This window comes from Tauraco erythrolophus, chromosome 4, assembly GCF_009769465.1.
Source record: "Tauraco erythrolophus isolate bTauEry1 chromosome 4, bTauEry1.pri, whole genome shotgun sequence".
Classification (NCBI taxonomy): Eukaryota; Metazoa; Chordata; class Aves; order Musophagiformes; family Musophagidae; genus Tauraco; species Tauraco erythrolophus.
Window position 1 is genome coordinate 50,495,123 of NC_141468.1, and position 128,624 is coordinate 50,623,746.

Genomic DNA, 128,624 nt, shown 5'->3' on the forward strand with positions numbered 1-128,624 from the left:
GCACCGCTTGAAGTTACAGTGCAGGGCTGCGCTCAGGTGGTCTTAGTGCCACTCGACAACTTTGCAACAGGAGTAGATTGAGTGACCTGTGAGTGACTCGCCTGGTGGGTACGATTAGAAGGGTCACTAACTGTGAACTCGCTTGGTCTTTGATTGGTGAAGGGTGTGTGCATTCCTTTCAAAAAGCTGCTTCTCAAGTTTCACGGAGCACTCTGTTTGCTTCTTCTCTTGGGTTTGGCAAAACAGAGTGTATGCTGACGCAGAAAGGGTAGGCATACTGGAGTGTTGCGCTGGTGCTTTTTTGGAATCCCTCATCCCCTCATCCTTGTTACGGCGTGCGTTGCAAAGTCACTCGTGGAGGAGGAGGAGCTTCTAACCCTGCTGGGGTAGCCTACAAGTGACTCAAGAGCGTTCAGAGTCCTTGAGAGAGGAGGAGGAGGAGGAGTGTTGTGGCAGCGTTTCGGAAACGCTGTAGGAGATCGATGTAGATGTAGGAGAGGGGCCAGTATAAAGATGAAGGTCGTAACATGGGTTTGGGGGTCGAAGTGAGAGTCAAAGCAACCCGCTCCTTTTATCAAACCGAAGCTGACTACTGGGGATTCTTGTTGTGCTTTGGCAGCTGCAGGAATTGAAAGAACAGCATATCCGGACTGAGTGTTACGCCGAATCCCCGAAGAACGCCATAAAGAACAAGGAGGAGGAACTAATCCCTTCCAGGAACCTGCAGGGTTTCTGGCCACGGCTTGTGGAGCCGTGGCTACTGCAGAGACTAGAAGAATACATGCAACCGTAAGGACGTAACACACCGGAGCAAGGCTTCGTTTTTTTGCGGTTGTGTGAAAACAACAGCACTGCCTTCTTGCATCACAGCGAGATACTAATAAACGATTTTCAAACCATTTTTGTTTTAGATGAGGTTCTTGCACACTCTACTTTGGGATTGGTGCTCTTGTGGACGGGTGCGATAAGGCCTGTACTTCTTTTTCAGGCTCCAAGTTGGAAAGGCCAGGCTGCAAGCCACAGCCCAGCAAGAAGCCAAGACCATGGAAGCCTTCAGAAAGACCTGAAAGTCTTAGTAAGCTGGCCAGAGCTCTCCCTTTTCATGAGCTACACAGCCTAGAACCATATTCACATGGGGAAACTTTCAGATGAGGGAGCCTACGAGAGATCACTTCCTCTGTTCTACTGACTATCGGCTGCTCTGAAAGCCCTGCTGGCCCGTTCCCCAGCTTGCCGGCTTTGAGCTGACCATGAGACTACAGCAAGTCCTACTTAGCGCTGTCTTTGTTAAGGAGTTTACAGTAATGCACTGGCATCAGTGGTTTCTGCTTAGAGCAGTCATGAGGTTGAGACCTTTGATGGGTAGGCTGTGTGCTGTGGTCAGGAGGGAGATGTGTGGTTGAGAGCTGCGAGAGGAGACTGGACTTGGGAGATCAGTGCCACCTTCTTTGTGGAGAACACCGTCTGCTCGTTCTGCATACGGATCCTACTCCTGTGCTCTGAGTGTGATGCATCTTTTCTATTTTGAAAACCTGGGAGCAAAAGCAAGGAAGTGAAGAAGCTGGCCCAGATGAAACGCCAATCAGAAGCGCTTCTGGACGTAACACGGGGAAGAAACGTCGCGCTGAAGGAAGAGCAAGCCAGGCACGGCTTTTTCGTGCTTTAAAGACATACCACGTTGAGTAGAAGTCGAGCTTTACTGAACTCTAACGTAAAAGCATGAACATCACCGTTTGTGAGCAAAGTCAAGCCTTGCATTCGATCTTGCAAGGTGCTTAGTAGGCTTTTAGCCTTACTCAGTAAGGCTAGCAGGCCAGGTCTGTTTAAAAGGTAAAGAGAGATGAAGTTCTGATAGGGAGAAACAAATCTATTGTGCATTCCTGAACGAATGTTATCCACTTTGCCATATTCATGCTATCTAACATCATAAATCCGGCACCATTCCCAGCAGCCTTAAATTATTAAGGAAGGACCTCTTCACCTCATGTCTAACAACTGCTAATCCCCCAGAAACTAATAGTTTGTTCACTGATGAATCCATCCTCACAGGCAATACTATACTCAGTATTCACCTTCACCCTTCATTAACGCCATTTAGTTACATGCTTCTATCCTTTCATATCAAGACTATTCACATGAACCATTTTCCCTTTTAAAAATTATACTCTTGGTTGATGGGAAAAAAAGCTATTTTCGGAATTTAAATATTTATGTGTATATGCGTATTGATATAACTGGAATATATCCATATTGCCATTAACTCTTACTTGTGCAGGTTACAGATTCTGCTGACAAGTATTACGATGCAAATAACAATAGGAGTAAGAGGATCTGTATCTAAAGAGTAGAAGGTACCCAAACCCCAGCTCCTTTGCAAGCCGAACAGCTGAGACTTCTGCAGCACCAGGGTGCAGAACCTAGGAGGTGTTGCAACAGCTCATGTTGTTTCCTCTTCTAAATTTATGCACTATATTCCTTCTAAGATTAATCTGAAGAACTTTGTAAACTCCTCCTTTCTATCATACACACTCACTCAAACATTGGCACTTTTATTTTTTAATCATCCCTTTTACTGGCTTTGGGAGAAGTTACGCATATTTTTGTCTAATCTTTGTAAATAAGAGCCTAACTGCCACAGAAACAGCACACACCAGTAAGTCAACTGCCAGAGGAATTTGCCAGGCAGGGTAAGAAAGAGTTTTCAAAGGATTTCTCTGAGGTCATTGCTCCCCAAACAAAGGTATTTAATTACAGCTATTGAGACAAAAAGTATGCTACAATGACCTTAATTTGAAAGCTGTATTTGTCACTCCTTCTCTCCTTCTTCTTTCAGTTTAGGCAACCAAACTGCATTTCCATTATAATATATTTGGAAAGGCATCTTCTCTCTGGTTTTCCTCTTCCTCCTCTCTTTCCCAAAGATCATCAGTCAAAGGCATTATCAGCAGCTATGCACAGAAGACATCACAATGTTATGTTATGTCTCAAGTAAAACAAAACACAAGGATACAACTTTCCTTGTGATTTTGTGATACTTGCATTTTTTTTCAGACATCCAACAGCATAAGCTATCAGACTTCTGACAAGGCAGGTGTTCCTCACGTAAATCATACATGGCAGTAAGTTCAGTGCTCAGTTTACCTTTGATCTGTGCATACTTCGCAAACCTGACACATCAGACATACTCAGCATGCAATAAAGGATCTCTCAGCAACTGTATAGTGGATCTATCCCAGCCTATGAACACCTTCAGTTAGTACCACAGTCAGTAACCAAAAGGAGTAAAATAGCTGGGGGAATAGAAAGGGGCTGGTAACAAGTGTGTGATCCTGCAGTAAGGTGTGGAGATACAGAAGACCGGGCATTTATTCTAACCTGAACGGTTGAGTCTATTTCTCACTGTATTCCGTCACCAAAAATCTCTGTATTGTCGAAACATACCTCAGTAGAAAGGTCTGCAATTATACGTTACTTCTTTGCTTGCAAGAGGAGAAGGCAAAAGCATTTCTCTCTCCTAAAATCCATTACACCTCAGTAGTTTGAACTTGCACCTAATATTTGGAATTTAGCTATATTCTTTCATGAGAAAATTGCAAGGTGTTATAAATATATAATTTGGATCTTATGCTGTAGTCCACCCTGTGGAGTTAAGAAGTGAATGCAATTAATTGTAGTACTGGAGTAGATTCATTTTGGATATTTATTAGGAAGAAGAACAAAAAATAGAACTAGACTTAACAGCTGGATAGGAAAAAAGTCAATCCTGGGCATAATTGCTGCAGTAGTAGCAGAAGATGTCTCTAATCTACTTTCTCCTTCTACATCAGTCATGCTTCGAAAATTCAGTGATAGCTCTTATCAGTCCTTTCAGAGAGTGCTGAAAAGTTAGGAGACTACTCTTGGGATAAGATTCTGCTTTCTGAATTTCAAGCAGATTCATGACTTTTGCTGAAGAATGGTCTGACTTCAGCACTGAAGCTCGATGGAGGAAACAGAGATTAGATGTTGTACTTGCTGTTCTTCCCACCAGCTCTAGGTGGCCTTCAACCAAGCTTAGGATGTTTGTTTCTTCACTCCCTGAAGCTCTAGTTCTCTGAACACACTGCATAAAGATCCTCATCAGCCTTCATAATTCTCTCTGAGACCATTCACCTACAGTTCAGGATTTTGAGTGTGTGAAATTATGGAAACGTGCAAGATGTTGCAGGACTGGAGCCTGGCCTAATCCATATTCTCGGAGACAGAAGAACTAATTTGTTTGGCTAATTTCAAGGACGAGCCATCAACACTAAGACAAATGTGTATATATATAAAATACACTAAAAATCCACATAGATAAAAACTTGTTGATTATTATTGAAAGTCTTCTTGCTTCAGACTTCATGAAGACAAAATTAAAACAACAACAACAACAACAACACAACAATCAACAAACCAACATCTTTATTCCATGGAAATCTTAAATATTTATTACAAATTGATTGGACTGAATCACTTGGGGAATCAATAATTAATTAGTAGAAATGTTTCAGATCTCGTAAATATCAAAGACTTTGAATAATGACTTTACAAATCTAGATCAGCACACGTCATGAAGGCTTTAAACATTGTGGGAAGTGGAAACATGATAAGAGTTGAGAACTACAAAATTTATTAAAAATGAATCAATATGTTTTGATTTTATACTGCCTTGTTATGAAGGAGATTAATACTGTAAACATGATGTAGCATGGATCTTCTGACACTCACCAGAGTTAACAGCTTTAATGATCTAGAACCAGGCCTATAGAAAGGTCACAGTATTGATTATACACAGTTCAGGTATCATTAATAGCACTTCAAAGCAAGTGAGCTAGTAGTTGACATTAGAAGTAAACTTATCTTTGCTTGAATCTTATGAAAAACTTATTAAGGTTTCTAAAGTACCATTGTACGTGAGCAAATGAGTAATACTCTAGAGAACTCAGGTCAAATGTAAAAAAAATTCTCCCCAAGCCCCACAGGAGACTGAAAAATGCAACAATAAAGACCTCATTACGTATTCTTGAAGAGAAGCAAATTGTTACAACTGGAGTGTCATTGCTGACCATTTCTAATTATAAAATTTAAAAAATACATATTAAAAAAAAAAAAACACAAGAAAGGCATTTAAATTAGGCAATATTACTTAAACCCTAGATCTGACAGTTGTCCTGCAAGGGCAGCGTATCCATGAAGAGTCTTTTAACTGTATGCACAAAGTAGGAGTTTTGCTCATAATCATTAGATTGCTGTATAAATGCTGTGAAATATTGTTACAGTTCTTGAAACTGATATTTTCATAAAGAAAAACACAATAAAAAACAATTAGAATAGAAAATCTTGTCCAAGGATAAAATGTTTTTGTTAACATAAGCACATATAAATCCCATTATTCTCCGTTGGTAGAAGACAGTGAACACACTGCAAATAACTAAACAGTTCACTGTCAAGTTTGCTGTTTCTTGGATAATATAGATACGAAACAAATGCCTGTGAAATTGTAAGAGCAGGAATCTAAATATATATTTATTTGCACCAAAACCAGAGGACAACAGATGCTGAAGAACTCAGACAAGAATGAGAGAGTGAAAAGTCCTTGAAGGAGAGGACTGGTGACAAATCTAGCAACTCTCTACTTCATTCTACAAAAATAGCACCAGTACAATAACCACAGTAAAAGTCAGTATAGTTTAATTACACAATCATTTTCCATTTGTGTTTGTTGGTTTGTTTTTTTTTTTTAACTAGGAGATTGCCAGTTTATATTTAATGGAAGTTAATAGTTATATAATCCCAATGCCTTTACGCTTACAGGACTGTGCTTGAACATACATTCATGTATTTCTATCGTCTTAAACTGGTGCATCTGAATTTCGTCTTCTTTCCATTTCCGACTCTGTGAGTGTTTGTCAGCAGCATGATCCCCGTTATCACCAATTCTTAGAATCCAAGCATGAATACAGAGGTTCATAATGTTAGCCACGCTAAACCTAGAGTTGAACTGAAAAAGCACTTGATACCATTTATGCGGTTCTCAATTGAAGATTTTTTAGAACAGGGTTTTCCTATCTTAACAGGAAATAACAGATTCCACTAAAATACTTGCAGTGTTTCATGGGCAACAGGTGTTACTAACATCTTAAATGGTAATATTGTTATGTTACCCAACAATAAAGGTGTTAAAGTTTTGTGGAAGAGTTTCATGAAGGGTTTAGTAGGCAGTAAGTGATTTACGCGTACCTAAAGAAACTAGCAAGATGACCAGCCTTGAAGCTGTCAGGAGTGATTAAACAGGAGACTCTTTATCAAGAACTGTCTGCCCTTGGAGGGAACATCCCAGAAACCGCACAAACTTGGTTATCATGTTTTTCTGAACTGTGAACATGCAGTGACTTGGGGGAAAGGTAATTCCGGCAGGGGGAGATCGCGACCACCAACTCACAGACCTCCTACCCTAAATACACCCCAGACCCAAAAGAAAGGGGCGGAGGAAGAGAACTGAGCATGTGAAGTCATTTACATGAAAAGCGAGAGAAAATTAACCAATCGTTTAAGAATATGTAAATATGTTACGAATTATGCAGGATTGTAGTGTATAACTAATTTTCTGTCCAGAAGCCGGGTGTGCCCAATAGGAGGAAATATCCCCCGTGCACCCAGCGCTGAAATGAAGATTGCCTGCTTTCTAAAACTCCAGAATGAGTCCTGGAAAGATCAATTTCCTTTTCAGGTGTCAGCTGTAGCCCCTAGGCTGTAGCTTTGTCGTTGACACGTTTGAGCGTTTGGTTTTTGGTATCTGGATCCGCGCGTCAGTGCTGTACTGCCAGGTTCTGCTTTCCAGTGCCGCCTTCCACCCAGCCTGCTGTAAAAACAACACACAGCCTTTTCTTTTCCTGCCCTTCCCCAGGGAAGGAATGCACTTAGCAATGAGAAGATGCTGGAGCAGAGGAAGTGCCAGTGTCAGAAAACAGAGTGCTCACAGGGAGCACAGTGGGTTTTGCAGCCCACCGAGGGAAAGGTGTGAAAAAATGAGCACAAGCTGGAACAGGGGGAACACGGATGAGGTGCCAACTGAGAGCTTATGGGTTAGGATTAAAGGGAGAGCAGGGACAGGGGACATAGTAGTGGGGGTCTGCTACAGACCACCTGACCAGGAGGACCAAGTGGATGAGGCCCTCTACAGACAGATAGGAGCTGCCTCACGTTCACGAGCCCTGGTCCTCATGGGGGACTTCAACCACCCCAATATCTGTTGGAGGGACAACACAGCAGAGCATAGGCAATCCAGGAGGTTCCTGGAATGCATGGATGATGACTTCCTTCTCCAAGTGGTAGAAGAACCGACAAGGAGAGATGCTTTGCTGGACCTTGTTCTCACCAACAAAGAAGGGCTGGTGGGGAATGTGACGCTCAAGGACAGCCTTGGCTGCAGTGATCATGAAATGGTGGAGTTCAAGATTGTTAGGGAAGCAAGGAGGGTGCCCAGCAAGGTCACTACCACCCTGTATTTCAGGAGAGCGGACTTTGGCCTCTTCAGAGACCAACTCGGTCACAAAAAGAAGGCCTACAGAGGGTGGAAGCAAGGACAGGTAGCCTGGGAAGAATACAGAGCAATTGTCCGAGCAACCAGAGATCGGGTTAGGAAAGCTAAAGCCCTGATAGAGTTAAATCTGGCCAGGGACATCAAGGCAACAGAAAAACTTCTATAGATATGTCAGTAACAAAAAGATCTAGGGAAAACGTAGGCCCTCTCCGGAAGGAAACGGGGGACCTGGCTACCCGGGATATGGAGAAGGCTGAGGTTCTCAATGACTTCTTTGCCTCAGTCTTCACTGGCAAGAGTTCCAGCTGCACGGCCACAGTCACAGAAGGCAAAGGCAGGGACTGGGAGAATGAAGAACCGCCCACTGTAGGAGAAGATCTGGTTCGAGACCATCTAAAGAACCTGAAGGTGGACAAGTCCATGGGACCTGATGAGGTGCATCCGCGGGTCCTGAGGGAACTGGCAGATGAAGTTGCTAAGCCACTATCCATCATATTTCAGAAGTCGTGGCAGTCTGGTGAAGTTCCCACTGCGGGCAAGCTGTTCAGTTAGGACTGGGACAAAGTGAGGTCAAGCTAATGACCCAGGCCTCCTGGAAGCTGGCCTTTGCGCTGGATTTCGAGTACAGCACTGAAGCCGTAAAGCTTCCAATGTTTACAAGCCTCTGAAATCCCAGAAGGCTGGTGTTGTGGAGGTTGCTGCTTTTTCACCGCACAGCTCTCTTCTCTGAATCCAGCCAGTGTCAAACGGTGGTTGCCCGTAGGGCCTACAGTCTAGACGCTTAGCTGCTTCTGCCTAGGCCCTCTCTGTCTTGGGCAGGTGTCCTTCCGCTGCTTTTGAAAGCGCTGCTCAACAGAGATGCTCAACACGCTGGCGGTGTTTCCCTTTTCCTTCTTTCCGTCACCTGGTACCGTGTTACGCACGTTGCCTCAAGCGGGAGCTTTGTGCGTGGAAAGGGGTCGAGGGGGAGTCTGTGCCAGTTCTCACGCGTGTCTTAAATTACGCAGATCATTTCTGAAGGTCCAAGGGAAGTGTCAGTCGGCGTGCAGCTTCCAGCTGCAGACGGACATGGAGGGTGCGCAGTCCAGTGCAGAGGACTGCATCTAATTCCCAGGGACAGGCGGTTTCAGCGGGTTGGTGCCCGAGCAGCCGCGGCTCCTGCCGTTCACGCAGCACCAGCGGGAGCGATGGGACAGGGCGAAGCTTTGCTACACGTTCAACGGTTTGTCAGCCGCCCCGTCCGTGGCCACCACCTGCCGCGTTTTGCTTCAAATCCCAGAAGGACGCGTCCTTCAAGGTTCTAACACGGGACAAACAGGGCTCTCCAACAGCAGCTGTGCAAGTAGCACGTTTTCAAAGGCATTTTCCGGCCACCCAGCGCCCAGCACCACCACCGGGCCGCCCTGACGGCGAAGGCAGAGCCCTCCCGGCCCGGGCCGCCGCCCCCTGCCCCCTATGACGCGCCCGTCCCCCGCCTTCTGTGACGCCCCGAGCGCGCTCGACGCTGCCCCTTGTAGAACGCCCGCGGGGGCCGCCGCTGCACTGTCGGTCCGGCAGCGGAACCGGCAGCATCTCTCTGGCTCGGAGCGTAGGCGGCTGCGAGTCGCGTCCGTCGCCCGGGGCTCGGCTCTCGCCTGTCGCCGTTCTCCTCCCTCTCCCCGCCCGGGGCTCGGCTCTCGGCTCTCGCCTGTCCCCGTTCTCCTCCCTCTCCCCGCCCGGGGCTCGGCTCTCGCCTGTCGCCGTTCTCCTCCCTCTCCCCGCCCGGGGCTCGGCTCTCGGCTCTCGCCTGTCCCCGTTCTCCTCCCTCTCCCCGCCCGGGGCTCGGCTCTCGCCTCTCCCCGTCTCCTCCCTCTCCCCGCCGGGGGCTCAGCAGAGTCCGCCGGGCGCCTTCTGCGGCTGCCAACCGCGGGGCGGGCCGTGCCCTCGTCCCCGCCGCAGCATGCAGCGGCTCCTCGGGCTCCTCCGGAGGGTGCGGGAGCGGCCGCCGTCCGGCAGCGCTCCCGCGCCCAGCGCGGCCAAAGCCCCCGAGCGCCGGTCCGGGCAGCGCGGGCGGCCGCCAGCAGCGATGTGCCCCGGCCGCAGCGGCGCCGGTGGCGGTGGACACTCCCCGTCAACGGGTGGTTTCGCGAAACAGCGGTAAGGGGCGGGCAGTGCCCGTAGCAAACCCTCCAGCCAGCCTGGCTGCCAGAGCCGCCAAAGCCCAGCACGGTTGCAAGCACCCCAGGAGCAGGGCCGGCTCCTTACCCAAGTGCTGACCTTACCGGGCGCCTGCCCAAGCTGCGACAGGAGCCGGCGGATGCTCCGTCCGCTCTGCCCTGCCAGCCTGCTCCCTGTAGTGAGTCTCCTGTGGAGCTCAGCAGGCCTTTGTCCAAGCAGAGACAGCTCCTTTCCTGTTGCCAGACTGAGCAGCTTGCTCGAGCAGGCCACGGATTCACGGAAAGACAGGGCACAGCCTTCCCGTTGCTGTTAGAAATCCCATCCCCTCTGCCTCCAGGACGTGTCTGGCACGGGACTGATGGCGGGAATAGCCCGCAGCTTACACACAGGCTCCGCAGACTTACGTAGCGTCCATAGACTCCAGGCTGCCAAGACGTGGTCTCCTTTGCTGTGCTGGATGGTCCTGCTGGAGGCAGGGACCAGTGCCTGGGCACAGGAATCTGCTTGTGCAGCTTCATTTACACAGCTGAGGAGACGCCTCCTGACCCAGCGGATGCGTTGGGGATTTTTCCTAGCCTGCCCCAGGCTTTGGGTGTGCAACTACTGCCACCAGCTCTGGAACAAGAAAGCTTGCTTTTGGCTTGGCTTTTGCCACGTGAGGCTTGTGGCCCTGTGCCACAGGCTTTGGGTACCACAGCCTGAAACAGTGTCTTCAGCTGTCTGTCTGTGTTAACCGAAGGGTATGTAATTTCCAGGACACCTCCGCTGCACCTTCCTTGTGAGAGCGACCCCACAGATGTTTGGTTTCCAGCAGGAAACGCGTGCCAGCTGAACACTGGCGACAGCTTTAACAGGTCGCCGCTGATGAAGGTACGCGCAATAGGCGATATTCTTGTATGCTGGGCTCATCGATTGTGCGCTGAGCCGTACGTACCTTGCGTGATTCTTTACGTAGGCCTGCGTAGAAGCAGGTATGTTGCAGTCAGCAGACAAGGGGCATACGTTACCTAATCTTTGAAGACACTCATACTTTCCAGAGTTGGGAAGGCACAGGAGTTCTGACAGAGAGAAACGGAGATGCTGGAAGTTACTCCTCCTTTGCGTCTTGTTTCCAGGCAGTAGAGCACCAGCACGCAGACTGTGCGGCTATTCTACTGGAGCACGGTGCCAACCCTGACTTCAAAGATGTTTGCGGCAACACTGCCCTTCACCTGGCTGCCGAAATTCCTGGCACGTCTCTAGTGGAGCTGTTACTTGAGCATAACGCTGATATTGATGCTCAGAACAGGGTGAGCTTGGCCTTCAGGGAAGGCTCCTCTTCCCCAAACTTGCTTGACTTTTCTGTGTGATTCTAAAGGAGATGATTTCTCCTTTCAGTTGGGATACACTCCGCTTACTATTGCCATCATCGAGCACTGTGAAGAGATGGTCGAGTTCCTTCTTCAAAAAGGAGCTGACGTGCATGTTCGAGACCGGCGCAAAAGGTGAAGGGTTTGTCAAAAGTGCGCGTGGGACTCCTCAGCATTGTTCAAGTCAGGTTGATGGGGGGGCACAGGAATGAGCTTTGAGAAAGAACCAAGAGCTGCCCAGAAGGAGCTCCTTCCGTGTGACTCGTGAAAGCCGACCCGCACTCAGCTGCTGTCTTACCTCGGGACGATTTCCGCACTGAGGACTGAAGGAAGCGTTGGCTGTGGTGCCACACCCACACCCACACACACAGACACCCCCGGCCACACGCCCCGAGTCTGCTCTGGGCAGGTGGTTGGCCTGGAGACCTCCTGAGGTCCCGCCAACCTGAATTCTCTGATGCTTCCACGTGTTTGGCTGTGCTTTCCCTCTGCCCGTAGGAGAGGGGAAAGGAATTGTGTGGGGAGCAAAGAGGGGCTGAAGTAATGGCAATGCAGCATCTGCGGAAGCTGATGGATTTCCTGTCCTCTCTTGGATGTTCTAGGACCACTCTTATGATTGCTGTTCTTGCTGGGCATATGGATGTCATACGAATTCTCCTTCGCCACGGTGCTGATCTTTCTGCTAAAGACCGTCGTGGCCGCACAGCTGTCTATTATGCTATGCTGTCTGGACACCTTGAGTAAGTGTTTATGTCCCTGTCAGTGCAGTTGCCTTGTCAGAATGTCCGGCCCTTTTCGTAAGATCACGCGGATGTAATGAGGTGTGGAGACCTTTGTTGTCTTTCTTGTTTGTTTGAGGTTTTTTGTTTTGTTTTTAGTTCTGCTGATGAAGCAAACCTGAAAGCGGTCTCTCTCTGGAGGCCCAGCTGAGCCTCTGCCGAGGCTGCTAGAAGATAACACCTATGCAATGTTGTTAACCCCTGCAGTGCTTGGAATGCAACCGCCATCTTTGTTGGCCTCTTGATATGCCACTTAGGAGCTCTCTAAACTCTCAGGTCCTCAGACCAACCATGGGAGATTCTGAAGCCCTTCAAAGTCAGGTTTGAGAAGACGTTACCCTGGCTTGACATGAAGAGTTGGTGCAGCATTAGTATAGCATCCCACTGAGGCAGAAGCCTTGTAGTTAGATGTCAGTCTGCCAGGGCACTTGTTAGTCTCGCTGGCCCTTGAAATGGAGAGGGGGTTTGTCAGATAAGACTGTAGCCAACAGGGATGAGTTACTCCATATACAGGAATAAGCATCTCTAGCGTGAACATGCCTGTAGTGAGTATTTCGGGCTACAGCAGTAGTGAAGTAGGTTGTCCGCATGCGTTGCCCTTTGCCAGCTGGCAGTGAAGACGGGTAGGACAGCTCATGAATGGCTGTTGCTCTTCCAGTAAAGAGTGTGGGCAAGTGTGTGGGTATTTTTACCGAAAGCATTTCCTTCCTTTCTGTATATAGTATTGCAAACCGACTGGAGGAATACAAGGGCTGTGAAGGGAAAGGAGAATGTTCGGCGGGAGGTACAGAAGGCCCAGCAGTACTTGTCAGCTCTAGCCCAGGGACCACCACTGACGTTCCCTTGGGTGCACCTGCACAGACTGGAACAGGTAAGATCCTTCGCCGCAGAGATGGCGATGAGGACAAATCGCTGTTGCCCAGAGGAGAATGAAAACCAGTCGTTTCAACAGAGGGATTGAGTAATAGGGAAAAGCAGAGTGAAATCAGCACTCACAGCAGCATTGCGCTTCTTACGTCTTTTATAGGTGACTCGCCAGCAGCAGGAACAGAACAAGAGGAAGATGTTGTCTTCTCTTTTATTTCTGAGGTACGATCATAGAATCATTAGGTCGGAAAGGACCCTAAAGATCATTGAGTCCAAACGTAAACCTGACACTGCCAAGTGCACCCCTAAGCCACGTCCCTAAGTGCCACGTCTACAAGTCTTCAGAACAGCTCCTAGGTCCTGGGACGGTGACTCAACCCTTCTCTGGTCAGCCTGTTCCACTACTTGACAACCCTTTTGGTGAAGAAATTCTTCCCAATAGCCACTCTAAACGTCTCCTGGTGCAACCTGAGGCCTTTTCCTCTTGTGCTAGTACTTGCTTCTGGGGAAAAGAGGTCGACACTCACTTTGCTACAACCTCCTTTCAGGTAGTTGTAGAGAGAGATGAAGTCTCCCTTCAGCCTCCTTTTCTCCAGGCTAAACAACCCCAGTTCCCTCAGCCACTCCTCACAGGACTTGTACTCTACACCACGCATGTCTTTTAAATTGCGCAGATGGACTGTGAAGGTCCAAGGGAGGTGTTGGCCGACGTGCACCTTCCAGTTGCAGATGAACACGAAGCTTGCGCGCAGTCCCGTGCAGAGGAGCGTGACAACGGTAATTTTCTTGACAGACTAAACGGTTACCTTTGTGAGCTTCCCTGGAGTGAAGCAGATGAGAAAAAGCAGAGTGAAGTCAGCACTCACAGCATTGTTGTGCTTCTTACCTCCTTTACAGGTGTCCTGCCAGCAGCAGAAGCAGAACAAGAGGAAGATGTTGACTTCTCTTTTGAATCTGAGGTACAATCATAGAATCATTAGGTCGGAAAGGACCCTAAAGATCATTGAGTCCAAACGTAAACCTGACACTGCCAAGTGCACCCCTAAACCATGTTCCTAAGTGCCATGTCTACAAGTCTTTTAGATAGCTTCAGGGACGGTGACTCAACCCTTCTCTGGTCAGCCTGTTCCACTACTTGACAACCCTTTTGGTGAAGAAATTCTTCCCAATAGCCACTCTAAACCTTTCCTGGTGCAACTCAAGGCCTTCTTCCTTTCTTCTGCCTAGGCCCTCTCTGTCTCGGGCAGTGTACTTCTGCCCCTTTTGAAAGCGCTGCTCAACAGAGATGCTCAACACGCTGGCGGTGTTTCCCTTTTCCTTCTTTCCGTCACCTGGTACCGCGTTACGCACGTTGCCTCAAGCAGGAGCTTTGTGTGTGGAAAGGGGTCGAGGAGGAGTCTTTGCCAGTTCTAACACGTCTTTTAAATTACGCAGATGGACTGCGAAGGTCCAAGGGAAGTGTTGGCCGACGTGCACCTTCCAGTTGCAGATGAACACGAAGCTTGCGCGCAGTCCCGTGCAGAGGAGCGTGACAACGGTAATTTTCTTGACGGGCTAAACGGTTACCTTTGTGAGCTTCCCTGGAGTGAAGCAGATGAGGAAAAGCAGAGGGAAGTCAGCACTCACAGCATCGTTGTGCTTCTTACCTCCTTTACAGGTGTCCTGCCAGCAGCAGAAGCAGAACAAGAGGAAGATGTTGACTTCTTTTTTGAATCTGAGGTACAATCATAGAATCATTAGGTCGGAAAGGACCCTAAAGATCATTGAGTCCAAACGTAAACCTGACACTGCCAAGTGCAGCCCTAAACCATGTCCCTAAGTGCCACGTCTACAAGTCTTCAAAACAGCTCCTAGGTCCTGGGACGGTGACTCAACCCTTCTCTGGTCAGCCTGTTCCACTACTTGACAACCCTTTTGGTGAAGAAATTCTTCCCAATAGCCACTCTAAACGTCTCCTGGTGCAACCTGAGGCCTTTTCCTCTTGTGCTAGTACTTGCTTCTTGGGAAAAGAGGTCGATACTCACCTCGCTTCAACCTCCTTTCAGGTAGTTGTAGAGAGAGATGAAGTCTCCCGTCAGCCTCCTTTTCTCCGGGCTAAACAACCCCAGTTCCCTCAGCCACTCCTCACAGGACTTGTGCTCTACACCCTTCGCCAGCTTCCTTGCTTTTCTTTGGACGCTCTCCAGCACTTCAACCTCTTTCTGGTTGTGAACAGTGTTTGACGTGTGACCTCACTCGTGCCAAATACACAGGAACAATTACTTCCCTAGTCCTGCTGGCCACACTATTTCTGATACAAGCCAGGATGCTCAGGGCCTTTTTGGCCACCTGGGCACACTGACGGCTCATATTCAGCCACAAGTTGACAAATGCCCCCAGGTCCTCTTCCAAAAGGCAGCTTTCCAACCACTCTTCCCCTCCTCTGAAGGAGGCACTGGGGCCCCACTGGCCTCGCTTGCTTTTGGGCTCGTTTTCCTCTGCTGCTGCTTCCACCTGCTTCCGCCGGTGCTGCAGGCAAGCTGTTCAGTTAGGACTGAGACATAGTGAGGTCAAGCTAATGACCCAGGTCTCCAAGAAGCTGGCCTTTGAGCTGGATTTCGAGTACAGCATTGAAGCAGTAAAGCTTCAGGACTGTTAACAATCCTCTGAAATCCTAGAAAGCTGGTGCTGTGAAGATATTGCTTTTTTTTCACCACACAGCTCTCTTCTCCGGATCTGGTCAGTGTCAAACGGTTGCCCGTAGGGCCTACAGTCTAGACGCTTAGTTTCTTCTGCCTAGGCCCTCTCTGTCTCGGGCAGTGTACTTCTGCCCCTTTTGAAAGCGCTGCTCAACAGAGAGGCTCAGCACGCTGGCGGTGTTTCCCTTTTCCTTCTTTGCGTCACCTGGTACCACGTTACGCACGTTGCCTCCAGCGGGAGCTTTGTGCGTGGAAAGGGGTCGAGGAGGAGTCTGTGCCAGTTCTCACGCATGTCTTTTAAATTATGCAGATCATTTCTGAAGGTCCAAGGGAAGTGTCGGCCAGCGTGCGGCTTCCAGCTGCGGACGGACACGGAGGGTGCGCACAGTCCATTGCAGATGAGCGCAGCAATGGTAATTTCCTGACGGACTGGACGGTTACCTTTGTGAGCTTCCCTGGAGTGAAGTGGATGATGAAGAGCAGAGTGGAACCAGCACTCACAGCATCGTTGTGCTTCTTACCTTCTTCGTAGGTGTCCTGCCAGCATCAGGAGCAGAACGAAAGGAAGATTTTGCCTGCTCTTTTCAGAATACTATGCTTTCCCTTCTGGAGGTAATGCATTACCTGTGGGTGAAGTCATGCTTCTCTTGCCCCAGGGCTGAAATGTGGCGTGATGTAGTAGTGTTGCTGAGGATTCCTTTCCCTACTGTCATGTTGTCTTCTCACCGATTTCTCTATGTTCATGGCACACCATTTCTTTAGAGATGGATAAAGGAGCTACAGCAGGAGCTTGCTGACACTCTTGAAAAGAACTCCCTGTTAGAAGCTTCTCATGAAGTGAAGAAGCGCTACAGCAGGGACCTGCAGGAACAGAAACTGCAATTGCAGAAGGAACTGGACAGGTCTAAAGCTAAGGTATGGAGAAAGCCTGTCTCTTGTCTCTTGGCAGGGGCCCGGGCAGGGAACTGATCCTTTCTTGGGGGTTTTGTGTAAGCCAGGGTGGTTCCGTGTGCGGCTAGCTGTGATGAGGGGGCTGGGACGAAACAGCACTGCTGCCTTGGGTGGCTGCCTGTTTGCACCGCTTGAAGTTACAGTGCAGGGCTGCGCTCAGGTGGTCTTAGTGCACTCGACAACTTTGCAACAGGAGTAGATTGAGTGACCTGTGAGTGACTCGCCTGGTGGGTACGATTAGAAGGGTCACTAACTGTGAACTCGCTTGGTCTTTGATTGGTGAAGGGTGTGTGCATTCCTTTCAAAAAGCTGCTTCTCAAGTTTCACGGAGCACCTCTGTTTGCTTCTTCTCTTGGGTTTGGCAAAACAGAGTGTATGCTGACGCAGAAAGGGTAGGCATACTGGAGTGTTGCGCTGGTGCTTTTTTGGAATCCCTCATCCCCTCATCCTTGTTACGGCGTTGCAAAGTCACTCGTGGAGGAGGAGGAGCTTCTAACCCTGCTGGGGTAGCCTACAAGTGACTCAAAGAGCGTTCAGAGTCCTTGAGAGAGGAGGAGGAGGAGGAGTGTTGTGGCAGCGTTTCGGAAACGCTGTAGGAGATCGATGTAGATGTAGGAGAGGGGCCAGTATAAAAGATGAAGGCGTAACATGGGTTTTGGGGGTCGAAGTGAGAGTCAAAGCAACCCGCTCCTTTTTATCAAACCGAAGCTGACTACTGGGGATTCTTGTTGTGCTTTGGCAGCTGCAGGAATTGAAAGAACAGCATATCCGGACTGAGTGTTACGCCGAATCCCCGAAGAACGCCATAAAGAACAAGGAGGAGGAACTAATCCCTTCCAGGAACCTGCAGGGTTTTCTGGCCACGGCTTGTGGAGCCGTGGCTACTGCAGAGCTAGAAGAATACATGCAACCGTAAGGACGTAACACACCGGAGCAAGGCTTCGTTTTTTGCGGTTGTGTGAAAACAACAGCACTGCCTTCTTGCATCACAGCGAGATACTAATAAACGATTTTCAAACCATTTTTGTTTTAGATGAGGTTCTTGCACACTCTACTTTTGGGATTGGTGCTCTTGTGGACGGGTGCGATAAGGCCTGTACTTCTTTTTCAGGCTCCAAGTTGGAAAGGCCAGGCTGCAAGCCACAGCCCAGCAAGAAGCCAAGACCATGGAAGCCCTTCAGAAAGACCTGAAAGTCTTAGTAAGCTGGCCAGAGCTCTCCCTTTTCATGAGCTACACAGCCTAGAACCATATTCACATGGGGAAACTTTCAGATGAGGGAGCCTACGAGAGATCACTTCCTCTGTTCTACTGACTATCGGCTGCTCTGAAAGCCCTGCTGGCCCGTTCCCCAGCTTGCCGGCTTTGAGCTGACCCATGAGACTACAGCAAGTCCTACTTAGCGCTGTCTTTGTTAAGGAGTTTACAGTAATGCACTGGCATCAGTGGTTTCTGCTTAGAGCAGTCATGAGGTTGAGACCTTTGATGGGTAGGCTGTGTGCTGTGGTCAGGAGGGAGATGTGTGGTTGAGAGCTGCGAGAGGAGACTGGACTTGGGAGATCAGTGCCACCTTCTTTGTGGAGAACACCGTCTGCTCGTTCTGCATACGGATCCTACTCCTGTGCTCTGAGTGTGATGCATCTTTTCTATTTTGAAAACCTGGGAGCAAAAGCAAGGAAGTGAAGAAGCTGGCCCAGATGAAACGCCAATCAGAAGCGCTTCTGGACGTAACACGGGGAAGAAACGTCGCGCTGAAGGAAGAGCAAGCCAGGCACGGCTTTTTCGTGCTTTAAAGACATACCACGTTGAGTAGAAGTCGAGCTTTACTGAACTCTAACGTAAAAGCATGAACATCACCGTTTGTGAGCAAAGTCAAGCCTTGCATTCGATCTTGCAAGGTGCTTAGTAAGGCTTTTTAGCCTTACTTCAGTAAGGCTAGCAGGCCAGGTCTGTTTAAAAGGTAAAGAGAGATGAAGTTCTGATAGGGAGAAACAAATCTATTGTGCATTCCTGAACGAATGTTATCCACTTTGCCATATTCATGCTATCTAACATCATAAATCCGGCACCATTCCCAGCAGCCTTAAAATTATTTAAGGAAGGACCTCTTCACCTCATGTCTAACAACTGCTAATCCCCCAGAAACTAATAGTTTGTTCACTGATGAATCCATCCTCACAGGCAATACTATACTCAGTATTCACCTTCACCCTTCATTAACGCCATTTAGTTACATGCTTCTATCCTTTCATATCAAGACTATTCACATGAACCATTTTTCCCTTTTAAAAATTATACTCTTGGTTGATGGGAAAAAAAGCTATTTTCGGAATTTAAATATTTATGTGTATATGCGTATTGATATAACTGGAATATATCCATATGCCATTAACTCTTACTTGTGCAGGTTACAGATTCTGCTGACAAGTATTACGATGCAAATAAACAATAGGAGTAAGAGGATCTGTATCTAAAGAGTAGAAGGTACCCAAACCCCAGCTCCTTTTGCAAGCCGAACAGCTGAGACTTCTGCAGCACCAGGGTGCAGAACCTAGGAGGTGTTGCAAACAGCTCATGTTGTTTCCTCTTCTAAATTTATGCACTATATTCCTTCTAAGATTAATCTGAAGAACTTTGTAAACTCCTCCTTTCTATCATACACACTCACTCAAACATTGGCACTTTTATTTTTTAATCATCCCTTTTACTGGCTTTGGGAGAAGTTACGCATATTTTTGTCTAATCTTTGTAAATAAGAGCCTAACTGCCACAGAAACAGCACACACCAGTAAGTCAACTGCCAGAGGAATTTGCCAGGCAGGGTAAGAAAGAGTTTTCAAAAGGATTTCTCTGAGGTCATTGCTCCCCAAACAAAGGTATTTAATTACAGCTATTGAGACAAAAAGTATGCTACAATGACCTTAATTTGAAAGCTGTATTTGTCACTCTCTTCTCTCCTTCTTCTTTCAGTTTAGGCAACAAAACTGCATTTCCATTATAATATATTTGGAAAGGCATCTTTCTCTCTGGTTTTCCTCTTCCTCCTCTCTTTCCCAAAGATCATCAGTCAAAGGCATTATCAGCAGCTATGCACAGAAGACATCACAATGTTATGTTATGTCTCAAGTAAAACAAAACACAAGGATACAACTTTCCTTGTGATTTTGTGATACTTGCATTTTTTTTCAGACATCCAACAGCATAAGCTATCAGACTTCTGACAAGGCAGGTGTTCCTCACGTAAATCATACATGGCAGTAAGTTCAGTGCTCAGTTTACCTTTGATCTGTGCATACTTCGCAAACCTGACACATCAGACATACTCAGCATGCAATAAAGGATCTCTCAGCAACTGTATAGTGGATCTATCCCAGCCTATGAACACCTTCAGTTAGTACCACAGTCAGTAACCAAAAGGATTAAAATAGCTGGGGGAATAGAAAGGGGCTGGTAACAAGTGTGTGATCCTGCAGTAAGGTGTGGAGATACAGAAGACCGGGCATTTATTCTAACCTGAACGGTTGAGTCTATTTCTCACTGTATTCCGTCACCAAAAATCTCTGTATTGTCGAAACATACCTCAGTAGAAAGGTCTGCAATTATACGTTACTTCTTTGCTTGCAAGAGGAGAAGGCAAAAGCATTTCTCTCTCCTAAATCCATTACACCTCAGTAGTTTGAACTTGCACCTAATATTTGGAATTTAGCTATATTCTTTCATGAGAAAATTGCAAGGTGTTATAAATATATAATTTGGATCTTATGCTGTAGTCCACCCTGTTGAGTTAAGAAGTGAATGCAATTAATTGTAGTACTGGAGTAGATTCATTTTGGATATTTATTAGGAAGAAGAACAAAAAATAGAACTAGACTTAACAGCTGGATAGGAAAAAAGTCAATCCTGGGCATAATTGCTGCAGTAGTAGCAGAAGATGTCTCTAATCTACTTTCTCCTTCTACATCAGTCATGCTTCGAAAATTCAGTGATTAGCTCTTATCAGTCCTTTCAGAGAGTGCTGAAAAAGTTAGGAGACTACTCTTGGGATAAGATTCTGCTTTCTGAATTTCAAGCAGATTCATGACTTTTGCTGAAGAATGGTCTGACTTCAGCACTGAAGCTCGATGGAGGAAACAGAGATTAGATGTTGTACTTGCTGTTTCTTCCCACCAGCTCTAGGTGGCCTTCAACCAAGCTTAGGATGTTTGTTTCTTCACTCCCTGAAGCTCTAGTTCTCTGAACACACTGCATAAAGATCCTCATCAGCCTTCATAATTCTCTCTGAGACCATTCACCTACAGTTCAGGATTTTGAGTGTGTGAAATTATGGAAACGTGCAAGATGTTGCAGGACTGGAGCCTGGCCTAATCCATATTCTCGGAGACAGAAGAAACTAATTTGTTTGGCTAATTTCAAGGACGAGCCATCAACACTAAGACAAATGTGTATATATATAAATACACATAAAAATCCACATAGATAAAAACTTGTTGATTATTATTGAAAGTCTTCTTGCTTCAGACTTCATGAAGACAAAATTAAAACAACAACAACAACAACAACACAACAATCAACAAACCAACCATCTTTATTCCATGGAAATCTTAAATATTTATTACAAATTGATTGGACTGAATCACTTGGGGAATCAATAATTAATTAGTAGAAATGTTTCAGATCTCGTAAATATCAAAGACTTTGAATAATGACTTTACAAATCTAGATCAGCACAAGTCATGAAGGCTTTAAACATTGTGGGAGGTGGAAACATGATAAGAAGTTGAGAACTACAAAATTTATTAAAAATGAATCAAATATGTTTTGATTTTATACTGCCTTGTTATGAAGGAGATTAATACTGTAAACATGATGTAGCATGGATCTTCTGACACTCACCAGAGTTAACAGCTTTAATGATCTAGAACCAGGCCTATAGAAAGGTCACAGTATTGATTATACACAGTTCAGGTATCATTAATAGCACTTCAAAGCAAGTGAGCTAGTAGTTGACATTAGAAAGTAAACTTATCTTTGCTTTGAATCTTATGAAAAACTTATTAAAGGTTTCTAAAGTACCATTGTACGTGAGCAAATGAGTAATACTCTAGAGAACTCAGGTCAAATGTAAAAAAAATTCTCCCCAAGCCCCCACAGGAGACTGAAAAAATGCAACAATAAAGACCTCATTATGTATTCTTGAAGAGAAGCAAATTGTTACAACTGGAGTGTCATTGCTGACCATTTCTAATTATAAATTTAAAAAATACATATTAAAAAAAAAAAAACACAAGAAAGGCATTTAAATTAGGCAATATTACTTAAACCCTAGATCTGACAGTTGTCCTGCAAGGGCAGCGTATCCATGAAGAGTCTTTTTAACTGTATGCACAAAGTAGGAGTTTTGCTCATAATCATTAGATTGCTGTATAAATGCTGTGAAATATTGTTACAGTTCTTGAAACTGATATTTTCATAAAGAAAAACACAATAAAAAACAATTAGAATAGAAAATCTTGTCCAAGGTAAATGTTTTTATTAAACATAAGCACATATAAATCCATTATTCTCCCATTGGTAGAAGACAATGGTAGAATATGTGGGTATAATGTGAATCAACAATTCTGGCTGTATCTGTATTTCACCAAAGAGGCTGCATTGTATTGATTACTTCTTCACTAAATAGTTTTTGTTTTCTTCGCTCTGACAGATTTACACTTCTATTTTTTCTCAATCTGTATTTTACAACAGCTCAAATACAAGCATCCTACTTTTGCCTTCCCCATAGTTCACCAATGCTAACACTTCTATTTCCAGCACATCCTTTTGCCCACAGTGGATATCACGCAATGAAAAGTCTTAATCTTCCTAAACTCTGAAGCTGAGATTATATAACAGCATTCAGCTCGTGAGTGATTAATTTGTACAACGAAGGCTGGACAGAAAGTAATATAATTACAGTGATTGTCTGTGAGACCTCAAGAGGCAGAACCTTGCAAGACCTGAGTTTAACCTCATAAAAGATATAGCAGAGCCTCACAGGAGAGGATCAGGCAAAGCCAGAGAAGGCATCCACAAAAGAAGTGTCTTGATTGTTGTTGAACTGTTCTCTTTTGGCAAAATGAAAGTGATTTCTTATTTATTAAGTACTGACACAATGGTGCCAGCAGACATTTACGAAAAGTTGGGTAAAGTACAATAGCGGTTTTTCCTCTACTTTCGTACAGAGTATCAAGGGCAGAAGATAGTGAGAAAGAATAAGACTTTGATCACTACTTAGCAGCTCAAATGAAGCAATTACAATAGCAGGATTTGATTTTAGTCAGAGACCCAGAAATATAAATAAACAGTTTCCTTCTGGTTTATTTTATAGCTACACTCTATGATTTGTTCTAGTTTTTAATCTTCTTTCAGAAAAAAAAAAAAAAAGCTCCCGAAAGAAATGGCCACATAAGCTTTCTATTTTCTGTATTTTTGCTTCCATCTTGTGCAAAATAATGTTTTTGACTGCCAAGAAACTTGTAGGACAAAAGAAGAAGAAGAGTATAACAAAATATCAAAGTTCACATAAATGCTGTGAAGAAGTAGGCAGCCAACTGCTAGGGGAAAACAAAAAAAACAAACCTCCTTTGCCTAATTCTGCCCCCTCTTCCCAAGTCACAGTAAGTACTCAGTTATTATTAAGTATCGAAGAACTCACAGAAGTCCTCAGCCTCAGGATGAACTTCCAGAAAAAGCTCTTTAAAACCTGAAGTTGTTCATCCTTTTCTTTTGCTAACTTTTAACTTTCTAACATATAAAAACTACTTGCAGGCTAGAGCTACAGTTGCAAGCATCTAGTTTAAGCTCACTGGCCATGAAATAACACCTGTTTGCACCACATTCACAACTTGTTTTTTCTCCCCCCTTTGACTTGTTCTCCTACAACTCCTTCATCTGTTAGTACTTGTCTTGTACATCTCAATGAGGCACATATTTTCATTTGTTTCTTGATCATATTTTAGACTTTTCTCACCTTCCATTTGCAATGTTTTTCTCCCTCCCTATTTAACCGAACACTGACAGTTTCATAAACTTTGTAAGAGCTGCAAGTCTCCAATGTAGGAACATAATCTAAATGGGTTAATAAACACCTAGATGCAAACAGGTGACACACACTAGATAGACAGGAATGAACTGGGGTTGATAATCACCCTTAGAACGAGCATCTGCAATGTACTATGCAATAAGGATCCAGACGGAAGGATACTCCCATTCCTTACAGACAGAAAGATAAATTAGAAAGGCAATTCACAGTATTAAGAAAGAGGAGGTACCTCCAGCTTCTGTAATAGGTACAGAAGCTCTGCAGCTTTTCTCACATTTCATGTCTGACCAGCTTCCCATCCATCTGTTCCTGAGGACTTTACCTGATGCATTTTCACTGTATCTACCTGGCAGCGCAGGCGTCTGTTCATGCCTGGAGACTGTATAAAGCAGAAGTTGCCAAAGGGTCAGGTAGTACATCATTTGAGTTATCCAGTGGATTTTTCCCCTTAAGATGAGTCCTCTTCATCTATTTTACCTGCAACACCTCCCAAATAACTTGTATGATTCATGTTTTGTCTCCACCTGGCCCACACCTAGCACTTTGGTTATCTTGGTTACACTTCCATTAATGTGGCTACCTTGGGTTTTTGTTCCAGAAATGAGGCTTAGTCGTCATCACTTCTCACAGTTTGTGGGAACTTACACTGAGACCTTACTTCCTCATCAGCCTAAACAATACTGTAGGGTACCTCCACACCCCAGTCCCCAGATCGTGCCTCAGAGGGTTCTCCGACTGTACACTGCTGCAGCCTTTTACACTGCCTACAGTTTTCTCTTTGTTTAATTTACAGCTCACACTGCAAAGAAAACTCTCCTCTTAAGACCTGGTCCAAAACAACTGTCCTCCCTGATATCCTCGGGAATGGCGTAGCCATTCTACATTTCTAAGTGAAAATCCTGGGGGTAGGGGAGAGGGTAGAAACCAGAGAGCAGAAAAGCAGCCTCACCCTTACAAGAAAGGTGCCATTTACCAAATCGTTCTTGAACTTCTGCAGTTAAATTCCCTTCAGCTACAAAAACACCTATGCAAATAAGCAATGCTTGTGCACTCCCCCTCAACACAGCAGAGAGGCTGAGCAGGATGCTGCCACTTGTCATGCTTCATTAACAAGCTTATCTGCCTAACTCTGCTAAACTACACCTCAGCAGTCCTGGCTGCAGTCCCTGCATTTACCAAGGTGTTGTTAATAAATTAGTCAGAAGAGTGGAGTCTGCACTGGAGTCGTAGAGAAGCTAATTTGATTCCTCCTTATTTTTAATATTGATCATTCCTTGGAAAAGAAAAATAAAACCAAAAATTTGGTGTTTCTGTAGGCCTGGTTGAGTTTGTAGTGTTAGCAGTTCAAAAGACTGGGAGTTTTGTGTTTGGTTTTCTTAGCGGGTTGACCATTAATATTAGGAGATTATTCAGAGGTAATATTCAGTTATACCGTATTTACATCACCTTGCAAGAGCAATATTCGCTAGGATGTGTAATGTCTCTCCCTTAGAAGAAAGAATTTCTTCTGACACTTACTATTAATCATACTTCCAGGACATGACTGAGCAAGCTATGATGAGCAGGCTCTCTCCTGGACAGTAATCCTCCAGGAAGTAACTGAAAGGTAAATTGGAAATATAACTTGTGTTGCTATTGAGCTATAAACGCATGCGAAGAATCATTCCTACTTCAATGCTTTAGTAGCTGACAAATTTCTTTTATGAGCAAGCACTAGCAAGAAGGATTGAGCAGGGAACCTGACAGAAGACAGCTGCTTAATCTGCCAGAAAAAATGAATCTAGTTTAATCCATGTTATTTGTTTTACAAGCAGCAAACTGTTACGCTGCAAAAGCCCAAGAGGCTAAAATGATCTCTCAGCAGTTGCCTACTGAATGTAGAAAATCTTCATCCATGAAATCTAAATCATTTATCCATTTAAATGGATAATATTGAACTTATTTTTTTGTGGCAAAAAACTGTTAAAGAAATTTTTCCATGTTACAACAACATATTTTGAGGGTTTTTTCCCCTGTGCGTTATTTGCTCTTCGTATTTGCCTGTAGGAGACAGCCTGTGCTGTTTGACTGGTGTGCTCAACTCACAGCATAGTTTGCAGACAGGTAGAGAGGCCAATTAAAAGCACAAAATAAAAAGTAACAAAACCCCAAAACGCTGAGTGTTTCCACAGGGGTTAGTTTTTTCAGGAAGCCTTCAAGTCCCTTAAAACCAGAACATTTAAGCGAAGGCCACAGATAGTTTTATAGGCTTCTGAGGCAAAACTCTTTGAGCAAACTAAGGACATTTTGTCTTCTCCTTACTATTTGCTCCTCTGGTAACCTGCAGTTGGAGTGTGTAGTTGTGGGAGGAAGGTAGGGGTCACACTGATGACAAAGAGGACAGGTCTCTGTGGGGAAGACAGTACCTCCCTGCCTCTCTTGGAGGGCTGCAGGTGCAGTGTGCTCACCGAGTCCCAGACCAAATTTCAAGCTGTGCTCCTTTGGGGGAAGCCTGATTGCAGCACGACTGCCTGCCTGCCTTGCAGGGCTCAGAAAGAAAAGGTAAAGGGTAACAGCTCCTTTCCTCAGGTGAAGACACAGGTTTTGTTTCCTCTTCAAGATCTGCAGCAGCCGTAGGCACTCAGTTAGAAACATCTGGAGGAAATATTTTTCAGAGATTACAAGGTTTGTATATAAAGGCCTTAAACAATTCTAAGAAGCAGCTAATGTTTGTTGATTTGAAATGATTGAAAAACTGCTTCAGTACTCATTTTCAAAATAATCCTTCCTTTCCAGCTCAAAGGAAGTCTTCTGAGTAAACATGTCACCAGGGAGTGCTTGTCACAAAACCTCTGCCCAGGGTCACTCTCCTGTAATGTCTCTTGGCAGAGCTGGTGAAGCGAGTGCTCCTTCTCTGTCTCAGCTAAGGCTACTGAGATGAGCAAAGCCCTGCTCTTTATGTTGTTTAAGTTAAAGCGCCGTACTCAGGCTGCAGCCGAGTGAGGCAGCACTAACAGGCTGCCCTGCATGCCAAGCTGAAGGGCAGGGGGAATATTTTGAAGGGTATGAGAAGTTAGAAAATGCTGTCTCACTCAAATGTGGTGACGACCAGTTCTCATAGTTTGAAGATTAGCTGGAAACCATTTCAGAAAGTTGTCAACAACTCTTCTCTACGAATGGCATGGTTATTACAGTCAGTCAGTTGTGAAGTACATGGCAAGAGTCAAAAATGCCCATTATGCTTCCTTCTAAAAGAAGGAAAAAAAAACGTTTACAGTTCTCTTCCTCTTCATCATCCTCTTCATCCTCTTCGTCGTTGAGTTTTATAATGGCTGGAGGGTGAATGGGTATCATAATGTTCTCTGGATTTTGGATTGATTTTTGACCTTGTGCTGGATGCAGCAAAACAGTTTCAGTACTGGGGCGGCATTTTCTGAGAGCCGGGAAATGCAACTGACTGAAAGAAAAATGATGAAAAACAGTTGAGTCTGTTTGCATTGTTCAAGCTGAGCACTTTGCAACTAGAGAGAGAATCAGGATTCTGTGCATCCCATTAAAAATATTGCAATTGGATATGTTTCCCAGTTTAGAAGCAGTAAGAGAAACATGGGCATTTCTTTTATTCCAGTTGTTGTTACTGGAAGGATATTTTTGTGGGTTTACTTTCACTAGCAAAGAAAATATTTTTACTCGTTGTTACTGGGAGGTAGAAAAAGTCCATTTATAGTGCAAGGTTTGCCATGTTTGAACCTTTCAACGAAAGCGAGGAGAGTTTACACCAATCCTGACAGAGGTACGTATGGCCAGAGTCACTCAAGCTCCACCTGAAAGGAAACAACAGTATAAAAACGGCTAAAGAGAAGGGAGTGTTGTTGGGCGAAGACCTGCATCGGAATGTCTGGGATCAGTTGACGGGCTGGACCTCTCTTCTGGCCCCCACGGGGACGGCTGTTGGGTAAGAGCTCTGCGTTAGGTGCCCTTGGTTACTAACATGTCGTGAGCTGTTAGAACTGGTCCGTGATCATTCCAGTTTGTGCGTTGTTGCAAGTCTGTTTTCGCAGTCGGTACCCGTGAGCGGCTGTCTCTGAACCTGTATCCTGTCACGAGCATATGGAATAAAGTTTGTCATCTATAAACATGAGATTCCGGTAACTTCAGCAATTGGTACAGGGGAGATAAGGGATTTGACCCAGTGTCGCTGCCCGTGAGGGTCCCTGAGCGGATCAGACGATCCCGCTGCGACACAGCGGTCTGCCCAGAGGGGTTTGTCCCGGTGACGCTGTCAGCGTGCGCCTGACAGACCGGCCAAATTGTAAAGGGTTCGAGGTGACCCCCCTTCCCCTAAACGGGGTGTGACAGGCGGGTCGGGTACGCGGGTCTCGTCTTTCCTGGGAAACTGGTAGACTGGTCAGCTCCGGAGGTCGCCCCGCGGGCCGAGCCCGGGTGAGACCGGGAGGCGGCTGTCCTGAGGGAGGCGAGCCCGGCCCCAGAGAGGTGCCCGCCCCGCACACGGCGCGAGCCGCCGCTGTGGGAAACGGAGCTGCCGCGGAGCTGCCTCGGAGCGGCGGAGCCAGCGCCTCGCTGAGCGCTTCCGGGGAGCGGCGCCCGGCCCGGCCCCGCCCGTCCCGGCCCGCCCCGCCCCGGAGAGTCGCGGCGCTGCGGGCGGCTCCGGACTGCATTTCCCGTCGCGCCCCGCGGGCGCGGGCTGGCGCAGGCGCAGTTGGGGCCGGGCACGTGGCGGGCGGCGGGGGCGATGAGGCGGCGGTGCGCGGTGCAGCGGAAGGTGCCGTGTCTGTTCGTGACCGAGGTGAAGGAGCAGCCGTCAGCCAAGCGGGAGGGCCAGGTGGCCGGGGTGGCACGGGGCCGGGCGGGCGGGAGGGAGGGAGGGGGGGCCGCAGTCCCCGCGGCGGTACCGGGCCCGGGCCCGGGCGGAGCCGCTGGGCCGCGGTCAGCGGCGCCGCACGGCGGGGCAGAGCTTGGGACACCGGGCAGCAGCACCGACCGCCGGCGTGAGACCCGCCCGGCCCGGCCCGGCTGCGCGGCGGGAGCAGCCGAGCGGTCGAGTTGGGCCGCAGCTCTTGAGCGAAAGGCCGGTGGAGGGTGTCGGTAGGGCCGGGTCGGTCGTTTGGGTGCCGTTTCAGCTCTGTCCCACTCTTTTCGTGCCAGGGGCATCCAGGTGTTCAGCCGCATGTCGTGTTGCTTTTTCTGAGCGTAGGGAACAGTCATGGCAAGGGGTGAGGCCGCTCCAGCATGACCGCACTGGGAGCTCGTGTCCAGCCATCCTGCCGTGTCCCCTGTGAGCCTTGTGGGGAAAAGTGAACTTGTCTCTCTTTTTTTTTTTTCCTTTTTTTTTTTTGTATTCAAAGGCTCTGACAGAAGAATTCGTTTGAGGCTGTAGAATGTGGAATAGTTACCAAGGGGGAAGTAATGGAGCCCAGTCAAAGTAATTTCTTCCCGAGATGTAAAAGGCAGTGTCGGGACAGATTGGGGTGGCATTCTGCCGTTTAGCTGTAGACCTGCAGCTACTGCTGTGTGTTGGCTGCGTATTGAACTTGAATCCATCTGGGTGACTTTCTCCTGTTGGTGTTTGACTTGTGGACAGAAGATCTGAAATGATTTCCAAACTGTCAGTTACTCGGTTGTTCAGCTCTTGGTGCCAACACCATCTCGGTGATGGTCATCTAAGGGCACCTTCCTACATAGCTGTTCTCTTCCTTCATATGGAAAACGCTGACAGGGGATTAGATCTGGAACTGGCGTATTGTTTTTTTTTTCGTTTTTCAGAGTGCAGGCAAGGATAATGCAGGGGATTACGACTGGTAGAGGAGAAGAGGGCTGGTGGTGGGAAAACCACCAGGACTGCTTTCTCAGTACCCTGAAAATGTTCTTTTTCATGTAATCTTCCTAAAATCTTCACATAAGCTGTGTGTTACGGGTACAGATCTGCTGACTAACGTATCAAAGAGCCACATAATGTAACGAAAACATGTAGAAGGTTCTCATTTTATGAATTCCGAATTGTGTTTTGCGACTTTTGCAAGAGAAGGACTTGCGTTGTGTTTTGCTTGCAGAAAGAGACAGTGACCAGCTTGCAAGTCAGAGTGGACTGGGGAGAGAGGAGGGAGGGGCGTTGGTTACACAGGAAAGTGTGTGAATGCACAGACAACTGATGACATGTTTGCAGTGAAACTGTTGCAGAAGTGCTAGCTCTGGAAGCCTTCCTAGAAATTTGGACTAGTTGTGGCTGGATATTTGTTTCAGACCCCCGAATCACTGATTTCTTTGCTCTTTTTAAGCGGAAGAGTGTGTAGTTGGCAGCACTGCTACTGAGTGTTTAACACTGGGATGCTTTTTCCCCTTTGCTTTCCAGTGGTCTGTGTGATGCACTAATGTGGTGCTGTTGACTTTCAGCTCCGAACTGCAAGCTCGGAGCAGCTAGGCATGATGGATTTCTGTTGCTGTCGTCATACAGAAAGGCACATGTCTAAATTTCAATAGGATTAGTGATCATGGAGGTAATGTGTAGTACTGGCCTTGCAGAGGCGAGCTGTAAGGAGCAAGCATCCCTGGGAGAACAAGGCAGCAACGTAGTTTTGAGGAGGGTTTACAATACCTGTTTCTTTTCAGCCGTTTAAAGTTTTGTCCACTGAAACTATAACTGGAAAGGCGTTAGAGGCTGATGTATACAATGCAATTCCTACTGAAAGGGTGTATGGAACCGGTTGTTGTGTAACTAGCGATGAAGGTGATGAGAAGGATCCATATGCAGATTTCTCATGCTGCCTACAAGCCATGTTTCCTTAGTTTTCACTTTTATTGTGTGATTTACTGGATTACAGCTGTTGTGAAAATTTCCTGTTAGTAAATCTTCCTTACGCACTTGCACTTGTATGACAGAGGGAGTCTGATTTCCTTGGGAAGGATGAAAAGAAGTATGGAGGTGGGGAGGAAAGGAGAAGACTGTGGTTTGTTGCATCAGTGGATTTCTTGCCTTTACTTGAAATTGTGAGGAAACTTTGTTTTAAACTAGGCGAGATTCTACAAATAGATGCTTAGATTCATATACAGTAGTTAATGTCTGAACGTAAGTAGTGTCTCTGGATATAAAATTTCTCTAGTGGCAAATGAGAATTCTTCTCTTGCCTTTTCTGTTGTTGATTTCAATATGGAGTATGATTACCTCAGTTAGGTGCTGGGTTTATCCCCCTGGCAACTGCAGGACAACCGTATGCTGGAGGTTGGAGGACCTCTGCTATGAAGACAGGCTGAGAGAGTTGGGGCTGTTCAGCCTGGAGAAGAGAAGACTCCAGGTTGATCTTCTAGCAGCCTTCAGTAGCTAAGGGGACCTACAGGAAAGCTGGAGAGGGGCTTTTTCCAAGGGCATGTCATGATAGGACAAGGGGTAAAGGCTTTAAACTGAAAGATGGCAGATTTCGATTGGATCTAAGGAAGAAATTTTTCACTCAAAGGGTGGTGAGGCACTGGAACAGATTGCCTAGGGAAGCTGTGGATGCCCCGAGCCTGTTCAAGGCCAGGTTGGATGAGGCTTTGGGCAAGCTGGTGTAGTGGAGGGTGTCCCTGCCCATGGCAGCGGGGTTGGAACTTGATGATCTTGGAGGTCTCTTCCAACCCAAACCATTCTAGGAGTCTATGATTTTTTATATGAGCAAGGCTGGATCAAAAACGCTCAGGACTTATTTTCAAGTACTGTTAGTTTCAAGCCGTGGGGGAATCTGTCATGCGGTGAGTATGTGAACACACAGAACTGCAATCTTTAGGGCCTCACTGCATGAAATGTTGAGGATCCTCATTTTCCTATGATTCCTCTTTGAGGTCCTAATGACAGACAAGCAAACAGAAGAGGACTAAGTTATAAAACAGGGGATGCATCTGTCATCTGGGAAGCACTGGCATTTTTTTATTACTTCTGTGGATCTTGGTGCCTTTGAAGCTGTGAAAGGAAATCTTACATATTCAAGTATCCCTCTTGCCAGTCTTCCTCTCAGTCTTTACCCAGTCTTTTATACTTTACTATACAACATGTGGAAAAGCGTATTGTGGTTAATAAAGAGTTTTGTTGAGAAGTGAGTTCAGTTCTCAGCACAGCTCTGCTGCCCTGCTAAAATGGCAAAATCTCAAGATCAGAGTCGGAGCGATCCCGCAGACATCCGAGCAACAGCTAAAACCTCTCGGAATCTGCCCTTCACACCAAAGTAGCTCCTTGCTAGAATGCATTCCTGTTGCTGTTTCCATTAAAAGTCCTCTGAAACGGCTGCGTAAAACAAACAGAATTTATTCAAATTAGAAATTATGCCTTAAAACATAGTCTATAAAAATCACTTCAACTGTCAAAGTTTTGTACCAGATTAAATTTAGTGAATATAGGGAATATTGAATCAGGTTGGAAAGGTTGTGTTGTATTTCCTGTGTATAGGTTTTGGAATTTGCAATTGTAGCATCCTTGGATTTCCCAGCTGACAGATTTCTATTTCAAGTCTACGTATCGTTCTTCTTTTCCATTCACTGCCGTGTCTTCTTGGCTCTGTTTTCAAAAGAGACATACAGAAAGAACGTTTAGTTCACGATCTATTAGAGTAAACGATGTGCTCTTTCAGAAAGATTTAGAATGAAACTTCCAGGGCGAGACACAAGACAGAGGTTCTAATCTCTGCTTTCAATACAGCTGTGAAACGCATTAACGATCCTTAGGGCGTCTCGTGACTGTTGTGTAGCCGGAGTCCTTTTATGAAGCTGGACCTCAGCTGGTCTTGTTCGGCTGCTGCCGGTGCTCCGCGAGCGGTCCGACAGAGGGACAGGGAGATCACAGTGCTGTAGTCCCTGCTGGGCTGTGCCCAGTGCTACAAGCCAAAACCCGCTTCCTGTAGCTCCTCACTTTGAAGGCAGGTGCATCTTTTGCTTTCCTATCAGTAGTACTGTGAGTAATTGGAAATCACATGCTCGTTACACGGCCAAAAGTACATGTCTGCAAACAAAACTATTCACGGCTCTTTCGGACTACTCGGCATTGCTTAGAATCCTGTGGGTTTGGGCAGGGGAAGTTTTAAGAGCACTTTTACATTTTCTCGGTGGGGAGAGACATGCGCTCTTTCTAAAAAGGCTGAATTGTGAAAATTTCTGTCAAACGGTTACCTGAATGGTTGTTTTTGACTTAAAGACCGTTTTGCGTGTGGTTTCTTTTCCTCCAAGTCGGTGCGTTGTAAGATCCTGAAGTACATTTGTCTATAGAAAAAACACATACATGGTTTCTCAGTTTCAGCTACGGTTTCAGGACAGACTCTCTCACTCTGATAGGTGAGCAAAATGTGACATTTGCTGAAATATCAACGAAGGCATCGGATGAATCGTAGATGATCCCTGAAATCGAAGCGAGTATGAAATACAGACTTTCCCTCTAGTACTTTCAAGATCATTTGGAATGTTGCAGCGTTTCTGTCAGGCATGCAGGCTCTTGCAAATGAGGCCATTCTGCCAGGGGCATCCTTGACTTAACAAAAGTCAGTGTTCCCTGTTGGAAATCTTCCCTAAGGCATCGATTGCTTTTCAATTAAAAGAATCCGTAATCCAGTCACCTGTTTTATCTCTGTGGTGACAGCACTAGATGCAAGGCAATAGGATGGGTTTGTGCTAGACAATTGATTTTGCATCTGAGTGTGCTGCCTAAGACTAAGCATTTGGTGTCAAACGTGTTTCAAACTCATTAGTATGAGAACTCTGCTTTCCGTTCGGTCTGGCTGAATTCCATGAACTCAAATCGTGAATTCCACTAAATTTTCCAGTTTACACACAACGTGTAAGTCTTACCGCAGTTTTCTGTTTGCGTACAAAATCTCCTGTTTGTGTCAAGCTGATTCTTTTCTTTGGAGCATTTGCCACCATGTGGCTCCGGTACGGCTGAAAAGAAAGGTCGTGAAAATGGTGATGGTCCGTTCTTATGACAAAAGTGCTGACCACCTTTATTTTGAAATGCTCTATCCCTTTTTAACTTGGAAATTTGAGAAGACATATTCCTCATGTTAGGAAGGTTCTGTCTGGAATCTCTATGCCAATCTGTCCAACCTTTAATCAAGCAAACATTGGAAGCAAAAAGAAGAAACCTGCAACTATCTTCCCTGAGATGAAGCAGTGATGTTGGGATTCATTTCACACCGAACCTTACTCATGTGAAAGTAGGGGTTACTCTGTGTGAAGGAGGTTCCTTTTATTGGAAATTCAGGCAGGGAGGCACCTCAGGAATGAGATTCAACCTGGCTTAAGAAAGATGAGTGAAACTGGCGAGAGGAAATTAGTCCATTTAGGACTATTTAACTTATTTACCCCTACGTTTCTTGATCAAGTGACAGATGAGAAAACACCATGATTAAGAGTAGCTGTGGAAACGGAAAGTAGAAAAGGCAAAAAAGTTTGCAATAATGAAAATAATCATAGATCCATCATAATCAAACTCCAGTGAAAAGCCAGTTGTGTGAAAATACCCTGCAAAGCAAGGGCAATTCCTTCATCCCCTGCTGGGAGGGAAGAAGTTGAACGAGAAAGTTTCTTTGGGAGGAAACAGAAATTGTACTGCAGAACTATTTCTACTTCTACTGCTATCTATAGTTAGAGTAAGAGGAGAAATTAAAGGTGGACTCTTGTGAGGTTTACTAGATATTTCTGCAGATAAATGACATAAAAGGTCTGTAACTAGTGGGGGTCAGTATATTCGTGCACTACATCGCGTCACTGCGTTCCTTCCTCTTTGCTGGGCAGAGAAACGAATTCCTGCTGGGAAGGCGGCTACGTTCTTGTGCTGAACGTTCTGTCTGCCGAACTGTAAAGCTCCCTAAAGCTTTACAGTTCTGGGTGTGGATCCTGCTGCCATGTGTTTGTGAAGGTGCTGCTGGATCGAATTTACTCTTGCCATATTTAGGCCTAAATAACTGAATGTTTACCTGCAGGGACAAAATGGAAAGCCGTGCAACGCAGACAGGCATATTCGAGTCATTTTTAGAATCCTGTTAAGCAGGAACTCACCTGTAGTTCCGTTGAGGTTTGGCTCTTGTTTGACAGAGGGTGTCCGATAGACTACATATGCTGATCTTCGCGGTTCTGGAGGGTTGAAATTAGTCTTCCTTCCCGTTCTTTCATCTTGACCTTGACCTCTTGTTTGTAACTTGGCTTTCCTTTGGGTTTATAATTTGAATTCCTAAAAGCGAAAAAACAAGCTTAGAACGCTGTTGTGCTCTTACTCCAAAATCAACATAGTACGGGACTGGAGGCTGGAAGACAAGACTGAAAACTTGTTCTTTCTGCATAGTCCATTCCAGATACGGATTGCCCATGTTGATGCTAAGAATAGAAGATTGCCTGGTTGGTACTAAGGCATGTAACTGTTTAGTAAATAAAATGAATAAGCCAACTGTTTTCCTCAAAATAGCTTTGAGAAAATACCTACACTCAAAACTTCAGTGTAATCCTGGCTATGGAAAAGCATTAAACAAAGCAAGGGCATCCTTTCTTCCTCTGCTGGGAGGAAAAAAAGGTTGAACAATAATGATTTCTTGAGAGGAAACTGAATTCTACTGCCAAACCACTTCTACTGCTATTGCTATCGATAGTTAGAGTAAAACGATAAGTTAAAGGGGAACATTCCGAGGTTTGTTAAATATTTCCACAGAAAGAATGACATAAAGCTGCTGTAAGTAGTGGGGATCGGTATAGTTGAGCACATCAATGCATCACTGCATTTGTTTCTCTTTGTGGGGCAGAGGAATGACTCCTGCTAGGAAGGTGGCTCTGTCAGTGTTCAGGAATATTCTGACTGCTTTCTGTCTGTGGATCCTGCTGCAATCTACTGGTGAAAATGCTGCTGGATCAAATCTACTCTTGCCCATGTTTAGGCCTAAATTACTGAGTGTTCACCTGCAGGGACAAAACGGAAAGCAGTGCAAGGCAGACAGGCGTATTTGAGTCATTTTTAGAATCCTGTGTAAGCAGGAACCCACCTGTAGTTCCGTTGAAGTTTGGCTCCTGTTTGACAGTGGGTGTCCGGTAGACTACATATGCTGATCTTCGCAGTTCTGGAGGGTTGAAATTAGTTTTCCTGCCTGTTTCTCTCACATAATGAATAGAAGAGGCAGTTCCATCATCCATCCTTTGGCCTCTTTGTTGGTAACTTGGTTTTACTTTGGGGTTTGAAGTGTGACTTCCTGAAGACGAAAAACAAACCACAAAGTTGTACTGTTACTTAAAACTTTGACCTGCTGCAGGAGATTGGGGGATATACACCAGATTAAAAAAGTTTCTTCTGGATAGACCTATGAAAATCTGTTCAGTTATTTTAATTTTCCAGAAGATGTTCAGCAATGAGATGCCAACTTTCAAGTCTATTACCTCCGTTCTCAAAGGATCTGCGATCTGTTCTGGAAGACTCTCTGTTGGTCCTCTCCTTCCTGAACCTTTTCCTTCTCTTTTTGTGTTATTCTGGTTTATTTGAGTTGTATTCCATCACCTGGAAAGGCAACAGGAAGAATGTGTTGGCTGCTTGTGCGTAAGCCCAGTGAATGGCACGGCTGTTCCCTTCCTCCCACCTGTGTGAGACAGGGATTGGTTTAGTGCCATTTGCTTTCGCCTCTGGGATTTTCTTCTTCCTTCTCTTTGTTAGTTATGTGGATCCTGTCTGGCATTAATGATGTATAGCTCCGATGCTCTCTCAGAAAATACCACGATACACAGGATGAAGACGACTATGGCTCCAAAGTAAAGAACCAGCTACAAATTACCCGCTCGTTCTTTAGCTTCTCACTTTTAGTGAATGATATGAGGAAATAAGAGGAAGTACCTAGGTGGTGCTAAATCCTGTCGTAGTTTGATGAATAAAAATGAATAAGCCAACTGTTTTCTCCAGATACCTTTGCCGGTTACAGTATTAGGTGAATTTCTTGGCTCTTCAGAAATCCATTTCTTTTCCTTTACTTCTTTACAGCGATGGTTCTTTGCCGGCTCCATGTGGTTCGTTTCTGAGGGATTAAGAGAACGCATAGTTTACTTTGAGAAAGCACGCAACATTTTCTTCTGCAAAAACGCTGCGGGTGTTTTGGAAAGCCAGCTCCCGCTTCGTGCACAGGTCTTCTTGGGTGAAACGTGGTTTACATGGTAATTACTCTTTCAGTGTCGTTCCCTGAAAGGAAACGGAAAGTGCTGTGTTTCCTCTAGCAGAGGAACTCTTGAAAGCAAACTCAGGTTATGGGTTAGTTTAAAGCCAAAATCTCTCCCTTTTTTCTTTTTACTCCAAAACAGCAAAGTAATAATCAGGTGACGATTCAGCTCCAGTAACCCAATGGATACATTTTCTACGCTACCGAATGGATTCTAGAATTCCTCTGGGAAAAGGATGAAGCCTATCCCTCGAGGTACTTAGGTGTAGGTGTTTTAATTGCTGGATGTGACTAGATGTTAAGTACACTTGATGGAGTGTTAACGCTCCTTCCTTGGCCGTGTTTTACTGGTTGTGTTAAGGCCCGAGTTCTGTGAGACGCACCTACAGTCAAATCTGTTTTACTTGATGGAAAGCGCACGGCGTGTCACGTGGTCAAACATGCGGGCGTGAAAGATTTTGGTAACTCAGGGACTGATCCTGCTCACATTGAACCTAACAGGATGCAAACCGGCTAAAAGAAGCACAACTGGACCATAACGTACAGCAACTGTTGTTGTCTTGCAGTGAAGGAAATGACACTGCTAATGGGAAATGGCACTCCAGATTGGTTTATGCAAAATAGAGAGGTCCACCGCGCTTGCAGAGGAACAGAAATGATCTCATCTGAAAATTAGGAAACAGATCATAATGAAGTACCTTTCCCAGTGGAGCAGTCTGATGCAATTGTTTTTCTTTCCCGAGGCAGGGCCGCGCTTCTTTTCTCTTCAACAAATGTGTTTCCTCTGTGCCACAGAACAATCGGCTCCTATAGGAAAGGAGTCTCACAGTTATCTCTGCTCAGGAGCATCCTGAGAAATGTGAACAATGCAAAGAGTCTCTTATAATTACGCGACGTTTTTAAACGGAAATGAAAACAAAAGTGCGAATCGATTGTTATCAGCATAGAGGCTGCTTCCTTTTTTTTAGTATAATCCGAAAACATGCAGAATCATAAACAGTGGTTTGAGCACTGAGGCAAGAGCCTCTAGAACATAAAGATGAATATGAAATGGTGAAGCTTAATGTGTGCGTATTCAGTTATTTTATTTATGCTCTATGGCACATGCTGTCTTTTATTGTCAGTAGATTAAAAAAGTGGAGACACGTAGCAATGTGTAGCAATGAGAAACCAATGCTCAAGCTATTACCTCCATTTTCAAAATGATCTGCAATCTGTACTGGGATACTCTGTGTTGGTCCTCTCCTTCCTGAACCCTCTCCTTCTCTTTTGTAGGAAGTGTATTCTCAACACCTGGAAAGGCAACAGAAAGGATGTTTAGCCGCTTGTCGGTAAGCCAGTGTGTGAGTCTCTGTATATGCATCTATGGGGGAAAAATGAATGAAATATTTTAATGCTCTTTGCACATGCTGTCTTTTATTGTCAGTAGATTAAAAAAGAGGAGAGGAGGGGCATCCTATGTAATGGTTTCTCCCTGTAACAGCAATTTTGAAAATGGCAACCATTGCCCAAGAAGATGCTAATACTTGCCTTTCTGCAAGCCTTGCTGCTGACTTCCAAAGGTACCAGCTCCTTTGGCTGAGGTGGAGACAGAGGTTTGTTGATTGGAGTTCAGGAGGATGCTGAATCCTGTAATACTCCCCTAAACATAGCCCCGGAGGGAAAAAAAATCCCAAGTTTACTTATAGTGGCAGCATTGCTGTTTAGGAAGGAGTGACTGAATTCATATTACCAGATTTGTAGCATATTTCCTTTATTGCTCTTTCCTCTCTAGATCTTCAGCCGTCATAGGCACCCAGTTAGAAAACACAGCTGGAGGAAATATTTTTCAAAGATTACAAGGTATGTATATAAAGGCCTTCAACAATTCTTAAGAGTCAATGCCATCATGAATTTCATTTTGGTCACAGGTGGGTTTTTTCTGACTGCAACCTCTGACTCTGCATGGAAAAACAATTCCTTAATTCTAGGTGTTTCCAAGTGCAATGGAAGTAACTCTCCTGTAATGTCTCTTGGCAGAGCCAGTGAAGCGAGTGCTCCTTCTCTGTCTCAGCTAAGGCTACTGAGATGAGCAAAGCCCTGCTGTTTATGTTGTTTAAGTTAAAGCGCCGTACTCGGACTGCAGCCGAGAGAGGCAGCACTAACAGCTGCCCTGCATGCCAACCGGAAGGGCAGGGGGCAAGTGAAAAGCAGCTTGGGGCTACTTGAGAGCTGGCACAGCAATTTGCGGGGTGCACGCATGCGAGTAGGTCGTTCTCCGCTTCGACTCTCTGGGAATGTGGGATTCATTCCTTCCCTGGGAATCTCTAATCTCTGGTGAGATAGAGTCAACGGTTAACTGCGTTTCTAAAATCTCTCTGTCTGTATATAATAACATGTACACGTACACATTCCTTGAACTAGTGAAGAGTGTTGTGTGGATTCTCTTCGTGAGATTAAGAATAACTTTCTGTAACAAAAGGAGACTGCCTATAGGGTTTAGGAAATGCCTTGAACAACTTAACTGAAGTTAGTCCTGCAACTCTCTTTGTGAACAAACCTGTGACTTCACCTTCGGTGAGGAGTGCGTACAGCCCCTGTGCAACAGTTTGTTTCCTAGCAAGAAAGGTACCTCCTCAACCTGAAATTTCGTGCCCTAATTTTGAGACATTTGAAGAGTATTTGATGGCCATCTGGACCATGGATCACATTTTAGACTCTATTAATTGAAAACGAGGGAAAATGCTGCCTCGCTCAAATCTGGTGACTACCAGTTTTGTAGGTTTGAAGATTAGCTGGAAACTTTCAAAAACTTGTCACGACCCTTCCCTAAGAATGGCATGGTCATTACAATCAACTGGTGGTGAAGTACATTGCAAGAGTCGAAAATGCCCACTCTGCTTCCTTGTAAAAGAAAGAAAAAACATATTTACAATTCTCTTCCTGTCCGTCGTCCTCCTCATCCTCTTCATCATTGATGTTTATAATCACGGGTGGGTGAATGGGTGTCACAATATTCTCTGGATTTTGGATTGGTGGTTCGATGTGCTCTTCGCTGCACAATCTGTTGTTTGGACATCCTGTGGCAATGGGGCATCTGCAGAAAAGAACCTGACATTTAGTTTACCAGGAAGGATCTAGATTGTCAAATCCATCTTCAGACCAGCAGATACAGTTTTGAAATCGTTGTCGTATTGAAGGAATCGTTAAATGGAGAGATTGTGCCTTTTGGGCAAATCTTCTGCAGAGGTTGGCAGAAGAGCATCTTCTTTCTGCAGAACGTGTGGAAAAAAAAGGGTACTGGCTCCTCGGAACAGACAGATGAGGCACTGCTGAGTAAAGCCTTTTGGAAAGAGGAACATTTTGGTCATTCTACGATTCTACGTAAAAAAGGCTGGCTGTCTCTTCCAGCTGGTGGATTTGAGTCCGTAAGCTGCTTTTTTGCAATCCCTTTTAAGGCATTGACAGCACAGGGAAACGTGATTAGTTAATACGTGGGCTGAAGTGAGTACCTAAGGTTAGGACCCCACCTGGGAAAATATTTTAAGCAGGCTGGATAATAGGCAGGCCCGTATCACTCCCCACGGCATCCGCTGTGAGGAATTTAGCAGTGTTAAGCACAGGACTACCCATTTTTAGCTTGTAGACTTTTTTCCCTATCAAAACGTTCTGAATCTCAACTCTCTTTACTGTACAAAATGTAGATTTTGAGAAAGAATAGGAAGTTCATGAGAATCCTTTGCACTTAATTAGAAGAAAATCATGCAAGATGTTCTTTCCTTCACAATGTGTATCTGCCCCTGATGTTTGCAGCAAAACTGTTTCAGTACTGGGGCGGCATTTTCTGAGAGCCGGGAGATGAACTGACTGAAAGAAAAGTGATGAAAAACAGTGAGTCTGTTTGCATCGTTGAAGCTGACCACTTTGCAACTAGAGAGAGAATCAGGATTCTGTGCATCCTGTTAAAAATATTGCAATTGGATATGTTTCCCAGTTTAGAAGCAGTAAGAAAAACATGGGCATTTTCTTCTCTTCCAGTTGTTACTGGCAGGACGTTTTTGAGGGTTTACTTACCCTAACGAACAAATTGCTAAGAAAATTTTTACTCACTGTTACTGGGAGGGAGGAATAGTCCATTTATGGTCCGAGGCTTGCTATGTTTGTAGGCACAAGTAATCTTCACACAACCTGATGGTCGCATTTCCCAGAAACAAGGAATGTTGCTGTATTTCTGCTGCAGGAGAAAACAGTTTTCAGCTATTGTAAAGGGAACCAAAAAAAGGACTAAATGGATGTGTACGTGCTACGCTCCTGCAAACGTACGAGTAAGATTCTGGGGGACTCAGCTCTGGTAGTTTAGAACATTTGAAGTTATCTTTCAAGTTGTCTTAAGCTCAGTGGAGCTTTCATGATGCGAAGCTGTTCCCAGGTGGGAATAGGAGTAAAGCAGTCTGCCTACTGTCCTGCAGACTTGTCACAATGTGCTGGGAAGACAAAATGTCTAGGAGTCACTTGGTTGTGCCTTGGGTGAGTTTCCTTGCCTGCAGGATGGGCTGATCAGGTCATTCTCAAAGGAAACGTGCTGTGCGAGTGCAAATCTTACACTCGCTCACTCCTGCTGTTAAAGGACAGGGGTCTATAGAGGAATAAGAAAGAAAACCCAGGAATATTCCCAACAAAAACTGAAAACCTAAAAGTTTGGGATTCGATGGTCGGAGACCACTCTCATTACACTGCTCGCACCATCTCGCAGCTCTGTTTAGAGATGACAAAGAAAAGCCTAAGAGGAAAAAAGGAATCCCTGCGTGGAGTTATTTAATTATCGCTGCTTTACTCATACATAATCTCACACTGCTGCTGTCCCGCTGCCGGTCAGCGTGCCGCCAGCTAAACAGTCTGCACAATATTGCAGAGAGAGCACTTGCACAAGAAGTCACTTGTGTTAGTCCTACTTCAAATTAGTTTTCTGTATCTCTGCCTTAATAGAGGTCACAGATTTGAGCATCATCCTCAAGCACACAATAAACTCATCGTTCCAAAGAGGCAAGAGGTCAGGACCATAATCCTGAAGAAACCAACTCAGGTCGATATCCTGGATATGAACTACGTCCCAGCTGAGAGCTGCAAATGCCAGGTTGCTGATCGTTTCTTAACGAGTTTCTGTCTGATTTTTTGAAGGAATGCAAAGGCACACTTGAAAATATTGGACAATTTGGAGGTCATTTTCACCCAGTTCCAGACATGAACAGCTGGATCTCGGAGCAGCATCTCTAAAACGTGCCACTGTTGGACTGTAGTCAGTGCAACTGGGCCATGCCCTGAGACGCGCTGGTGTCTGGAGCCAGAGCCCACCTCTGAGACGTGAACGCCGAAATCCCCGAGGCTAGAAGGGGTGCGATATCAAAGAGCCCTACGCCCAGCCCTGGAGTTGTACCAGATGGAACAGAAATAGTTCATTGAAGGGGGAAACCCATTTTGAAGGACTTTGTTTTAAATAACTGGTTTTGCAGAAATGCAGGTAGTCACTATAAGCAGCAACGCTAAACATGGTTTATTTATTCAGAATCAATATAAAGTTGTTCAATAAGAAAGGTGAGCGATGAGTGATCTTTAGATGCCATTTTTAACTTCCGTGTTCCTTGAGTATCTGAGCCCAGTTGACAGGACAAGTTGTCCATAGTTTAGGTGATCATTAGCTCTTTTCACTACTTGTGAAAATCCCGCGTTTGATCTACAGAAGGGGCCACGGCCCAGTGTGACCTATATCAACAACTATCTTTACATAATAGACCTCCCTTTCAACAGGGGTATATGGAGAAAATCAAGGCTCCCAGAGAGGTTGTGGAGTCTCCTTCTCTGGAGATGTTCAAAACCTGCCTGGACGCGTTCTTTTGTGATCTGATCTGATCTAGGTGGTCCTGCTCCAGCAGGGGGATTGGACTAGGTGATCCTTTGAGGTCCCTTCCAATCCCTAACATTCTGTGATGGATACAAACCCCTCTCAAATCTACTGCATTTACCTGTGCGTAGGGGGAACAAGAATGGAAGTAGCGTCCGTTCCCGCTGCTGCCATTTTCGCCTTCTGTGCCTCTCTTCTGCTCTCTGGATGCTGGCAGAACATACATGAAACCGTTACAGCTATCAACGTTCAGGCACATGGTAATCTTATCCTGAAAGCGGTAGTTTTCTTTCGAAATCTGCGCCTTCAGAAACCTAGCTGTGCTGGTTTCTTGAAAGAAAGGTCCAACTTACGCTCAACCGAAGGAGGTGCTCCCTTCCGCAGCCTCGTTGCACCGACAAAGGCGGTTGCTAGCCAGTATAGAATGTTAGGCTTCCCAAGATTCCAACGGCTCCTCCAGCCGGTTGCATGAGCACCATGGCGCCTTGTGACCTGTCCAGCTTAACATCTTCCTTTATGTCCAGTGCTTCAGAGTAACGTAGGGAAAATCGGACCTTTTCAGAGAGTCTCCCATGCGGGTGTTCCTTTAACGTGAAAAGGAGCAAACCCATTTGGCGGGGCTGAAATAACACCCAACTTCTTGCTGTACGAACTGTGGTCTTGGAAACAAGTCTTTGATACCGCCACGAGCAACCTGATTGTTGACTATTTTTAACGAAAATCCTTGAGTCCAAAGTTTTTCCTACTGCACCCCTTTCTTTGGATGGAGAAACTTGCTGCTTCCCGTTCGTACGCTGTTAGCTGCTCCCTGCTGCCATTGTTGGGGTTAATTGCTTGTTCTTGCTTCCGTGATATCCCCTGCCACAGCTCGAGCAGAAAGAACAGCGTACACTCGTGTCCCTAATTAACACCCCTGTTCTCATTCAGGTGTAGGCTGCCTGGGAGCACAAAATATCTTTGGGGTGGAGATGAAGTTTACATCCTGGACTGGGTCAGGGCTCAGGGGGAGTCGCTGGTCGGAGGATAGTGGCGGCGCACAGTGTTCAGCCGGATGTCGTGTTGCTTTTTCTAAGCGTAGGGAACAGTCATGGCGAGGGGTGAGGCTGCTCCAACATGACCGCACTGGGAGCTCCGTCAAGCCATCCTGCTGTCCCCATCTGTGAGCCTTGTGGGGAAAAGTGAGCTTGTCTCTTTTTTTTTTGGCTTTGTGTTTTGTTTTGTTTTTTTTTTTCTTCTGTTCAAAGGAATATCAGGCTTCTGACAGAATTTGTTTGAGGCTGTAGGACGTGGAATAGTTTCCATGGGGAAAGTAATGGAGCCCAGTCAAAGTATGATGGAGCCCTGCTTTCCTGGAGATGCTGAACACCTGCCTGCTGGTGGGAAGTACTGAAGGAATTCCTTGTTTTGCTTTGTTTGTGTGCGTGACGTTTGCTTTATCTGTTAAACTGTCTTTACCTCAGCCCACGAGGTTTCACGCTTTTGCTCTTGCAGTTCTCTCCCCCATCACACCGAGACGGAGCGAGTGAGCGGCTGCGTGGTGCTTAGTTGCCACTTGGTCTTAGGCTGAGACACTCTCTAGGCTGTTCTTGCTTCATACAGAAGAAGCTGAGAAGGGATAAGATCTGGAGCTGACATACACTTTTTTGTTGTTGTTTTTCAGAGTGCAGGCAAGGATAACGCAGGGGCTTAAGACTGGTAGGGAAGAAAAAGGGTGGTGGTGGTGCTGTTGACTTTCAGCTCCGAACTGCAAGCTCGGAGCAGCTAGGCATGATGGATTTCTGTTGCCATCGTCATACAGAAAGGCACATCTCAAAATTTTCTACCGTTGGACTGGAACCCTTCTAGTGTACGTGCGTTAGGTATAGTGGAAGGCAGAGTCATCTCCAAATACTAATACAGAATGGAAAAGAGGGCGAGAGTTTGCAAACAGATTGCCTTTCTCCTATTGTCTTAGGGCGTTTTCCAAAGGGTCACATCTTGAAGAAACCGTGGTGCAATTCCATAGTATCATAGTGATCAGCAATATCATGTGTAATACTGGCCTTGCAGAGGCCAGCTATAAGGAGCACAAGGGAGAAGAAGGCAGTGACATTAAACCCGGGGGAACGTGTCATGCAGTGAGTATGTGAACACACAGAACTGCAATCTTTGGGGCCTCACTGCATGAAATGTTGAATAGTCTCAGTTTCTTTTGATTGTTCTTTGGGGCCCTAAAGACAGAGACAAACAGACAGAAGGGGATTAAGTTATAAAACAGGGGATGCATCTGTCATCTGGGAAACACTGGCGTGTTTTTGTTACTTTCGTGGATCTTGGTGGCTTTGAAGCTGTGAAAGGAAATCTTACATAAAAGTATCCCTCTTGCCAGTCTTTACCCAGTCTTTTATACTTTACTATACAACATGTGGAAAAGCGTATTGTGGTTAATAAAGAGTTTTGTTGAGAAGTGAGTTCAGTTCTCAGCACAGCTCTGCTGCCCTGCTAAAATGGCAAAATCTCAAGATCAGAGTCGGAGCGATCCCGCAGACATCCGAGCAACAGCTAAAGCCTCTCGGAATCTGCCCTTCACACCAAAACAGCTGCTTTCCAGAATGCATTCCTGTTGCTGTTTCCATTAAAAGTCCTCTGAAACGGCTGCGTAAAACAAACAGAATTTATTCATATATTAGAAATTATGCTTTTAAAACATAGTCTGTAAAAATCACTTCAACTGTCAAAGTTTTGTACCAGATTCAACTTAGTGAATATAGGGAAGACCTTTATATGGGACTGTACAGAGCATACTTGTTAAATTTTTATTCGGGTTTCAAAGCTTGAGTTGTGCTTCCAGCATCTTGTTTTTGGAATTTGCAATTGTAGCATCCTTGGATTTCCTAGTTGATAATTTCCTATTTCAATTTAGATATTTCTTGTCAGTTGAAGTACTTGCTTCATCTCCTTCTCATCTCTGCGTATCGTTCTCCTTTTCCATTCACTGCCGTGTCTTCTTGGCTCTGTTTTCAAAAGAGACTTACAGAGCGTTTAGTGCACGATCTATTAGAGTAAAACGATGTGCTCTTTCAGAAAGATTTAGAATGAAACTTCCAGGGCGAGACACAAGACAGAGGTTCTAATCTCTGCTTTCAATACAGCTGTGAAACGCATTAACGATCCTTAGGGCGTCTCATGACTGTTGTGTAGCCGGAGTCCTTTTATGAAGCTGGACCTCAGCTGGTCTTGTTCGGCTGCTGCCGGTGCTCCGCGAGCGGTCCGACAGAGGGACAGGGAGATCACAGTGCTGTAGTCCCTGCTGGGCTGTGCCCAGTGCTACAAGCCAAAACCCGCTTCCTGTAGCTCCTCACTTTGAAGGCAGGTGCATCTTTTGCTTTCCTATCAGTAACTGTGAGTAATTGGGAATCACATGCTCGTTACACGGCCAAAAGTACATGTCTGCAACAAAACTACTCACGGCTCTTTCGGACTACTCGGCATTGCTTAGAATCCTGCGGGTTTGGGCAGGGGAAGTTTTAAGAGCACTTTTACATTTTCTCGGTGGGGAGAGACATGCGCTCTTTCTAAAAAGGCTGAATTGTGAAAATTTTTGTCAAATGGTTACCTGAATGGTTGTTTTTGACTTAAAGACCGTTTTTGCGTGTGGGTTTCTTTTCCTCCAAGTCGGTGCGTTGTAAGATCCTGAAGTACATTTGTCTATAGAAAAAACACATACATGGTTTCTCAGTTTCAGCTACGGTTTAAGGACAGACTCTCTCACTCTGATAGGTGAGCAAAATGTGACATTTGCTGAAATGTCAACGAAGGCATCGGATGAATCGTAGATGATCCCTGAAATCGAAGAGAGTATGAAATACAGACTTTCCCTCTAGTACTTTCAAGATCATTTGGAATGTTGCAGCGTTTCTGTCAGGCATGCAGGCTCTTGCAAATGAGGCCATTCTGCCAGGGGCATCCTTGACTTAACAAAAGTCAGTGTTCCCTGTTGGAAATCTTCCCTAAGGCATCAATTGTTTTTCGATCAAACGAATCCATAATCCTTACTCATCTGAAAGTCGGGGTTACGCTGTGTGAAGGAGGTTCTTTTTATTGGACGTTCAGGCAGGGAGGCACCTGAAGATGGAGATTCAACCTGACTTAAGAGAGATGAGTGAGACTGGCTTTGGAAATTTAGGACTATTTAACTTATTTACCCCTACATTTCTCCATAAAGTGACAGATGAAAAAACACAATGTTGCAGAGTGACTGTGGAAACAGAAAGTAGAAAGACAAATAAAAGCCAAACTATGTACTAGATTGTGTGAAGCCCACTCTTTAAACAGCACGCAAAATTTTCTTAGCAGTCTTACAAGACTCATAATCCCACTAGTAGGGTTCTTGCCAGATTTGTGACATAGCACATACTATGAAGAGGACAGCAGAGTATTCCAAAAATGGAAAAAAGATGAAGGAAACTATTTTGTTGCCTGGACGGCAAGAAGAATGAATTCAGTCCTCTTTCTGACATAAATAACGTGAAGAATAATGATATAAATCACAAGTATTTCTACTACATTGAAAGTGATAACAGAAGCTTGAATAAGAAGGAAGCCTTGTTTATTCAAGATGCAAAGTAATTTGCAATAGTGAAAATAGTCATAGATCCATCATAATCAAAACTCTAGTGAAAACCCAGTTGTGTAAAGCTGCAAAGCAAGTTTCTTTAGGAGGAAACAGAAATTCTACTGGAAAACTCTTTTTACTTCTGCTATCAATAGTTAGAATAAGAGGAGACGGTAAAAGTGGACTGTTCTGAGGTTTATTAACTATTTCCACAGAATGAATGACATAAAAGATGCTTTAACGAGTGGGGGTCAGTATATTCGTGCCTATCAGCACATCACTGCATTCATTCCTCGTTGTGGGGCAGAGAAACGAATTCCTGCTAGGAAAGCATCTGCATTCTTTTGGATAAATGTTCTGTCTGCCTAATTGTAAAGCTTCCTAAAGCTTTACATTTCTGTCTATGGATCCTGCTGCAATGTACTACCTGACCCTTCTCCTTCTCTTTTTGTAGGAATTGTATTCTCAACACCTGGAAAGAATTCCCAGGGAGCTACAGGCCAGTCAGTCTCACCTCTGTGCCCGGCAAGATCGTGGAGCAGATCCTCCTGACGACTATGCTAAGGCACATAGAAAATAAGGAGGTGATTGGTGACAGCCAACATGGCTTCACTAAGGGCAAATCCTGCCCGACTAATTTGGTGGCCTTCTATGCTGAGGTTACAGCATTGATGGAAAGGGGAAGAGCAACTGACATCATCTGGACTTATCCAAAGCATTTGATACTGTCCCACACGACATCCTTGTCTCTAAACTGGAGAGACATGTTTTTTATGGATGGATCACTTGGTGAATAAGGAACTGGCTGGATGGTCGCACTCAAAGAGTTGTGGTCAGCGGTTCAATGTCCGAGCGGAGGCCAGTGACGAGTGGTGTTCCTCAGGGGTCAGTACATGGGCCAGTGCTATTTAACATCTTTGTTGGTGACATGGACAGTGGGATTGAGTGCACTCTCAGAAAGTTTGCTGATGACACCAAGCTGTGTGGTGTTGGACATGCTGGAGGGAAGGGATGCCATCCAGAGGGACCTTGACAGGCTGGAGAGGTGGGCCTGTGAGAACATCATGAAGTTCAACAAAGCCAAGTACAAGGTCCTGCACGTGGGTTGTGGCAATCCCAAGCACAAGTACAGGCTGGGTGGAGAATGGATTGAGAGCAGCCCTGAGGAAAAGGACTTGGGAGTTCTGGTGGATGAGAAGCTCAACATGAGCCGGCAATGTGCGCTGGCAGCCCAGAAAGCCAACCGTATCCTGGGCTGCATCAAAAGAAGCGTGGCCAGCAGGTCAAGGGAGGTGATTCTGCCCCTCTACTCTGCTTCTTGTGACACCCCACCTGGAATACTGCGTTCAGCTCTGGAGTCCCCAACACAAGAAGGACATGGAGCTGCTGGAGCGGATCCAGAGGAGGGCCACGAAGATGATCCGAGGTCTGCAGCACCTCTGCTATGAAGACAGGCTGAGAGAGTCGGAGCTGTTCAGCCTGGAGAAGAGAAGGCTCCGGGGTGATCTTATTGCAGCCTTGCAGTACCTAAAGGGAGCCTGCAGGAAAGCTGCAGAGGGATGTTTTACAAGGGCATGTAGTGATAGGACAAGGGGCAATGGCTTTAAACTGAAAGAGGGAGATTTAGATTGGATCTAAGGAAGAAATTTTTCACTCTGAGGGTGGTGAGGTACTGGAACAGGTTGCCCAGAGAAGTTGCAGATGCCCCATCCCTGGAAGTGTTGAAGACCAGGCTGGATGAGGCTTTGGGCAACCTGGTGTAGTGGAGGGTGTCCCTGCCCATGGCAGGGGGTTGGAACTAGATGATCTTTGAGGTCCCTTGCAACCCAAAGCATTCTATGGTTCTATTCCAAAGGCAACAGAAAGGATGTTTTAGCCGCTTGTCAGCAAAATATACAGAGCAAAATATACAGAGTGTGACACTCTGTATATGCATCTATGGCGGAAAAATGAATGAAGTATTTTAATGCTTTTTGCAACATGCTGGCTTTTATTGTCAGTAGATTAAAAAGAGGAGAGGGGCGTCCTATGTAATAGTTTCTCCCTGTAACAGTAATTTTGATAGTGGCAAACATTGTCCAAGAAGATGACAAGTATTTGCCTTTCTGCAAGCCTCGCTCGGTGGCTTCCAAGGGTAACAGCTCCTTTTCCTGAGGAGAAGACACAGGTTTTGTTTCCTCTTCAAGATCTGCAGCAGCCGTAGGCACCCAGTTAGAATCATCTGGAGGAAATATTTTTCAGAGATTACAAGGTTTGTATATAAAGGCCTTAAACAATGCTAAGAAGCAAATGTTTGTTGATTTGAAATGATTGAAAAACTGCTTCAGTACTCATTTTCAAAATAATCCTTCCTTTCCAGCTCAAAGGAAGTCTTCTGAGTAAACATGTCACCAGGGAGTGCTTGTCACAAAACCTCTGCCCAAGGTGACTCTCCTGTAATGTCTCTTGGCAGAGCTGGTGAAGCGAGTGCTCCTTCTCTGTCTCAGCTAAGGCTACTGAGATGAGCAAAGCCCTGCTCTTTATGTTGTTTAAGTTAAAGCGCCGTACTCAGGCTGCAGCCGAGTGAGGCAGCACTAACAGGCCGCCCTGCGTGCCAAGCTGAAGGGCAGGGGGAATATTTTGAAGAGTATGAGAAGCTAGAAAATGCTGTCTCACTCAAATGTGGTGATGACCAGTTCTCATAGTTTGAAGATTAGCTGGTAACTTTCAGAAAGTTGTCAACAACTCTTCTCTACGAATGGCATGGTTATTACAGTCAATCGGTTGTGAAGTACATGGCAAGAGTCAAAAATGCCCACTATGCCTCCTTCTAAAAGAAAGAAAAAAAAACGTTTACAGTTCTCTTCCTCTTCATCATCCTCTTCATCCTCTTCGTCGTTGAGGTTTATAATGGCTGGAGGGTGAATTGGTATCGTAATGTTCTCTGGATTTCAGAGTGATTTTTGCTGTTGTGCTCGATGCAGAATCCGTTCTTTGACAGCCTGTTGCAATGGGGCATCTGCAGAAAAGAACCTGACATCTAGTTTACTGGGAAGGATCTAGATTGTCAAATCCAGCTTCAGACCAGCAGGTATAGTTTTGAAATCGTTGTCGTATTGAAGGAATCATTAAATAGAGAGAATCAGAACAGATGTTCTTTCCTTAGCAATGTATATCTCCCCTGATGTTTGCAGCAAAACTGTTACAGTACTGGGGCGGCATTTTCTGAGAGCCAGGAAATGCAACTGACTGAAAGAAAAATGATGAAAAACAGTAGAGTCTGTTTGCATTGTTCAAGCTGAGCACTTTGCAACTAGAGAGAGAATCAGGATTCTGTGCATCTTATTAAAAATACTGCAGTTGGGTATGTTTCCCAGTTTAGAAGCAGTAAGAGGAAACATGGGCATTTTCTTCTCTTCCAGTTGTTGTTGCTGGAGTAATGTTTTTGTGGGTTTACTTTCTCTAACAAAGAAAATATTTTTACTCATTGTTACTGGGAGGTAGAAAAAGTCCATTTATAGTGTGGTTTGCCATGTTTGAAGCACAGGTGATCCTCACACAGCCTGAGGGTCGTGTTTCCCAGAAACAGGGAATGTTGCTGTATTTCTGCTGCAGAAAACAGTTTTCAGCTATTGTAAAGGGAACCAAAAAAGGATTAAACGGATGTGTACGCAGTAGGCTCCTGCAATCGTATGACTAAGAGGACCACGCTGTGATATTTTAGAACATTTGAAGTTATCTTTCAAGTTGTCTTAAGCTCAGTGGAGCTTTCATGATGCGAAGCTGTTCCAAGGTGGGAATAGGAGTAAAGCAGTCTGCTTACTGTCCTGCAGACTTGTCACAATGTGCTGGGAGGACAAAATGTCTAGGAGTCACTTGGTTGTGCCTTCTCTATCAGGGATAGAGAGCGACTGGCGAAGATAACCGCATAGCTGCTGTCAAGGAAGATGGATCGCGACTGCTGCCTCCGCAATGATGGTGAAATCGTGTCCTGAAGCTGAGCTTTGCTCATTGTAACACCATTCTTATACCAAAAACACCACCATCTCCACAGCTACCCGCCTCCGGGCTGCGACCACCCCTCACTGAGCATGCGCTCTGGAATTCTTCTAGCCTGTACCTTTCAACCAAAGCGAGGAGAGTTTACACCAATCCTGACAGAGGTACGTATGGCCAGAGTCGCTGAAGCTCCACCTGAAAGGAAACAACAGTATAAAAACGGCTAAAGAGAAGGGAGTGTTGTTGGGCAAAGACCTGCATCGGAACGTGTGGGATCAGTTGACGGGCTGGACCTCTCTTCTGGCCCCCACGGGGACGGCTGTTGGGTAAGAGCTCTGCGTTAGGCGCCCTTGGTTACTAACATGTCGTGAGCTGTTAGAACTGGTCCGTGATCATTCCAGTTTGTGCGTTGTTGCAAGTCTGTTTTCGCAGTCGGTACCTGTGAGCGGCTGTCGCTGAACCTGTATCCTGTCACGAGCATATGGAATAAAGTTTGTCATCTATAAACATGAGATTCCGGTAACTTCAGCAATTGGTACAGGGGAGATAAGGGATTTGTCCCAGTGTCGCTGCCCGTGAGGGTCCCTGAACGGATCAGACGATCCCCCTGCGACATAGCGGGCTGCCCAGAGGGTTTGTCCCGGTGACGCTGTCAGCGTGCGCCTGACAGACCGGCCAAATTGTAAAGGGTTCGAGGTGACCCCCCTTCCCCTAAATGGGGTGTGACAGGCGGGTCGGGTACGCGGGTCTCGTCTTTCCTGGGAAACTGGTAGACTGGTCAGCTCCGGAGGTCGCCCCGCGGGGCAGAGCCCGGGTGAGACCGGGAGGCGGCTGTCCTGAGGGAGGCGAACTCGGCCCCAGAGAGGTGCCCGCACCGCACACGGCGGGAGCCGCCGCTGTGCGAAGCGGAGCTGCCGCGGGGCGGCGGAGAGCGGCGGAGCCGGCGCCTCGCTGAGCGCTGCCGGGGAGCGGCGCCCGGCCCAGCCCGCCCCGGAGAGTCGCGGCGCTGCGGGCGGCTCCGGACTGCATTTCCCGTCGCGCCCCGCGGGCGCGGGGCTGGCGCAGGCGCAGTTGGGGCTGGGCGCGGGGCGGGCGGCGGCGGGGGCGATGAGGCGGCGGTGCGCGGTGCAGCGGAAGGTGCCGTGTCTGTTCGTGACCGAGGTGAAGGAGGAGCCGTCGGCCAAGCGGGAGGCCAGGTGGCGGGCGACACGGGGCCGGCGGGCGGGAGGGAGGGAGGCAGGCGGGGGGGCGCGGGCGGGCGATGGGGGCGGGGGGGGGGGGGAGGGGGGGGGGCCGTCGGGGGGAGTGCGCCAGGGCGGCCGGGGCGACACGGGGCGGGCGGGGGGGGGGGGGGGGAGGCAGGGGGGGCCGCAGTCCCCGCGGCGGTACCGGGGCCGGGCGGAGCCGCTGGGCCGCGGTCAGCGGCGCCGCACGGCGGGGCAGAGCTTGGGACACCGGGCAGCAGCACCGACCGCCGGCGTGAGACCCGCCCGGCCCGGCCCGGCTGCGCGGCGGGAGCAGCCGAGCGGTCGGGTTGGGCCGCAGCTCTTGAGCGAAAGGCCGGTGGAGGTGTCGGTAGGGCCGGGTCGGTCGTTTGGGTGCCGTTTCAGCTCTGTCCCACTCTTTTCGTGCCAGGGGCATCCAGGTGTTCAGCCGCATGTCGTGTTGCTTTTTCTGAGCGTAGGGAACAGTCATGGCAAGGGGTGAGGCCGCTTCAGCATGACCGCACTGGGAGCTCGTGTCCAGCCATCCTGCCGTGTCCCCTGTGAGCCTTGTGGGGAAAAGTGAACTTGTCTCTCTTTTTTTTTTTTTTTCCCTTTTTTTTTTTTGTATTCAAAGGCTCTGACAGAAGAATTCGTTTGAGGCTGTAGAATGTGGAATAGTTACCAAGGGGGAAGTAATGGAGCCCAGTCAAAGTAATTTCTTCCCGAGATGTAAAAGGCAGTGTCGGGACAGATTGGGGTGGCATTCTGCCGTTTAGCTGTAGACCTGCAGCTACTGCTGTGTGTTGGCTGCGTATTGAACTTGAATCCATCTGGGTGACTTTCTCCGGTTAGTGTTTGACTTGGGACAGAAGATCTGAAATGATTTCCAAACTGTCAGTAACTCGGTTGTTCAGCTCTTGGTACCAACACCATCTCGGTGATGGTCATCTAAGGGCACCTCCCTACATTGCTGTTCTCTTCCTTCATATAGAAAACACTGACAGGGGATTAGATCTGGAACTGGCGTATTGTTTTTGTTTGTTTTTCAGAGTGCAGGCAAGGATAATGCAGGGGATTACGACTGGTAGAGGAGAAGAGGGCTGGTGGTGGGAAAACCACCAGGACTGCTTTCTCAGTACCCTGAAAATTTTCTTTTCCATGTAATCTTCCTAAAAATCTTCATTTTATTCCCCATAAGCTGTATGTTATGGTTACAGATCTGCTGACTAAGTATCAGCCACGTAATGTAACGAAAGCGTGTAGAAGGTTCTCATTTTATGAATTCTGAATTGTGTTTTGCGACTTTTGCAAGAGAAGGACTTGCGTTGTGTTTTGCTTGCAGAAAGAGACAGTGACCAGCTTGCAAGTCAGAGTGGACTGGGGAGAGAGGAGGGAGGGGCGTTGGTTACAGAGGAAAGTGTGTGAATGCACAGACAACTGATGACGTGTTTGCAGTGAAACTGTTGCAGAAGTGCTAGCTCTGGAAGCCTTCCTAGAAATTTGGACTAGTTGTGGCTGGATATTCGTTTCAGACCCCCGAATCACTGATTTCTTTGCTCTTTTTTAAGCGGAGAGTGTGTAGTTGGCAGCACTGCTACTGAGTGTTTAACACTGGGATGCTTTTTCCCCTTTGCTTTCCAGTGGTCTGTGTGATGCACTAACGTGGTGCTGTTGACTTTCAGCTCCGAACTGCAAGCTCGGAGCAGCTAGGCATGATGGATTTCTGTTGCCGTCGTCATACAGAAAGGCACATGTCTAAATTTTCTACCGTTGGACTGGAGCCCTTCTAGTGTACATGCGCTAGGTACAGTGGAAGGCAGAGTCATCTCCAAATACTAATACAGAATGGGAAAAAGGGCGGGAGTTTGCAAACAGATTGCCTTTCTCCTGTTGTCTTAGAGCATTTTCCAGAGTGTCACATCTTGAAGAAACCACAGTGTATTTCGGCAGTATTAGTGATCTGCAATATAATGTGTAATACTGGCCTTGCAGAGGCCGGCTTTGAGGAGCACGCATCCATGGGAGAACTAGGCAGTAATGTAGCCATGATGAAGGTTTAAAATACCTGTCTTCTTTTCAGCCATTTAAAGTTTTGGCAACTGAAACTATAACTGGAAAGGCGTTAGAGGCAGATGTATACAATGCAATTCCTACTGAAAAGGTCGACGGAACCTGCTGTTATGTAACTACCTATAAAGGTAATAAGGATGATCCATATGCAGACTTCTCATTCTGCCTGGAAGCCATGTTTACTTAGCTTTCACATTTATTGTATGATTTATTGGATTAGAGCTGTTGTGAATTCAGCTCTCATTATACATCTTGATCGCGAAGTAATAGTTACTGTAAGCATAGGAGGTGTTATAAAGTTGTTACGGATTTTACTTTCTAAAATGCATGACATATGGTTTAAGCAAACATGCCAGTCAAGGATCTAGTGCAGTTATAAAATTTCCTATTAGTAAATCTTTCTGGGATATATATATATTTTAAAAAACACTTAATAAATAGTATTTAATTTTCTTGGGAAGGAATGAAAGAAGTATGGAAGTGACTAGGAAAGGGGAAGGCTTTGCTTTATTGCCATTTATCTGAACAAATAACTTTTAGTTCTTGCCTTTATCTGAAATTGTAAGGAAGCTTTGTATTACAAATGGATTTTTAGATTCATATACAGTAGTTAATTTATGAATGCAAATCGTGTCTCTGGATATAAAATGTCTCTAGTGGCAAATGAGAATTCTTGCCTTTTCTGTCGTTGATTTCAGTACTTTGCAGGGTATGGTTACCTCAGTAAAGTGATGGTTTTATCTCTCTGGAAACTCTAGGGCAACCCTATCTATGGGCCAGGCTGGATCGAAAACCCAACAAACAAGCTGAAAAAAGGTTTAAACGATTCTTGTATTCATTGGAAGATTGCAAAGGTTAGTGACGATTTCTTTCCTTCTTTTTGGCAATGTACGGTATCCAGTTGGAATAACACCTCTAGTCTAACACAGGAAATGCCGATGATCCTGCTTCAAGTTTTTAATGTCACTCTTAACTTGATGTTTAGAGAGCTTTAAACTAGAATTGATGGGGAAGGAGATACCAGCAAGATTGCAGTGTGTAAGCCAAGGGTTGGCATGGCATCACCAGAGGATGGCAATGCTCCTGGGAACATTTGCACTGCTTCTGGGAGCACAGAAGGCTCAGGAGCATATCCGAAATGCTTGTACACCAGTGCACGCAGTGTGAGAAACAAACAGGATGAACTGGAAGCCTTGGTCCATTCCCAGAGCTACAATAGCATTTGTATTAGTGAGACTTGGTGGAATGAGTCCCAGGATTGTAGTGCTGTGTTCAGCTCTGAGGCCCCCAACATATGAAGGACATGGAGCTGTTGGAGTGGGTCCAGAGGAGGGCCACGAAGATGATGCGAGGGCTGGAGCACCTCTGCTATGAAGACAGGCTGAGAGAGTTAGGGCTTTTCAGCCTGAAGAAGTCTCTGGGAAAATTATAGCAGCCTTCCAGTACCTAAAGGGGGCCTATAGGAAAGCTGGAGAGGGGCTTTTTACAAGGGCGTGTGGGCAAGGGGCAATGGCTTTAAACTGAAAGAGGGTAGATTTAGATTGGATCTAAGGAAGAAGTTTTTTACGATGAGGGGTGAGGCACTGGAACAGATTGCATAGGGAAGTTGTGGATGCCCCAGCCCTAGAGGTGTTCAAGGTCAGGTTGGATGAGGCTTTGAGCAACCTGATCTGTGGAAGGTGTCCCTGCCCGTGGCAGGGTGGTTGGAGCTAGGTGATCTTTAAGGTCCCGTTTCCAACTCAAACCATTCTATGATTTGTAACTATTTAAAGGCTACTGTGCTTCTTTAAATTTTCCTCAGTGCAGCCTGTTTGAGTGTGCCAGATATTGGTGCTTGTACAAAGGAACTGGGACTACTGTCTGTAAAACAAGGTTTAGATCATTGATATTTTAATACTCGCATTGAAAGATGATAAAAACATAAAATTGTCTAGCAGTTTGCCAAAAATTGTCATGTATTTATGTCTAGAATTTGTTTGGAATGTTGAAGAGGATTTCAGGCCTGTTCCAGATACTTGGATTCCAGCAAAGGACATAGAGTTCTCTAATGGCAATCCTTTGCCCGATGAAAATGGACATATGCCAGGTACCTGTGATGCAGCACAGGTAAAATGGTGGTGGGGATCCATTTTTGAAGCAAATTAGAGTTACTTCCAGAGTTACAGGTAGTAGTTAACGTATGCAGAAGACAATTTGAATGTCCATTGGCTATCCAGAAAGGCTTGTTCTTCTGACGTGTTGGAAATATTTGCAGTTTGCTCTGCAGACTTACAGGCCTTCAGCTGCAGGCACAGTTGTCACATTTGCGTTCCTCTGACATTGCTCTCGGATATGACACCGTATTTTCGTCTTACTCTTTCTGTTTGTAGTTAACTGTGGGGTCTTTTAGTGCATGTGCAGCTCTAGTATTTGTATGGTAACTTCAGATACTCGCGGTGGTAAAATGCAGTGTTTCCCCCTAGGTTGGGTGCCTGTGGAGAAAAACAGTAAGCAGTATTGCTGGCATTCATCCGTCGTCAGTTACGAGGCCGAAATAGCGCTGGTGCTGAAACACCACGCTGAGCCGGGGCTTCTGGAAATCAGTCCGGTGCCGTTATGGAAATCTTAGAACAAACATTGGAGCTGATTGGGACAAATATTAATGCAAATCCGTATGGTAAGTTTGTATGGCCTGTTCTTAAATACTTCTCTAATTAGTGATATTTTTGAGTGCATTTCTTATGTGTAAGTTTAAAAAAAAAAGTTCTAAAGTAGCAGCATAACCTTTTTAGAAAGAAGAGGAAGGGCTAGCTCCAAGAACACTCGCCCAAAAATACTCACCTCAGAAATCTGAGTTGTCATGTGACTATTTATGTCTATTAAACCTCTTTCCACTTGCAAGTTCTTCAGGAGTTAATATAAAAAAGCTTTGCTGTATTATTTCAAAAAATATTCTGACTGGAAAAGTTGTTTTAAATATTACTAGTAAATATTTTTCAAGATTGTTGGTGCCTTTTCCTGACATTTATTTTTAATTGCTCTTCTGATGCTGTTTAGTGCGTTAAAGTAGAAAATTTTTTTCAGACACTTTCTTTTTGAATCCTTAGAGTTATAAGTTACAATTTTACAATTATGAAATATTATGAATATGTTTTTAAATGTAATTTAAGCTAAATTTTGGTTGTGGCTTCTCCCCTTAAAAGCCTTATAACAAAAAACACTTGAGTATGGAGCACAAGTGAGTTCTAACTTCTGAGCTTTGCTGTGGGATAACTTGCAAGGATGGATAGGACAAATAGTAGTACTCGGTCGAAGCATTTTCTCAGAATGTGAAGGAACTGCAACAAACGTTTCCAATAGTTTTCTTAGACGAGATTCATGTTGAACGGTCAGTGAAGACGCGATGCGTTTGTTAACAGCCTGGTTTAAGTATTAATCTATATTCATAAGAAAATGTGCCAGATTTTCAGGAACTATGTGCTGTTGATCATAATCTGAAGCATGAAGACTTCAGCTCATGGCTTTATGGTAACTGAGGAAGTGGCCACAAGCAAAAAGCAGACAACTATCTAAATCTCTGTCATGCTTTTATATAAACAAAAAGTTACGTGAGGAGGGGAGTGCTACGTGTGATACTAAAAAGTATATTTAACTGTTCTCTTAAAGGGAGGACAACGCTGTAATACCTAAAAGAAGTCAACCTTTTATAGAGTGCTTTTAAGATAAGTGTAATAACTTAAGATTTTCCTCACTTTTCTTATCACATGTAACTAGCAGGAGGATTTTTGTTTGTTTTAACATAGGATTAGGAAGCAAGAAGCAGCCTGTACATCTTCTTGTACCACATGGAGCATTTGAAATAAAGAATCCACCTACTTTGAATCAAAATGACATATTGTCTTGGTTTGAAGGCTGTAGTGAGGGTAAAGTTGAAGGAATTGTGTGGCACTGCCATGATGGGTGTTTAATCAAGGTAAATACACAGATGGACATGTGCAAAGCACTATAATAATTCATAATACATGAAGTATTGTGAGGTGTTAACTTTTTGTGTCTTGTTTTCCAAATGCTTTAGTAGTAAATGTTCTCCTAGCAAATCGGGTGGCAGTAGAATTAGTCAAGCCAGTGAATCTCTACAATGACAACATACTGAACTTTTTCATGATCTACATTAAGCTAATAAAGTAGTGGAGAACATAAAATAATATTTTCTTGCCCCTCTGTATAGGAATCACTCACCATTTTAAAGCTTAATTTGTTAATTAAAAAAATTAATTTCTTGTAATTTTGACTTACAGAACAAGTATTGTAATAAGATTATTTTTTTTAATTATTAATTAGCAAGTTTATAGTATTTCTGAAACTGTGGAGGACACCTTGGTTCTGGTTTGCCTTTCTTTGTCACTCATGTTATTCAGATAACTGATTAATGGCTGTAAGTGCCCTAATGCAGAGGATTCTAGAATTAAAGCACACACACCCACCCCCCCAAGTTAGGAACTGTTGGGATACTATATGAAAATCTCTGAACTATCTTATTTCTTTTTATTTTAGCTCCATCGCCATCATCTTGGTTTACGCTGGCCCCTTGCAGAGACACACCTGAATTCTCAGCCTGTTGTGATTTCTTTTAATAGAACAAAGTATGACTGTGACTTTGAACCAAAGAGTTTGTTCTACCATTTTTCAAACTTGGATGGTCAAAGATTTGACACACTCAAAGATATCAAGTTTGATGCTTGAAATGATTTTTCTCTTTTAAGGTAGTTGTCATATGTGCAGCATTCCTCTTCCTTGTGTCTACCACAGAACTCGTTACAAATAATCTTCCATCTTAGGCAGCAGCCTAGGTACTGCACAATTTTAAGTTTTTCCTAAATGAGCTTTATATAACGAGAGATCCGACACCCAGAGCAGAGATCTAGCATGTTTATTGTCAGTTCTGAAAAATCCTTAACTTTTGAGCCCATTTCTGGAAACTGTTTTAACTAAGCGTAAGAAGTATCTTGTCTGACACTGGCTGGTCCTAATAGCTTAGCTAATGAATGCAATCAACTGTAAAATTTCCATAGGTTGCACTTCTATAAATATAATGACACTGTTATATGTAGGATTCAGATTTAGGATCTAGTTGTTTCTTAACAGTAACAGACATATTTCAAGTGGGACCAGAATTAGTCCTGAAATATGATAATTTGTTTTAAAGTAGTAACAATTTATTTTTGGGGAAAACTTTTCACTGTTGTTTAACTGGTAAGCTGCAGCATTATGCTATTACTTGAAAACATAATTTAGCTATATCCTACAGCTACTTCCACTGTTTTAAGACAAAAAGGTATAGTAGTTTAATTACTCAGGATCTCCAAAATATGAGAGATATTGGCTTAGTAATACTGATTTTCAGACTGCATCTCAGTTAGGAAACCTCATGAAGGGCATACCAAATAAGATGGCATATAAATAATAAAGGTGAGAAAGCATGATCGTTTGAGTTTGCTTTATTTTATCTGTGCTATACGAGTATACATCCAGCTATATAAAATATACAAAATGAAAAATCATTTATCTACAAAAATACCACTAGTTCGGCTGAAAAACGGTAACTTGATTTTAAATTCTTTGTTCAATTATTTAAATTCTTTATTTTCAATTCTTCCTAAAATTGAGATAAAACCAACCACAGATGTAAGAACAGACATCCAGCACACTGACCCTGAGTCCACAGTCTGTACAATACTACCAGACAGCAAGGCCAAATTACATATTCTTACTGACCTGGAACTTAGCATACTTAGCACACTTTAAGAGTTTCTCATCTTCACCTGATGCCTGCATATTACCCAAATTACTGTTCTGAATTAAAATACTATATTGCAAAGGAGTGGGAGAGGTAAAACTCACTTTTATTTGACTGGTGTATATAAATACTGATCATAATCTGTTGACTAATCCAATTCTGCATTCTTAGGTCTACAAACTATTGTAACTTTAATAGACTTGTATCATTCCAAGATAAAAACAGACAAATAAATCAGTATTATGTAACTCCCCTGGAATTTATTTTCTGTATCAATATTGAGGATACTAAACATGAGCCTAATCAACAGAAACATTGCCTGGACTATCCACTTGAATGCCAAACTCTTCAGAAAGCTGCTTTAATCTCTCTTCTAAGATAATATTTTTTTTACTTCTTCGTTGTAGTTATATTTCAGATCTTCAATTTCTTCAAAAAAGGAAGGGTCAAGTTTTCTAGTTCTCTTCTCAGTTTTTTTGTTTCATCCTGTTGAAAAGAATGAAGGAGTACCACCTTTATCCAGAACTTAGGAAATACACATCAACAGCTTTTTTTTTTTTAATTAAGAGGCTACACGATGACAGAATAAGCATGTTCTCTAGAGACACAAAAATCTACCCACGAGCAGCACGTTCACTAACAACAAAATAGGCTTCCTAAAGATAATGCTTAGAAATCCATTTTGTCGTTGAATATTAGTTTAGATATTAAACAGCTCTTTCTAGCTAACCGTAATTTTGCTCATTATCTTGCCTAGAATGATCCTTGCAACTCACCTTTAATTGCTGTTTTTCCAACTCTGACGCTTTCAGCTGTGTCTGGAGGTCAGCTACTTCTGTCTTTAACTTGTCATTTTCATCCTTCTCTGCTGTTTCGTTATGTTCTGCAAAAATAGTGATAATTTGTTAGGAAATTTAAGGTAATGAAAATCAGTGACATGAATAATCCTGTTACAGTATCTGCATCTCCTGAAAGCTGAAACAGTTAAAGTGTAAACCCAACTGGGACCAACAACCACCGAAAATTCAGGCCGGGTCACCTGGGCTTTTCTTTAGTTCTTGTACAAACTGGGTGGTGGGTCTAGTTCCGGTGACCGAGCAGCGCTCCAGTGGCCAATCTGTCAGCACACTTCTGAGAAATACGACGTGCAGTTTCTCCGAATTAAATGCAGGAAATTTGGGAATAACGTAGTATAAGGATCTTGTTAATTGTGCTCATAATTTCAAGAGGGTTAATTTTTACTTTTTCTCCCAATCATATGGCAATGTGCTGCTCTGTAGTGCTCTGCTTTTTCCCATGGATCTGATGCCTGCTAAGTCTTAAACAGTCACAGAGCTGGTAGCTGGAAATAGACGCTCATTCTTTGGCAGCTTGGAATCCACGGCAAAAGGTTTAGGTAAGAGGGTGTCGAGGAATGACGGACAACTTAAAAGCAGTCTTTGAAGTTTAGAATGCAAACAGTGTTATGAAGTACACATCTTCTTAGAAAGGGAAATCTTACAAAGATTACAGCCTCTTGGTCAAGATAATTAATTATGGAGATTTTTACTAACATTTCTCTATAAAAAGCTTGTGTAATTACTCAAAAATCTAAGATCTTAGTCTGCTCTGGTTTACACTACTCTGGTATTAATATAATTCCGTAGATTTATTATCATTTTGCACACACATATTAAGTGAAAATGGGTTTAGGCCTGAAATACAGGAAGGTCTTAAATATATTTTAAGTATTGAAAATGATTACCAGCTGCAGGATCTTCACCTGTATGTGTGTGTATGTGGTGCTTATAATCCTCCACCTGGTGAGCTAGTGCTGCTTTTTCTTTCTCTAATCGATCATTAGTTAATCTGGAATAAAAACAATTTTAGATTTTTTAATTATTAAAATACTTTAGAATATAAAAAAATGTAACTGAAAACCACAATGGCCATTTCCCGATCATTCTTATTTCATGTATATTGGCTGAGGTATTTATTTAGTTATTTAAAAGTACATTACCTTAAAAGCTGAAGCTCCCTGATGAGGCTTTGTTCTGTCCTTGCACCTTCAGGGAAGTGTTTGAGAAGCTCAATCTTAAAAGAAAAATAAGAAAGTTTTACTCTGGAAAACAGTATCCATGGATAATGGAGTTCAGATGGAGTTCTCCTTGGCACAGGATTAAAAAATGAATGAATATAATACTAAGGATGTAATCAAGTACTAGGTTATCACAGAGAAAAAAAAAAGTCTTCATCTGCTGAAAGCTTCCACAAAGTGAATTATCTACAGCCTTTTTAAACTTAGTATAGATCATTGCTACATATTTCTTGAAGCATGAAGAAAAAACTATTCAAAGGTTAGATTTACATACTCATAGCTACATTACCATAATTTCTACGTATGCTTAAGGAAGTGAGATGCCTAAACCATTGAAGCGCTTAAAAAAACTACTGATGTGCTTATTTGCGTTCCTAGGTGTCCAAGTTCCTTTTTGAGCATAACACAAAAAGCCTGTGATTTTGCAGTGAAAACCCAAATGAGTGTCTGGTGACTCGAAGACCTGCAGTCGTACGTTAGAACAGGTCCCTCTAGAGCTGCCTTGCCGTAGAACATGTAGGAGCAAAAAATTAGGGTTTTAAATATCATACTATACAGGTTTTGAATGCAGTGACAATTTATGAACTCTCGTAAGGATACTGATACTGATGGGCTTTGGTTCTGTTACTACCTAAAATGGTACGGATTTGTTTTTTTTTTCACAATCAATCTCTGTTTCTTTGGAATATAGTTAACCTTGACTATATCCCTTCATCTGCATTTGAGACACGAAAGAAACTGGAAAGTGTGTTGCTCCAGAGTAATACCGCATAATGAAAAATTTTATCTCTGTTAATTGTGCTGCTGGTGTACACTTCCTGTTGAAAAGGGAAAACGAGCAAAAATTAATAATAAGTTCTATAGGGCTCAGTTCCAGGTTCTGTTCATTGAACATTTATGTGTATGCGTACGTCATGTACATGACTTCCTATATTGAAAGGTGGGTGTTCAACAGGCTGCACTAAGCACGGCCAGTATGGATGCCTGGGAAGAAAGCCATGCACATGTTAATAAATGAGAAGATGGAAGCTAACCTGGTGGATAGTCCTAGGGCTCATCTCTGCAGTAGTTAAAGGCCAAAATTTGAGACATGTTTCCAAAGGCCCAGAGTTTAACATTCATCAACTCTGCCATTTGTGAAATAATATTGTAGGACTTACTAGGGACTGTATTTAAAAGGCCATATTGGAAAACGCATGAAGATCCCTTTAGGCTGGCAAAGTCAATCCCCCCAAAAAAGACCTGGAAGGAAAAGGGAAGTCTCTGCAGCTAACTCACTCTACAGAACAAGCTAGAAAGACTTTACCTACAGGCTTTCATGTGATGAATGAAACTACAATAAAAAAAACTCCTACAAAAGACTACAGTAGGAGAAAATTAATTTTCCCCTAAGACAGCAAGTCAAGAATATATATTGATAATATGTGGTAAACATCATTAATTGGCCAAATATGTAAATGTACAATTATGGCAACTAGGACTGGAAAACACCTGTAACAGCATAGATTTAGAGAAAAAAGTGCACTCTGCCTATATAGACATTAGAAAGAAATTAACAAATATTAAGCAAACTGTTCTCAGAGCCATCTGGCTAAATTTTACTCACTTGTTCTTTGAAATTGTTTAAGTTTTTATCAGCATTGTGTTCACGTCTGTTGCTTCCCGAAGCAGCCGTTTCAGGTCAGTAATGCTTTGGTCTTTTTTAGCAATATCCATTTCCATTCCTTCATCTTAGTTTCATGCATCCTGGTAGTATTTTTATTAGAAAAAGATATGAGCAAAAGTTAATACTTTTGCAGAAATAGAGATTGAAATATCATTATGAGATTAAATGCCATAAAATACACTCTGAAATACGTTTGGGACATTGGCCTTGAAATAATCACTGGTCTTATAAATAAGTAAGCTGAAAGAAGCTTAATGAAAAAATACATTCTTAATCTTAGAGTAAAGGCTTTTCCAAATGTTACACCTTTGTATCCACACTTTATTGAAGGAGTACTGGAATCTTTTTACGGTATTGCACATAAACCCTGAACTACCTTCTGCTAAAAACATGCACATCTCTCAGCAACACAGTGTGCACACTGGTCAGGTCTGTCTTACTGTCATACCTTTGACAGTATTTTTCTTATGATATAATAATTTATGGGAAATAAATTAATACAGATACACAAGATGAAGACTCCAAGGGCGAAAATGTTCTGCAAGAAATTATGTTTACCTTGGAGTAACAGCAGTCTGAGGAGGACTGCATTTTGCTTTGGGCCACAGAAGGCTACAAAAGGTTTTTGCAGAATGATTGAAATGTTGGTTGGAAGGTACTTCTGGAGATCATGTAGTCCCACCTCCCATCTGAAGTGGGTTTTCAGATAGCAGCACAATCTCCAACATCTTGCTACCTGCCAAACCGCCTTTCAAAGGATCACTTGGTTGACAGCTTTGTCTGCCCTATCGAATACTTTATACTACCATGCACGTGCTTTGGAAGGGAGGATGTGCTGGTGAGGTGGATGGCATGTTAAGGTGCCCCAGTGAGCTCCTCTAGGTTAGTACAGTCTTCACGCTATTCACTTACTTGAAAAACATTAGCGTAAATGCAAATGAAAGTTTTTATTCACGCCACGCAAGTACAATTAAGCACAACCGTGTATTTTATAAATCTATCACCCATGTACGACTACCTGTCTAGATCAACTAAACAGAACTAAGCAGAAATGCTTTTCAGACGTGAAGAACTAAAGAAAAACTACATCCAACTCCTGAGCTGATACTGGCTGTTAAAGGCCTGACATCTCCACTGCATGCTCCTGTCCTCCTCCTCGTGTGGCTGGCGCCAGTTCTGCCCTCCTTCCTTACGCTGAACACGGCTGTCATCTGACCTTGCACAGAGGCACTTTACCTTACTACGGATTTAGGGGGGAAGTTACCCCCCCTGCCCAAAAAAAAACCACAAAAAACCCAAACAAAACGGCTTTCTGAGGTCTCGGTGAAGCGGCTCAGCTGTATGTCAGAGAAGCACCAGAACTTCCCCCAAGGGATCCTGTGGGAGTGCAAGGCTGGGATGTGGGTAAAATCTTGGACCTCAGCTGACAAGACTGTTCAGCAGTGATTTGACCTGAGAAGAAATCAGACAAGTCTCTCTCCTGTCCAGCTGATCTTCTGCCCTAATAAGGCTGCTGTCAGAGGTTCTGTTTTTGTAGATACCTTCCACCCCTGTTTACAACTATTAAAGAGTACTTTTGCAACACGTCATCTTATTTCATCCTGACATCATCCTGGAGTCCAGGACTACGTATTTTTTTACCAAAAAATTTGCTCTCTTCCATCCTTATGCAGGACACTGGCTGACTATTTCCCTCCTTTCCTTGTCCTTTTCTGAGATAACAGCAGTACAAGAGATGATATCCTATTAAAAACTCTTGCCTTAGGAGGAGTAAAGTTCTCCTTCCTCATCCACTTGGATGAATCGCAGGCATGTTTCACACAAATGTATCGTATATCAAACTTAATATTCTATATCAATCTGTTAATTACTAAACATGCCGGTGTGTGACGTAACTAGCATCTTGGTGTGTGGCTCATCATCAAAAATGGGTGTAACAGTGATGCTTTTTAGACTGGCAACGGTTTTGGGGTGACTGTTTTGCCAAACTAATCTCTGTAAGCAAATCACAAAACACAGGACTAAACAGCTTGCTTCTAGCAAAGAAAGGAATGCACTTAAAGTTGTTCAGGCTGTAAAGTTAAGATCTCCAGCCTGTATAAGTAGGTTGTCATAGGAAAAGCATCTGAATTATTTGCAGAAGTACAGATAAATTAAAATGTGTGCCTAAGTTGCAAAGCAGAAATTGGTGTCATAAAACTTGTTTTCTTTAGTTTGTTCCATTTGAGTGATGCGAGTGATACCCGAATTTAAAACAACTGATAGGTAACTTTCAGGTAACTTATTGGTAAAGACTTGTAGAGATTTACTATTTTTACCAAACCAAAAATTATTTTGATGCTGATTTCAAAGTCTGAGTTTTATCTAAAAATCTAGAAATGGTGATTCCCACACTTGATTTTCTGTATTCGAAAAGAGAATCCAGTGCTAGTCTCTGACTTTTTCTCCCTGATTCTACAGATAACAGAATCAACCAGCTGACTGCAATTAGCTTCAGGGCCTTCGGAACACACATGCAGGATCTTCAGCTGTGCCTACATGGCCCAAGAAATATAGGAATCCCAGCTGGTTTTCTAACACAACCTCTGCACATTCACATGGTTAAATGTAGATTTAAATTTAGCCAAGGTGGAAAATGCAAGTTGCTTCCAGGGTTTTTTTCAGATAGTCATCTATGTGGTCAGGTACTGAAATACTTTGTCTGTTCCGCAAAAATGCTGATGTCATCCCACAAAGCACAAACACAAAATAAGCTGCAAGGAACACAAAATACTTTCTTTACTATCCAGAAGTCTAAGGCTGATCTGGAGAAGAGAGGTAAGTAAACTGGCTACTGCATAAAGCAGCTAACAAGGCCAGTACTTAAGGACACTGGATCTCTGCTGGATTCATATCAGAGACCTGTACACTGATTCTGTGTGCTGATGTAGAATCAGAAAATAAAATACAGATAATACAAAACTATCTTCAAAAGCAGGAAGAAAAATTATGAAAATGAAAGTCTAACTTTTTACTAATATTTAAAGAAGAATTAACACTTTTGTTTATCTTCCTACTTCATTCTCAATTCCTACCTTGTTACAACAATGGACTTCCAGCTTTTGTTGTCAGCTCCGGTCAAATTGTCTCTCAGCCAAATTTAGCCTCTTAACGGTTCCTCCAGCTGTACAGTTAACTTCTCATTTAATATTTCCAAGTTATTCTTCGCTATTCGTAGCTTCTCTGCACTGTCAGCTTCCTATTGTTCAATAAAACCAAAGGTTTATGGAATACTTCACCTCACATGAAGCACAGGGTATCTAAAACGACGGTGAGACAGGCTCAGTGCTGATCTAGAGGAAAAACGGTGCATCCAAGTTCACTGACATGATAACTCCCAAACCGTGTCTTGGGCTGCTCCTTGAATGTCTTCTCTTCACGTATAACTAAAAATTCTGTCATAGCAACATCAGTGCTTAGAAAGCTGCCCATTCCCTATCAACCATTTAAAAAAAAAAAAAAAAAAGAGATACTTATCACAACCATTAACTAATGGAAACAACGATCATACCTTTTCAGCTCTTTACGCAGCCTCTCGTTTTCAGTAATGACTTTTTCCATTCCTTTGGTTTTAGATTCATAATGCGTACTCAGCTGGCTCCCCAGATGAAGTTTCATTTTTCCATTTCAGACTAAATATCAAACAGTTTGTTAGAACACATATACATTGCTTAGCAGAAAATTTCAGATTTCCATTTTTAAAAGTACATCATAGTTACAGCTACCTAGGAGGGCGAACATAACATTTCATCACATATTTAAATATATCCTTAAGGTACAGAGTACCTTTACATAAATCATGCAGTATGTTATGCTAAAAAGAAGTTTTGCTTTTTTATTCTACCTGTTTCATATTTGGTATCTTTAAAACACTTTTGTGCTAATCAACGTCAACAACAGACTTGCTGCTCCATTTTCCTGCTAACTTGCATATAAATCGCTATCTAAATACAGTTACTGGAGAGAAATCCATACCTTTAGCCTCTCATTTTCCTGTTCAAGACCAAGTAATTTCTCATTAGAAACCACAGCTGGAGCTTTTTTCAGATCTTCATTTTCTCTTTGGACTCTCTCCACAACCTTTTTTCATCAAACCAATTGTTTTTTTCCAATTCTGGGACTGTCTTTCCACTTCTACCAGCCTACAGTGAGGAAGAAAAAAAAAGTAAAAAAAGAAGCAAACAGTTCATCTTAACATTCTGAGATACTCCAAATCCTATTTTATTGCTCATTTTTCCACTGAAATTTATATTTATAAAAAAGATGTTATATTTTGGTGTGACTCAAACCCTAAAGTTTCTTGTATACTTAGCTCCCCAAAATGTCTAGTGATATATTCACCCCCAAAATCAACACATCAGCTCCTTCATTGACTGTGTTACCCAAGAAAGCTGCAGTTAGTCTCAAAATCTGCTGCACTTTATGACCTAAACTGAAACATTAGGAAAATGAATTGAAGTACTTTATTTTTTTAGCTTTTGTTGTAGAGCAATTCCCTGATCCAACAGACCATGCAATTACTTGAGTGTTAATACTATCTGAGGGAAAAAAAAAAAAAAGGAATAGCTGAGAGCTTGAGGGAAGAAAAGGCGGCCCTTTTTTAGCAACCATACTTCTGCTGGATTAAAGTGACAGAAGTACTACATCTTAAAGCATGAGTAGATCTTATGCCTTTCTCAAGGCATATATTCTCCTTGCAGAGTGATAAATAAATAAATAAATAACATCTAACATTCTAACATCTGCATTTAACTTCTTAATCACAAAGCTGTAACTATATTATGCGTTTACATAAATACATTAAAATAATTTTCATTTTTAGGGCTGTAAATCTTATTTTTTGTACAAATACATTTCTGAAGATAAGTTTAATCCAAACAACAAAATAAGGCCATGATAGTTTGAATGCTATTACTGTAGCTCTAGTCCTTCTAATGGTCCTATTAACTGAGTTTCGTTAGTTCATTAAGCACTTTGGCAGTAAAATAAACAAGTAAGAACAATTCTTCTCTGCTATTGGTTGATTTCAAATAATAAACATTTAATAAAACATTGCTTTTTTTCTGTATTTCGGTTTCATTTAATTATGATGAAAAATGCTGTTATAATACTCACCCCTCTAATGCTTCCCAGCTTTCGTTCAACATCTGCTTTCTCTTTTTTCAGAAGTTCACACATTTCTTTTAAGTCACCTACTTGGTCCTAAAACCCAAAGTAATAAGCAACTTATTTAGATTTCAAATTGAGGTGAACAGTAACAAAATTACAGTTGTTTACTTTCAAAAATATGAAGAGAGCCATTTCCCATCGCAATGACATTTTTCATTTCTACCAGCTTCTGATCTTCCATAAAACCATGAAAAACTTACAGTATGTACAGAAAAGATATCCATTTCTTTTTAAGCAATCCCCAAATCTGTGTTACGGTAAAGGGGACTAAGGGTAAAAAGATGTTACCTTTAGTCTTGGCAAATCTTTATTGGCCTGCTCTAGCTGGAATCTTAGCTCGACGTTTTCGGATGACAATCTAAATTTTCCTTTAAAACCTCTTGTTGCCTTTGATATGATCATCTGATCCTATTCCTGATGTCTTGAAAAAACGGAGGGGAAAAAATTAAGTGGTAATCTACTAATCATTGTATCAGTTGTAGCTGATAAAGAGCAATAGAGAATTAGTATTTTTCACAGAAATAAAATGGATGACAGTTGTATCACCAGCTTTCATCTAATCTGCTCTGACTTTAGCTCCTCTTCTCACATTTTCTAAACTTGCTTAACCTTTAAGCGAAGTTTACAAATCAGTATAACCAGTAAAAACTTTGTCAAATCAAAATTAACTCTCAAACTATCCGACAGAAATAAATCTCAAAGTCTAAAAGACAAAAAGCTACTGAGTGTAGTAAGCTGTGACACTGTACCTGGGAACAGCATCTGATTTAAGGACATGTTCTAGTATGTTTATTAAATAGTACATATGGCATAAGGAATTTCACTGAGGTTAAACAGATCACAGAGCAAGTCAGGAAGAGAAGTATACAACTCTAGCTCTCAGTCTGTTAGTTCCTACAATCTTAAGTCTTTATACAAAGAGGCTAGTAATTTCTATTACATAAAGAGTACATTGCATGCCTTATATTACCAACTCAATCATAAGCATATGGTAATTTATTATGTCTGACTAGTAAAGAGTAAAACCTCTTGATATAATAATCAGGAGTTTTTACTTATGTAATTATGGAATTAACCATACGATCCATTAATTCATCACTAGTAACGATAGGAATAAAGTATTTGCTTCAATAAAGCATATTTTTTTCTTATCCTAAGTCTCTTAACAAGTGAAGGTCATCAACTAGCTGCATGTATCACTGGATTATTTGTAAACTTTCTGGATCAAAATTTTAGAAGGGACAGTAGCTGACTTGTGAGCTGACATGCATGCCTATCATGGAAGTGTAAGGTTTGCTTTATGGACCACTTGGTGACTACTTCAATATCACGCAGACCATGCATACAAAACCACTGCATTATCAAGATCAAACTATTCTATTTCTACATCATTTATACAGAAGAAATGCTAGAGGACTGCTACAATATCAAACCTCGGGCACTTCACAAAATTCTGGGGTTGTTTCAACACCCTCTGTACCACTTTGGTAAGTTTCATATTTATCCTCTGCAGTGTTTTGATTCATTTGATTATTCACATTTATTTTTTCTGCTTCATAGTCATTAGCTTGACTAGAAGGTTCCCCTGAATCAGACTGACTGCCGCTCATTCTGTCAGTATGACGCTCTTCTACACTTTTTTCTTCATCAACATTGCATTGCTTGAGCATTTCTTGCTTCCTCTCCTCTTCTTCAAACTCCTCATGAAGTTTTCCATTTTCAGGTTGGGTTATATTTTCTTCTTTTTCACTGCAGTTCTCTTCATCAGCTTCAGCCATATTTTTGTTTTTCGATCTTTCCCTAGAAATATCTGTGTCCTTGCATTTCTCACTATCTTCAGGATGCTGTTCAGGAGACACTTCTGTGCTTGCATCCACAGTAGCTTCATGGCCTTCATTATGCATGATGCATGTTTGCATGTCTGCTTCCTCATCTATTTCATTGCCATCAGTCATGCTATAATTAGTGTGAAGTTTGATTTCATCCCTATTTGAAATAGATTTCTTTTGAAAGGAATTCAAATGCTTTTGTTTACTGATAGCGATAGGAACAGACTTGGTCAGTTCAGTGTGGTCACATGTACTCTGATTCAAGATGAAGACAGAATGAAGCATGAAAGAAAAGCAGAAGATGGTGAAACAAAACAGGAAATAAACAAACCTAGAGTGTACTACTAAATCTATTTCTTGAAAGATAACCTAATAATGCAATATTTGCAATATAATGAACCTTGTAAAAACAAAACCACAACCAAACCACCTCAATATAACTGGAACGCAGCTCAGTATTTCCCCCAACTCTGTGTATCTCAAATTTTCAATCAATATGAAATATAAAAGTAGTCTCTCAGTTGCAGACTCACATATTAGAAAATACACATCCCTTATTTCTCCACATATGCTGGGATGGTGAATATTTCAGCTTCTACCTGTAGAACACAAACTCTTAAGTTTTGGGGTTTGGTTTTTTTTTGAGGTTTGTTTTGTTGTGTTTTTTAAAAACACTAAAAGCTGAGTATTTCATATCCTGTTCTAGAATACTATAATTTGAAATAAAACCAGCTACATGACACAGAACACCAAATGGAAAACAAATACTTTTGTTAAGTAGGTGCAATTCCTCTGGGTAATATGGTTACGTTATTAACTTACCGAGGGTCTAGAATACATCTCTCTCGAACATTGTCTCTGCAATGCATGAAGCTTTTCCTGGAGGTATTGATTTTTGAAATGTAATTCTTCCACAACAGAATCTCTTGGGATTGCTTGTTGTGTTCTACATAAAAAAAATGAATCAAGCCAAAACAAACAAACGGCTATTAATGCAGAAAAACATCCTTTAAGGTAAAAATCCCACGAACTTCTGGATTACTAGACTGGATTTTCTAGTATTACTAGACTAGTTACTCTAAATCAATGCTAGCCATTCAGACTATTTCAACTAATCCCCATGAATCCAAAGTACTTACTTCAGCAAAAGGAATTTGCTCTTCTGAGTACACTATCCACTGTGACAGTGGATACACTGATTAAGAACACACTCCCCAACTGCAACTTAGCAGTTTCAGTAACATTCACCAACGCTAAATTGTAATAATTTTACACAATAGGAGCCAGATGTTTTCCATATTATTATTTAGCTTTTTAGAATAATAAACCAATGCTGCGTATTCTCTGAATATGCACAATTACTCCTGAGTAGCTTTAAGTTTGCTCATACAGATTCAAGAAGGATTTTGAAATTCCTGTCTATTTTTTTCCTCTTGAATAAGTTGGTCTAATAGAGACTCTCTCTCCCTTTCCACAGACTTTTTTTCTCATTTAGATCTTTTTAGTTTTTATAGATTCCTTTAAAATGCCTCTCACCTCATGTAAGCAACTTCATTTTCTAAATCTAGATTCCGCTTTCTTAGTTCTTCCAGTTCTTTTTCAGTCTCTGAGGCTCTTATTCCAATAACACGATCAACAGTGATCCCAGTAGTTTTCAGTTTCTTCTGCAGAGCAATTTTCTCTTTTTCAGTCCTGCAACATCCAGTAAATTTACATTTAAATCTTTATTTGCTAACTTGCTTTCTTTAGGAGAAAATATTTTCTGTCTTAAAGAATCCACATTTGCAATTTATTTGCTCTCTGAACCACATTCCCTTTTCTGTTTAATAAGGTTACCTTACAGACAGTACAGCTTTCAAAAAAAACCAACTCCAAAATCAAAAACCAAACCTGGAAAAAACAATGAACGCGTTAAGTCAGTATCATGCATGTCATAACCACTTGCGGGTCTTGCCTGTGTTTATGTGAAATTCATACAGGGCTTCCTAATTTTGAAGCCATTTCAAACCACAATCTGGCAACAGCTACAACCATCATCCAGCTTCCTCTCCATCAGTAAAAGCCTGCCATTACTGTACTGAAGCAAACAGAACACTTGCAGAGGGTTGCACATGTGTTTTCTTTAAAAGGCTTCCATCTCCTAATCCTAGAACCATCAGTACTGCAGTAGCACTACATGTAACGGCAAGCACAGATTCCAGTCCTAGCGATCTGATTAAATAAGACAGCGGCGAGACGCAGCCTGTCTTCATAAAGCTGTTACTTGTTTCAAGGGCGTAACAGAATGCTATATACAAGCATAGCAAAAGACTTAAATTAGTTTTATTCAGAGACATTTTCTTCTAAAAAGGGTTGTTGGCTTTTACAAGGGAAAGGATCCTAGAGGAGTAGCCTGCTACTTGAAAATTAACTAATCCTTTTAATCTCAATAGTGATGTCAAATTCTAGACATCCATCTTATAAATGTAACAAAACTGTTATAATTATTATGTGGCAAATATCGTTGGATTCCCCTTACGTCATCATTTTGTAGCTGAATCTATTAAAAACCAACTCACTTGGTATAAATTTCCTTCAATGTATTCAACTGTTTGGCTAAAGCATCTGCTTCTTTTTCCTTTTCCCTTAGTTTGTTTCTCAATCCTTCCATTCTGATTTGCCACTTTTTACTTTCTTCCCATCTAATCATTTCCTCCTTGGAAATCTGTGAAGCACATAAACAAACTACGTATTTATTTTTGATTATTTTTCTTGAAGTAAATAAGCAAACATGCTAGAAACTTAAGTATGATATATTCTTCATTTATCAATTCAAAGCACGAAGCCATAGTAGGCATATATTATGTACCTCATTCACCATAAGGTAAATAGCAGGCCCAGCTGGTATGCCGTAGTGACTGGTATATAAAGCTGATGCAGTTTAATGCTATTCCCAAATTCGTCCTTAGTTTTTAATATTCATGTTACAAAAAAGGAGTGACACGTTTTATGAAATACGAGGTGCTAGCTCAATGTATCCTTTCACTTTGAATTACATGGTAGTAAAGAAGACAGATTAAAGAAAAAGAAGTGTTTTCTATGTCAGTTTACAACACATCTGTCTTCTGCAGCTCCCCAGGAGTTTATATGCCCCTGCTGCACAGCTGTACAATTGGTCATTTTAGTTTATCTTTTCCTATGAGAAATGGGATCTCTACTTACAAGTTACAATTTGGTAACTATAAATTATACAGCAGTGAAAACTTGTAACTATGTAATCACAAATGGCTACTGAAAAATCACAATCAATATTCCTGTAAGCAATTTTTTAATTTTTAAATTGGACTTTTTCCTTCTCCAGTTAGCCCCTGTACTTTCTTCTCCAACTTCATTCTAAATAGTTACTGCTACTAAGGGACAGGAAGAAACCGAAATCTTTCCAAAAGGAAGAAACATGCCAAGTTTGAGAAAAATATCTCTAGACACTAAGCAACAGGTATTTAAAAAGTCTCAAATTAGAAGCATAAGTGGAGTCCTAGAATAATACTTATGATCATGAATAGCCTGAATGTCATTATACAAGCATACTATAATATTCCAGGAGAGTGGAACTGCCTAGACCTAGGCTGATGATGTCTTCCAAAGCCACGATCTAATACCACATACCTTGTCTTCTATTACACCTTTTTTTTTTCCGTTTCTTCATGCTTCTTCGCAAGTTCACTTTCCAACATTTTAATTTTTTTCTGAAGTGCATCTATCAGATTTTGTTCATCAGCTTTGCTCTGAAAAATTACAAACTGAATAATTAGCAGCAAGTAGCTGAATTAAAAAAAAATAAAATTAGACAATTCTACTGTAAATCCTTATTTATTCCCCCTTCTGAAAGGGGAAATAAGGACAGCTGGGAAAATCACAAAATTTCCTTATACAAAGAAGCTTTGAAAGTGGAAATTCAACTCCTCAGACTCTTTCAAACATATTTCAAGAAGCAAGTAGCTTTCAGTCTCTTCCTTTTATTTGAGGCATGCTTCCAACAGCAAAAACTAATACCTCATGTGTAGTCCAGCTGACGAGCAAACATAAATTTTTAAATCGTGTCTCAATGCCTGCCAAAAGTACTTAATCTTTTCCCCCAAAACAAGCACATCTATGCAGAAACTTGACTAAGATTGAACATTTTTAAAAGAACTTCTACCTGAATGCTACTGCTTAACCTCTTAATCCGTTTCTTCAGTTCTTCATTTTCTTTTTCAATTTCATTTTTTTCTTTCAACATTTTAGCAAACGCTTTTTGTTTCCTCTGAAGTTCTTGGTTCAACTCATCCCTTTCATCGGACAACGAACTTTCCCTGGTTTTACTTATTTAAGGTTATCTGTAAGGTTTGTAATCTGATTATTTAATTCCTCTATCTGCGTCTAGAAGAAAACAAACAAACACAAACCAACCAACCCAGCAAACCTCCAAAATCAGGATTATCAACAGTAGACCAATGCAATTCAATGATATTATCTAATACTCACCATAAGCCCCTTTGTTTGTCTGTCAACAATTTCCTGGACATTCATATACGCCTCTTTTTGCGAAGCAGCAGAAATAATCTGCTGTTCAGCATTAGCAGTCATTTCTGCTCGGAGCTCCAAAAGTGCTTTACTCAAAGCCTGAAAATAATAAATTAACTTATTTCTAGTGAAGAAGCTGCTAATATGAACATTACAAAACAAGAAAAGGCAATTATATTTTATTATGCTACATCATGCAATTATATTCTACCTCCTGCTGTACTATACATAGAATTCTTAAGCAATAAGCAACATCAAACATGCATGTGACATAGGGATTAATTTTTGTACTAACTTTCTGCTGCTTCTCTTTTAAGGCTAACTGGCTCTTCAACTGTTCCACCAAGTTTTTCAATGTTGTTGTGGGTGCTCTACTATTTGCTTCTTTTTGGACCTCTAGTTCAGCTTTTACACTTGCTAATTTCTGCTCCATCTGAGATAACGTGTTCCTCAATTCATTGGCTTCATCTTTTAGTTGTCCTACATCAACTGTGTGCTTTTCCTGAAGTCTAACAAAAAATAAGCATTACTAGGGTACACTGCAATAATTAAGTTAAACTCCAAACAAATGACAAAGGGCACAATGTTATGGTTTTTATTGTTAAAGCAAATGACACATAGGTTTGGAAATAGCAGAAAAAGACTGACTCAGGAAAGAAGGCCTCCATTTACTAAGAAAATTACTCAAAACGAACAGCAAAATGAGATTAGAGCATTGTCCATTTTAATTCCTGGCCCTAACAGGTAAAGAAAGCATCATGCTTTTCTCCTTTTAAACAGGAGTTAAATTTTCCTGAGTTTAAACTTCTTAGATAGCAAGCCCAAAAGCATTATCGGGGAAAAAAAACCCAAAACCACAAATCAGCAAGTATCACAGTAGCTTAAAGACAACTTTCATACCAAGATTCCTTGAAAACTTTCTTTTTCACTGAATGGCACAAAGCTAACCACTGAAAGGCATTTTTCCAAGCCACAGTTTTTCAGTATTAGTCCTGATGAAGGGCTACAGATTAGAAATAATTTACAATTACCAACCATGTTAACTCTTTTGAGTTAGTTTTTTCAGACAAATCTGAAATTTGATAGACCAGTCCTGACTTGATCCAATCCAATTGCGACTTATGTGAACAAACTGAAAACTTACTGGGCTGTGATAGTCTCAAACTCTTTGATTTTCATTAAAGTAATTTGTTTTTGTTTCTCCAAATCAGATGACGTTTTCTTTAATTTTCCAACAAGTGAAGCAAGAGAATTATCCTGTTCTGCTACAGTTTGCTCCATTTCAGCTAAGCGGAGAAGATGTTTGTTGTTGGAAAGTGATAAAGAAGTCTTTTTCACTAGCTCCTGTAAAACAGAACAAATGCATGTGATAAACATTTTAAGCTTTAAATCAAAGGTAAGCATTACTGACACATTTTAAACTCAATCCTGAATATAACCAAGCATTAGCATCTAACATGTTTATTTACCGAGATGTGACTCTCGGTCCACAGAGAAAGCAGTCACGCTAGTTTTGAAACGAGCTTTGTGCATCTTATGATCCACAGAATAACCATTTAAATACAGGTTTCAACTTATCATAAAAGTGTTAAGAGAAAATTTGTATTGAAATTATGAAATTATGTTAGTTTAACATAACAACAGACTGAATGAAAAGAAGAGGAAACAAAATATAACTGTCTCTCCTAGACATCTCCATAATCAGGATAATACAAAAAATGCTCATATGTACTGAGGTGGTTTTGATGACAAAACTGTTCATTTGAGCAACAATTTTAAAAATTTGGGAACAGCTTCACTAATCTCACAAACACACATAACTCACCAAAGCAGTCTGTTTGCACTTATTGAGGGAATTGTCATTATGTAAATCTAACTTCTGGTGTAGAACTCTTAGGTCTTCCTCATGCTTCTTTGCTAATTCCTCTTGTTCCTGTTAGTTCAAAATAAAAATATAACTCTACTGATGCACACTATTCCAGAAAGTAATGAAACTACAGTACCTTTATGTTGATTACTCACTCATTGCTCAGTATTTCTCCCCAAATTTTCCTCTAATTCTGGCAGTTTTAAAAATTCTTTTCTTCTTGCTATAATTAAGGATTATTTTTTTTTTTTTTTTTGCCTTTTTAACACTACTGGAAAAAATCTACAATTGCAGTTTTAAGCTTTTGTAGCACGCAGTATGGTGAAACAGGACAGGAGCTGGCGAGCAAATCAGTTGGTGTTGGTCCTCACTAACTATGACTATCAACATGGATAGTGACATCCATACTATGTAGTTTTCAGGTCTGTTTACTTTGGACTATAGTGTGATCCATGGATTGAATGGCTGCTAGCACGCACAGCACAGCAGGCTCACTTTTAGACTGCATCTTCTAGTCTAGTTCAAACAAAAAACTTGATTTCTCCCTGAACAGCTACATGTTAACCAAAGCACATTAAGTGAAGATCATAGCAAGTCTGCTTTGGAAATGTGCTCCTGATTCAAACACACTAAAACTGATGCCTGTTTAATCTTGAAGTACCTCTTAGACACAAGGTTTATGCTTTAAAATATGCTTTAAGGATATAGAGAATAAGGAATTCTTATGCTTAGATACACTGTTTATGCTTTAAAACATGCTTTAATTTAAAATATGCTTTAAGAAGCATATTTTCCATAAATGCATGTCTTTCCTGTACCTTCCAAATTCACTAGAAGAGGCAGCCCAGAGATCATTGTTGCAAGTACTGGAAAATCCTATATAAATATACAATATACTGAGACTACTTGTCACAGCAGAATTTTCATTTTCTTCCTGACACACTAATCCTAGGCAGACGTCACATACATAACCTCTTGACTGAGCAAGCCTCCTATTCTAAGAAGTTAAAAAATTTTACATGAAGTTTCTACATTAAAAATTGTCTCTGTTCTGTTACCTCTGAGGTCAGAAACTTTTTAAGATTTCACTAGCAATGAGATAAACAGAGAGCCAACTAAAACAACTTAAAAATGGAAGAAATTTTGTGCAAAAAGTTTAACTACCTCTCTTGCTTTAGCAAGCAAACGTTGGTATTTTTTTAACACTTCCTCCTTTTGATGTAATCTTGCTTGCATATTTGCAATGGTTTGATGAGCAATTTTTATGGTATGATGGTACTCTGGATCATCTTCTTGTTTGCCTAATTCGGCCGTTATTTTCTCTCTTTCTGATGTTGCAGGTAATCGAAGTCTTAGTTCATTTATAACTTTGTCCCTTGATAAAATATTTTGTTCAGCTTTCCACAGAGCAGTTTCGTTTTCTTTTAATTTCTACAATGAAAGATAATTACTGCATTTCCAGAACTCAAACAATGCAAAAAGGTCTTACTTTTTAAAACATGTACCAGAAAGATCATGTAAATGGACTTATACACACAAAACTGTTTTGCACTTGATTCTGACTGTATGAGATTACTATTTGATGAAAAAATCCTAGAATGCCAGTATGATGTCTTTATGTATTATTTGCGTGGAACAAGACACTTACGCAACTCAGTTTGTGCTACCAAATTAAGAAGCTGGTTTTCTCAAACTTCTTAAGAACCACAAAGTAACTTCTGTAACAGAATTTCAATTTAGCAACCCAAGATAAATGGATTTTGCTATGCTACTTATTAAATTTAATGTAACACTTGCTGAATTTAACTAGCTATAGTCAACTGAATTTTGTACAGCAAAAGCACCTTACACTACTAAATGAATGATCTAATATATTCAGAATTTTCCTCAATAGTTTTTTCCAATGGAAAAATATTTCATTTTAGTCTCAGTGCGATTATATTATTTACATTTTCTCTCGGTTAAATACTTCTAAGGGATTGGACACATGCGAGTGACATTTATAAAAGGATATTTATGATACAAAAAAAAAATTAATCGGCATAGAAATACAAACTTTGTCCCTTTATATGAAAATTCAAACATTTAATTACCTCCTCCAGTGATTTACAGGTTGCCCTAGTTTCCAGGATTGTTTGAATATGCTCCTGAATCTTTCTCAAAGCCAACTCAAGTTGTTGTGGGAGTGGCAAACTAGGGTCTGGAATTGATCCTGTAGCCTCTTCTACCTGCACAGAAAGATTCATATTCATGTAATCTGACAGCTCTGAAAAACGTGCTTATGAGTCTATTTCTCATTAATTCAGTGCACATACCTGTAGAGCTGTACTAAGTATTTCATTTTGTTGATGATCATATAGGTCTAATTGGCGCTGAAGTTCTACTTCCCTCTGATCCCAAGCCATTTGCCTTTCTTCATGAAACTGTAACAAATGTTTGATAAAGGTATTTTATTTATTGAAGGCAACAGAAATTTTAAAGTCAACTTTAACAGAAAAAAAAAAGAGATAACAAAATGTAAAACACTCAGATGTGCTATGAAAAAGAACTATGGAACCAAGATACAAACATCCATGTTAAAAACTTTTTAGGAAGAATCTTCCTTTTTAAAATCACTTAGTTACATAAGGAACAGGCTGTTTTTCTAATAGCATGCAGAAATACATACCTTGTTCTGCTGTACAATTTCTTCTTCCAGATTATTGATTGTATGTTCATATTCAGAAATTATATTACGCAAATACTTCACCTCTTCCTTTTGCTTGACTAACTCTCGATTGAGTTTAAGTTCCTGCAGATGGAGTTCCTCCATCTTCATATGCCACTCGATTACCTAATAATGAATGACATACAGTATTCTAATTTAACAAGCCCACAGACCAACTAGATGCAGCTACACTCTTTGTCTTTGAGGCAGCATGGCACTTATGAAACCAACAGGAAGAAAGACGTTCTGCCTTTTTAAGCTTCTTCATTTCTCTTGAGGGATGACGCATGGCAAGAGTATGAAACTGCAAGAGGGATAACTGAAAAGTGCAGCAGACAACTGGAGAGGCAACAGGTTTCCCCTATACTGACAGAAATGCACTGTGAATAATTTTCAGATGACCTAACTAAGCTATGCATCTGTCCAGACTAAACAAAAAAAATCATGCAAGAAGTTTGGTTGACTTTTCTAAAACAGCAAAAGATTTTCAAAACCATTAAAAACTGTATGTATTCAAAAATGCACATGGACTAAGGATAACAGACATATTTATGTCAAAATCCTCTACAAAAATATTTGAAAACTGGCTTAAAACTACAACACGCCAAGAATATTACAACAATTGCTTACATGCAGATATCTTTAGTCATGACAGATATAACCTTATTATATAATACACAGTAATCTGGAAGAGAAGTGAGAAAGCCTTATTCAAATGTCAAGGCACATTGTTTACAATAGCAAAATATGATTAAGTAGAATTACATGAGAATAGCAACATTTCTGACCATGGTGCCTAAATTATTGCCCCTGGATTTATTTAAAAAGACATGCATTTGTAGTGAAGATTTCAATGCAAGCTCATGGAACAGAACTTCAGCATGCTACTCTCTTAAATTAATCTAATTCATAATTTAATTCAATTCATAATTTAATTCAATTTAATGTAACAGAACTGAATTAATAGTTAGCCTCTACTTCCTATGTCACTTAATTGGGCACAAAAGAAAATGAGTCAATCTGACCGTGCTGACTTTTACAGGGCAACTAACTAATGAGGTATTACTTTTTTAAAATAGGAAAACAAAAAACGATAGCTGTCATATTCTACCAAAGTGTATTTTGGAATCGTTAAGTTCCACATTGAAATAGATGTTTAGGGAACAAGCTGAACTGAAATGTAATTTAAATACTGATCAGAAGAACAAAGCTATTCAAAGTTGTAAAACAGCAAACCTTTTGAGCTCCTCTTGTATCCTTCAACGCACTTATTAATTCTTCTAAACTTTTCAGTTTTAACTCCATCTCTAATGCTCTGTTTTCTGCATTTCGACGCTCCTGCTGGGCATGCTGAACTTCTTCCAGGACCTTCAGTTTGTCATTCTGTAGCTGAATCATTGTTTTAGAGAATTTTTCTTGCTGCGCTAAAGGCAGAGCACCACTAAACTGTCTCCGCAAAGACTGAACGGTCTGTTGTAGATGTTTGGCTCTATTTTTTCCTTCCAGTCGGGCAAAATATAAAGCTTGCTCTTTCTCATCAAGCTTCTGCTCTAAACGTAGATTACGGATCTCCATCTTCTGTAGTTTCAATTTAAGAGTCTCCAATTTGCCGACAGCAAAAGATTCATTACCTTGAAGGGCTATGATATGTTGATGCAGTTTTGCAATCACTGATTTTTCATCTGACTGTGCCTAAGACAAAATTTATAGAAAAAATTTATTTTCATTTTAAATGTTAATGCAGTGTATACGTAAATATAAGCAAGCTCTTATTTTTTTCCGTGTTATATATTGCATATATTTTATTCCATAAATAAGAGCAAGAATTAGCCTCTAAAAGCAGTTTTTTATTTTTCCACTATTGTTCTACAGACGTGCAGTACAGAAGTACACCTTTTCAGATACTCATCCTAAAAACTGTATCTTTCCAAAATACCAGGAAATGAGGAAGAAACGTATACTTAAACTTAGAAAATATGGTAATGTAAAAGCTGACACAAGTGTTGCATTAGGGACTCAAACCACTGAAGAACATGAAAACAAATCCCAAGAAGTTGTTTTGGCTAACGACAAAGTAATATAATAATACTACTGCAAATATTCAAGATTTACAAGTTGTTGCTTGTCTTGTAAAAAATTACTTCCCTGACATTATATTTAAATATTGATCATAAGCTATTAATCATATAGGAATAAATATTACCTAAATTACATGGAAAAAGCTCAGAATCTGTAATAGCTGTACAGCTAGAAATGGAAAAAACGGAGAAGGGAATAATTAATGTAATCTAGAACTCTTGAAAGAGTACGGCCACTATAAGGACCAGCTTGCTAAGATCCTTCTGAAATGCTTTTGCAGTTTCCTAATTCAGTGTAAAATTGCTTTATTTCTTCTCATGCCAGGGAAAAAAATCCAAACTGCAGCATTAATAAAGGTTGAATTTTACCTGATAGTCTAAAATTTGCATTCTAAGAGATTCCACTTCTTATCTCTGTATTGCTGGCGTGCCTCCAGAGTTTCAACTTGCATTTTTGCTACATCAGACAGTTCTCTTAATCTTGCAGGAAAAACAAGAGTATTGTGTCACTTGAAACCACTGAATAACCCATTAAATTCTTCTACACAGAAGATGGTAAAAAAAGAACGCTTAATATGTTTCCTCATATTAAAACATTTGAAGACTTCGTTCTTTTCAGCATGTTCTTCTCCACTACTCGGAGTCCTTGTTATGACAGTTCTCCTGTCAACTTTTTCACAGGACATTTTCCTGTAAGTTATACAGAAGTTTGCTAGCAGTAACCTACTCCAGGAAAACAATGCCATGGTTTTTAACGGAACTAAGCATCTCCGTCCTCTATTTCTCTCTCACGTCAGAACATAAATGCTCAGAAAGTTTCATTCTCAATTCCTTTCTCTGCTTCTCCAAGTCTAATCACTCATTTTCAGCTTCAAAAATCACTGCAAATGTCCCACAGACTTTGCTGTTTTAGGAATATAACAGGATTACATTATTTACTCCAACGAATGTTTATATCAACATATCTAAAAAGGTCAGTTTTTCAATTTATGCAAACAAAGTTAATCCCTTAAGTAAATGGCAAAAAAAAACCCCTACTGCAGTTTAATCTTCGAGACATCTATGACTCTTTGAAAGTAAGAATTGCTTTCCAATTTCTTTTATGAGATTTTCATATATTTAAGGGAGGTTGTGGCCAGGAGCAAAATAACCTTAATTAGTTTAAAAATACTAGTAATAAGTATCTAAGTGTACATTCACCCATGTCTATCCAGGCCAGCACTTAATTCTTTGTTCAAATCAAAATGAAGCAAATTACTTTCTTTACAGTCACAAATTAAATGGTTCAATTCCAAATTTGGCACATACAAATGCCAAAAAAATAGGCATTGAAAATTATCTGTTAGCAATACATAAGTAGTGTATTACATAAGTCTATATAGTGTAAATTTTTACATCCTTCCGAACATACTTCATTTGAGATTTGTTACTTCAACACTTACTTTGACACTTCAATCTTGAGCTCCATCTCACGCTTCTCTAGGTCCATGATGTGTCGTCTATCTGCATCACTTACTGCCTTACTTACACTCTTTGACAGTTCATCTCTTAATTCCTGTTCCACTTGCTGTGCCTCAAGGTTGATTTTGGTGAGCTTAAAAAAAACAAAACCAGAAACAAACAAAATCGTATCCTAAGCACGCAACTGCTCTTGCAAAGACAAAGCAGTGCCAAAAGTATCTTTTTTTTTTTAGCCATTACAACACACTGTTAAGCTGCGTTCAAAAAACAATTTCCTTTCCCTTCTGCTTAAATGTCTGTTTGTTCACTGCATTGCATACACATACGAACAGATGCACAGGTCAGCACAGAACAGGATTCTAAATTAAATAAAATTTTGATTAGTGAATTTTCTTAAAACCATTGCCACAATAACTTTCTGTTAAAATAAAATAAGAAAAAACATAATAAGACTTTAAACACTTTAGGAAATTAACAGTATTACTTATATAATTATATACTGTCTAGTATATCAGGATGATTGTAACACAAATATAGGTTGTAAGTGCCAAGACTCACGACAGGGTAGTTCTTTTGTTCTTTCTAAAAGGAACTTTCATAATTAAGTGATATTCTGAAGCAGCCTGATATTTCAAGTTGATTATTAACTACTGAGTAACCAATGTTTCAATTCAAGCCAAAGAGCATTCAGAAAAGATACCTATCTGAAAAGCACTAAACAACACAGAGAAGCCTCAAGAATTAATTTAGTAAATACAGTTGCAACAAATTAATCTGACACCACTCCTTAATAAAATCACTGATTTCCTAAACAAACAAGGAGAGTGTGGTGTATCTATTATCCACACTTCACATATTTGAGGCAGTACGATCTGGAAAACTAAGTCATGTTGAAGTAAATTTATGAGTTTAGAAGGAGATGTCTAGTAGACAACTTCTAGTTATCAGTTCTTAAACTGATATCACCTACAACTTTCATTATTACCTTAACACAACCTTGTTATATATATTTGTCTACATACACATCTTTATCTCTCTCTCTCTCTCAAAAAAAAGCAATGATGACAGATAAGGAGGCACAGACAACAGGAGCATATAAAACAGAAAATGTATGTCCTGGAGCTACAGAAACAAGGAAAAAAGGGATGCACAGAGGAATTAATAAGAAAAAAATTGTGGCATTAGGAGTTCATCAACTCAGAATGAAGGAAGACCAGCAGACCCAATGTATCGCAAGACAGATTATGATACATGCAAAAGAGAAAACGGAAAATGTGATCCTGGAGTGCATCACCTGAGGTACTTCTTAATGAAATGAAAAAAATCATGCCATCAGAAAGGCTTTAACAATACCGCTCCTGAAAAGCTTTATACACTTCCAGTTACTCCACGTCCCAAATTAATTCAAATCAAAACAGAGTAACAAAGACTGCTAAAACAACAGAGAAATTGTGAGTCAGATAACAGCAATCTAAAATTGCTAGGCTAAAGTCTAGCAAAGCCCACGGAGGGGGAATAAATACAATCTATCAACATTCCTGCCAACATATCTATTTTTTTTCTTGCCTTGTGTTTAAATTATAGGCCAATACTGGCACAAGAACAAATGTGTACAACCGCCTATAAGTAAGTTTAGACTGGAAATTATAATAGAGTCTCCTACTATTAAATACTGAATTTATGTATCAAACTTCAAATATGAAAAGTGGGGGCAAAAAGATCTAACAGGATTAAGACTGATATGACAGGAATAGTAAGAATCATTAGCTTCAATGGCACACAACTTCTCTTCTATTCCTGTATTATAGATAATGTTTGGCATGTGACAGAGGACATAGCCAGCCTGTAATAGAATCATGACACTATTATTTGCAAAAGGGATGCAAAGGTCTAAAATTTTTTGAATCATTGGTAATTAAGGGAAAATTAGCAGAAAAGGGATCATATGAATTAGATACAAGTAGTAACAGGTCAAGAACAGACTTTCTTCTAGCAGTCTGCTGAAAAACTAGTAAATCATCTGTCATGTGTTTTACAGAGATTAACTAAGGTTTGAAATAAACTACTGACAAATTAATTAATTGTATTTTTACCAATGTCTTATGCATGAAAAATTGCAGCTCTTAAAGGCAACTATATTTTGCATGATAAGCTTATTTGCTAGTCGTGATACAAAGTAGATTAATACTTTTTGAAAAGCTCAAAAATATGCTTTTAAGATGTGTCAAATTATGTCATTAAATCTCAATAGATTTACCTCAGCAAATTTTGTTTCCAATTCAAAATTACGTTCTTCTATTTGCTTTACAGTTTTCCGTAAATGTTCATACATTTGTTGCGAATGTTCCGCTCTCTGTCTTTCATTTAGTTCCTTCATTTCCAACATTGTGATTTTCTTAGAAATGGACAAAATCTCAGTGTTGGTTATTGCTTTTGTGGCCTTGTCCATGGCATTGTCATCCCCTACATTAAAAAATATTTAGATTAGGGAATACACAAGCTGATTCAACTATGAAAATTATTCGCACCATGAAACAGAACATGAGCTTCACTTTATCTCTGTCAAATAAACTTTACTGAAACATGTATATTACTTTTTTAAACTGGGGGCATGGTTGTCTTGCCTTATTACATTTTTGAAAAGTATGTAATCTGAATAAAATGCTATTATAAATGGGCACATCTGCAACTATGATTATTGAGACTGATAGTTATTTTCAATGTAGTCTTTCACTTTAACCTTAATTCAGCTGGTAAATCTTCAGGACATTTTATTTAAAATCTGTAAAAGAAATAGATGTGGATGAGTTCTTCTTGAATAATGGGAATGTAAACTGTACACAAAGAAACCTCAGCTATGAAGAAAAAATACTTTGTTACAGAGCATGAAAACAGGAAAAAGAAATCATTTTCCTGACAATCTATGAAGCACTTTGACTGCCAATCAAGTTAGAACACATTGCACCTTATAAAATTAAAAAAAAAAAAAAAAAAAAAATCAGGTGATGTTGCTTTACAAGTTCCAGCTTTTAAACCCTTGACCCAGCAACCCAAGAAAAGTCCATGCGGAACAGCTTCCAGAGGAAAACACCAAACTTGGTTTTGGTTACATAGATAAGTAAAACGAAGTAAACATCACCACCAAAAAAAAAAGAAATCACACAAAAAAATGAAGACTGTTAATGAAAAATACAAAATAGTTTTCATTTTTTTTGTTGTTTTAAGATACATCACTTTTAAGATGTTTTAAAATGTGACTCTTACACAGAATACACCATTTGATTTTTAATGTTGCAATATAACTTTCATACTTGCCCAGTTTAGTCATCTGTTCCCAAGCCTGTTCTACAGTGTGAAGCTTCTCTTTCGTGATCTCCAGTTCCTTATTCAGCAAATTTATCTGTGCTTTCAAGGACTCATTCTCACGCTGTATGACAAAAAAATTGAAACATAACAGCCAATTATTTAACTGTAGCAGGCTTGATATTTAGTACCTATAAAATGATTGAAATTAACAGATTTTACCTACGCAAAACCCATAATCCACATATATTGCAACAGAAGAGCATGTTTCCTCCTAAGTACAAAAATGCTAGTCTTTGCTCTCTATGTTGTATCTTACTGTCAACTAGTATTACTGTAAATATTTATCATCGGTGACCGTGATTCCTAGAGTGTCTAGAATTAAATGAAGAAATCTATGTTTGTCATACTAAACACCTTATTAACAGCGGGAAAGAAATACTTCTGGAAGATATTTCATCCCACACAGGATACTTCATATTGCACATAAAAACATATTTGAGACAGATCATGCGCTTCTCTTAGTTCTTTTAGGCATCTAATGTGATGCCAAACATTAGTTTTGTAAATGTTACTTCACTTGTCCAAATAGAAACACAAATCTCCACGTTAACTAGTAAAACAAATGAAATAATTCATATTAATTTTCAATTTTTAGTTTTCTAAACATATTTTTAGTTTGCTATTGATAAAAGATTCTCTAGCTCTATGAAATTCCTGAAAAAGGCAATGCAAGTTTTCATACACAGAAAATTTCATAAAATAGAGAAAGAATCACTCATTCTTTAGCTAACACAAATACACCTACCTGTTCCCAAACAGACAAATTTAATAGTTCAGTAAATTTACCTACCTCACGTATTTAAGCCTTGTCAACCACAGAAACCCCACAGACAAGAACATGACATGCGCTGTAACTACTGGTTAAACTACTACTTTCTTGGACTATTATTTCTGACACAAATGAAAAGCGGGATGTAGCAACGTATCTTTGAAGCCAGCTTTGCAGTTCTTGACAAGAAGCCCCCTTCTACTTGAGAATAAAAGTTCAAAGGAATAATTACATATTTGCAGTGCCTATGACATTTTGCAAACACATTGTGAACAATCTTTGGTTATTTACTTTTTTCATGGTAGTAAAGTTCCAAAGGTTCACTGCCTTTTGGAACTGAACATTTCATTCTTGTAAAGCAGGAATTAGCTTTGAAAGTGTTTACACTCATTCTACTTTCCTTATGACCTCCAAAACTAAAGATGTTAGCAATATTCTTCATGCCAGCCTTGTTCTGGTAATCAAAGAACTAAAAATACTTTGTGAGGGAACATACCCAGAGCTTAATTTAAAAAGCAAACAAATAAGTAAAAAAAACCAAACAAACAAACCCACCAAAACAATTAAACAAAATGCTTTTATGTATGCCCACTGAAATAAAATCTGGGACTTTGTGTATATTTCTTAATCCACCAAAATATACGAGGTTGTTGTGGTTCAACCACAGGTGGGAGCTAAGCACCACACAGCTGCTTGGTCTCTCCCCACAGGTATAATGGGGAGAGAATCAGAAGGGTAGAAGAGAGAAAACTCATGGGTTGAGACAAAGACAGTTTAATAGGTAAAGCAAAAGCTGTGCGCACAAGCAAAGGAAAATCACGAATTAATTTACTACTTCCCATCAGCAGGCCGATGTTCAGCCATCTCCAGGAAGGCAGGGCTCCATCATGTGTAACAGTTACTTAGGAAGACAAATGCCATCCCTCCAAACATAGAACCATAGAATGGTTTGAGTTGGAAGGGACCTTAAAGATCATCTAGTTCCAAGCCCCCTGCTATGGGCAGGGTCACTTCCCCCTAGATCAGGTTGCTCAAAGCCTCATCCAACCTGGCCTTGAACACTTCCAGGGATGGGGCATCCACAACTTCCCTGGGCAACCTGTTCTAGTGCTACACCACTCTCACAGTGAAGAATTTCTTCCTTAGATCTAATAGAAATCTATCCTCTTTCAGCTTAAATCCTCCCCTTCCTTCTTCTTTGCCCAGCTTTATATGCTGAGCATGACATCACATGGTATGGAATATCTCTTCGGTCAGTTGGAGTCAGCTGTCCCAGCTGTGTCCCATCCCAACTTCTTGTGCACCCTCAGCCTACTCGCCTGTGGGGTGGTGTGAGAAGCAGAAAAGGCCTTGATGCTTCGTGAGCACTGCTCAGCAATAACAAAAACATCCCTGTGTTATCAACACTGTTTCCAGCACAAATCCAAAATACAGCCTCATACTGGCTACTGTGAAGAAGATGAACTCTATCCTAGCCAAAATCAGCACACAGGTAAGCAAATTAAAATTTGATAGCACTGGTAAGACTGGCTCCAACATATCATACTCACTATGGAACTGTTACAGCCAGCAGTTTAGTGCTGGTTCTATCTTTCTATTAAGCGAGAACAAAAACCAATGCAGACAAATGCACGAGGTTTCTTTCCCCTTTGGGTTCAAACATAACGTAAACATTACCTCCATGTGCTCCATGTTCGAGGTCCGTTGGACGAGCGAGTTATCTTTTTGTAACATATCTCTGTATTTAGCAGTTAACGCATTATACTGCTTATTAGCCAGTTCTAGCTCAGACAATGGCACACTACCGTCCAACACTTTCTGCAGAGCCGCAATCTTAAAGCTAGCCATTTCCTGTGAAAGTAATCAACACCATGGATTACTAAGGTCTGCTAGATCCTTAAATGGAAAAAAAAAATTACTCTATAGAAAAAGAATATCACTTAATATAATACTTTATAGCATGATACTGGTTTATTTTATTAAACTACTGTTCGTCTTGTTAAATAGCTTGCAATAAACGTTGGCAAAATTTCTCTGACATTCCAACTCTCTGGGTAATCTTATCGATAGTTGCCTCTCAATCATAAGGCACTGTCAAAACATATTTTATAAAGCTGAGTTAATACAGGCCCTAGCAACCTGCAAGGCCAAAAAGTAAGATTCGGTTTCACATGACACTTTCGATAAAAAGAAATTGTTGAAGCGGCTTCAGAAGGAGAAAACTGACAGATTGCGTGTTATGATGCTTATTTAAACACAGATAATGTTTTGACAAAATTTATAGCAGCATTTAACAGGCATTTGGGAAACACATTCAAGAAACTTGTATGGCCTCCATTTAAAAAAAGTGTCTTAATTGCCAAATTGCAAAAAATAAAATGTATACTATTACTAATATAAACTATACCTTAAACCGTTGCAAGTTTCCAATCTTCCCAATCACTGCAGTCTCCATATGTGTTATTTCAGCCTTTAGTTTCTCATTTTCTTTTCTAAGATGACGTTCTGTTTCAAGTAAAGTGGTATACTGCCTTGTTAGCAACCTTTCATTAACTCGTAAAACAGTTATTTTTCTATTATTTTCTGCAAGTATTTTTTTTGTTTCATCAGGATCCAGCTGAAGTGCACTGAGTAAATTCTGTAAAATAATTTTTTTAAAAGAGCTTTGTACATTAATATGGTAAAACTCAATTACATACGCAAACGTTCTCGTACGTTTTTTAAATCTAGGTGTAAAAATTCTGTTAATCTGTCTGAAATAATTTCTTTTTGCTAATAAAACACATACACACACTCAACATGTGCCTAAGCATACAATATTCTATTATAAGAAAAGAAGAAATTTGAATCTTCAAAACTTTTGGTTTCTGAGGAACAAAAGCTAAATATACCCGACTTACTAATTTGAATTTTAGTTAATGCTGACATTTTCAACATTTAGAATGAAAATAATTCTCTGCATACATTGTCATCAGTCTTCCTTCTTTTTACTAGAATCAAAACAAATGTATTGGAACAATTTTCTAATCCAATTAGCATTCCTGTGGTTCCTAACGAACACTAATAACGTTCCACTTTGAGGACCAAACAAGTATTCATAAAGTAACCACAGACCCCTCCTATGGAAACATGCACGTGTTTGTGTGCACATGCGCACACAGACGTGTTTGCATGCATGCACAGATCGGGGTGCGGGGGGAAGACAGAGGGGAGAGGGAACTACAGCGACTCAGGTCGCCAAGGAGACAGGGAGTAGAAACTGGAGCTGTAAAATCACAGAGTCCTATGAGCCTAATGAAGAAGAGTGAGCAGGTAGCTTGAAAAAACTCCTGAGTCCTGGACACTTGAAGCCATGAAAAAAATCTAGTTCTGTGACAACTCGCAAAGATTCGGCTTTTCTGATCAAGAAGCCTGTTTTTCTTAAGATTTTAAGAGCAAAAACCACATTTTCGTTGATCATTTGCAGTGAATTAATTTCAGAGAAATGCTTAATCTGAAAATGCTCACCTAATTCTAATCAAAATTACATACTAACAAAAATAATAGCACTTGTTCCTTATCTTTGGATAGGATGTGTTTCTGGAAACAAAAGCTACTGAGAAACAGTAATTTCTTAAAGATCTCAGCAATACTTTGATAGCACCACTAACATCATAAAACTCCATTATATTCTAAAGACATTGAAAAAAACAAATCCCAGAAATATCTTAATCCTGCTCCAAACTATTCCTGTGACTCTGGAAACGCAGAATAAGATACTGAACAAACTAAAGCAAGATGGTGCGCTCTCTCCCACAACTTGTTTTTTTAAACATACAGTAGAAACATCTGCAAAACAATTTCAATTTCACTTTTTTGGAAATATATTTAGACCTAATCACCTCAGGATGCAATTTTTTTTTGCAAATCAATTACAGTTATGAACATGATTATAAGTAGGACCACATACCACTACAGTCACCGTTCAGCAGAAGAAAAGGGTTAGAACTCAGCTGCCTAAAGCTAGGTACCCACAGTCATTTTCCACACTGTGTGATATCCTTGCCCTGTGTCTGCTTCTCTAAAAGGAGATGTGTATCCCATATGTCTTCTGTCACATGTGGCAGCTTTCGATATCTGCCCCAAGTCACCCGAAGCCACCTAAAATTGCACTGTATCTGTGATTAGGCACCTGCATCAACTCCAGGAACTTTTAAATATCACCTTCTTAAGAAGTTATTTTTCACTTTTCTTAATAGAATATTGAATTCCATGGGGGTACCTGCACTGCTCCTCCTCAACAGTCTGGATAACCAACTGGATAATCAAACAGTCTGGATAACAACTGCTGTGAAGAGAGCAGTATGAGTGTAAACAGCGTGTGTGAACAGAATACCCGAGACTGTCTCAGAGGGCATTTGCTCAAAATTGATAATGTTAAAGAGGAAGATGACCATCAACCAGATTGAATAGTAACTGTAAAATTAGGGACTTGAATTAAAAAAGTAGTCAGCTTGAAAATTACTATAAAAGACGCAAGAAAACTCCTAAAAGCGGGGGCAGAGTTATAATGCAGCACTCATAACCTAGTTTAGCTTCCAAAGTTTCCCCACTGTCCCTGCATCCTCTGCGCAGATGTGAGTGCTTCCTCCCTGCTGAACACCACAAGCCTCAGCACTTCAGCTAACGGACTGGTGGTATCAAGTGCAACAAGTAGGGACTTACACCTTCGGTGTGTGTACGTGACCTCCTGGGGTGATTTCTCACCAGTGCAGATTAGCAGACTGCAGGGAGGTGCAAGGGTATCCATCACGCCAGAGCACCCCCACGGGTACACAGCACCCCAGAGCACACACCAGAGGTGTGTGTAGGCAGAGAACTTGCACTCTCAGCAAAGGGGGTGTGTGCTGGCAACCTGAAGGGGCCAAGGAGTGAATATAACTGTGTGAATGTGGATGCGTGGGATGAGAAATACTTGGGATTAATTCCTGAATGGTGCTTAGAGATTTTTAAGTCTATAGTAACATTTTGTATGTGCCTTAATATAGTGATTTACTTTTTGTATTGTTTTTAAGGATTCTGAATGTGTACTTCACTGATTACTAGTTATTTACTTTCTACTAATAAATCAATAAACCACTTCCCTTCTGATTTGATTTGAGCAGTTTTTCCCTGCAACATTTTCCCTATCTAACAAATTACAGTATTGTATTAAACCCTCTGTTCTATGTAATAAAACCTGTTTGAAAAATGAAAGCAAAAAAATTACTCACAGAATATGCCTTTATTTTTGTAGCATCCTGTTCTTTTTGCTCTTCTAGCTTTTTCTTTTCCTCTTTCATATCTTCTGATTCTTTCTGCCAGGTTTCCTTTTGACTAAAACAGTAATTAAATATTTTCATTTAGAATGATGAAAGACTTGATGATTTTCAAAACTGTAACTAAAACAGCAACCCTGAAATACTGCAAACCAAGATACTTATTTTTAACAGTAACATAATTTGAAAAACATATTACAAATTGTAGATGGATTACTGAAAAACTATCACCTGTTTAGGCTGCAGCTGGTATAATGGTGAAAATAATTCTTAAGTTAAAGTATCATCTCTTCTTCACCTGTGTACTGTAGTGCAGAGACATAGATGTCTTACTCTCAAAAAATATACACACGTGGGATTTAATCTGCTTTAAACTACACATTTGTCTTTCAAATTGATTACTTTCTTGCATATATCTTTTCAAAAATAGGCAAAGTTTAAAACTTCACAAATAAAAACATTTCCACTTTAAGTACGTCTCTGGAAACTCCAAGTCTCCCCTTCTATAGGAAGGGAGACAAAAATCATACTACTGGCACTTAACATGCTGTAAGCCCAGAAATGGGCTTTACCTTTTTAAAGCAGACTAAGCCCATCAGATTTCAGCAGGTATTCGCAATTGCTCCCAATAATTTAGCTGATAAGATTGAAGCTAGATAAAATAGTTTGGCAAATAATCAATGACTCTTTCCATAACTGCCTCCTTTGCGTGAAGCACCTGGGCGTTCATTAGCTAAGACAGACAACTTGCCAGGGGAACAAGGCTTCTGCAGCTCCTGAGAGACAGAATATCTAAGTTGATTTTGAAGCATTTTTAATTAATCATACAGAATGGTACAGTATCATAAGGAAAAGATTACTCGCTTGTGCTCTGAGAATTCCCCACAGCATAGTAGTTGGCTTTTTCTTTAAAAGATGTTGGTTCAAATTTCCCTCAGGAAGTGGACAGAATTAAACTTAGGCTTCCTACATCCAAATTCTGCATTAAAGGTCAGACTTCAAAACAAAAGGGCAGGCAATGGCTGTAGTATTAACTCAATTTTTTCAATGGTTTTGCAAATCTTTCCTTCTATTACATTCATTTTATTTCAGATGCATAAAGGACATAGTTTCTCACTCTAGTTTTTTCTATTTCAAAGAAAAAAAAAAACCACATAAAAAGATTCAGCTTTGCTTTGGCCCAAACTACTCTCCCCAATCCACTTCTACTTATTTATTTGAAACAAGAAAGACTATGAACTGTGTAGATATGTCTAACAAGGATGTTCCTATAGACTCTATAGGATAGTTTAGGCTAGTTTAAACAAATAATCAAGGGTATTTCAGAAATAGTATTTCCTCTTCAAAGAAGATGCCTTAGTTTCTTCCATAATGGAATGAAATGGAAGAAAAGGGAAAAAAGATGCTCTGAAAGTGAGGCTTTATGGGATACCAAGTCAAAGAATCTCCTCCCCTAACTTCAATCTGTAACAGGTTTGGAGAAGGAGCCTTGAATCATCATCTTATCCCTGTCACTGCAGATATCTAATCTAGTAGTAAATGAGGCAGTATACTACCGCCCTTGATATTTTCAAAAAGCTACGGCTTTAATGCCTCAAACAGAGATAATGTTACCCCGGGAAGTGTCAACTGAGTCAAACAACAAACAGATGGTCCTAAAAGATAAAACATGCTTACTCCAAAAGCCTTTCAGTGACTGCTCATTCCAATTCAAAGACAGAGTGGACACAACTAACACCATATTCATCTCTGTGCTCCTAACAGATAAAAATCTTTTTTTTGACCATAAGAAAAATTTTATAGAAATTAGATTCAATGAAGCAGTGAATTAGATTCAATGAAGAGTGTGAAAGAAAACCAAGTACGAAGTCCTGAAAATCTGTAATTTTGAAACAGAGATCTCTGCCTGTATTCGGATAAGTTTTCTTTTTTCCCCTCTAAGAAAAACTGTTAGGACCCATAATTGAAAGCAAAAGAAAATGAGACTAAAGAGTCCATAATATCAAGTTCTAATAAAATACAAGATATCAGATGCAGAACACACTATGCAATCCTCATGAGGAAGTATACAATATGAAAGGGGTCCAGCAGAAAATGTTTTTGTAAAGAGTTTTCTGAATCTTTACAGGACTAAAGAAAATATATGGAGTTCGTATCCAAGTGCAGAAGCATTTATGACATTAACTAAAGAACTACTTCGACACAGCAGCAAATCTTGTATTCAGAATTATTAAACATTTAGATAGTTGAACTTTTGTAATTCAAAAAAGAGAACAATACCTTTGATATTCTTTATACAGCAAGCCTTGCTGATGACGAATTACTGCAAATTTTCGCTTGTAGTCCTCTACTGCATCTTCTAATTTTTTAAGTAACTGTTCTTTATTTTCCAGTTCCTAATGAGTATTTTCCAAACAAAAACATTGAAGTGATTAATAGAGGTTTTAAACATGAAAGAATTAATCAAAATGCCAGTTCTCCCTTTTGTTTTCGTGATAGATGCTTCCATCACCAACTCTGTGAATTCCAGGTATGAAATGTGCGGTTTTTTTTTAGAAGCAACAGATGAAAAAAAGTCCAATAAACTTTGGTGTTCATATTAATAGGTGTGAAAGAGTGCATATTTGCACTGTGGATTACAGCCCTCAAAGTTCAAAACACCATGACATCTTGCTAGCCCACGAAGAATACTAATTGAAGGTCTAACTGGAAAGTGTTTTATTCTCATTTTCCCAAAAACTCTTCTACTTTATTATCATATACAGTTGAAAAATATTTTCTAATCAACAAAAGAAAAGTGATCAAAGACAGAACAAAATAATGTAATAAAAAGATACATTCTCTTTACTCCAATTCTCGAAAGAGTCAATTCTTCACTATGTGCTTGTCTGCTATGCTTCCAATGGGAATCACTGGATTTGGTTTCAATGTATTTATGCTTCTTTTTACAAATGTTGATGTATTTTTGAGAAATAATGGAAGGAGAATTCATATGGTAAATAAATAGAGACTTTTGCTGTACAGAGAAAACTGTCCAGAGTAAGATCTGCACATGCAGACTCAGGTGTGGAATCCAGACAGCAATAAGAGAGAATTTCTTATTGAAATTGAGTGCAACTGCAGAAGTAGAAGGAAGAGTGGGCAAATATTTAGATCAAAGTTCAGCTTTAAAACAAAAAAAACCCTGAATTGTTGTCCAAAATTCAATTAAGCATTACCTTCCAGGTTAACAACACAGCACTTAGAGTTTAAAAAAAAACAGAACAGCTTGAAGAGTTCACTGGATGTCAGAACTTCAAAATAACTTTGGGGAGTTCTCTCATGTCTATACATGGCATGGTACTAGATTTTGGAGGAATTAGCTGTATTTTACAAATATTCTTGATATCAATGAGTGAATGAGTTACCTGTATAAGATGTATTAAATATTCATTCAGAGAATTAATCATATTAACACTTGAAGGAACCATTCCTTCTGGAAGATTCACTGTTTGGAAGACAATATTGCCACCTTCTGTCTGATGTAATAAGCAGATCTCATTTTTCAGTTGTGCAATCTAAAGAAAAGAAACAAAAACATAAGGAAGTAGCTCTTGATATTCAATTAAAAAAAAACCAAACTGATGGAAAATAGAGCTTTCCTCTGCTGTATCAGTTGTTATTAACAACCTAATTCACTTCCACTTACGTTCTAAAGCATTCAAACACACTTTAAAGTAATTTAAAGTAACTTTTTAAAAACATTGTGATTCCATAAATCATTAAATGTATATTATCTTAAACCAAATTTATCAAATGACTTTAGCAATCAGGGCAGCTTCATATATCTGAGGATTCACCACAGTTTTACTCCAAATTTGTTTAAAACACAGTGCATTTCCATTCCTTTTAAAAAGATGAAGTTTTGGAAAGAATTATTGCAGTGGTTATTGATGGTTTATTCTAAAAAAAATCTTTGCCTTTTCATTTAACTTCTTAAAAGCTCTCTGGTTCTCTAACAGTACATTAACCACTACTCTAGAATACTAGTTACTGGCAAATCTTTTTACATCACCAAAACTGTTCTAAAAGGCAGATTTAAATCTAGCTTCTTGCAAGGTAATATTCCATTCCCTATTCCTGCTCTGGAAGAAGCATTCCACAGAATCAACTGTACAACTGAAAACAAGATATAGGACTTTAGATAATGATTTATCATAACTTAATGTCTACTAACTTATTTACAGATAACAAATACAAGGCTTGTGTTTTTTTGAGGAAAGAAATCTGTAAGTTTTTCTGGGCACAGCCCTCTGGAAAAGATACCCATGCTTGGTGTTTAACATGATAGGATATTCCAAGGATAAAGTAACATCTAGAAGAGAAAGATTTGAACTTAATCCAATAGACAAATTTCATTAAGATATGTATAATTATGCTGTTCACATAAGCTAAATTCAGTATCTCACAGATTGTGTGGTTTTGTTCTAAATTATCAGACCAATCACATTTCAAGTACAAAATAAATTGTATAAAATAAATTTTATACCTTTTCATTTGCACTTGCCAGTTGATTAGAGAAATTTGTTGCCTCCTTCTGAGTCTGTCTGAGTTCCTGTCTTAATTCTTCATTTCGTCCTGTAAGTTGGTCAACCTGAGCTTTCAAGTGCACACTAGCATCAAAAATTCCCTCTGAATTCTTTGACTCCATTGCCTAATGCAACAATTAATTTAATTAACAAACATTTAATTAACAAACCAAACAGAAAGTGCAGAAAAGCTTTGTTTTTTCATAATAAACTGGAGTGGTCAAGTTTAGACTACATGAATTCAGCAAAAAGCATGAAACTGTAACACTTTAAAATCTACTTATCGGTTTTCTGTTAGTATATTTGCCATGGACTGTGATTTAAATTGTTAAATTTTTCTGTAAAAACACTAATTTTTTTTAAAACGTTTCCTGCAGGTCCCATAGAGATAAAAGACATGCAAATGAACTTTTGCCTAAGCTTTACGCCTAGGACAATAAACTTGCCTAAGACAGTTTTATACTATCCAGCTGAAGATTTATTTTTTATTTATTTTTATTGGCAATCTCTTCTTGCTGTATATTTTTAATTTGCATTTTTAAAGAAGTATCACACTACATACTCATACTTGTAACTAAGGAAGAACATGTACAAGGAAGCTACTATGTAATTATACAATAACCCAATAATTAAGGAGGAGAAAAAAAGCATGTCCAGCTTACAAAGTTAAATAATACCTTAGAAAACAAGCTTACATTAACTAAACGATCCAGACTAGGGATTATTAAGGCTGTTTCTCCTCCCTTCACATTAGGATCCTTCTGCATTTCCTTCACAGCTTGCAATATTTCTTTCATTCCCTGCTTAAGTTGCTTATTCTCTTCTGATAATTCTTTTACTGTAATAAAAATTGTAAATGTGTCTAAAAGCAATGAAAAAATGAGTTGAGGTTTCCTAAGACATTTCATCATAACACTCATTGATTTGATACACAAAAAGAATATTCACATTATATATAGACATAATCAATCAGGAAGTTAAAAGCAGAGCTGCTAGGAACATCTGAAGAGTGTGTTTTGCTGGAGAAATACCAACAAAACAATAATGAAATGCTTCATAGGAACACATTTGACTTTATTGAACCTTCTTGTCTTCAGTGTTTCCTGCCATTTTTTCACTTCTTTAGTAGCCTGTCTAACCAGCTTTCACAAATCCAGAAACGTGGCTACCTTGGAAATGTCTGGGTGTACCAATGAAGTATATAGGAATTGCCTGAATTCCTGCTGCAGACGGAAGAAAGAACACTTAAATTATTTGACTGTAATAAGGACTCTCAAGACATACAATTTTCCTTCCACCATTAGTTTGCCAATGGATTTCCAGAGTTTCCAGCTCAGAGGAAGAAGCCTGAAAACTTTAAGAAAAACCAACAAACCTGTCAGGACGTTCTCTGCATCTTAACAATATGGCTAACTCTCCTGAAGATGCAGGAGTGAACTGCAAAATTTGGAGCAGTTTGAGCAATTTCAACAAGTCTATTTTGAAAAGTCAAAAAGAATTTTTATAATTCACATTCTCTGTGGAAAAAAAAAATAAGATTCTGTCTAGAGAATCAGCACTATTTTTATTTCAGAGTTGGCAAGCAGTGCACTTCAGCTAACATACCTATATATGTAAGCAGCAAGCGGATTTAATTTCCCAACACTTCCTTGGAGCCAGGAAAACACTACAATTACACAAGTAAATTGCATATTTGGGATCACTCACAGACTTAAAGCCCTTATTAGGTCTGATTCAGGAAAGAGAAACATGAGAGATCCTAGTTTTAAGTATTTCCTATGAAGAAATTATGTTTCATGTACTATCACCCATTTAAGTTTAATATTAGCTACACTATATACGTATTTATACACATGCACACAAAGATATACACTACTATAAACAATTTTTTTTTAAAAAAAAGTCATTAATGAGAATTCAAAGAAATTCCATTTTGAGAAATCCCATTTACATTCATTGTTTTGTAACCATTGTGTTCAAATCTGGACCAATTCACAACCATAATTTCCACAGTTCAGAATTATATCAGAATGATTGTTTAATAACCTGCTACGTACACAGCAAATTCAAGCATAGTGAAAGATACCTGCTGTGACTTAACCCAGGTGGGCACTAAACACCACGCAGCCACTCGATCACCCTCCCCCATCCCTGGGAGATGGGAAGGAGAATTAAAGGGGAAAAGAGAAGGAGACTCATGGGTTGAGATAAGAACAATCTAATAATTAAAATAAAATAAATTTTAAAGTAAAAATGTTAAAATAATAATATATAATATATTAAAATGACAATAAAATAAACAAACAAGTGATGCATAGTGTGATTGCTCATCGCCCATTGACCAATGCCCAGCCTGGCTCCACTAGTGATCCTGAAACCAAGAAGTTCCGAAACCACAATCCCAGAGGAGTGAGAGCCTCACAGATTGATTTGAAGAGCAATCTAAAGAGCGAGGGAGAGAGCTTCCCAGCCAACCCTCATCAATATACTGAGCATGATGTTGCATGACAGGCCTGTCAGTTTGACCTCGGTGACGGGCAAAGTCATGGAACAGGTTATCTTGAGTGCTATTAATGAGCACATACAGGTTAACCGGGTGATCAGGCCCAGTCAACATGGGTTTATGAAAGGCAGGTCTTGCCAGTCAAACCTGATCACCTTCTATGACAGGGTGACCCGCCTAGTTGACGAGGGAAGGGCTGTGGATGTAGTTTTCCTTGACCTCAGTAAAGCCTTTGATACAGTTTCTCATAGTGTTCTGGTTGAGAAACTGGTAACTGCTGGCCTGGATAGGTACACCCTCCTTTGGGTTAAAAACTGGCTGGACGGCCGGGCCCAAAGAGTGGTGGTAAATGGGGCTAAATCCGGCTGGAGGCCGGTCACCAGTGGGGTTCCCCAGGGCTCAGTGCTGGGTCCAGTTCTGTTTAACATCTTTATCAATGACCTGGATGAGGGGATTGAATGTACCCTCAGTAAATTTGCGGACGACACCAAGCTGGGAGGCTGTGTCGATCTGCTCGAGGGTAGGGAGGCCCTTCAGAGGGATTTGAACAGACTGGATCGTTGGGCTGAGGCCAATGGCATGAGCTTTAATAAGGCCAAGTGCAGAGTCCTTCACTTGGAGTATAAAAACCCCAAGCATCGCTATAGGCTCGGGGAAGAGTGGCTGGAGAGCTGCCTGGCGGAGAAGGACCTGGGGGTGTTGGTTGACTACCGGCTTGATATGAGCCAGCAGTGTGCCCAGGTGGCCAAAAAGGCCAATGGGATACTGGCGTGTATCAAGAATAGTGTGACCAGCAGGAGCAGGGAAGTGATCCTGCCCCTGTACTCGGCACTGGTGAGGCCGCACCTGGAATATTGTGTCCAGTTTTGGGCCCCTCGCTTTAAGAGAGATATTGAGCTCCTGGAGCGAGTCCAAAGAAGGGCGACTAAACTGGTCAAGGGGCTAGAAAATAAAACTTATGAAGAGAGGCTGAGGGAGTTGGGGCTGTTTAGCCTGGAGAAGAGGAGGCTGAGGGGAGACCTGATTACGGCCTATAAATACTTGAGAAAAGATGGTGGGGAGGTAGGGGAAGGACTCTTTACATTAGTGATGGGTGATAGAACAAGAGGAAATGGGCATAAGCTTAGTCAGGGGAGATTCAGGTTGGATGTTAGGAAGTATTTCTTCTCTGAAGGGGTTGTCAGCCACTGGAATAGGCTGCCCAGGGAGGTGGTTGAGTCCCCATCCCTGGATGTGTTTAAGAATAGGGTGGATGATCTACTTGAGAATATGGTTTAATGGGGATTAGGGATGGTTGGACTCAATGATCTCTAAGGTCTTTTCCAACCTAGAAATCTATGAATCTATGAATCTATGAATATTCCATTGGCCAATTTGGGCCTCAATCTTAAGCCTAAACTCAAATCCTAAACCAGGAGTTGTGGGCCCTTTGTCCCAGCTATGTTCCCGCCCAGCTTGTTGTGTGCCTGCATACTGGCAAAATTGGGAACCTGGAAAGTCCTTATGTCTTAGCAACAACTATAAATATCAGTATGTTATCAACATTCTTCTTATACCAAATCCCATACTAAATCCCAAACACAGTGCTATTCCAGCTACTAAGAAGAAAACTAACTCTATCCCAGCCAAAACTAGGACAATACCAAAGTAAACTGCATTTAAAACAGAACTGTAAAGTCGGGTATTTGTGGTCACAATCACAGAAACAGAACAACTAAATAAGCAGACTATCTGCAGGTACCTGATAAAATTCCCTAGTTTTAAACCAGGTTGTAACTTACATTTAGATTGAAACTTGGCTATTTCAGTCCTGCTCTTCTCCAAATCTCTCTCTCTCACATTCAATTCATTTGCAAGATACTCATTCTAAGGAAAAGAACAAAGAAAACTCAAAAAAATGTAATTTAGAAATTTAATTATCAGAATTTTCGTTAAGACTCTGTGGTTAAATGAGAATAAATGCTTGAAAACATTGCTAATCCATATATATTCAACAGTGAAATTACATAGCATGTAAACCACAATGAGGTGTTATATAGAAGGCAACAATCAAAGAAATAGTCTCACCTTCACAGCAACAAAATTTTCAGGAAAAAATTATTTCAACCATGAATAAGCTTTATATAAATATTTATCCTGTTTCGTTTTTTAAAAAACCTGGTACTACCTGTGCTGCCTGGCTTCTGCATCTTTCAAGACTTAATTCTGTATAGCTATTTAGCACATTCTTGATCAGCAAATCTCTGGATACCTGCTCATTCTAAAAAAAACCCCAACAGTAAGTTATTAGTATAGGATTCTATCTCCATTTACATACACTAAAATCATATTTCCAAAACTTACCTTCCAAAATACAAAAAAGTCACTTCTTTTCTACTGAAAATACAATTACTAGGCATTATTCATTCCACAGCTTGGCTAACACAGTATTTTAAGAGAAATCACAACAGCAAAGCATACTCCTGTAGCATGGAATAACTCTTGTATAATTGACAAAAGATTGATGTATATAGACTTATACTTGCCATTAATCAATTACATAGCTCTACAGACGCGACAGAAATGCCATCAGTTCCAAGACATGTCAGTTAAAAAGAGGAAATACCTATTTGCTTATCTTACACACTGTAACTGTGATGTTTCCTCATCACATCCCTAGATGGTTTCTCCCAGACAAAAAATACCGATTCTAATTTTAGCAATCTAATGTTCTAGTCCCAGCCTTTTTTCAAATTTGCCTTTATGAAAATTTCCCTGTCCATTTATGAATCTCCTGCCTGAAATGCAACGGTGACAGAGATGGATTCACTGGAAGAATTGCACAACGTGCATCCCATAGAACACTGTCTAAGGAAACATGCATTCTTGGATCATGAAGCAGTTGGAACAACACTCTGGTGCAGACCAAAAATCTGTGGAGCTCTGAGGGATTGGCTTGATCCATGTCACAGATGTATCTCTGGCAACCAGAGCAATGTCCTCCACTATACACAAAACTAACACAGCATTTCAAGGTACCAATTTAAGAATAATTTTTTAATACGATTTACCATGTGAATAAAAGAAACAACACCAAGCATCCTGAAATTAACCTTTCTTTCACTGATCATAAAAAGTTTTCAGAAACCCTTTTAAGAACCTAAAGATTTTATCATTAGAGATAATTTTAGTAAATAATGGAATTTTTCAGTGGAAATCTTTTTTTCTGAAAACTGATATACACTGTCTTTGCCAGTTGGCAAGGAAATAGATAAAAGGATAGAACCACCAACTCAAGAACTAGATGTTTCCCAGAAGGAAAGGCCTTTCTCATTCCAAAAGTCTAACTTTACACCATCTGCTCTCTCTGCAGGTAGAAGTCATTCTCCAGTCAAATAACATCTGCGTCTTTTAACAGAAGTCTCATCTCTCATCTTCCATACCAAAGGACTGACTCAGTCCCTACTTCATTAAACTAACGCTTGTAAATTACCATTTGTATTCCTCTGTATTTATTTAAAACAATTTTAAAAAATAATCCTCAAATTATGTTGTTTAAAATACACTTGCAGCAATTGATTTGTACGAGACATTTGGCTGCATGTAATAAGAAAAGTGATGAGTATTTTGTTTACACAGATGTGTGTTAAGGTCTTAGAAAAAAAACTGTTCTCTCTTTGTACCCATCTGTGTGCGCGTCCACCGGTGTTATGTAAATTTGTTCCACTGACAGAGGGAAAATATATGCCTACATTTTACAATCCTATGTCAACAAATATACTGCAAATGAATGAGTTGACACTTTTTTTATTAGAAGAAAAAATGCCCAATTCATTCAAACTATCCTACAGCTTTAATTAATAAAGATGAAAGCAAATTAACACATCTTTATTATTTGAATTTATCTTCTAAATAACTGCAATAGATATAAACATACACGTACTATAAAAGCGTCTCACCTGTGATCTAAGAAGGGCTAATTCTCTCCTCAATTGCTCTATGAGATTTTCAACAGGATCTACCTGACCTGAGCGTTCTGATTGTCCATTTTCAAGTCCACTTTCCAAAGTTTTCTCTTGTAACAATCCTGTTAAGCATTTCTTTCCTTCTCTGTCTTCTTGAAAGGCAGTTAAACCAGGAAAGTTTACCTGCGAATAGTCTTGCTTATCCTTCAATGTCATTCGTGTTTTGTGCGCTACTGGCTTTGCAAGAGCACATGCATAAGGAATCAGAGAGTTTTTGCTAGGAGGTAGTTCTGGACAAAATTTTTCCTGGCCTGCTTGGTCTGAATTAGAAGTTATGGACATCTGATTCTGAAAAGATGGTTTGTTATTAAAATTTCGGTTATTCACCTCTGAGGTCTGACACACTCGCTGACAGGCAGAAAATGAACCTGCGTACTCTGGTTTCAAGTCTTTTGACATCTCTTTATTGTCTGGATAATCTCTCATCCCCGATGCCTGTGTAAATTGTCGCTCTGGTGATACAAAAAGCTCTCTTATACTAAGAGGTTCAGAATTACAGTTCTCATTAACTAGCTGCCACTCTGTCACATGTTTTGAACCTAAACGAACCGAAGAATTACTTCTATTTTTTCCCAAGTGATCTAAATTCTCAAGTATGCCAGAAGTTCTTCTAGGCAGATTTCCCACAGCCTTACTGTTTCCAGTTATATCTTGCTCTGACTTCAAAAGTCTAACTGGTGCTTCTCTATCTGCAAGTGTGTTTCTCCTTTCCACATTACACGAGCTGCTAGCCTATATTCACAAAAAATACAGAATATTTATTAGTGTTCAAAAAAAATTACAAATTATTAATATTTGGATTTTTAAAAAGCAGTTAATAAAAGCACCTAGACATATTCACCAAAAAAAAAAATTATTTTTATTTTCAAAGAGAAACACAATAAAAGTTTATGAACTTGTTTTATGAACCTACCTTTGCTTCTACTTCAGCAATATGATGTTTGTTCAAGGAATCCAGCTTCCTCTTATTCATTTCCTTCTCTTCAGTAAAGCTGTCACTTATCTGCATATCACCATCATCCAATTCTAATTGCAAGTAAAGGTACAAGTAATAAATGATTATGAATTTTTAATTTATTTCCAAAGGGAATATATTCCACTTAGTATATCTGAGTTCTAGTTTTCTACCTGCAAAGTAAGAAGCTGTGAACCTTTCCATTTGAGCACACTGCACTTCCCTGAGGGGCACAGAATTGAAATTTTAAGATTTTTGAAATACATACATTATATAGATTTACTGGAAATCATGATAAGATCATCCTGCATCTGAGAACTACAAGCCAAAGACACAGCTCTCTGTGATGCATTACTAGTCATCATCAGTCAAAAAGCTCAGCAGCTTTTTCATAGGCTGTAAGACTATGGAAATACAGAACCCCTCACCTCTTCCTACAGATTCAATAAAATGCATTTAGCCTTGTAATTTAAACAAATGAGTAAATATAACATAGCTATATTAATAAATATAGGCAGCATGTTTTTGAAAGAATAGTTTAGTTTATACTAAAAAAAAATCCTACCTATTGTTGCAACTCTTCTTCCTTTCTCCTGAGCCAACTTACGAACCTGTTTTTTAAGTTCAATTCTTTCCTCTTCTAGTCTTTCAATCTGCATGTTATTATTCACAGATCAGTACTTCATTTTTTTCAAATACATTTTTATTATGTAGCTTTTACACAAAAATAGGATTTATCACTTGCCTCTTGCAAAAGAATCTGGTTTTCAGCTCTATATTGCTGCTGCTTCAGCACTTTGCTGTTTCTGAATTCATTTAAATCAATCATTGTCTTTGGCTCAAGACCTAAAATACAGTATATGCTGTATCATTATTAATTAAGGAGGAACATTAATGCTAGTAGTCATTAGAATGCAGTTAATTTAAATAAGAACATGACTAGTCAAATAAAATTTTTAAAAAAATGTTGATAGTTCAATATATGTAAGTATTTCTACACATGTACACACATCTTATGGTCCATGTAATAGCACCAGAAGCATAAGTTTACTTCAGTTACACAAAAAACAAAATGCAATAAAATGCCACGTAAAATTAACTATACTTATGCTTACATTCTTCTATGTAAAAATAAACCCGTTTAAAGTGTTCTGTGTTTTTCAATCTAGCTTTACAATTTCAGTATGTTATGGTTTCCAAATACCATATAAAATTAATTAACCAGTGTACAGTCAAAAAGGAATCAAAACCAAAAAAGCACTACAAAACTTTCTTCAAAGCAACCTGTAAGTCAAGTTTAATCATGTACGTTGAAGTTTAGTCATGTACATTCATGCAGTTTGTCCTAACTACCTAAAAATGCTTGCAAATATTAGCAGAATAAACAAAATTATTTCCAAGTAGTTACTTACTATACTAAGATTTCCATGATATAACATTATTTCGATTCTTACACAACAAATAATTGAAAATGTAATGGATATAGCATACCCAAGCGCTCTCTGAGTTCTTCATTTTCATCAAGAAAATCATTTATTTTAAGTTCAAGTTTATTGACTTCCTTAATTAATGTTTCAATCTCATGATCTTGGATTTTGATTTGCCTTTTCAAACCTTTTATTTCAGCAACAGCCTCTTCCAAGCCATATATTCCCTGTAAAAACCCAAATGGAAAGTAAAAACAAAACAACTAACAGAAGATGTAAGAAAATAAACTATGAATCTGTCTTTCATCATCAAACAGATAAGAAAAAAGTAACTGAATAAAAAGCAGATCTACAAATCTGTCTTTTGACTAAAGAGGACTCTCTGCATATTTCAAAATGGAGTCCTCTTAGTACATGATCCTTGGAAGAATCGTATCTTGAGTGTTCGATTACTGCTCAACGGACTTCAGACGCCCATATGAGTACGTTAAAACTGACAACTTGTAAAAATTTTTAAGTCTTGCCAACAAATTGCATGCAGTCAGTGGCCACTAAATGTTATGAAAAAAAAAAAGACAGACCAGCATCAGAAGTCATTAATTTAATTTCTAATTAAAACATAGTCAATAAAAAACAGGACAAAATGATGTCCTAAACAAATGATGAAATTACCCTGTCCACTCTGATAAATTGATTACCAGTTCATAGTCCCTCATTCGTTTCAGAGCCTCAACAAGCTCTTTGTCCTTTTCTCTAGCATCTGCTTCTGCTAATTCTGCTGCTTTCTCAGCCTCCTTAGTTCTCTCTTCTAGCATTTTCAACTTTTCTTGCATATCCCCAATACGATTCTGCTGAGCAAGAGTTGAGTGACCTGGAAAGAAAAACCTTGATCTGCTTACAATTCAACCAGGAATTCTTGCTATCAGCCATTACGCAAGAAAGAAACATTTGAGATCAGGTTATTAACAGAGATCTTCATTTTCTGCTCTTTTTGATTAAGTAATTACAAAAGATTACATATAAGAGCTTTTTTTTTTCCCCCCCAATCACTGATTCAAACAATATTTACATGAAGCAACTGCACATAAGGGACATCAGAATTTATTTTTAATTGCATGCTAATACTCACTTGCAATTCTTGATAGAGCTGAGACCTTGTATGTTATGCTCTAATCTTCACAGACCAAGTATATTTTTATTAGACGCTGTACTACCCATAAACCCACTGAAGTACTGCAAATAAATTTAAACTCTTCACAAATGTTTAATAAATGGAAATAAACAAAAAAATTAGAGACTAATATAACTGAATACTGCAAATATTTTTTCCGTATTTCTAGAGAACAAAGAATGCACAGTAAATTTGTGGTTTCTTATTTTGCTTTCCACATACATTAGGAAAAAATGCTCATGGTGAGGCACTGGAAGAGGTTGCCCAGAGAAGTTGTAGATGCCACATCCCTGGAAGTGTTCAAGGCCAGGTTGGATGAGGCTTTGGGCAACCTGGTGTAGTGGAGGGTGTCCCTGCCCATAGCAGGGGAGTTGGAACTAGATCATCTTTGAGGTCCCTTCCAACCCTAACCATTCTATGATTCTAAGTTACCTTTATCTTTTTGGAGATCATTTTTTAATTCCTCAATAATAAATGCATTTTGTTCCATTTCTTTGGTATACTGTTCAATTTGCTCAGTAAGCAATCTTATCTGAGCATCTCGCTCTTGTACACCCTACACACAAAAAAAAAGAAACTCCATTAAAGAATTCTTTATTGACAGGCAAGCTACCAATATAGGACACCACACAGTAAACGAAGAAATTAAAAGCAGCTAATACAAAACAAGTTATAGAATATGAAATATACTGTACTTACAACACAGAGTTCAGATATTATCTAGAAGTTGGGTATATAAAGGCAAAGCAGGAAAAATAAAAGAAAGAGTAAAAATAAAGCATTCAAACAGAACAAAAACTAAAGACACTATTTTAGTATATCAATTAATGGAACAGTTAGAGATGAAAAGTTTCAGACAATGCTAGGATGAAAAGTTTCAGACAATGCAGGTTTCCTATAGTTTCCTCATGAATAATTGCCAGCGGGATCTGAGAGATACAAGTTCAAGATTGGGAGGACTAACAATCCATCATACATAACACCTGTACTGCAGGCTGCCTGTCAGCAAGTCATCTAAATTTTAAGAATTCATATCACACCTTGTTTTGCATGCATCCATAAGTTCACACAGACTGTGAAAGTGAATTCTATTTATATAATACTATTTCCATGCTTATACATGAACTTTAGAAATATCACAGACAGCTTAATGTTATTTGTTCTGTGATGAACGAAAAAAGAGGAAAAGGATAAAAAAGATAATTAGAAAAAAAGTTATGACCGTAATTATAATGTAAAAATCTCAAGAGTTGCCAACCTTACTTTATACCAATGTTATGAAAAACAAAAGCTCAGGCTTTCTTAGAGGACAAATATAACCACATTTCAAATCTAGAGGTAAAGAGCTTAGCAAACATGTAAAGAGCTAAACACAACCCTTTAGAATGTAAACATATATTAAATCATAATAAGCTCATTCCATTTTGAGTTAAAACACAATACAGTAACTTGATTTAACTTTTGCTTTAAAAATATGCTTATTTCCACAAAACTGTTCAAAGTATCATGCTAACAACGGCCATCCAAAAAAGCAACCTCTACAGTCATCTAGTCAGCTAAAACCAGACTATACAACTACTTATCAAAGTCACTTTCAATCATGAGAGGCTCATTTGTACTTCAGGTTTGTTTGGGGTTTTTTCTCTGAGAAGCTATCTGTTCTTAGTTTTGGAAGACTGCAAAAATGTATCACGTCATACTGCTCAATCTACAATGGCCCAACACCTAACCCAAATGTCATGACACATTTTTTAAAAACACTTGAAACAAGGCAGGAAATCATTCTGGTATCATACACTATGCTTTCCGTAACGCATATTTCAGGGTTCCTAATGGGCTGCATTATTTATTTATACTTTTTATGTTTTTTCAGTAAAGTGGGGAAATTAAAAACCATAAAGAACTACGTAATTTTTCATGAATATGAGAGATATTTAAATTCAGCTATCTCTATCATGGGCTGAACCACGGACTTAACAGGCGTCAGGTGAGACAAAGGAACACAGAAAATTAAACACTAGGTCAGGCTCTTCCTTGACTAACAAATTTAGAAGACTGAAACTAAGCTATAATTTTAAAACATTAAATTATGGATGCTTAGATGTTAAAGCAATCACTCTATTAATAGTTAGGAAAGATAAATATGAAAGTAACAGAACCAACTACCAAGAGCTCAGTTCATACACAGAGCAAGAGAAGTTTCCTTTGTGCATGTCTATTAAGCTAACTTTGTAGTGGAATGAATCAACCTGTCTCACAATTTTCAAACACAAGTAATAGATATTCTGGTATTTGCAAACTATGAAAGACTAAACAACTATTTGGTCATTAGCGTATTTATTGAATGGTAATTTATACGTGTGTAATTTCTCACATAGACTGTACCTGCTGAAGGGCCAGTATACTGTTCCTGTCTACATCAAGTTGGGCCATTTTCATTTTCTCTTTCAAGTTAAACAAGGTTTCCTGACATTCTAGGAGTTCATCATCTTTTGAAGCTAAGATTTTCTGAAAAGGAGATAAAATACCATCAGAACACTTGAAAAAAATCCTAAAAATAATTTAAAAGTATTTAAAAGTACCTTCCATTCTTCAACTTTTGCATTTACAGCTGCCATGAGTGGATCGTCTTCCTCATTCTTTGCTTTCAGCTGATTCGAAAGCTCCTGAATCTAGAAATGCCATTTGGATGAACATTGTATCACAAAAATATTTTGCTTAACCAATATATATGTACAAACACACTACATCAAGCACATAAAATTTAACAGATTAGCACTGCAGGAAGGAAGCATGACTAACATTTTGTACAAAAAAATTTTGTGACCTGCGGTCAAGTTTTTAAATTTGCACCAAATTTAAAGATCGTACTATTTTAGAGAGTATTAGAGGGTCATGAAGATGATCCGAGGGCTGGAGCACCTCTCCTGTGAAGACAGGCTGAGAGAGTTGGGTTTGTTCAGCCTGGAGAAGAGAAGAGTCCACGGAGATCTTCTAGCAGCCTTCCAGTACCTAAAAGGGGCCTACAGGAAAGCTGGAGAGGGACTTTTTACAGGAGCGTGTAGTGACAGGAAAAGGGGCAATGGCTTTAAACTGAAAGAAGGGAGATTCCTATTAGATCTAAGGAAGAAATTCTTCTCTACGAGGGTGGTGAGGCACTGGAACAGGTTGCCCAGAGAAGTTGTGGATGCCTCATCCCTGGAAGTCTTCAAGGCCAGGCCGGATGAGGCTTTGAGCAACCTGGTGTTTTGTGTTCCTGCCCATGGCAGGGGAGCTGGAACTAGATGATTTTAAAGGTCCCTTCCAACTCAAACCATTCTATGATTCTATGATTATTTCAGTAGAGTGTGTGTGTTTAACTGATTATGTTGAGTGTTTTTTAATTCAAGCTAAAATATGAAAAACCAGTATAAACAAAAAAAAATTACATTAAATAACGTAAGAGTCAGTTCTTACTTGAAATTTGTACTGTTCTTTCTCTTTTCTTAACTGATCCATAAGAATATCAGATTGTTGCACAATTAGTTTCATTTTGTTATATTCATCAGTCATCTTCTCCATTTCTTGCACTGATTCCTCAAGGTTCTTCCTCATTTCTTGGTTTTGAATGTCTAACTTCTCATTAGCTTCAGTCAAATTCTGCAAAATTAAAGAAAAAGCTGCTTTTAAAAAGTGCACGTCTTAACACCTAAATAAGCACCAAGTGATAGCTACCTTAAATGTAAGACTTGAAAGTCTTACACGAAATTAGCACAGAAGAGATTCCACCTCTAGATCATCAACAAGTCCTAACAGCAAATAAAAGACACATCTCCCATTGCCAGTAACTTCATTACAGCTGACAGATTCACAGATGCAGAGTATATGCATCACAGAACCCAACGCGTTACGAATTCCCTTACTCCACATGACTTGATCTGCGAATGGAGACAGCTTTGTGAAAAACACTGTCGTAACAGTCTAATAATAGCATGCACAGATTTTTACCTGAATTTCATCCAAGTACTGGACAAGCTCAAAGTTCTTTTTGGACAACTGTGATCTGTAATCCGAATCCTCTCCTCTTCGTAATAGAATTGCTTCTTTTTGAGAATCTATTTGCCTCTGATAGTCAACTACATCCTGACGCAACTGTTCATTCTGCACAGAAAGTAATCCAAACTTAAATCTATTTTGAAGAGTTGAAGACAAAGTTGTTGCTTTTCTAGCTAGCTAACACAAAGAGCTAAGACAGTCAAAACTCATCCAAATTCCTACAGTCTGCTTTTAAAAAACTTAGAAGCCTCACCTTTTTCTTTATGCGTTTTTTCTTCGGATTAAAAAGGAGAGAAAAAGACCAAGAGAGTAAAGCATGAAAAACAGTAGAAATTATCTTTGCTTTAGGAAGGCTACATAGGAATCAACATAGAGACAAAATAAAATAAGAGGTTTTTATATACATGTGCATGCATGTACATACATACATACACATACATAAAAGGGCATTTTAAAGAATGTTTCTCAAGGTTTCTCCCCAAGACATTAATTTAATTTTTGCTGTCTATTTTATTCTTTTAGAGTCTAAGATTACAGGTATTAAATGCTATAAAACATGGGGTTTTTTTCTAAAAACAGTTAGAAAAAATGTTTCAAGAGAATGATTAAAAAAAAATTTCTAGTAATAAAGAATGTTAGCTATCTTTGCATTTATTGTTGAATGAGCTTTTAACTTTTTATAATTTTGTTTTAACCAACCGGATAATCTTAGCAAAAGCAGCAAGCCTAAACTGAATCCCATCTAATATCCACCAAATCCATCTGTCAATAGTATTTAAGAAAAATACTAAAAATTCAAAACAAAATCCTGACAAAATTAACACACACTAGGACTACGTCAATTCATATGTAGACACCTCCTGACCTCAATTAACTAAGTTTCCTTGGAGCAGATGTAGTAGATATTTGCTAAATGTGATTAAAACTCCATATTCTCTTTGTACCAGCAACCAGGAAACATTTTAAAACAGAATTAAACATCGTGCCACACCAAAGATTATAAATACAGAAAGATAATAATATATTTATAAATAAAGTTAAAAATACAGTAAATCAGCAATAATTCTTTACTAACCTCTCTCCTTAATTTGATGTTCTCATTTTCAGCATCTTCATTTCGAAGAGCAAGCTAGAAGAAGATGGAAAACCTTTATATGTATCACTAACACTACAAACTATGAAAACTAAGAACTCCAGAAACAAAACAGAAAACGAATGCATAGCAGTCCTATTTCATCGGTGCTTATTTTTAATTTCAGAGGCTCTTTTCAGAACATCAACTTTTCAAAAGATGTGCCAGAACAGCTTTTAGAGATGTCAAGCTGAAGTCCTTCTTACCTGTTCATTCACTTTCTTCTCTTTTTCCAGTTCCTTCTCTATATCTGTTAATCGTCTCTCTTTTTGTTCCAATTGTTTTTCCAGTTGGTGGATCTCATCACGCAAAAAGCGAGTATCACGACCACCAGCAGATCTTTGTGCCATCTTAAGAGCATTAAAATAACATTATAAATATAGCACAGTTCTTCAAAATAGAAAGAACTAAAAAACCAAAGCAGATGCTAAGACTAACATTCCTAATATTCAGGAAAAGCAAAAGGAAGAGCTCACTAGCTTCTTTCAACAAAAGCCAGAAATCTCTAAAAATAAATGGGATTTATTCAAATATAAAAAAAAACAGTCTAAAAAAGCTCACTTAAAAAACCCACCAAACAGCACGCTATAAACTAGCAAAATTTTAAAACATACCTCTAATTCATTTTGAAGTTTCATCACCTTTGTTTTAAGTTGATTTTCTATTAAAATAGAACAGATACAGTGAATTACCCACTCAGGTAAAAAGTACATAAAATAACAATGGTTAACCTTAGTCTTTAAATATTTAGCTTCACTGAAGCAAGTGACTTCAGAGCAGTTGGTAGTTTATTCAGTTCCCTAAACTTAAAAATCCCGTCACCTAAAAAAATGCATTTAACAAATCATTTAGGAACAGCATAAAAGGGCTTGCTTACCAGATTTGGCTTGCTCTTCTCCGGCTTTTTCAACTTCTTCTAGTGCCAGCTCTACCTCTTCAGCTTTCATCTGGGAAAAAAAGTATAGTAAACAAAGAATAAATATATACTCCTAACATAAATTAAAAGATTGTTCCACAGACCTCATGTTTAAAATAATGAAACTATTTACAAAAGAACATTGATTTTCCCTCTTTAAACAAAAGAAACCACTCTCATTTTTCCCCATGCTGACAATGAAGAAGTTCAGATGGTTGGAATATCTTCTTTAGTCATTTATTCTACAGGGTTACCTAAACATTCAAAAGCATACTGCTGAGAACTAAAAACAGTAAAAAAGCCTCTCTGAAACCAATGTGCAAACCTATGCTGCTGTTATTTCTTACTTTCTGTATATTTATGAGTAAATACAAGACAGTATGATAGTTTTTTAGGATCAGTTTCAGGATGGTGGTGTTTCTTCATTCATGGTGACATTTTTTTTTCATAGAATCATAGAATGGTTAGGGCTGGAAGGGACCTTCAAAGGTCATCTAGTCCAACTCCCCTGCAAGGAACAGGGATATCTCCAACTAGATCATGTTGCTCAGGGCCTCGTCCAACCTGGCCTTGAATGTCTCCAGGGATGGAGCATCCACCACCTCTCTGGGCAACCTGTTCCAGTGTTCTACCACTCTCATGGTAAAAAATTTTTTCCTAATATCCAATCTGAATCTACCTCCCTCTATTTTAAAACCATTACCCCTTGTCCTATCACAACAGGCCCTCCTGAACAGCCTCTCCCCATCTTTCTTGTAGGCCCCCTTGAGGTACTGGAAGACCGCTATAAGGTCACCCCGGAGCCTCCTCTTCTCCAGGCTGAACAGCCCCAACTCTCTCAGCCTGTCCTCATAGGAAAGGTGCTCCAGCCCTCTTATCATCTTCGTGGCCCTCCTCTGGACCCTCTCCAGCTGGTCCATGTCCTTGTGTTGGGGGCTCCAGAACTGGACGCAGTACTCCAGGTGAGGTCTCACGAGGGCAGAGTAGAGGGGGAGAATCACCTCTCTCAACCTGCTGGCCACGCTCCTCTTGATGCAGCCCAAGATGCAGTTGGCCTTCTGGGCTGCAAGAGCACATTGCCGGCTCATATTGAGCTTCTCGTCCACCAGTACTCCCAAGTCCTTCTCCTCAGGGCTACTCTCGATCCATTCTCCACCCAGTCTGTATCTGTGCCTGGCATTGCCATGACCCAGATGTAGGACCTTGCACTTGGCCTGGTTGAACTTCATGAGGTTGGTACGGGCCCACCTCTCCAGCCTGTCGAGGTCCCTCTGGATGGCATCCCTCCCTTCCAGCATGTCGACAGCACCACACAGCTTGGTGTCATCAGCGAACTTGCTGAGGGTGCACTCCATGCCACTGTCCACGTCACCAACAAAGATGTTGAAGAGGGCCGGGCCCAACACGGACCCCTGAGGGACGCCACTCGTGACCGGTCTCCACTTGGACATCGAGCCGTTGACCACTACTCTCTGAGTGCGGCCATTGAGCCAATTCCTTATCCACCGAGTGGTCCATCCATCAAACCCATGCCTCTCTAGTTTAGAGAGAAGAATGTCGTGCGGGACAGTGTCAAAAGCTTTGCACAAGTCCAGGTAGATGATATCCATTGGTCGACCCTTGTCCACCGATGCTGTCACCCCATCATAAAAGGCCACCAAGTTGGTCAGGCACGATCTGCCTTTGGTGAAGCCACGCTGGCTGTCACCCACCACCTCCTTGCTCTCCATGTGCCTTAGCATGGCTCCCAGGAGAATCTGCTCCATGACCCTGCCAGGCACAGAGGTGAGGCTGACCGGCCTGTAGTTGCCCGGGTCCTCCTTGTTCCCTTTTTTAAAGATGGGGGTTATGTTCCTTCTCTTCCAGTCATCGGGGACCTCGCCAGACCGCCAAGACTTCTCAAATACAATGGCCAGTGGCTTGGCAACTTCATCCGCCAGTTCCTTCAGGACCCACGGATGGATCTCATCAGGTCCCATGGACTTGTGCACTTTCAAGTTCCTCAGATGTTCCCGAACCTGCTCTTCAAGTACAGTGGGCGGTGGTTCATCCTCACAGTCCCTGCTAGTTCTTTCCACAGCTTGGGTGGTAAGACAAGAGGCTTTATCAGTGAAGACTGAGGCAAAAAAGTCATTGAGTAACTCAGCCTTCTCTATGTCGCGGGTAACCAGAGCACCAGTATCCTTCCGGAGGGGGCCTACATTCTCCTTGGACTTCCTTTTGTCCCCTACATACCTATAGAAGCTTTTCTTATTGCTTTTTATATCCCTTGCCAAATTCAATTCCTTCAGGGCTTTAGCCTTCCTCACCTGATCCCTGGTCACTCGTACAGCTTCTCTGTATTCCTCCCAGGCTATCTGTCTCCGCTTCCACCCTCTATAGGCTATCCTCTTCATTTTCAGTTGGTCCAGGAGCTCCTTGCTCATCCACACGGGCTTCCTGGTCCTTTTGCCCAACTTGTTCTTCATCGGGATGCACCTCTGCTGAGCTTGGAGGAGGTGCTCCTTGAATGTGGACCAACTTTCCTGGGCCCCTCGTCCCTCCAGGGCCGCCTCCCACGGCAGTTTGCTCATCAGGTCCTTGAAGAGGCCGAAGTCCGCCTTCTTGAAGTCTAGGGCACAGAGCTTGCTGTATAGTTTCCTTGCTGCCCCGTGGATCTTGAACTCCACCGTGTCATGGTCACTGCAGCCAAGGCTGTCCTTAAGTTTCACATCGCCCACCAGTCCCTCCCTGTTGGTGAGCACAAGGTCGAGCATGGTACCCCTCCTTGTCGGCTCCTCTATCACCTGCAGGAGGAAATTGTCGTCCACGCATTCCAGGAACTTCCTGGACTGCCTGTGCCCTGCCGTATTGTCTCTCCAATAGATGTCAGGGTGGTTGAAGTCCCCCATGAGGACCAGGACTTGTGACCGTGAGGCTGCTCCTATCTGGCTATAAAGCGCCTCATCTGCTCTGTCCTCCTGGCCAGGTGGCCTGTAACAGACCCCTACCGTAACATCCCCTATCCGTCCCCGTCCTCTAATCTTGACCCATAAGCTCTCTGTCAGCTCCTCCTCCGACCCCAGGCAAAGTTCCACGCACTCCAGCCGGTTGCTGACATAGAGAGCGACACCCCCTCCTCGTCTCCCCTTCCTGTCCTTTCTAAAAAGCTTATACCCCTCCATGTTGACACTCCAGTCATAGGAGTCGTCCCACCACGTCTCCGTGATGCCAATAAGGTCGTAATTTACTCTAAAACATCAATTTACAACAAAAACTTCTATTATAGTTAAAATCATTACCAATAACTTACAACATCTAACCAACTTTTGAGATATTTATTTGCATTTTCCATCTATAAAACTAAGGTTCCTTAAATATATAACTACGTTAGTCCTCTTCACTTTACTTCCCACTGCTACATGACATAATCTCAACAGCTACAAGCAGATACTGTGGTGCAAGCACACACTCAGCATATAAATGCTCTTATGAGCAACCAGTGTGTTCAATGCAGGAAAAGGGGAAAAAAAAAAGAAAAGAAGACAGTAAAGATGCTTTCATTTAAACAATAAATAAACAAATGCATCTGGAGAATTGTAGAAAGTGAGGATTAATACAAACCTTCAATAGAGACTGAGTAATTTTAAAAAGGTGTATCAGTTTTTCCGGAGTTTCAGTTTTTAAGTCTTTCCCATCAACCTAAGGAAAGAGACAACAGTGGTTTTATACAAATATTAATGAAATCCACAAATTAAATCATTTATGTATGTGAAGGACCAAAGACCATTTAAGGGAAGAATGTATAACAAAATCTTTATGTTCCATTTTCCCCTTGAGTACCTTGGACATAGTTTCCAGCAATCTGTCTGCTAGTTCCTCTTGATTAGGCAGAGCATCTGGATCAACTTTCATAATCTTCTTCCAATCTAAAATGGGTGCCATCCTGCTGAAGTTATGATTTTTTCCTGGAAAAAAAAAAGTAAAATAACAATTATCAGTGCCAGTCATTTTATGTCAAATGACTTAAAGGAGGCTGGCCACTAAACCATACATACAGAATAACTATCGATTTTGGAACACTGATTAACAATGTGTTCACATTTTGGTCTACTGCAAACAAGGAGACTATAGTAAAACCATTTTTTCTAGAAGTTAAAAATTACATCACGCATTCTCAGTGAATTTGTGACACTAATAGTGAAGATCAGGCCACATGTGAAACCTCCATTTTAACTTTAACATTCTTCTTTTCCTCCTCACCTCTCAATGCAGTATTTTTATGTTCATGAACCAACAGAACGGGATGCCCTTTGAAACAGCCCTTGTAGGATAAACATCTCCCCACAGTCACAAAATCACTATTTCTAATACTTAAAACACAACCAATACCTGCTTTATTTTGATACTATGAGCATCCATTTCTTGACATTCACTTCTAAGATCCTAAACTCTTGTATTAAATATCGTTTCCTTTTGATTAGAATACTTTAATTGATAAAGGACAGTAAACAATCTGGAAACTGACAAAAATCTGATCAGAAAGTGGTGCAAGGTTTTGTTCTACTGCTTACCTAGTGGTTGCTGTGGGCCACCACGGCTTCTCGTATAACTGAAGGTCAATGCAGTATCTGAAAAAGGCAGAAGAGATTGGAAGTCTTAGATTATTCTATTCTCTGGTGCTGTCTCTAGCCTTTATTATCAGTATTTCAAAAATTAGATTCTGCCAAGTTTAAAACAAAGCATTTTTTTCATCTACTTGTTGCCCTAAACTATGAATATGGCATAAATGGTTAAGAAAATTAAGAAAGAAATAAAACTAACCAGAATATTAAATTCACTATTATTCGGAAAACTAATGACACAGCGGGGATATATATTTTATAGGGAAAAAAAATCAAGCTCAATGAATAACTGTAACAATGCTCTATGCTGAGCATGATATTTTGAGATCTGTTCCATTATGCACCCTGTTCATCATTCAGCAGTTTAAAGACTCAACTGAAACTTCCTTTCTTAATGAAAGGCTGAACTGGTATTGCTTTCCCGAAAAATATGCCTCAGCAGTCTGAAAGAAGAACTGTAAGACTTTGAAATCCAGATGTATGCTTAATAAGGGAGGATAAAAATCAAGCTTTCCTCATCTTTTCTCAATACGTGAACTATTTGGAGCTGCACTATATTTACCATTTCTTCAGTGTTTGCTAAATGCTTTAGAAAACATGCATTCCATATAAACCATGACTTTGTAATGATGACATCATATATACATTGTTGCTTTTCTGCTTTGTCGTAGATGGCAAAGGAAAATATGAGAAAATCACATGCAGGCGCACACTGATCTTGACACTCCTTTTTCAGTTAACTGAATACTACTCGATTTCATTAACATACTTGTTAAAGGGTTGGATTTTTAAAAACATATTAATTTTTTCTTAAACAATGAGATGTAGGAATTATGGGTATGAAATGGTCAACAATCAAAATTATACTGAAAGCAAATATACAACCTGACTACTATCAATCTCTTCTTACTTTCCATCTCTTAAATCTTTTTCTCTTAACTTCTAAAATAACGTCTTAAGAAAGTCATCAGTCCTAAAATTTTATCCAAAAGGAGAGATATCTGTACATAAATAAAATAACCCAAGTTGTTGGGAGACCAGCTATAGTAAGGTGTGGGGGGCACAACCTAAGCACATGGTATGTTCCCCAGTACATACATACTCAAGGACAATAAGACAGAACTTATTTAACTGAAGAGTTTTCCATCGTAAAATTTAGCCTGCTCTCAACTAGAACCTGTGCTTTTAGTTGACAAATGGTCTATGTGGCGAGACACTGAGATCACATCTCTACAAAACGTGTGACACAGATGTGCATTTGACATCAGTTATCATGAAATCTTTTTGACTTAGTCAAGGAATCAAACACACATAAAACGGCCAGACGTTACAAAGTTCAGCAAGGGCAGACAGAAAAGGAGGTCTGGTGGGCGTGTATAAATACTATCAGAACAACAGTAATGTCCTGCGCTGCTTACAAAAAAAAAAAAAAAAAAAAAAAAGATAAAGAGGCAGCTAAGTTACCATGGAGATACATTATCACCACAGTGAATTTAAGCACCAGTAGGAATAAGCTGTTCTTTTTTCACAGAGGTGTGTACGACGTGTGACACAAAGTCCTGTACACTTTAGCAAGACTGATTACCAAGAAGCAGCACAGCCATGTGGGAGATGTGCTCTGCTAACTCCCTATTAGTTTACCAGGACTAACCCAGCTTAAGCTACTTCCCATTTCCAAATCACACTGCCCAGCCTAGCTCTCATCTACGGGCCCTGCAGAGCACTGGAGTCTAACTACAAAGCCCTAATCACAACGGGATCTTGCGCAGGGTTCCTAATTTCTTCCAATTTGTATATCCTAGCCCCGGGATATATCCCAGCGTGACAGACTGCGATCACTCCAGTACGCCGCTGAGAGGCAGTTTTGCCTCCATTTCATCTGACTCCGCCGAGTTCGCGAATTCCCTTATTTTGCGTCCACCTTCGCAGCGGGGCGCAGCGGAGGCACCAGCCCAGCGCCGCCCCGGCGGGCTGTAACCTTCTCCGGGCACCGCGCCGCGACGATGCCGGCGCCCGAACGCTTCTGCCTGGCACCCGCGGCCCCGCCTCGCCGCCGCCGCGGCTGCCCGCGGCACTCCCGGGGCAGCGCGGGCCGTCCCGGCCGGCGGCAGCGCGGCGAGTCGGGCCTCTTGCCTTAAAGCACCCCCGCCCCGTGGCCTCACCGCTCCCCGAGGACGGCGGTGGCGGCGGAGGCAGCTGCTAGGCGACGCCATCCAACTCTGCCGCCGGCTCCACTCCCAGGGACCTGGATACTCGTAGGCGCGGGGAGAGCCAACGCTCCCGCGGCACGACAGGCCCCACGGTGCCAGGCGGGCGCTCCCAATCCCGAGGTACTGCACGGCTACGCAGGGGAGGAGACGGGCGCGGGCAAACTGCTTCACCAGGGCAGCGGTGCTGGGCCAGCAGCCCAGGCGGCTAACGGCGGACTGCGTGTGCCAGCCCGCCGTGCGGCTCCGCCGGGACCACAGCTCCCAGCATGTCCCGGGATCTGCCGTTCGGGGCGAGGTGGTGGTTTCCCGACAGCCTTCGCCGGGCGGAGGGTGGCGGCGGTGGCCGTGGGGCGCTCTGCGCATGCGCTGTGGCCGGCGGCGGCGGAGCGAGCTGCGGGCGGCGGCGCCGGTAGCGGTGGAGGGAGCGGTCTCAGGTAGGGCGGGCAGCGGCGGGCTGGGGGCTGTTCCCCCGCAGACGGGATTTGGGGGGTGGGGGGGAGGCTCGGGCCCGCTGTAGCTGCTGCCCGCGGCGGCGGGTGCTCCTCTCTGCCCTGGCGGTGCCTGCCAGGCCTCATGCGTGAGCCCTGCGCGCCGCCGAGCGCCAGGCTGCCGTGCGGTCTCGGGCTGCGGCCGCGCTTCCGCTCCGCTTCAGCAGGGCGCGGGCCCGCGCACCGGCGCGGCCCGCTCCCTCCCCCAGGCTTCCTGGCGGCGGCCGCTTGCCCGGTCCCCTCCGCCCCCGACCCTGGCCGTGCGTTCCTGCCGGCCGCCGGGGCTGCGGGCGGCGTGCTCCTTCCCGCACGGGCGGCCGGCTGGAGGGCTGCAGCGCTGCCCGGGTACGCGTGTGCTTTGTGTCTAAGTGTGAAATGGTCTGGGCCCAGAGGATAGCTTGGACAGCAGTGCAGGAGGAGATCACGTCTATAAACTGCTCTGATCCATCGAGTACTGGTGGCCAGCGAGGAAGTCTGGGTGTTGGCAGTGGTCTGACGGCCCCAAAAGTTTGGGATCCTATGTTTATCGAGATGACTGTAAGCATATCTTTTCAAATAAAAAAAGGAAACCAGCAACCGTTTGAGGGATGTGTACATCTTTGTATTCATTTAACAGACGTGAAGAGCTAAAGATTTGTTTTTTCTTTCTTAATGGAAAGAGAAAGGTGATTGTAATGTCATCTTTGATCTTTTGCCTTTTTCTGGATTATTCACTGTTTTCTTTTTTGTTTCTATCTCTTGATTAGCGTTGATATTTAATGAAGGCTGACAAGACACAAGCTGCTTGGCACGCCTTATAGTTATGTAACTTGTTCCAGTCATGGCATAACTCTTAATGGAAAGTAAAGACTTTTATACCTCAGCCAGAGATTGGTTAATTACAGCTCTATATTGGGTAAGAAAAGCAAACTTTGTAGTTAGAGAAGTGAAAGAGACTGGATTATATTTCACAAATGGGAAATGTTACTGAAAGTAAAATTCATTATGGTTAAATGTAAAACAGTGATTTCTTAGCAGGAGGGACTTTTATAGGTGGAGCAGGTGGTCCACAGAGAATAATGCTGCCTTGCTACAAGATGAGCTTTCAGGAAATGGATCCCTTTGATATAGAAAATAAAATAATCCACTGATGTTAGGATGCCTCTGAATAGGAACTTTTTTTTTATATATATACTCTTTATCAGGTTAACAAGCTGTTTAGGCCCATAGAGCTATTTAATGTGCTTTCTTTTAATGTGCTTCAGCATTTTTTGAGTGTTGGGCTGTTACAGAATCAACAGAAAATATGTCACTGCATATACTGGTACTGAAACTGTGTCTAGGTTATAATTGTGTAGTGCAGCTAGTAAGGAAGAATGATGCAGACCTAAAACGGATTTTGAGGTGGGCATGAAAACTTTCGAAAGTGAAAAAAGAGGGAAAAGAATGGAAATATTAACCCTATGCAAAGTGAGGAAAGATTCCAAATACGGAATGGCTTAGAGCAAGTGGATTAGTTTTTCTTTTGTTCTACGTCGCATCTAATTGTGTGACAAACTTGGTATAAGTGGATCTTCTTTTGGTGGGAATACATGCTCGTAGTTCTGGAGCCAGAGAACATTTTAGATGCATAGTAAACAGCTTGACCTACCCTGTTAGAAGAGTTAGGCATCCATGTTAAACCACAGTTTTGGTAACACTATATGATTTCAAAGACCTAATACAAAAACTGCAATATGAAAGATCTAATGCAATGAATACCGCAAGATGTCATATACAGACTAAGCAGACTAAATAAGGACATGCACAGCAGAGTCTGAAGGCTGTCTTTTCAGCTTATGCCACCCATGTAGCTTTTGTTGGTTTTCTGTTTGGAGTTATCAAACATGCAGTTTCTGCTGGTGTATTTCTAGAACACTGAGAGTGTTGATCTGTTTGATCAGTGTTATTTTAGAGACACTATTTTTACATCAGTGTCCTATGAGGACGAAAAAAAACCAACCAAAACCAACAACCTTGAAGATTTGACTTGGAAGTATGAGATTCTGTTAATCGTTTTAAGGTATAAGATACCTTAAAATACAAACCATACCTGTGTGGTTTGTATTTCAACTGGCCGTTGCACCAGTTGCAATTGAACAAATTGAAGCTAAACCACTACCTTCATCTCACTCATTTTTAATTTTTTTAATTTTTTTTATGTTTTGAACCATGTTTTTACCTAAAATGTCCCGAGTGTTAGTTCAGCTGCTTGGTTGCCAGCAAGCTCTTCACAGTCTTCTTCCTGGGAAATCTTTCTTCTGGCGTGCAACATGTGTTCTGACTCCATGTCAGAGCTGCCATTCCTCACCTAGTTGATCCTTCAGAAATGTATGAAGAAAAGGCTAGGGGACATTGCCTTGCTGGGAAGTGAAGAGTACTTCAGATTAGTCCTGTTCCTCTTGATGCTGTAGTATTTGCAGAGGAGGGTTGCCGCATTGAAACTTTTATTGTTATATTTGTTCTGCTCTAGGATCTCAGCAAGAGGAAAAGAGAATCCAGGCATATTTTGCGTTCATCCTCCTCCTGTCTTCCCAAATACTGCTTGCCTTCTCCTATATGACGTTGAAACCAAATAATTTAAATCTCAGCTGTGTGTCTAAGTTGTTTCATACTGGAGTTGTACCTTGGAGTGACATTTTTAAGAGAAGATCAATTTAAAGGCTATGTTGAAAAGTGACAATAGAAACAAAATGATGATCTCTTTCTGTCATTAAATACTTGTATCAAGTCAGCAGAAAGAATATTTAAGTTAAAAACAAAAATACAGAAGGGGCGGCAAGTAGGCAAGACAAATTAGGACATTAGCAGAGCCTCAGAAGCTGATTTAAAATGCCATTTTTAAGTTACTGTACTACTGGGTTTGATAACCCATTGTATAGATCTCTGCTGCTATTCATCAATTCAACCACCAGCTCTTGGATTAACTTGTTACTCACTTGTTTAAAAATAAAAATTAGTCTAGGAGTGATTTTAACAGGTCTTTGTTTTGTTCCACCTTTGATAATTGGATGGGTTTCTGTGTGAACTGTGAATATGTTTTAAACAGTTCAGGACCTCAGTGGTTATCAAAGTACATGTCTTCTGTGTAAATGAGATGCACAACTATTTTTTGGCAGCTCCTTTGTGTACGTGTATCTCTTCAGTGGCCTTAGAACTCCAAACAGGAGAGTGGGAACCCCATGTTTTATGGTTAGATGTGTGCATAAATGCTCATTAGTTTGCTTTCAAAGCTTTTCATGAAACTGCCTGATCCATATACACATTGCTTGGTTTTTGTTTCGAGCAGCCTAATTAATATTTCAGAAAATTAAGTTTCTTGAGATTTACATAATGACTGTGCTTCACATTGCATTGCAACAGCAATATGCTGTTCATCAAAATGACTCTGTAAGAGTTACAGGCTGTTGCCTTGCTGATGCTTACTTACATTGTCATTTCCAGAGAACAGATGCAGTTTGATCATGGTTGAAAATGCTAACATCTTGGTATAAATGAAAAGTATCAAGTGTATTTTTAATATCTTTGACTATTTAATAAAGTGTGAATGAAAGTATTGTCCAAATATGAGACTTTAAAAAACCCCCAACAATCTTTGGATGGTAATAAGTAATGTTCTGTTATGGACAGTGATTAGGTGAATTTTTAAAAAAGTTTTCTGACAACTTGAACTGACTTTCAAAATACTAACTGTACCAAAAGCTGCAAATATCAATAATATGCCAATTATGCTGAGTATTTTCAGGAGTAGTAAGAGCTTTCATATAAAAGCTGGAAGAGGTTGAAACTTTGCAATTGTGATATCTGTTTGAAGTTAATTTTAATGATCACGTTTGTTCCTGACAGTTTCTGTGGAAATCCTGAGTAGAATTAAAAGGATTTTACAAGCTTTTTCCCCATACAAAGGTGTCGTGGTTTTCAAATTCTCTACTACTGCCATTACCCGTGCCTTTTTTTCTAGAGAAGAAAAAAAGTATAGAACATTTTCTTTGATGTAGGATTCATTGGAACAGAAACTGTCATTAATGCCCTTCAGGCTGTAAAAGAGGCAAGTGCCGTTATCCAGTAGAAGAAAAGTTTTAAATGTATGTTTAAGTTTCTAAAGTTAGGTAGTAAGATGTGTCTAATGAACACAAATATATTTACTTCTGCCAAGAGTCTGTTGTTGATTTAAGGTGGAAGATAGCATGTTTATTAGGTGATGGCTAATTATGGAGTGCTAAATAGCAGTTGCTTATTTAGGGATTGCAGCTGTATTCCTTCCTAAATACATACTTCCTAATTTTTCCTGTATTCCTATGAGCAGAAAATGGCGTCCACACTCCCAAATCTCCCAATAGAGGATACTCTTACAACATCATTATGTGTTTTTTATTTGTGTTGAGTTTTTGGTGCAGACTGTTATTTTTCAGTATGCGATCTGTAGTGTCATGGATTTGGTAGTGATTGTAGAGAAATACTTTGTTTTCCTACTTCTAGAAAAGAGTTTTGGGTGCAGATTTTTGGTGGGTTGTTTTTGTTTAGTTGGTTGGTTGTTTTTTGTTATAAAATGATAGAATGGTTAGGGTTGGAAGGGACTTCAAAGATCATCTAGTTCCAACCTCCCTGCCATGGGCAGGGAAACCCTCCACTACACCAAGTTGCCCAAAGCCTCATCCGGCCTGGCCTTGAAGACTTCCAGGGATGAGGCATCCACAACTTCTCTGGGCAACCTGTTCCAGTGCCTCACCACCCTCGTAGAGAAGAATTTCTTCCTTAGATCTAAATGAAATCTCCCTTCTTTCAGTTTAAAGCCATTGCCCCTTTTCCTGTCACTACACGCCCCTGTAAAAAGTCCCCCTCCAGCTTTCCTGTAGGCCCCCTTTAGGTACTGGAAGGCTGCTAGAAGATCTCCGTGGACTCTTCTCTTCTCCAGGCTGAACAGCCCCAACTGTGTCAGCCTGTCTTCTCAAGAGAGGTGCTCCAGCCCTCAGATCATCTTCGTGGCCCTCCTCTGGACTCGCTCCAGCAGTTCCGTGTCCTTCTTGTGTTGGGGACTCCAGAGCTGAATGCAGTATTCCAGGTGGGGTCTCACTCTTGTCTGTAATTCTTGAAGGAGAAGGCTGGATGAACTGGTAAGGTGTTCTCAACAAGTTGAAAGAGGAAAACTACATGCCTTACAAGCCAAACCTGCTTGAGAGCTCTGTGTTTTGTCTGTCCGTTCCACTTAATGTCTCTGTACATGCATGAAAACAGTAGAGTGCAAAATGCAGCTTTCTGTGCTGAACATCTTGAGAAAATTAGGCTAACAATCCGGTGTTTTGCATAGTTTGGGCATTCCGTTTTCCACAGTTGGCTCTCATGATCGTGCAGTTTCTGTCTTGCAAGGCTTATCTTGCTGCTTATTGTTTTCAGCTGTAGGTTTTTGTGACATGTTCAGATATTGTTGTAAATTAAAACATCCAACAGAAATCTTGGTAATTATGTATCTGGCCTGATTTCGTCCAGTCAAACGGAGCGGCTGTGGCTGTCCTGTAGCCCACAAACTGGCAGTCATACAGCCCAAGGGATGGTGAAGGAATGTGGTGAACAGTCTTACAAGCTGTGAAAATAGCAGTTAGGTGAAATGAAAAAATAACTTGTGGGACAGTCAATCTGTTTACATGTGTTGGAGGGGTTAATGATGTGGTTCTCCATCACAGCAAGCCTGTATTAACAAACGAGTTGTTAGGCAGCGTTTTACAAGTCTTTATGAATTCACCACTGGGAGTGGTGAAGTACTGGCACTTGCAAGACCATACTTTGGTTGATGGCAAATTTCAACGTCTGTTTGGCAAGAAGAGGAATATATCTACTCACCATGGTTCACTTGAGGAGCCTAATCATACTGGGACTTCAGCAGCCTCTTGCACAGCTGTCATCTTTGAGGTTCTCAGTCTTGCATAATCCTTATATGGCCTCTTGCTTTCTAATATCAAACTGATAACGGATTAGTTGGCATGGAAAGAGTGTTGGCTGCCAAACAGCAATTGCTATTTTCCACTGAGATTAATGGCAAACATACTTTTGCCTGGCTTACCAAATACAGATGAGCTTTTATAAGCCTCCCTCTGTTTTTGCCTTGTATTCTCAACACGTTAATGATCGTTCCAGGTTTCAAGCTTGAAGTTTGATGGTGGACCCAGCTGTAATAGCAGATAGGAAGTAGTAGTTCTGATGGTGAGCCTTCCTCAAAATCTGACTTGTTATGCTAACATAAAGGACTGCAAAAACATCTTTTCTATATTTATGCTTTAATTCAGCAAGAATGTTAAACTACCCTGTAACCAGACCAAGTGAAAAAAAGTAATTTTCCTAACTTTATTTATCTTTACAGTATGTTTCAGGAAAGTAAGGCTTTAGAATGCCAGAATGAAAGTCAGAAGTAGTAAAGTATCTGTGCTACAGTTTTGTGCAATCTACAGATTGTATGTGGCCTTTTATTTGCTGTTTTTCTTTTTGTGCTTGCCCTGGAAGCAGATTGCTGAAAAACAGGGGCTCTTCCAGATTTCCATTATGCCTGTCTGTTGCCAAGACCTACTAGTGCTTTTGCACACAACAAAATTTTACAACAGTTCAAACACTGTGTTGTGTGACTTGCTGCTAAAACCAGAACAATGCATTTTGTTGCATGTGTTCATTCCTTACAGTAAATTTAGTAGGCTGTTCAGAATGGCTTGGAGTGTCTGAGGCTCAAATACTTGTCTTGAAAGACCAAATTATAGCCATGTATTTGCAATCATATCTGTGATTGAAATGTGCGTGTAAAGGACAGTGCAAATAGCAAATTAAAAAATCATGATGTTAAAGGTGAATTTTTTTCTGGAGTTCTCAAATAGGTTTCTTAGGTGGTGGACTAACTACTTAAACTTGACTTTGGATATAGCTAAAATGTTAATTTCTTTATGCCTGAGAGTTTCCTTTTACTCAAATGAAAACAATATTTTCCCTACAGTTGGCATGTAGGTAAACATAGCTGTGTCAGAGAAGAGCATGGTCAGTAGTGGTGTAAAATTAGAGTTCTGGGCGCAAGAAATACTAGAAGTTCTGAGCAAAAAGAAGAGCTTGTGAAAGCATTGAAATTGCCTAGGATTAAGGGATAAGTATAGTAGCTGTCTTGACTATACTCTGTGTAGGGAAAAGAAAAGTAAAAACCTCCAAAAAGTAGTTGAGGACCTAGCAATTAAGGTTGGTTAAGCTTTTGCCTTTGGATAGGAGGGTATACTTAGCAAAGTATCCTTTGTTCCCTGTTTGTGAAGCAGTAGATGTTTCTGAAATAGGATTGTTAAAGAGTTACTTCAAGTTACTCTTTGATACTCAAAGCAGTATCTGCAAGGGCTCGCTGCTTCAACCAATACAGTAAACTTACATTGTTAATAAAGAAGTCGCAAGTCACCAAAAACCTGCTTGCCGTGCGATGCTTTTCCTTAAAGGGTGAATTTGAATAAACTTTATGATTGATCTGTGTGGCAATGTTATCTTGTCATGTTAATTTTTGGAACACAGGATTCAAAAAACATTGTCTAGTATGTTGGAAAATCATTACATGTTCGTTGGGGGTCCTTTTCAGATGTTACTGCTTTTCAGTAGAACTAGTGAACTTCAAGAAGTAGGAAGAGCACGGTTCAGAAGCTGTTGCAAACAAGGACT

The 128,624-nt window shown here is 40.9% G+C and overlaps 3 protein-coding genes across 3 annotated transcripts; 2 read left to right on the forward strand and 1 right to left on the reverse strand.

The window, feature by feature from the left end:
• Window positions 1-9,019: 9,019 nt before the first annotated feature.
• Window positions 9,020-17,589, forward strand: LOC147528850 (uncharacterized). The gene is made up of 15 exons (XM_086609828.1): window positions 9,020-9,152; window positions 10,461-10,591; window positions 10,837-11,010; window positions 11,099-11,205; window positions 11,673-11,810; window positions 13,210-13,264; window positions 13,391-13,493; window positions 13,614-13,675; window positions 14,151-14,253; window positions 14,374-14,435; window positions 15,145-15,333; window positions 15,705-15,839; window positions 16,157-16,309; window positions 17,088-17,257; window positions 17,457-17,589. The coding sequence occupies exons 1-15, from the start codon at window positions 9,020-9,022 to the stop codon at window positions 17,587-17,589; spliced, it is 1,848 nt and encodes a 615-aa protein (XP_086465954.1).
• A 10,567-nt stretch (window positions 17,590-28,156) lies between these two features.
• Window positions 28,157-59,477, forward strand: RLIG1 (RNA 5'-phosphate and 3'-OH ligase 1). The gene is given in 8 exon segments (XM_086610906.1): window positions 28,157-28,246; window positions 54,293-54,410; window positions 55,041-55,136; window positions 56,252-56,368; window positions 56,745-56,876; window positions 56,879-56,938; window positions 58,065-58,234; window positions 58,816-59,477. Coding segments are annotated over 8 exon segments (972 nt in total). The 3' UTR covers window positions 59,005-59,477.
• A 283-nt stretch (window positions 59,478-59,760) lies between these two features.
• CEP290 (centrosomal protein 290) lies at window positions 59,761-120,501 on the reverse strand. The gene is given in 65 exon segments (XM_086610909.1): window positions 59,761-60,452; window positions 60,455-60,508; window positions 60,511-60,544; window positions 60,835-60,941; window positions 61,803-61,906; window positions 62,058-62,131; window positions 63,742-63,788; window positions 63,791-63,859; window positions 63,862-63,881; window positions 66,876-67,041; window positions 67,353-67,457; window positions 67,460-67,472; window positions 67,816-67,926; window positions 67,928-67,945; window positions 67,947-67,982; window positions 68,956-69,042; window positions 69,298-69,381; window positions 69,383-69,430; window positions 70,443-71,093; window positions 71,661-71,784; window positions 72,375-72,530; window positions 73,397-73,542; window positions 74,501-74,602; window positions 75,016-75,182; window positions 75,185-75,236; window positions 75,342-75,479; window positions 75,676-75,889; window positions 76,525-76,724; window positions 77,206-77,313; window positions 78,412-78,678; window positions 79,341-79,475; window positions 79,563-79,670; window positions 79,916-80,080; window positions 81,191-81,646; window positions 82,402-82,442; window positions 82,445-82,512; window positions 83,475-83,626; window positions 85,751-85,956; window positions 86,809-86,920; window positions 89,306-89,479; window positions 90,036-90,266; window positions 92,881-92,983; window positions 95,206-95,321; window positions 96,333-96,482; window positions 97,454-97,618; window positions 98,189-98,331; window positions 101,778-101,862; window positions 104,914-105,026; window positions 105,521-105,608; window positions 105,701-105,801; window positions 106,447-106,609; window positions 107,081-107,253; window positions 107,986-108,109; window positions 109,939-110,061; window positions 110,136-110,225; window positions 111,010-111,192; window positions 111,541-111,693; window positions 112,664-112,717; window positions 112,927-113,070; window positions 113,335-113,381; window positions 113,598-113,667; window positions 117,240-117,317; window positions 117,459-117,583; window positions 118,190-118,246; window positions 120,403-120,501. Coding segments are annotated over 63 exon segments (8,013 nt in total). The 5' UTR covers window positions 117,561-117,583; window positions 118,190-118,246; window positions 120,403-120,501; the 3' UTR covers window positions 59,761-60,357.
• Window positions 120,502-128,624: the final 8,123 nt, after the last annotated feature.

What these genes read in the sequence shown, in the direction of transcription:
- LOC147528850 (XM_086609828.1), top strand. Translation starts at nt 9,020, where the DNA reads ATGACGCGCCCGTCCCCCGCCTTCTGTGACGCCCCGAGCGCGCTCGAC. An exon ending in GTTCGAGACCGGCGCAAAAG is followed by an intron (nt 11,206 to 11,672) that starts GTGAAGGGTTTG and finishes TGGATGTTCTAG; the next exon opens with GACCACTCTTATGATTGCTG. An exon ending in CTAGAAGAATACATGCAACC is followed by an intron (nt 17,258 to 17,456) that starts GTAAGGACGTAA and finishes CTTCTTTTTCAG; the next exon opens with GCTCCAAGTTGGAAAGGCCA.